The following is a 108,336-nucleotide window of genomic DNA, read 5'->3' as shown; positions in this document are numbered from 1 at the left end:
GTTCACCCGAACAAAAATGTTGTTCATCTACATAGTTTGTCCTCATCTGATTCACCAACATCTACATATGCCACTCAGAGAAGTTACATGAAATATACTTATGACAGATACTGAAACATCTTAACAATAAATCATTACGTGATTCTTACGTGAACATTCTTGAGATGATAACAATCTAAAGCACACGATAACAGTTAAAAATAATGCAATATATCCTTATGATTGTTTATACACTGGTATCTGAACGTTGGTTACCATGCAACGAGCAGTCGGTACTGTGTAGTGTGTATTTATATCCAATCTTGAAATATAAACAGAATTATAAAAGAGTTAATTTTGAATAAGTAATATCTAAATAATGTTAAACCTTGGGAAAGGATTATGTAACAACAATAACAACGAAAAGGAACCAAAAGATATCCATAATTAACTGATCTGCTTTACATGTAGTTATTACACCCTGAGATATTACCCGCAAAGAAGACCTACCCGGTTTCCTTAAAACACTTGAGAGACTACCTTGACGGTGACTGCACTAGCTATTAGGAAAAGCACACCGACAGATATACCTGCTATGACGGCTGGATCTGAAACAAGATGAAACATGACGTCTCCTTTGCTTAGATATAATTATTGTAGCCGTAAGTACGTGTCTTTTCATTTTCCAGCCCCAAAATTATTAATTAATTATTGTTAATTATTAAATGTCTATTTATTACAGTCATGTTGCTATTATAATGAGGCTGCTGGTAGTCATAAACATGAATGGGAGAATATATGGATGTTTTTCATAAGGAACTTAATGTTTCTGAGGATGCGCTTCCCTCTACATATTGCTAATCATCAACCAGCGATACGTAACTGTAGGCGTCCCTTGTTAAGTTACCAGGTTTGTTTTCTTATCACTTGTGTAAATCTTACGTAACAGGTGTACTAGTATGAGGCTCTTTCGTCACGATATGGTTGACATATTGCCGATGTGACTACAATGTAAACTCACTCACTCACTTTCATAATTTCTTTGATGGGCATTTTAGGATTTGTTAAGAATGATGACTATTTTTATGGATAAACAACTTCTTTTATTCTATGAAAACGTGACAACGACATTAGAATATATGTCGCCTGTCACAGAATAAATGAAGTTGAAAGTCCATAAGTATTGTAACCATTATTCTACGCTTACTTACATAAAAATACGGTACTTGTGTCTTAGCATTCAACCACCTGATGAAGGAATACGCATGTACTCCTGAATGTTGGGTACCTCACGCTAAAGACGTTGAAGTTATCATTGTTGACTGAGTGATACAGTTCACAGATGAATATGCATATAAAGTGCCAATAACTAATTCTTGCATTTACGACAAAGCGACCACATGAATCGTTATCATGCCTTGTAACTGTGATTCTGTCCTCCCCTCAACAGGCACAGTCTCCGTAAATGTTCCTTGCAATGATTCTCACGTAGAATGTCGTGGCAGAATCGAGATGATTGAGAACAGCACGGCGGTACTTCCCTCTTCCTGTTTCTTCGAAAGACCCTCCCTCAACCCAGTGTCTCTTGTCTTTGCTGTACTCAACAGTAAAGATCTGAACCGACCCTCCATTGAACTCCTGTTTCCAGGCGATGATCATTGATGACGAATCCGTACCATGTACTGTGACATCGGAAGGTGCAAGGGGAGCCTGTCGTTGGAAATACGTATAAACTCATAGTGGAACTTACTTGTGGCATTTAACATATTTACATATAGAAAGTTAAATCTCGTGTTGACTCTTTATGTGCTAACTGTATGGGTTCACGTATACATTACCTTGTCATACAAGAGAAAGAGATTCCACACTGCTGCCCACGGCGTTGTTTGCGTGAACCTGGTACAAACCGAAATCTTCTTCTTGTAAGTTTTTCAGGTTTAGAGTGGATGTCACTGTGAAGGGCGAGGTACTAGTCTTTTCAGACAAGGATGATAGATTTTTGTGGTAATATCCCCCTGGCCTCTTCCAAAGGATTGTTGGACGAGGATATGATAGGATTGTCATCGAAAGTATGACATTGCTACCGTGTGATGACACGTATTTGCGGTGTAGAGGGGACATCTCATCGGGTCGGGGCGAACCTTGAGTTGGAAAGAGGATACTTGTATAGGATACAGTGAAACTGTGGATTGTCTAGACTAAAGAACTACCTCTGCTATTTGGTCTGAACTAACTCACAGTAGTTGATTTACTTTTGTAAAGGACATTCGTTATGCCCAGTGTCAGTTTAAGAACTATTGTAAACCAAAAGTCACTGTGTTCTGTAATCTGATTGGTTGAAAAACATGATCAAACGGTGTTAGATTCCCGGAAACTGCAAGACTATTCACTGCGTATTGACCTCGCAAACAGTTGTTTTGTTGACTCATCAACAGTGGTGACGTCATTCAAATCATATTGTGACGTAAAGTCAGAATGACGTCACAAATGAGCAACTCCAGACGCAACCATGGGAACCAGCTGAAACGTCCTGTTGATGACACTTCACTGCTGTACCCGTACTCGATGTAAACGAGTGCAGACAATAAAACCCTTTGGTTTACTTTTCTGTTTACAATGTCGATAAACATCATGTGTTGGCCAATTTCCGGGTGTTATTGAGTATTTGAAGCACGGGAATGCATTTGGAACCGACGGCGTCAATTCAGGAATGTTACCATTAAAGATATGATTATATGCTTATTTTGTACAAAGATTTGTGAGGGTCTAGTGACAAAAACACCCATTACTACTGAAATCAGTGGCTAGTATCTGGAATCAGCATTGCCATCAGGCATCCTCACACATTAGCCTTCAGCAACACATGCTTGCCATAAAGGCGACTATGCTTGTCGTAAGAGGCGACTAACGGGATTGGGTGGTCAGCCTCGTTGACTTGCAATTGGTTGACACATGTCATCGGTTCCCAGTTGCGCAGATCGATGCTCATGTTGTTGGTCACTGGAATGTCTGGTCCAGACTCGATTATTCACAGGTAGCGAACATATGCCTGGAATATTGCCGAGTGCGGCGTAATGCTAAACCCACTCACTCCTCACACATCAGCCATTATGCTCCCTTTATAAAGTGACTCCACAGAGGGTAACGTCTTAATTCTTTGCTGTATGTACTACGCGCTATCCGGTTTGTTTTAACGGTTTCCTCTTGTAAGAAGTGTGCTACTCATCGTCTGTGATCCGGTGAGAGTCAGATCTCACTACAAGGACTGAGGGTGCTGGTAGCTGTACACACATATGCCCGGTATTCTAACAATGATACTTACACTGTACATCCACTGTCATCTCCCAAGACTAGGACTGTAATATAACTGTCCCCACACACGAACTGAGGGTGTAGGTAGCTGTACACATATGTCCAGTATTCTAACAATGATACTTACACTGCACATCCACTGTCACCTCCAAAGAGTCAGATCTCACTACAGATGGTCCCACACAAGGACTAAGAGTGTTGGTAGCTGTACACACATGTCTAGTATTCTAACAATGATACTTACACTGCACATCCACTTTCACCTCCAAAGAGTCAGATCTCACTACAGATGGTCCCACACAAGGACTAAGAGTGTTGGTAGCTGTACACAAATGTCTAGTATTCTAACAATGATACTTACACTGCACATCCACTGTCACCTCCATAGAGTCAGATCTCACTACAGATGGTCCCACACAAGGACTAAGAGTGTTGGTAGCTGTACATACATATATCCCTGCCTGTGATCTCTGTATGTTACGGATGGTCAGAGTAGATCTTGTCTGAGGAGTAAAATGGGCATGGTTTTTCCTTGTCCATTTCATCGTTGCCAAAAGATTTGAATCGACAGAACAGGCCACACTGAGATTTTGGAATTCTGTTACAGAGGTTGACGTAATAACCTGCACCGTTGGGCCGTCTGAAAGTAAATTGGGCAAAATGTTATTTGTTTGTGGTTTAATTTGGAGTTACTGGAGTGGCACTGTCCTGGTTTGTTTCTTACCTCAGTTATCGACAGCAGTCAGTTATCATAAACAATCATTCATCTAAGAAAACCCCATTATCCTGTGGAGTACCTCAAGGATCCGTTCTAGGACCAGTGTTGTTTACACTTTCCACCAGAGATCTTGGAGATGTAATCAGTACACGTGATGTGAGCCACCACTTCTACGCAGATGACACTCAGCTGTCTGATTCATGCTATCCCAACACTGCAGAACAAATGTGTGAGCGACTGTCAGAGTGTACTGGTGATGTAAAGACATGGATGACGACAAATTTGCTCAAACTGAATGAGGCGAAGACCGAGGCGTTGCTTGTCGGCACTAAGAAGAATCTTCGTCACGTGATGACCAACTCACTCACAGTTTGCAACATTGTCATTCCATTTTCGAAAACGGTTAAAAATCTTGGACTTCATCTAGACTCTGATCTCTCTATGAAAGCTCATATAAACACAGTTTGCAAATCCTGTTACTTCCATTTACGAAACATTAGCAGCATTAGAAGCTCCCTTACTACACCAGCAGCTCAAGCCCTAGTGCGATCGCTTGTTCTTTCTAAGATTGACTACTGCAATAGCATATTTTATGGACTTTCTGAAAAACTTCTGTCAAAACTCCAAAAAGTACAAAACTCTGCAGCACGACGTGTCTGCAAAGTTCCCACAAGGATCCATGTAACACCTGTCCTGGAAACCCTGCACTGGCTACCAATTAGAGCCAGAGTTGAATTCAAGGTCCTGAGTCTTGCCTACCAGTGCTACCATCATACAGCTCCAGACTACCTAGTTGAGCTAGTCACCAAGTACAATCCTTCTAGAATGTTAAGATCAACAGACCAACACCTTCTCATTGTTCCCAGACAGAAATTACAGGCATTTGGATTTCGCTCATTCGGCTATGGTGCTCCACAGTCATGGAATCAACTCCCGATTGAACTCAAAATGTCTCCCTCCATTGACTCATTCAAAAGTTCACTCAAAACTTATCTTTTCAGAAAATATTACAATGTATAGCTTAAATTTCCTCAGATTGTTTTTCACCATCGTTCCAGCATAACCTCTGCCTTGCTTTGTAAATATTTGCTTGGATTCATTCAATGTAGCGCTTTGAGCATGCTTTATGTGTGGAGTTCAGCGCATTATAAATACACATATTATTATTATTAATGCATGCTTAGCTATAATCACTGAAACAAAGTATGTATCACGCAGATACCGTCACATTTTCCTTTTAACATTGAAACTAACAGAAAGTATGTTTCAAACATATCCCAACCACAAAACGTTATTGTTTTATTGGCATACTTGATATGCATATATCTTTAAATTATCATGAAGATAGTGTGGGGGACATGTCTTCTTGTTCAAAGCGAAATACAGATTGAAATGTCATTTAATGCATCGAGAAAATCAGCCCATGACAACCATTCGATGTAAGGTATTCCTGCCTAGCACATGTGCTTACGCGCATTCATCTCACTTGAATAATATTAAAGTGTACTTCTTAATGTATTGTTAGTTACATAAACAAATGCATCTTCCAATAACTCTTTGAAGAAGCTCTTTGTTACCTACATTGTACATCTACAAAAACAGGTGATGAAGTGTCCGACACACGCCTCGCAATACACGCTGTTCCTGGTGATAGGACTGAGGTCTAGCACTCTCCCCGTTGCCAATGGAATTGTAACACCCCGAAACGCCCAAACATATGACGATATCCGATCTCCATTTGATGACGTCGCTTGACATGTGAATCTGACATATTACTGCCCCACAAAAACAAACTCTATAAGGTCGGCAACTGGTAAACCCGGTAATTATGGTAGCTCTCGGGAGATAGTCTAAACCAGAAGAAGTTACATTGGACAAAAGATGAAAGATGTATGGCTTCATGTCCTAACATACTCATATAGTGAGTGGGTTAGTTGCTAGTAGATACATAAGGTTTATGGAAGCAGTGAGTGCACTAAAACAGTGTAAGGCATTAAGGTGCACCTACATCTACAATACACAGTAGCACGATGAGGTCACTTGTTTAATTCACTGAAAGTGGCAATTTTGCGTGAAAATGAGCCAAGTACATATGCAATTTGCCCAGTGTGAAAACGATTCGTCCGAATCGATCCAACACTTGGACGGACGTTGGGAACGTTAACGTTCAACGTTTGTAAGGCGTGGCATGATATTACTTGGTTGTGACCTGTAAATGATCGAGTGTGGACCAGACAACCCAACAGCAACGTTAACGTAACGGGAATACGATGACATCTGTCAACCCCGTCGGCAAGCGTGACCACCCTGTCCCGTTAGCCAAGGAGCAGAAAAATGCATGAAGCAGGATGATTATGCCAACCTGTCCGAGACTCCCTTCTAGAATAGAGAAAGGCTACAATCAACCAGTGGGATATTGTAATGTACAATATCTTTCATAAAAACATGGGAACCGTACCTGACGACCGCACCGGTATCGAACAGGTACAGATGAGTACAAATGCTAAAGTCGATATATCTGGGAATCTGAAAAAGAAGAGAACTGCGTTTTTAATCTTCCCAATCCTTACTGATTTAATAAATGTTGACTGACAGAACTTTCTATGACAGATATACACATATACACACAACACACAAACACGGACAGACAGACATAAATACACACACACACATCGACATCCAGACATTCATCCATCCACAACGTAGCTATGTGGATCTCTCTCTCTCTCTAACATATACACATATACACATACGCTGTCACAGCGTATAAACAATGTTACCTGGCTTCCTTTCTCCATGTTTTATTGCTCATCTCAATTTATTGGTCTTCTCTACAGTGAGTCTGAAGCTCCGTATATAATTGTAGATCAGGAAATGAGTACCCAATGTTATTTGATGACATTGTATGCTACACGAATGTTCTACATGCACCCTCTTTTGAGTAACGTACCTTTGTTATATTCCCAGTGCCCAGGCTGTACTTACTTACAGCAGGTTCATCTTTCATACATTGTGTACCCATTAAGACCTCTTACACAGACGTTCGTAGACGTAGACGGATCTTGTAGCTTGTTTTCGAGAGCAACCATTTTCTACTCAGAAAATAATCGACAAGTAAAAATTTTAGAGATAAAAATACATGAAATATTCCAGGCCTCGTCGGGAGTTTTCTGATATATACCTTCTCGTAAGGGACAAGATAAACACGCCACTATGCAAATATCTGGTATACACATTACCTGTAATGTTAATGTTAATGTAATATGTAGAAGCCTGGACTCGCATTACAACTAAGTTCCTTGTTTCTTGTTGCTGCTTTCTTTTTCTACATATGGTGGGGAGGTTTTGTCAAAGCTGTCAGCAAAAACCGATATTTTCAGTAAAATCTGTTTTCCATGCTCACTATCTTTGAGAGTCGCAAGTCATATGTAGGTAAATAAATTTTGAAAAATATTTTACTTTCGTTTTTAAAATATAAATAATTTTATTTTGCGTTGCTGAATTTGAAATAAATAAACATCATGGACATTGTAAAAAGAAATATTTTCACAGAAGAACTGAATAAAATAAACATTTGTTGGTTACAATTGTACAAAGTAGCCGCGATCTTCGTACTGACATCAATGGCATTTTATAGGATATGTGGTTCGGGAAATATCTTTTTACTTCTATCCATTTATATATTCTTGTAACTACAACATTCATTGTATAAGGATTATTATTAGATATTTTTTTGTTTCTGTGAATCCTTCAATCTTACATTTTGCCTAACATTGTACTATTACCCCAAAAACGTTTCAATAATAATTTGGATTTAATAACTTTTTTCCAGCAATGACTAAGTTTGCAATATGTTTACCACTGGATCATCTTGCCTAGGCTCAAAGGTTTGCACAGAATTATAATCACATGGGCATATTTGTTTAGCATTTTAGGCATATAGTGAGATCGACACCATTTGTGAGTTGTGAGAATATTTACTCTATTTAAGTGCTGAATGAGTTATCTACCCTGTTGAATACTGAATGAGTTATCCACCATTTTGAATGTTGAATGACTTGCCTGCATCAGTGAGTACTAAGGACTGAGTCAAGTACCCCAGTTAGAGCTAAATGAGCTACCTGCCCTGAAGAGAACTGAAGAGTTGCCTACCCTGCTGTGCTTTGTAGATGGAGCTGTTGGAGAGCGGCTGCATGACTTCCTGCTGCGGGTGGTGATGCAAGTTGGGAAACCAACGACATGCCTGACAGTGGATATACAGTTGATCCCTGTAGAAACAGATCAGCATGTAAATCATATCACACCAGATACAGCAAGTACTTAAGTTATTCTTAAAAACAACTACATGATGTAAACTGTGGTCTGAATGACACTCAAATATTTACTCATAAGAGTCATTGAAACTCTTTAAGTCTTCTCTTATATCAGTCAGTTAAAAGGTATTTAAGGCAGATTTATAAAAGAATCTAAGCATAACGAGGAAATCAGGGTAAACTTGTTGAAGACATTTGTCTCTTTGGTGAAAACCATGAACACTGGATGGACAGTCTAAGCATACTTTGTCTCAGTGTATTTGGTTACACTACACCACTGAGTCTAACAAAACCTAGTAAAAGGTCACGTCAGGTAACCTTTGAGCAACCAATGACAGTCCAATCAAATGCGAGACGGTTAAATAGATTTAACCAATCAGACAACGGCTACTATTTAGGGATTGGAGGGACTTTCAAAATATTCAGGTCACCGACACAGATCTCTCAACAAACAAAAATCAGCATATAACACAGTTATTTGACCTGCAGTATATACGCTTTGGGGTTTCTGATGACATGGTTACCATTAGCTAATATTTCCGCAAGATAACGTCCTTGAATATTGTAAAAAACACTATTTTCAGTGACTGTTTACTCACCGTTGTCACGGCTGTATGTACGTGTGTGCATCACCCGGAAGCGATTGTACGCTAAATAGCATTCGGAATCGTTCGGGTACGAATCGTTTCGAGATGAAAAGTTCAATGTGCAAATGTGCACTTTCGCGATTTGGTAAGCTGTGTTCTGATTGGTCAATCTCAAATGTTACCTAACGCGACCTCCCATAAGGCTTTGTTAGACTCAGTGGTGGAGTGTAACGAAAAGTACTGAGGATAAGTTTACTTAGACTGACTGGATGGATGAGGTCAAATAATCTCTCCTTGAAACCAACATATCCAGATGCTGCAAATTCAAGATATACAAGACTGGTATCCCTCAGCCTCTTAAACAGGTACAATGAAAAGGGCCGTTGCAAAACAAACCTAAAAATTAGCATGCAAATAAAACTGTTTTTATTTGAAACAGTCAGGTCATTTCTCCCTTTCTTTTCTACAAGAAACCATCTACAAAACAGTTCTGCAAGATTAAAAAAGCAATACTAATGAAAGAATTGATGTCTATGACCAACGGGAGATAACGACCTGCAAGCAAAGCTGATGAACGTTTCAAGCAAATACTGTTTGTATAGTCAAACAAAATATCATTTATGTAAAACAGTAAGTTATGTAAGATTTCTGTACTAGCTTATACACAGTGATCAGTGTTGAAAATCTCTTGTCATGTCTTGTACTGTAATGGTTTTGAGGGTCCTTGGATGCTAACAAATCCTGAAAACCAACCTTAAGTTAGTCGCTGCTTAATGTGAAAGCTGTTTGATTACTGGACAAAAGACTGTTTTCTTGTAATAAAGATTATTTTCTCATAATACTGTCTGCATATGATAATGGAACAGGGATTTGGTGTCCAAACTGACTGTCCAGTCTGCAGTTAAAGCAAATCTTCTCTTACTAGCATTGTTCATAAGTGATATAAATTTAAGGAGCACCTTTAGAATTCAGCACCACATTTTGTTGTGAGGACATTCCCAGCCGTAGGTCACATGTCAGTGAGACAGGCAACCAGTTTGTGAGAACCCATCGGACGCGAACCCGCGACCTTTGGATTGTTAGTCCGACAGCTAACCGACTGAGTTACATCAACGTTGTTGCACCGTGTGCAAATTTAGCTAGTCATTCCTGTGACGTCACGGAAATGAACGGAATGAGTCGAATTGGTTGCGGACTATTACGAAGGTTACGGGTAGACTTGGTGCCTCGTGCTTTCAATCTACTGACGGTTGCCGAATGGTCCCGATATCATTTGGCACGATCGTCCTATTCCGTAATCTACAAGATACCATGCTGTGTTGAATCAGCCGATATGGTTTGAACTGAAAACGGTTGTTGACGTTAGGCGTCAGACGTTGATTTCAAGGTGCATGCATGAATGGTGTTCTTGTATAAAAATCATTGTGTGCTTTCGTGACAGGAAAGTGTTGTAGGGAACACAGAAAGGATAATGTGAATCGCGCTAAGGAATGAGTGAGACATGGGCATGTTTGGTGAGTTGGACTTCGAATTATTATTGAAAATATGTAGATCTAGAGGTGAAAGTTGCTGGAGGCCGATTTCCATCAGTCCAAAATTTCGACATTAAACCATTTCATCGTTTATTTAACTTCTGACGTTTTTGGTCTCCCGTCTTTCTTTGTGAACAAAGTATTAAAAATGGAAAAGGAAAACAATTGGTACTCATGCATTTACCTACTACATTGCATTAGGTCCCTAACCCTAAACTTAAAACCTAAACCTAAACCTTGGAATAATTTTAATAAATAGAATACGCTCACCGAACCGGCACGAAAATGGCTGACATATCCAGTGTAATGAATTCTTAACGCTTCGAGAAATAAATATTTCCTTGTAATGGTGAAAATTACTGAATGATAAAGATATATATGTATATTAGTTTACAGTTATAATTCATTTGATACAAATAGTTACGTTTGAAACCGAAATATAGAATATATTTAGATTTTTTTACATTGACCAAAACTGCGAATAATAAAACATGGCACAATGTGACCAATGTAAGTCATTCTTACTAAATTAAAAAAAATACAAAATATATAAATACACAAAATATAATACCTCAGCACCTCTCAATACCAAGAAATGTGAGCATATTAGTCAAAAAAGACAAAATATTTAAAACTGGTGCTTGCAAAAAATTGCGCATCCGTCGGGAACTACTACTGGAAACTCTCCACATCGCTGGGTTTCTGTAATGCCATGACTGGTTGAGATGAAACATCAGTGAGCGGAGCTTATACGCACTCGCTCAGCTTGACGACCTTGTTGCTATGCCAGCGTCATAGGGCATTGTTTCAAGAACGTGCTTTTGAACAAAATCACTTGCAATTACGTAAAATAGTATTATGACGTGTCTTTAAAGTTTGTGGTGCTGTATTCTTAAGGTAGGCCAAATTTACATGTTTCAGGATGTACATAGTAGTGTTTGTTCATATATGTTTTTTCATTAAGGTAAATAAGTTGGACATACACATAAAAAATGGAATTCATCTTCAATACAGTTTAAGTTACACATTTGACATATTCTATCTTCTTTGTTGATTCCTTGATACCTACCAGTTTTTTATAAATAGGTTATGTGCGGAGCAACGGAATTTTGCTAGTCAGGTTGTATATTTTCTTATCGTTGAAATTGAGAGATAGTGGTCTGTATATATTGTATCCTTAATCATTTTGTAGTAGAAACATTTACTCGATAATGAGAGAGAAGTTGACCGATTTTGAAAAATATATCTTTAAGTCTTTGCATAACTGCACTGATAAAAAGAGATTGTGATTCTATAACTTGTTTTGCCACACATCACAAAAGCTGATCGATGATAACAAATACTTTATGTGAGTTACCCAGTTTTCTTTCCCATGACTATCATAAAATCTCATCATATCATAACATTTTCTTGGTAATCTATAGGAAGGCATTGCTAATGTTCTTAACCAATATCTGACAATCTTCATATTTGATTCTATATATAACGGATACCTTCCACATTCTCCATACACCATACAATTTGGTGTCGATAACTTAACTCCAAGAATTTCTTACAAGCATATAAGTGAACTTTTTCGATGACATAAAATGATTTAAAGCTTCCATACTTCAGCACCATATAATAAAATTGGATTTATTTTTGAATCGAATATTTTGAAGAATTACATGTATTACAAGTCACCTAAAACATGTATATTATGTCAATAAGTATTTTCATTGCTTGCAAGGATGCCTGTGATGTATGAATTGTCCATGACAGGTGTTGTGTAAAATGTACACCCAGGTACTTATATGACGTAGTTGTTTCTAATCTGACTCTGCCGTACAACCATTTTTCATTTTTAGCTAATTTACCTCCAATTTGAAAACAACAATTTTAGTTTTTCTGTGGTTAACTGATAGTTTCCAATTCTTGCAATACCTCTCTAATTTGTTAATTTCACTATGAAGACCTTTAATTGTACGAGAAAATTATATTATATTGTCCACAAACAATAAAAGAAATATTTGAATAATACCTGGGTGCAACTGGATACCGTTAGAACAATTTTCTTGAATTTGAATTGCCAGCTCATTTATGAAAAAGGTAAATAGCAAAGGGCTAACTATACACCCTTGTCTCACTCCTAAATGGCTTACAGAGGTACCAGATAATTCATTGTTATTTCTGACACAAAGTTTCACATTTTCATATATACTGCGAAGTAGTTTTCCCATTCTGCTATTGACACCTTGTTTGTCTACGAGACTCCATAATTTATTTCTATTAACTGTATCAAAAGTCTTTGTGAAGTCAGCAAATAAGGCGTAGAACTTTTGTCCTTTTTGACTGAGATATATCTGGATAATAGAGTGTAGAACAAATGTAGTGTCAATCGTGGTGGAAACCTTCCCAAAACCAGCCTGTGATTCTGATATTTTGTCTAAAGTATCTGCCCATTCAACCAGTCTTCTATTTATAATGGATGTAAATATTTTACTAAATATGCTTGACCACGTTATGCCTGTGTAATTTTCGCGATTATTCGGGTCACCCCCTTTATGGATAGGAACTATTATGCCAATGGACCATGACTTGGGAAAGTACCCCCTTTCTTAAAAGGTGTGGCAGTAGTAAATCTGTAGAGTGTTTGAAAAATTTTGCAACAGTAAAATCTAATGCTGAGGATTTATTAGCTTTTATTTTTGTATTTTATATCTAGCACGTAATGCCACATTTCTTCACAAACATTTTCTATAAACTTATAAACTTCAAAGCTTTCCAAACATAGCTCATCTGCTAGCTGATGTAAACAATAAAAATAATCACGTGACCAAGAGAAGGATCCCTGCTCCATAGAGTCATCTCTTAAGGGTTTTTTTTCATGTTCCATTTCATGTTTTCCTTTGATTAACTCTACATATTTTGAAGTGGAAATTTATGCAGACGAAATGTGAATGTTCTCTTAATTCTAAAAACATTGACCATATTACAATTTATCAACTTTGTTATTACTGTAAACCTACTTTGGCACTTCCGATTGGCTGTTTATAGCATGTGAGATTGTGAAATGTGCCATGCACCCGTAAGTTGATCAGTAGGGAATGCCACGAAAACATGACGTCACCAGAGTTTGTGAACAGTGGCCTCCTGTCGTACGGACAACTATGAACTTCAGAATGACAAAAGTGTTTTATTGACATTAAATGATACGTGGATAAGTGACTAAAGTCTAGGTTGTGTTCATGTGACTTGACAATAACAGCGATCATATTCATAGTTGTAAATTTCTTAATACCAACTAACACATGACGTGAGGGTATGACAATGAATAGTATGGATTACAAGTTCTTTAATCACTGTTAATATTTACAACACAACGTTTCTGGCACTTCTTGAACCCTTCATCAGATGAATGACAAAATATATGCTAACAAGCAAAATATATATACACGTATTATGTAAAGGGAACAGTGAGATAGTATTACAGATTGAGATGGAGTTACCCCTGCACCGGCCCCTGATATTTGACCTGAACCGACCCCAAGAAGTAAACATTTCAGCACTTACATATAAATTAAAGTTCCTTTAAGATAAATGTTGAAATTTATATTATTCACAATAGAGGACATTTTATGTAATCCTTGTAAGAATCCTTGTAACGATCGATTGCAAAAACGATGCTGTGTTAAACTCTAATAACACGTGTGCTTACATTTAGTTGTATCGTATCCACAGAATTGACACATTAATCCAATATAAGATTAGTTCATAAATCCCACATCATGAATTCATGTTTCATCTTTGTTCTGCCAAAGTTTCCAGGAACGTTGTCCTTCATATTTTCTCACGTTTCCATGTATAGAAATTTGTCAATATTTTCAACACACCTTAACCACCTTTCACAGTGTGAATTCTGCTAACATTATGAAATTAAAACATTCCTCAGCTCCAAAATTAAACTGTTATTTTCCGCACGTCTCACTGAGCGATTAAAGCGAATGTGTTGTTTTCATATTTCTTTGAACGGATTATTGAGAACGAATTAATGTACCTGTTGTCTTAAGCATATGCTCTTATTTGACACTGATTGTGTTGTATGTTCGGATTGTCATGAGCAAATTAATTTACTTGTTGTCTTATGCATATGCTGTTCCTTTTCACTGATTGTGTTCACTCACTGTCAACTTACCGTACACTGTTATACATGTATATAGCAAGTAGTTTCTGAAATGAAAACACGACACAGATCTTCTTCTACATGATTCAATATTGTATCTTCAGGGAGACTGAAACATGTAGGAAAAGATCCGTGTCGTGTTATCATTTGAGAAACTACTTGTTATAGATGCATATATATTGTAAAATATTTGAAATCTTTATCTGTCTGAATTGTCAATTGTGCCTATGTTTTAGCTGAACACCCCTCCTGCCCTTGTGGCCATTCCACAGAGGACCCATCATATTATTTTCTGGTGTCCTTCAGACTAAACAAATACTTTTACACCGAAGAATTTGACTTCAAAACTATTCTGTACACTGATTGCAGATTTAATGACATTGATGGTAATAGTCTAGCAACATCAGTCTATAATTATATTCAAGAAACAAATCGATTCTCAAAATATAAAATCTAACACCGATATTTAACAACCTTATTAAGACTGATCTGTCATCAAAGGAAACTAAATATTTAACAACCAACCAAATGTCTATGTTTATATAACACAGATGATTTGAAATCTTTATATGTCTGTGTTGTCAGTTGAGTCTATGTTTTATTCTTCAAGATATAAATTGTAATCTTTATCCATTAAAGATAAATATCATAACCATCGATGCCATTAATTAACCCACTGGCCAGTTCGGGTGTGGGGCCGGTTTGGGTTAAATATCCAGGCGCTGGTTTGGGTTATATATCCAGTACCCGTTTCGGCTTGGTCCCTGTTCGAGTGTATTCGTTGAGATGTACAGAGATCATTGGGATTAAGTGATGTATTTTGATATGGATTTGAAAGGGATTAAGCCGTATGATTATACTATAGATGTAGAGAGTGTTTTGCAACAAGAAGGGTTGGATATACATGACAGAATTGATTAGAAACCACTTATAGAAACAATGATAGGAAAAACATCAGAAGCAAAATGTTGCCAGTGGCAGTTACTATGTTACCTGTGAGTATGACCACAGGATTGTGGATACTATCACATATAAATTGTAGGGTTGTGTCAGTGCTATTTGCAGTATTCTCCACATAGTGGTTCATTTTGCACTTGAAGTCACAATGTGATAATCAAGAGATTGCTTATCATGCTTACTCTGTGCACTTATGTGTGTGACATTTGTAGTCTAGGAAGGAAGAGGTTTTTACATTCATGATAAATTTTGCCTTGTACAGTCTCCTAGTTTCCCTGTTCTTATTTAGTATTTTGTTCTGACTGATACGAAGTCAATACTAGCCATGTTGAGTATTTATCACATAGGTTTATCGCAAAAACTTAACAACAGTGAAGTTTCCTGGTCGAAGCCCACTTCAAACTTGCAGAACCTCTTTCATCCTGTGAGCTGGAAACACTTAGGGTGTTTATGTTATCTTAACTCTATCCTCAGCTCATGGATCCCCTTCTCATGAAGCACTTCCTCGTGCTCATTACAATTAGGTACCTATGTCTGATCTGACAGCCCTGCATGATTCTTGGGGATGACAGTTCGTGGGGTAACCCAGTGGGTAAAGCATTCACTCATCATGCCAAAGACAAGGGTTCAATACCCCACATAGGTACAGTGTGTGACACCTAATTTCGGTATACCCGGCCCTGTTGTGGTATTGCTGAAATGTTGCTGAAAAGTGGCGTAAAACCATTATCACTCACTGTTAGGTTTGGTCACTACTGGTGGAATCACTATTCCATGTCCATCATTCCACATTTTGATCCTTAAGGTTAGCATGGGTAGACACTCCTACACAATTCCTAGGGTTTGTAGTGAGTGATGGTATGGTGAACTATTTCCTTAAAGAATGAATCCAAAATAATCTGAAGAAAATTTGTGAAATATTGATCTAGTTTGAGGTCTAGGACACATGTATAAAGGTCAGGCATCATGTACCAGTAAACGAGAATGAATTATTTATATCACTTCTTTTTTGTTTTGGCTGATTAGATAAGTCATCGACTTGTTAAACTAGCTTAGCTAAAATAATATAACAGGAAGAAAAGTTGTTGAATGGAAGGGTTTATCAGGCATGATAGGAGCATTAGATACCAAGTTTGATGGATAGGTATATATAACACTGTCCAATTTAATGTTAAATTGTAGTCTTTTTCTGTTAACTGAAGCATACATGGTTAACATGTTTAGAAGTTAAAATGTGGCCGTGGTAGTCCTATAGAATGTGTCTGGTGTTTCAGGAAGCAGCGATGGAGGAGGAGAATCGGATGTATCAAATGCAGCGCGAGAAAGAGGACCGTCTGAGACGCTTCCAGGAGGAGGTGAAGAAAAGAGTTCGGCATTTAGATAGGCTGAAGAAACAACAGCAGGCACAGTCAATGGTTAATGCTGTAAGTGTGATGAACTGACAGATAAAAAGTTGCCAAATATATTTTTGAGCAATGTTGATGTACTTTATGGGGAATAGGTATGTTATGTATGTGTTCTTATTTCAGATTGAGCGAGAGCGACGTATAGTTAGACAAAGCACATTGTCAGCTCAGCATCAGTCGTCCCGAAAAGACAGCTGTTCAGTGAGATTACACCAAGGCTTGAGCATTAAGTCCCGAGCAACACCAAACACACAAGGTATGGCAGGGACTGCACTCACACTAACACTAAAGGTTACTATGATATGTCTTTATAATGCTGATGGCTACTGTAAAATGTTTTTATGACACTGATGGCTACTATAAAATATTTCTATAATGCTGATGGCTACTGTAAAATGTGTCTATAACACCAATGGCTACTATAAAATATTTTTACAATACTGATGGCCACTGTAAAATGTCTCTGTAACACTGAGGGCTACTGTAAAATGTCTTTATAACACTGAGGGCTACTGTAAAATGTCTCTGTAACACTGAGGGCTACTGTAAAATGTCTTTATAACACTGATGGCTACTGTAAAATGTCTTTATAAGACTGGTGGCAACTGTACAGTGTCTATAATGATGTGACTAATAACAATGGTGACTAATAACAATGGTGACTAATAACAATGGTGACTAATAACAGTGGTGACTAATATACAATGCCTACAGTTCTGGCAACTAATGTACAATGTATAACAATGGTGACTAATGTACAATACGTCTGTGCAGGAGGCTTGGCACACAGTGAACCGTCAACTAGGACACACGCATTCTCGGACCAGACAGACCAGGTCGGTATTTCCATACTGATGTCTCTATGATCCACCCAGTCTTACTCAGGCCATCTGAGCCTGTGTAAAAACACTTGTCCGTGTGTACTCGTTCTTGTATTTTATTTAGGAAACAACACTTGAACAGGTGCTCTTCTAAAATCCATCATGTGTCAATAATAAATGCCTCAGAGTATCGCTAGTTGGTGATTCACAAATTTAGAAATGCCAAGTTCCTTCAGCCATGACGTCTGAGGTATGGATGACCTTGACCCTTGATCAGTGTAAAAAGTGACTTGTTCTCAAATGTGTGTGGTTTGTTTTAGGTGCATGAGTTCACAAGTGAAGCAAGACGAAAGCTTGGGGGTAGACAAATACTGACAGACAACTTCATCAGTGATGATCTCCCAGGAGGAGTGTGGAGGGTGTCCCATACAAGAGATGTGAGTTCTTGTGATATATACTCAGATGTGTGCCTGTGTGTGGGGATATGAGTGAAGTTCATTTGTATGAATCACAGGAGATGATGATTACACAATGCCATCTAGAAATTAGTCATTTATAACATGTTATATTTGGGATTACACTTTCTTAGTAAAGTATAAATTCTAGTACTCTTTTTGACCTGACTCCCATCCAGGACTTGAACCCACACCCTCAGAGTCAGGCACCTAATCGCCAGCACACACCGTCAGTTGCCTAACCCAGTTAGACACTGTGACTCCCACAAAAATGAAAGTCGGACAACTGGTAGTCTAGACTGCAGGCCTTGTGTACCCCTCTGATAAGTATTAGTTGGTATGGCGCCCACGGCTGAAGGCTATGATTACACAATGCCTTGTAGAAAGTGTTCATGTGTAACATATGTTATGCTGGGGATTACACTTTCCTAGTGATACTTTCTTGAGTTGAATCCCACAAAAGATGAGTTGAGATGATATTCAGTGTGCATGGGTAGAGATATGAGTCAGTGTGTAAGGGTAGAGATTTGAGTCAGTGTGCATGGGTAGAGATTTGAGTCAGTGTGTATGGGTAGGGATGTGAGTCAGTGTGTAAGGGTAGAGATTTGAGTCAGTGTGTAAGGGTAGAGATGTGAGTCAGTGTGCATGGGTAGAGATTTGAGTCAGTGTGTAAGGGTAGAGATTTGAGTCAGTGTGCAAGGGTAGAGATGTGAGTCAGTGTGCATGGGTAGAGATGTGAGTCAGTGTGTAAGGGTAGATATTTGAGTCAGTGTGTAAGGGTAGAGATTTGAGTCAGTGTGTAAGGGTTGAGATTTGAGTCATTGTGTAAGGATGGAGAAGTGAGTCAGTGTGCATGGGTAGAGATTTGAGGCAGTGTGTAAGGGTAGATATTTGAGTCAGTGTGTAAGGGTAGAGATTTGAGTCAGTGTGTAAGGGTTGAGATTTGAGTCATTGTGTAAGGATGGAGAAGTGAGTCAGTGTGCATGGGTAGAGATTTGAGTCAGTGTGTAAGGGTAGATATTTGAGTCAGTGTGTAAGGGTAGAGATTTGAGTCAGTGTGTAAGGGTTGAGATTTGAGTCATTGTGTAAGGATGGAGAAGTGAGTCAGTGTGCATGGGTAGAGATTTGAGTCAGTGTGTAAGGGTAGATATGTGAGTCAGTGTGTAAGGGTAGAGATTTGAGTCAGTGTGTAAGGATGGAGAAGTGAGTCAGTGTGCATGGGTAGAGATTTGAGGCAGTGTGTAAGGGTAGAGATGTGAGTCCATGAGTAAGGGTAGAGATGTGAGTAAGTGTGCATTTAGAGATATGTGAGTGCATGTGTAATTGTAGAGATGTGAGTCAGTGTATGGGTAGAGATGTGAGTGCATGGGTATGGGCAAAGATGTGGTGACAGAAACACTCATGCTGATCAGCACATTGTATGTGATCCTCTGCATTGTAGCACCCATCATCTCGACACATGGCAGATGGAGATGTCCTTGACCTTGACAGTGACAACAGCAACACTGAAGACACAGATGACAGAGATGATGATGTTGATGAAGAGAAGTATACTCATGGTATGAATGTCAACACGTCAGCCCTGGCTAAGGAGTTCTGACCCTAACTATGATGGCCGGAGAAGATGGACTTGATCACAGACAGTGTTCTAAACATTTCCTACATTTAACAAACACTCTGTCCTTTTTCTGATTTTGGAATGATGAATTGTCATTCATTTATGAAAGTTTTTCATACTCTTCTGTATAGATTATTGGTGGTAAGATGAAGGTTTCTAGATTTTTATTAGCTGTTGACTGAACTTTTGAGACTTTTCATAACCTTTTTTGATCAAATTGAGAGTACGTTTTTTCAATTTCAATCTGTTTCTGTCAGATGAGAATGAGGAGGAAAGTGAAAATCGATGGCGGCGCCAGATGAAAAGTGTACACTTCGATCTTTCACCCCCAAGGGCAGAGACAAGACAAGAGAGGATCCAGCGACGCAGTGGTGATTGTCATGCATTTGTCTCCCTTTGGTTGTTTTAACCATGGTTACAGGCTATCCCAGTAAATGTAGATCCACTGTAATAACAAGTCCACATGGGCTACAAACAAATCTAGAATATACAAGTTAAAGAAGTTAGAGACATTGTTAAAAATGCTAGATTCATTCATAACAAATCTGTAAATAACATAACAAAATTGTAAACGAAGGAAGGTCCACTTCATGAGACTCAGTAGAATCTGAGTGTGTCTCTCCTTCTCCACTCTCTCTTTTTAAGAGTTGATAAAGCATTTTTTTGTCATGCTGACAGGGGTTCTATTCCCCACTTGAGTATGTGTGAGACCCATTTCCTGATATTGCAGGAATATTTCTACAAGTGACATAAGACTAAACTCACTCTCCTACTCATGCATGTATGTCTTGCAGTGCCAACAATGACAGGCACAGAGCTGCACCGCCCAGCCCCGGTTGTGTCTGTCCCAGACATCTACTCAGGGGTAACGATGGAAGAGAAACGACGCCGACAGCGGAGTCAGACTGCCCTCTACCGCCGACTTTTCATGGACCAGGAGCGTGAGCAAGTAAAGGAGAATCTTCGTCGGCAGGAACATCGGAAACGGATTCAAAAGTAATAAATCTTGTCTATGTAGCTGATTTTGGACACATGGAGTCATTAACATTACAGATGGTTTTATTTGTTTAGATGTGGTATGTGATAGATGTTTAATCATGACTACATCTAACTTGTGTGTGATGCTGTCTGAATCATTCCTGATCTGTGTCCAACTATATATGTGCCCCATCTGACCTGTGACTATGTAGGGTATGTTTGTGTCTGTCAGACTGAAGCAGGACAAGGAGGAGGCTCGCAAGGAAGAGGAGGAGTTGGCATTACGCATGGTGCAGCCCCATGACCCGATGACTGGGGAGACGTGGGACGAAGCATTCCTCCGGGATCAACTGGAGCAGTCTCACATCCGGGACACCCTGCAACAACATGAGCACAGCCAGCGGAGACACAAGGAAATGGAGAGGTAAACCACTGGCTGCATATGGCCTATCGAGGGGCCTGTTTGTTGAAGTCATCTCAGTGCTATGGCAATCATGACTCACTGTAATGACAGGAAATAGTATTGGAAGTAAGCTAGTACGTGATACTAGTAAGTAACAAATGTAAAAAATGTGTCATGTGGTTGTCTAATCTGATTAATGATTATTACTAGTCATAGGAATACCTGACCGAACATGGCCTTGACATTGTGGTATTGGGAAATACACGATCATTAGCATTCTCTACCCACTGAGGTTACTTAAGTCATATCTTCCCATGTACCTGTTTTCTAATATGGCTATATATCCCGGTTTTCGTAAAATCCACTAGCAGCAAAAAATCGCTACAAAACTTATCTCCCTTCTTTCCATCCAATCAGAACACGTGTTACATTGACCTCGATCCAATACGTCTGCCCCGTTGGAGTTAGTTGATCAACATGCGAAGCATAGATTCACTATTTCATTTCTAACTGAAAATCAGAAACCAGCAGAGAATATAGGAATCAACAAGGAGTTTTTGTTGATGTCAAACAGAACGCATTTAATGACTAGCTTGCCCATTGTCAATAAGGGCAATGGAGATGCCATCATCCGAGTTCTGTTCAGAAGAAATGTTTGTGCATCATGCAGTGGAAGATGTTGTAGTTTTTCGGAAATTACTGAGGCTCTGCGAATGATCTGTTTTGAAACAGTATTACTGATGGCACAACTAACTCTGATTGCAACCAACTTGTAGAACAGGGCCCTGGTTATGTAAAATATGAAAACATTTAATGAATTAAGAGTTCCCCTTCAATTCTACATTTTCCAGAAATGTCTAATTATGTTTGATACTTCAGATGCAACTTGTGATGATTATCTTGCTTATAGCAGCAGTTATTTATATTGTGTGGCTGTTTCAGATATGTAGAGGCCTTACGCCAGAACCTGCGTGAGAAGATAGTGAAGAAAGGGGTACAGTTACCTCCCTTGTGTTGCTGTGGCGACACCCTGTGGGACACCAACCCTGACACTTGTGCCAACAACTGTTTCTTCTACAAGAACCCTAAAGGTCAGTCCTTTTCAGTTGTGTCTAAATATGATCAGCCTAAGTGCTGCCATCTGCTTAATGGTAAAAGGAAATGTTACAAATTCTGTCAAAATTTTGCCAGTATTGCACTGGCAGACAGAAGGCAATTTCTATTCCTGCTGACACCTACCAACATATACTGTAGAACTGATGTTGTCAGTTGCAGCCAGATTGGTTTAGGAACTGAGGTCGTGCATGGTAGAATTGTCTTAAGGTACTGTGCAGAGTTGCTTCCCTTGGCAGGCAGGATCATAGGTTTGAAATCCCAATTTGAGAGTACACATGCTTGTGGGTTACACAACACTGCTGTATATGAGAGACCTACATCACTTGTGGCTTGGCTGCACATAAAACTGATACATCATGATATAGCAACAATACCATGTTTACTGGATGTCATGTTCACAAACAAAGGGAAGTATGTTACCAGAATGTTGAGTACACTGTAGTGGAGCTTCTGTGTAGACAAACTGGAAAATACATTATAAGCAACGAAAGATGGCCTGTTTACAACAGAAAATATTGGAAGATTTACCTGTGCTGTTAGTCAATGAATTTGCTATTTATGAAAATATGTGGGTAACTGATATTGCAGACTCATAAAATAGTGGTAGGGTACAGGAATGAGTGCTGTTGAATTGAAAACCTTGATGCTAGAGCATTCCAATGTCACACAATAGAGGTATGTGTGTAGGAAGAAACATTACACACTCACACCCTCTCTTGAATCTCGGTTATCAGTAAAAGCATTTAAAGAGAAATTGTAAACTGTCATTTTTACTGAGCTATCCTAATCTGTTGATGAGTGTTATAACTTGGAGCACTGGGTTTCATGTGCTCTGTCTGAAGATAATGCTGTTTCTGTGACACAGACAAAATCTCTGCAGGCCCACTATGTTAAATCCTATCATGTTTCAGCATACGCCAAAGCACTACAGTCTCTCCTGGTGTCCTGTGAAGTTGTCTGACCTTCGTTTCGTCTACAGAACTAGTATGGCCATCAAACAGCACTATAACTGTCTGACCTTCACTTCCTCCAGCAGAACAGTATGTTCATTAACCACTGGTCACCACCGTCATCAATAGTCTCTCCTGGTGTCCTGTGAAGTTGTCTGACCATCACTTCCTCCAGCAGATCAGTATGTTCATTAACCACCAGCAACCACCATTATCAAAAGTCTCTCCTGGTGTCTTGTGAAGTTGTCAGACCTTCACGTCCTCCAGCAGAACAGTATGTCCATTAACCACAACAACCAATGAGACCTGTGAAGGTTCCAGGGTAGAATAGGCCTTCAGCAACCCATGCTTGCCTAAAAGGTGACTCTGTTTGTCGTAAGAGGTAGCTAACTGGATCGGGTGGTCAGACTCGCTGCCTTGGTTGACACATGTCATTGGTTCTCAATTGTGCAGATTGTTCCAGACTCGATTATTTACAGACCGCTGCCATATAGCTGGAATATTACTGAGTGCGGCGTAAAACTAAACTCACTCACTCAGCAACCACTGTCATCAACTGTCTCTCCTGGCATCCTGTGAAGTTGTGTGACACCAGCAGACCAGTATGTCCAACAGTTATCTCCCATCTCAGTCAGTGAGAGTTTCTTGAAGGAACCAGACTTGTGGATGACAAGGCATGTTGCAGGGCAGATTTGATGGTGTGTTATAGCTGTTGATTTACGTCTGGTGTGTTCCTACCATTCATCTAAAATGATTGATCTGACCATTACACTAATTTTAGGCAGGTGCCTGATATCACTTATATTTATCATCTGATCAGTTTATGATTTCCTCTCAACTGGGTTAGACCATCAGGTTGGTTCTCAATGTTGGTCAGATTCTGTTCTGATGAATGTCACATATATCCAGTACCTGGAAACATCACAGAAATTCTAGTTTCACTACTTGTACAACTAACTAGAGTGACAGAGTGTATATTGTTTTTCGTAAGTGTGGGTACATCAAGGTGAGTAACCTAGAAACAGGCAGTCAAGAAAATGTCGATCATCACCCATGCCGTTGTTGGAATTTGTCTAAGAGTCAGCCATGTCACCTGGAGTCTGGGCAATAATGTGATCCATACGGTATTTGAACTAGATTGTAACCAGTCACTGAGAATTGTAACCTTAGTTTAACTGTCACTCTGTTCCAAGCTAAAATGTTGAGCAGGACCTGCAGGAATCTCTTCTGTGTACAGTGAATCATGTTTCTATATACATGCTCAGCTTTGTAAAGTGATAAAATACAGAGGAACTGTCCGAGTATTTTAACTGTACATATTGTATATACTCATCATGCAGGTAACATATTGTTGTTACAACAGCAGCATCAGATACCAAGGTTTGAAAAATAAAACTCGGAATTCTCCTCATGCTGGGTGATGCTTGTTTTTAAATGACTGAAAACAGTAACAGTCAACTGCCTGTTCTATGACTTGTCTTGCAAGTTACATGTATTTTGGCAGTGTATGCTTAACCACAAGGGATTACAAGACCTGCTGCCATGTGAAAAGCTTTTGATGAGTTATTGTCACAATTTATTTTTCTAAGAAGTGATTAGTATTGTAAACAATACGTGTCCTTGTCATCCCATGCTTGCTGAGGTGACCAACTGGATTGGATGGTCAGGCTTGGAGACATATGTTCATCTCAACTGTGTGGATGGCTGCTCATGATGTCATGTTAGCTTATTTAGAGAATGTCATAATGTAGCTTGGATATTGTTTAGAGGGCCATTAAATACCAAACATTTTGATGTGAAAGGTCAGGTTTTTTGGTGAGTGAGACAGTAGTTGTTGCGAGTGCGTGAGTGAGTGCGTGAGTGAGTTTAGTTTTACGAGGGGATGTCAATAAGTTTTGAGCCTTGAGCATTTTTCATACCCAGGTGTCACAGCCTATGGTACGACATTGAACCTTGGGGTGTAGCTGATGTGATATATAAGATTTGGTATCCTACTCTCAGAAGTTATTGAACAGCTCACATTGACAGACAGAGACCCCCCTCACGGAAGTGAAAATGAATAAAATTGAGTATAGAGTAGTAAATAAGTTTTTAGTTCTTGAAGGAAACTCGGCGAAGAACATTGAAGAAAGGCTTTCAGCAGTTTATGGGAAGTCTTCCCCTTCATCTGCTACCATCAAACGATGGGTCAGTGAATTTAGGCATGGTAGAGAGAGTCTTGAAGATGACCCCTGTCCAGGTCGCCCAACAACAAGCACTAGTCAGGAAAACATTGACAGAGTGCACAGACTTGTGCTGGAAAATCGTCGAATCACACTCGATGAGTTAGAGGAGACCACAGGCATTTCACACGGATCTATCGAGACAATTCTTCATGAACATCTCGTCATGTCTAAGGTGTGCGCAAGATGGGTGCCAAGAATGCTTACAGATGAAATGAAGCAAACAAGGGTCACCATAAGCAACTCCATGCTAACCAGATACAAGAAGAATTCAGAAGATTTTCACTTTAGGCTAGTTACCTGTGATGAAACCTGGATCCACCACTATGATCCTGAGAGCAAACAAGAATCCATGGAATGGAAACATGTCACTTGTCCCAGGACCAAAAAGTTCAAAGCCTCCAGATCAGTGCAGAAGGTAATGGCGACAGTCTTCTGGGATAGCAAAGGCCTCATCCACATAGATTACTTACCAAAAGGAAGAACAATGAATGGGGAATATTACACTAACCTGTTGAGGCAAATGCAACGGTCAATCAAGGAGAAGCGCCAGGGCAAGATCATACATCTCAAGACAATGCTCCAGTACACACTTTTTGCGTTGCAGCCGCTGCTGTCCAGGAATGCGGGTACGAAATCTTGCCGCATCCCCCCTACTCTCCAGACCTGCCACCGAAGTGATTACCATCTGTTCCCAAATCTCAAGAAACACTTGCGTGGTCGTAGATTTCAGGATGATAATGAGCTTATTGCTGCTACTGAGGCTTGGTTTGAGGACCCAAATGGCGCCTTCTACAGAGATGGCATCAGCGACTGGCAGAAAAGATGGAACAAGTGTCTTGACTCACAAGGGGACTATGTTGAAAAATAAATGTGGTTCATACCAATATTTTGTGTTTTTCTATGCAAGGCTCAAAACTTATTGACATCCCCTCGTACGTTTCACTCATCAATGTTCCACGTATATGGTCTGTAAATAATCAAGTTTAAAAGAGACAATCCAGTGAACATCCAATCAACAGCATGAGCATCTCTCTGCGCAGTCAGTGTGCATCACAACCCAATCCGATCCGATCCTGATCCCTGTTTCAAGTACTTTACCATCCAAACAGATTTCAGTTTTTATTCTTTTAGATGGTCCTCACCGATATAAATTATTACTTTTTTAGTTTTGATTTTATTCACTTTTAGCTTCCACGAATTACACTAGACCTTAAATGAGTTCAAAGCATCCTGTAGCCCCTTTGGACAGATCCCGTATCACAGGTACTAAATCATCGAGTTGTGTGAACTAGTACGAGTTATTGATACCGCAGAATAATTTATAATAACTCGCCTCAGGAATATTGTGATAACCTAATTTAATCAGTGTAAACATTGAGACTAATAGACCTGATGGAGAAATTCACTGTTTTCAGACAGGTATCAGTGTTTGGTAAGTAGATGAGCTGCAAGTTATCATGACTGTCTCTCATGAAAACAGCAAGCCTTCTAAACTCACATCCAGAGATTTCTCGGGCTTTCACGGTAGGGGCGGTGGGGTAGCTTTGTGGTGAAAGTGTTTTCTCGTCACGCGGAAGACCTGGGTTTGATTCCCCACATCTGTGCTAAGTGTGAGTCCCATTTCTGGTGTCCCTCCGCCATGTTATTGCTGGAATATTGCCAAAAGAGACCTAAATAAACCCACTCTCTCGTGCTTTCACTCCGGCTACATTTCTCAACAACCAAAGGAGGAACTGTATGGTATACTCTGGTCACTTCACTGTTAACACCTTCCTAGTTATTTGATATTAATGTCTTAGACTAAATGACCAGGGTGTCGTTGTACAAAGCGACCTTAGCGTAAAGGTTACCGGAATTCCTATGGCTTAACATAGACTTAAGGTACTCTTAGCTGTAAGATTGTTTTGTACAACAGCACGCAGGGCCTCCTTTCACAGAGTACTAAGGTGGTCGTAAGTCACTAAGGTAACCTAAGTGCGATGTTAAAGGATGAAAGTTAAGTTAACCTTTGTTATGGTTGCTTCGTGAGAGGAGCTGCTTATTCACTGGGTGGTTTAACTCGGACAAAATGTGCAAACGGAAACAAGTAAAAGTCCATTGTTAATTATTTAGGTGACAGTATTCTCTTGACGCGGTACTGCGATTGACCTCGTTCATTCCCGAGGTGTACACATCAATACAATCACATAAAAAGTGGATATGGTTAGTGCATACGGAAACCGTGCGGGTTTGAATATTGGTTAGCAGGTGCATTTTCTTGAACGTCTCCAAGTCACCTACTGTAGCATTTAGCATTCCTGTCTACTTATGATAACTGTATCAACTTGAAACTATCACAATACATTCACAATGCAATGTCTAAGCGTGATATTCTGTTAACATCATGTGTGTATTCAAGTTTTTTTGTCACTGTCTAATGCATGTAACTCCAATGTATATGGACTGGAGGCCTGAAATACAATAAACATCTTTGACTTTGACTTTGACCGAGAGTCAAATGTTTCCGATGCTGAGACCTCCACATCAGGCAGGACACTGGACGTTTTCATCGTCGATGTAGTCGTTAATGGATGGCATCCTTCGGCCAACCTGCAGCACAATCCGTCGTTGGTCTGCTATTGACCAATCACCAACGTACATATGTACAAAGGAACATCTGATGACCATTAGGAGAATGTAATGAACATATATTGACAACACTTGGAATTAAGGGTCCTTTCCTAGCACACTTATAAGAGCAGATAGGTGAAAACGTTTAGCAGACAAAAGAGAACATTTGGAAAACTTACTGAAACAATTTGGTTGACACATGTCAGCAGTTCCCAGTTGCGCAGATCGATACTCTTGGTCTTGATCACTGGATTGTCTGGTCCCAGACTCGATTATATACAACCCACCGTCATATTAGCTGGAATATTGCTGAATGCGGCGTGAAACTAAACTCACTCACTCACTCACTCTGCCGTCAATGCTAATTTTGTCCTGTGACCGGACAACTTTAGCCATCATCAGATGTATCCCTATGTTGGGCACGTGTGGGATTTTACTACCGTCACTGTCCACCAGTAACACATTGGTTTCCGCATAAGCAAGATAATATATATGTCTATTTGTTCATGATATACAATATCTTCAGGGGAGTTGTCCCTTAAGGAATTTGTGTACATACTCCTCCATCACTGTACGTCCCCCTTTCTTGGCCCAGGACAGGATGCTTCCTCCCGAATTGTCCACTTGTGATACATTAGCTCCTCTACTCACGAGAAATTCAAACACGTTTGTATGGCCTTTATACGCAGCGTTCATCAAGGGTGTTTTTCCGGATTTCGATATACTGTTGATGTCAAGATAAGTTTCTACGACAATGTGTTTCACCATATCCATGTTCCCTGTCATGCAGGCTATATGCAGAATGGTGTTGCCATAATAATCTACAAGGAAAGGATTAGCCCCTTTTTGAATGAGAAGGTCAAATATTTGTATTCGTCCAGTCTGAGCTGCAAACATGAGTGGTGTCATTCCATCACTCTTGTCTCTACGGTTCACGTCTTCTACACTCCGGGACAGGATGCACCTCACTCGTTCCAGGTGCCCCTTTCTACAGGCATCGTGAAGTGACATGTCCTCTGACGTGCCCTGACTGACAGTTTTGGGTGGTGGAGATATCTCGGGGTAGTTCTGCTTCCCGTCTGTAGATTAATATGTAATAATAGTAAAGTGACATCAATGTACCAGAGCCGTCCATTGCATTAGGACACTATCAAGGATGTAACCCACTTATAAGTTATAATGTGATGCTGTTTTACGTCTCATGTCCACAAAGGCAATGTGTTTTCTTAATTAAAATAGAAGCTATAAACAGACACAGTAAAACACACACATGCACCTGCACGCTAGGCTCTTGTTTTCCGGCTAGATGTTTACCGGCTAGATGATGAAAGCTGTTAACCCTTTTACGTGGCTTGGCAGGTCACAAACAGATGAAACTTCCAAATCTTGTCGATAATCTTCTGCAACCCTCTGTGATACAAACTTGTTTTTGTGTGTGTATATATTTGTGCGTGTCTGTGTGGCTTTGTCTGTGTGTGTGTATATGTGTCTGCGAGTGTGTGAGTGAATGTGTGTGCGTGTCTATATGTCTGCGTTGAGTGAGTGCGTGTGTATACGGCTACGAGTGTGTGAGTGAATGTGTGTGCGTGTCTATGTGTCTGTGTTGAGTGAGTGCGTGTGTATTCGGCTACGAGTGTGTGAGTGAATGTGTGTGCGTGTCTATGTGTCTGTGTTGAGTGAGTGCGTGTGTATGCGGCTACGAGTGTGTGAGTGAATGTGTGTGCGTGTCTATAACTTCTAAATACGTTTGAAGAATTACATGGCAGAGACAGTGAATAAGATCAAACCTTACCTCGTACACAGACAGCTTTTCCAGATCCACCCTGTGGGACACCAATCCTGACACTTGTGCCAACAACTGTTTCTTCTACAAGAACCCTAAAGGTCAGTCCTTTTCAGTTGTGTCTAAATATGATCAGCCTCAGTGCTGCCATCTGCTTAATGGTAAAAAGAAATGTTACTAATTCTGTCAAAATTTTGCCAGTATTGCACTGGCAGACAGAAGGCAATTTATATTCCTGCTGACACCTACCAACATATACTGTAGAACTGATGTTGTCAGTTGCAGCCAGATTGGTTCAGGAGCTGAGGTCGTGCATGGTAGAGTTGTCTTAAGGTACTGTGCAGAGTTGCTTCCCTTGGCAGGCAGGATCATAGGTTTGAAATCCCAGTTTGAGAGTACACATGCTTGTGGGTTACACAACACTGCTGTATATGAGAGACTTACATCACTTGTGGCTTGGCTGCACATAAAGCTGATACATCATGATATAGCAACAATACCATGTTAACTTTACTGAATGTCATGTTCACAAAGGGAAGTATGTTACCAGAATGTTGAGTACACTGTAGTGGAGCTTATGTGTAGACAAACTGGAAAATACATTATAAGCAACGAAAGATGGCCTGTGTCATTTTCTGTTTACAACAGAAAATATTGGAAGATGAACCTGAGCTGTTAGTCAATGAATTTGCTATTTATGAAAATATGTGGGTAACTGATATTGCAGACTCATAAAATAGTGGTAGGGTACAGGAATGAGTGCTGTTGAATTGAAAACCTTGATGCTAGAGCATTCCAATGTCACACAATAGAGGTATGTGTGTAGGAAGAAACATTACACACTCACACCCTCTCTTGAATCTCGGTTATCAGTAAAAGCATTTAAAGAGAAATTGTAAACTGTCATTTTTACTGAGCTATCCTAATCTGTTGATGAGTGTTATGAGTTGGAGCACTGGGTTTCATGTGCTCTGTCTGAAGATAATGCTGTTTCTGTGACACAGACAAAATCTCTGCAGGCCCACTATGTTAAATCCTATCATGTTTCAGCATACGCCAAAGCACTACAGTCTCTCCTGGTGTCCTGTGAAGTTGTCTGACCCTCGTTTCGTCTACAGAACTAGTATGGCCATCAAACAGCACTATAACTGTCTGACCTTCACTTCCTCCAGCAGAACAGTATGTTCATTAACCACTGGTCACCACCGTCATCAACAGTCTCTCCTGGTGTATTGTGAAGTTGTCTGACCATCACTTCCTCCAGCAGATCAGTATGTTCATTAACCACCAGCAACCACCATTATCAAAAGTCTCTCCTGGTGTCTTGTGAAGTTGTCAGACCTTCACGTCCTCCAGCAGAACAGTATGTCCATTAACCACAACAACTAATGAGACCTGTGAAGGTTCCAGGGTAGAATAGGCCCTTCAGCAACCCATGCTTGCCTAAAAGGTGACTCTGTTTGTCGTAAGAGGTAGCTAACTGGATCGGGTGGTCAGGCTCGCTGCCTTGGTTGACACATGTCATTGGTTCTCAATTGTGCAGATTGTTCCAGACTTGATTATTTACAGACTGCTGCCATATAGCTGGAATATTACTGAGTGCGGCGTAAAACTAAACTCACTCACTCAGCAACCACTGTCATCAACTGTCTCTCCTGGCATCCTGTGAAGTTGTGTGACACCAGCAGACCAGTATGTCCAACAGTTATCTCCCATCTCAGTCAGTGAGAGTTTCTTGAAGGAACCAGACTTGTGGATGACAAGGCATGTTGCAGGGCAGATTTGATGGTGTGTTATAGCTGTTGATTTACGTCTGGTGTGTTCCTACCATTCATCTAAAATGATTGATCTGACCATTACACTAATTTTAGGCAGGTGCCTGATATCACTTATATTTATCATCTGATCAGTTTATGATTTCCTCTCAACTGGGTTAGACCATCAGGTTGGTTCTCAATGTTGGTCAGATTCTGTTCTGATGAATGTCACATATATCCAGTACCTGGAAACATCACAGAAATTCTAGTTTCACTACTTGTACAACTAACTAGAGTGACAGAGTGTATATTGTTTTTCGTAAGTGTGGGTACATCAAGGTGAGTAACCTAGAAACAGGCAGTCAAGAAAATGTCGATCATCACCCATGCCGTTGTTGGAATTTGTCTAAGAGTCAGCCATGTCACCTGGAGTCTGGGCAATAATGTGATCCATACGGTATTTGAACTAGATTGTAACCAGTCACTGAGAATTGTAACCTTAGTTTAACTGTCACTCTGTTCCAAGCTACAATGTTGAGCAGGACCTGCAGGAATCTCTTCTGTGTACAGTGAATCATGTTTCTATATACATGCTCAGCTTTGTAAAGTGATAAAATACAGAGGAACTGTCCGAGTATTTTAACTGTACATATTGTATATACTCATCATGCAGGTAACATATTGTTGTTACAACAGCAGCATCAGATACCAAGGTTTGAAAAATAAAACTCGGAATTCTCCTCATGCTGGGTGATGCTTGTTTTTAAATGACTGAAAACAGTAACAGTCAACTGCCTGTTCTATGACTTGTCTTGCAAGTTACATGTATTTTGGTAGTGTATGCTTAACCACAAGGGATTACAAGACCTGCTGCCATGTGAAAAGCTTTTGATGAGTTATTGTCACAATTTATTTTTCTAAGAAGTGATTAGTATTGTAAACAATACGTGTCCTTGTCATCCCATGCTTGCTGAGGTGACCAACTGGATTGGATGGTCAGGCATGGAGACATATGTTCATCTCAACTGTGTGGATGGCTGCTCATGATGTCATGTTAGCTTATTTAGAGAATGTCATAATGTAGCTTGGATATTGTTTAGAGGGCCATTAAATACCAAACATTTTGATGTGAAAGGTCAGGTTTTCTGGTGAGTGAGACAGTAGTTGTTGCGAGTGAGTGAGTGCGTGAGTGAGTTTAGCTTTACGAGGGGATGTCAATAAGTTTTGAGCCTTGAGCATTTTTCATACCCAGGTGTCACAGCCTATGGTACGACATTGAACCTTGGGGTGTAGCTGATGTGGTACATAAGATTTGGTATCCTACTCTCAGAAGTTATTGAACAGCTCACATTGACAGACAGAGACCCCCCTCACGGAAGTGAAAATGAATAAAATTGAGTATAGAGTAGTAAATAAGTTTTTAGTTCTTGAAGGCAACTCGGCGAAGAACATTGAAGAAAGGCTTTCAGCAGTTTATGGGAAGTCTTCCCCTTCATCTGCTACCATCAAACGATGGGTCAGTGAATTTAGGCATGGTAGAGAGAGTCTTGAAGATGACCCCTGTCCAGGTCGCCCAACAACAAGCACTAGTCAGGAAAACATTGACAGCATAGACTTGTGCTGGAAAATCGTCGAATCACACTCGACGAGTTAGAGGAGACCACAGGCATTTCACACGGATCTATCGAGACAATTCTTCATGAACATCTCGTCATGTCTAAGGTGTGCGCAAGATGGGTGCCAAGAATGCTTACAGATGAAATGAAGCAAACAAGGGTCACCATAAGCAACTCCATGCTAACCAGATACAAGAAGAATTCAGAAGATTTTCACTTTAGGCTAGTTACCTGTGATGAAACCTGGATCCACCACTATGATCCTGAGAGCAAACAAGAATCCATGGAATGGAAACATGTCACTTGTCCCAGGACCAAAAAGTTCAAAGCCTCCAGATCAGTGCAGAAGGTAATGGCGACAGTCTTCTGGGATAGCAAAGGCCTCATCCACATAGATTACTTACCAAAAGAAAGAACAATGAATGGGGAATATTACACTAACCTGTTGAGGCAAGTGCAACAGTCAATCAAGGAGAAGCGCCGGGGCAACATCAGACATCTACATCAAGATAGTACACACTTTTCGCGTTGCAGCCGCTGCTGTCTAGGAGTGCGGGTACGAAATCTTGCCGCATCCCCCCTACTCTCCAGACCTGCCACCGAAGTGATTACCATCTGTTCCCAAATCTCAAGAAACACTTGCGTGGTCGTAGATTTCAGGATGATAATGAGCTTATTGCTGCTACTGAGGCTTGGTTTGAGGACCCAAATGGCGCCTTCTACAGAGATGGCATCAGCGACTGGCAGAAAAGATGGAACAAGTGTCTTGACTCACAAGGGGACTATGTTGAAAAATAAATGTGGTTCATACCAATATTTTGTGTTTTTCTATGCAAGGCTCAAAACTTATTGACATCCCCTCGTACGTTTCACTCATCAATGTTCCACGTATATGGTCTGTAAATAATCAAGTTTAAAAGAGACAATCCAGTGAACATCCAATCAACAGCATGAGCATCTCTCTGCGCAGTCAGTGTGCATCACAACCCAATCCGATCCGATCCTGATCCCTGTTTCAAGTACTTTACCATCCAAATGGAATTCAGTTTTTATGCTTTTAGATGGTCCTCACCGATATAAATTATTACTTTTTTAGTTTTGATTTTATTCACTTTTAGCTTCCACGAATTACACTAGTCCTTAAATGAGTTCAAAGCATCCTGTAGCCCCTTTGGACAGATCCCGTATCACAGGTACTAAATCATCGAGTTGTGTGAACTAGTACGAGTTATTGATACCGCAGAATAATTTATAATAACTCGCCACAGGAATATTGTGATAACCTAATTTAATCAGTGTAAACATTGAGACTAATAGACCTGATGGAGAAATTCACTGTTTTCAGACAGGTATCAGTGTTTGGTAAGTAGATGAGCTGCAAGTTATCATGACTGTCTCTCATGAAAACAGCAAGCCTTCTAAACTCACATCCAGAGATTTCTCGGGCTTTCACGGTAGGGGCGGTGGGGTAGCTTTGTGGTGAAAGTGTTTTCTCGTCACGCGGAAGATCTGGGTTTGATTCCCCACATCTGTGCTATGTGTGAGTCCCATCTCTGGTGTCCCTCCGCCATGTTATTGCTGGAATATTGCCAAAAGAGACCTAACTAAACCCACTCTCTCGTGAAAGACTCCGGCTACATTTCTCAACAACCAAAGGAGGAACTGTATTGTATACTCTGGTCACTTCACTGTTAACACCTTCCTAATTATTTGATATTGGTGTCTTAGACTAAATGACCAGGGTGTCGTTGTACAAAGCGACCTTAGCGTAAAGGTTACCGGAATTCCTATGGCTTAACATAGACTTAAGGTACTCTTAGCTGTAAGGTTGTTTTGTACAACAGCACGCAGGGCCTCCTTTCACAGAGTACTAAGGTGGTCGTAAGTCACTAAGGTAACCTTAGTGCGATGTTAAAAGATAAGAGTTAAGTTATCCTTTGTTATGGTTGCTTCGTGAGAGGAGCTGCTTATTCACAGGGTGGTTTAACTCGGACAAAATGTGCAAACTTGTGTAAGTATTCTGAACGTGGACTCACAGAGTATCTCTTTGAACGGAAACAAGTAAAAGTCCAATGTGCAAACTTGTGTAAGTATTCTGAACGTGGACTCACAGAGTATCTCTTTGAACGGAAACAAGTAAAAGTCCATTGTTAATTATTTAGGTGACAGTATTCTGTTTTGACGCGGTAGTGCAATTGGCCTCGTTCATTCCCGAGGTGTACACAACAATACAATCACATAAAAAGTGGATATGGTTAGTGCATACGGAAACCGTGCGGGTTTGAATATTGGTTAGCAGGTGCATTTTCTTGAACGTCTCCAAGTCACCTACTGTAGCATTTAGCATTCCTGTCTACTTATGATAACTGTATCAACTTGAAACTATCACAATACATTCACAATGCAATGTCTTAGCGTGACATTTTGTTAACATCATGTGTGTATTCAAGCTGTATGTCACTGTCTAATGCATGTAACTCCAATGTATATGGACTGGAGGCCTGAAATACAATAAACATCTTTGACTTTGACTTTGACTTTGACCGAGAGTCAAATGTTTCCGATGCTGAGACCTCCACATCAGGCAGGACACTGGACGTTTTCATCGTCGATGTAGTCGTTAATGGATGGCATCCTTCGGCCAACCTGCAGCACAATCCGTCGCTGGTCTGCTATTGACCTATGACCAACGTACATATGTACAAAGGAACATCTGATGACCATTAGGAGAATGTAATGAACATATATTGACAACACTTGGAATTAAGGGTCCTTTCCTAGCACACTTATAAGAGCAGATAGGTGAAAACGTTTAACAGACAAAAGAGAACATTTGGAAAACTTACTGAAACAATTTGGTATTCTGAATAAATGAATATTTAAATAACCTGAATAACATAGTTTGCACAAAATGTTTTTACGCCCATTTCTCTCATCAATACCTTTGACCATAATAATTTGATGTTATCAAAGTCTGTTACCAGAAGAACACTTAGTATCAAATTGATTCAATCTAGAACCAATTGGTACGAATTAAATACGCTCTTAAACAGTAGGGGAACTTCATTTTTCAATTTGTCTGACGCAAGATTATTTTCATAATTAATGGTCTACAGTGATTTTTTGCCCTTGAAAACCGTCAAATAAAAAATGACACCCCATGCACGTGCACCACTTCTACTCCCAAACAGTTCAAACAAATCCGTGTCCACCAATATTATTGATGGTGTCCATCCGTACTTCACTCTACCGTCAATGGATCCGTGAAGATCCGGGGTAGAATAGGCCTTCAAGCAACCCATGCTTGCCATAAAAGGCGACTGTGCTTGTCGAAAGAGGCGACGGGATCGGGTCGTCAGGTTCGCTGACATGGTTGACACATGTCATCAGTTCCCAGTTGCGCAGATCGATACTCTTGGTCTTGATCACTGGATTGTCTGGTCCCAGACTCGATTATTTACAACCCACCGTCATATTAGCTGGAATATTGCTGAATGCGGCGTGAAACTAAACTCACTCACTCACTCACTCTGCCGTCAATGCTAATTTTGTCCTGTGACCGGACAACTTTAACCATCATCAGATGTATCCCTATGTTGGGCACGTGTGGGATTTTACTACCGTCACTGTCCACCAGTAACACATTGGTTTCCGCATAAGCAAGATAATATATATGTCTATTTGTTCATGATATACAATATCTTCAGGGGAGTTGTCCCTTAAGGTATTTGTGTACATACTCCTCCATCACTGTACGTCCCCCTTTCTTGGCCCAGGACAGGATGCTTCCTCCCGAATTGTCCACTTGTGATACATTAGCTCCTCTACTCACGAGAAATTCAAACACGTTTGTATGGCCTTTATACGCAGCGTTCATCAAGGGTGTTTTTCCGGATTTCGATATACTGTTGATGTCAAGTTTCTACGACAACGTGTTTCACCATATCCATGTTCCCTGTCATGCAGGCTATATGCAGAATGGTGTTGCCATAATAATCTACAAGGAAAGGATTAGCCCCTTTTTGAATGAGAAGGTCAAATATTTGTATTCGTCCAGTCTGAGCTGCAAACATGAGTGGTGTCATTCCATCACTCTTGTCTCTACGGTTTACGTCTTCTACACTCCGGGACAGGATGCACCTCACTCGTCCCAGGTGCCCCTTTCTACAGGCATCGTGAAGTGACATGTCCTCTGACGTGTCCTGACTGACAGTTTTGGGTGGTGGAGATATCTCGGGGTAGTTCTGCTTTCCGTCTGTAGATTAATATATAATAATAGTAAAGTGACATCAATGTACCAGAGCCGTCCATTGCATTAGGACACTATCAAGGATGTAACCCACTTATAAGTTATAATGTGACGCTGTTTTACGTCACATGTCCACAAAGGCAATGTGTTTTCTTAATTAGAATAGAAGCTATAAACAGACACAGTAAAAGACACACATGCACCTGCACGCTAGGCTCTTGTTTTCCGTCTAGATTTTTACAGGCTGGATGATTAAAGCTGTTAACCCTCTTACATGGCTTGGCAGGTCACAAAGACATGAAACTTCCAAATCTTGTCGATAATCTTCTGCAACCCTCTGTGATACAAACTTGTTTTTGTGTGTGTATATATTTGTGCGTGTCTGTGTCTGTGTGTGTGTACATGTGTCTGTAAAAGTGTGTGAGTGAATGTGTGTGCGTGTCAATATGTCTGTGTTGAGTGAGTGCGTGTGTATGCGGCTACGAGTGAGTGAGTGAATGTGTGTGCGTGTCTATGTGTCTGTGTTGAGTGAGTGCGTGTGTATGCGGCTACGAGTGAGTGAGTGAATGTGTGAACGTGTCTATGTGTCTGTGTTGAGTGAGTGCCTGTGTATGCGGCTACGAGTGAGTGAGTGAATGTGTGTGCGTGTCTATGTGTCTGTGTTGAGTGAGTGCGTGTGTATGCGGCTACGAGTGTGTGAGTGAATGTGTGTGCGTGTCTATATGTCTGTGTTGAGTGCGTGTGTATGCGGCCACGAGTGAGTGAGTGAATGTGTGTGCGTGTCTATATGTCTGTGTTGAGTGCGTGTGTATGCAGTTACGAGTGAGTGAGTGAATGTGTGAACGTGTCTATGTGTCTGTGTTGAGTGAGTGCGTGTGTATGCGGCTACGAGTGTGTGAGTGAATGTGTGTGCGTGTCTATGTGTCTGTGTTGAGTGAGTGCGTGTGTATGCGGCTACGAGTGAGTGAGTGAATGTGTGTGCGTGTCTATATGTCTGTGTTGAGTGAGTGCGTGTGTATGCGGCTACGAGTGAGTGAGTGAATGTGTGTGCGTGTCTATATGTCTGTGTTGAGTGAGTGCGTGTGTATGCGGCTACGAGTGAGTGAGTGAATGTGTGTACGTGTCTATGTGTCTGTGTTGAGTGAGTGCGTGTGTATGCGGCTACGAGTGAGTCAGTGAATGTGTGTGCGTGTCTATGTGTCTGTGTTGAGTGAGTGCCTGTGTATGCGGCTACGAGTGTGTGAGTGAATGTGTGTGCGTGTCTATGTGTCTTTGTTGAGTGAGTGCATGTGTATGCGGCTACAAGTGTGTGAGTGAATGTGTGTGCGTGTCTATGTGTCTGCGTGGAGTGAGTGCGTGTGTATGCGGCTACGTGTGTGTGAGGGAATGTGTGTGCGTGTCTATGTGTCTGTGTTGAGTGAGTGAGTGTGTATACGGCCATGAGTGAGTGAGTGAATGTGTGTACGTGTCTATAACTTATAAATACGTTTGAAGAATTACATGGGAGAGACAGTGAATAAGATCAAACCTTACCTCGTACACAGACAGCTTTACCAGATCGTTTCTCTATACATCGTCGCCCGAGATTGCAGGTTCTGGTTGTACAGCCACAACCCGAGACCTTCAAACACAGGAACATGGCGATACGTTCTTTGTTACGTACAGATGTTGTTATGTACAAGTGTTGTATTGCACACGTTGTTATGTACAAATGTTGTAATGCACAAGCGTTGTTATGTAAAAGTTTTCTTATGCATAAGTGTACAAATGGTGTAATGTAAAGATGTTATGTACAGGTGTTGTAATGTACAGCTGTTGTTAGGTAAATGTGTTGCTATGTACAAGTGTTGCTATATACAATTGTTGTAGTGTGCAAGTGTTGTTATATACAAGTGTTGTTATGTACAGGGATTGTTGTGCACAGGCGTTGTTCATTGTATATTCTATAGTGTTGTATTGATATTAGATTCACATCAGGCCCCGATTTCTCGAAAAAAAACCTTAAGTTTTCACTCAAATCTCAAACTGAGTTTCACAATTTGAAACAGCTGAATTTTTAACTCAACTGCATTTCTAAATATAAAAACCCAAACACCTTAAGTAATCTATCCACGAAACTCAATTGTTTAATATAGTTTGCGTTTTGTGCCGATTTCAGTTCATTCTGTGAAAAGTGTTTTCTCAAATTTGAGAAAAATCTCAGACTTAAGTCAAAACTCAGACTTAAGTTTGTTTCGAGAAATCGGGGCCAGATGGTATTGGTATCAGATTGATGCTGATCAGGTTCAGCATTGATTCATTTGACAACAAATGAGTTTTAAAGACGTATTATTACTTCGAGAATAATAAAAAAAGGTTAAAAAGGAAGAAAGACAATTTCGGAATAGACAATAAATACAATACCCTAAAAATAGAAAACATTTTAATTTCCAGCTCTGTAGAAAATAGAGATCGTTTAATCTTTTAAAGATTAAGAAAGGCTATTCTGCCTTAACTATTGATAGGTTCTTGTGTTATAGTTTTAAGGGTAATCCAATATTTTATTCAGAGTATGTTCTCGGTGTTTTAGAATTGCTTCGAATAATTTTGCTTTGAGTCGATTACTTTCTCGTTGTTTCATCTGTGTTTTTCGCTGTTTCTAGTATTTTCCCATTACTTCAAGTTTCAGTCAAAAACGAGAATCAATTGATTTTTTTCAAATTCTCGAAATTTCAAGTATTGTTCGTTGCTTAAAAATTCTTTCCAAAACTTGAAATTTTTGGGTGTTGCTTCGTGTATTTTCTCGTCACTTGAAGTTTTTGAAAGAAAGTTAAAGGAACGAGGGAATAATTGAAGAAACGAGTAAATAATCATTGAACGAGACAATTATTGAAATAGCGTTTTTGACAGAAACTTGAAGTAACAAGAAAATATTTGAATTTGAAATTTGTGAAAGAAACATAAAGTGACGAGAAGATATTTGAAATGTCAACGTTTTGATAGGAACCTAAAGTTACGAGAAAATACATGTATCTGAAATTTCAGGTCAGAAGCTAATAATAAGTCATAAAGTCCAAAGGTAAGGGAGAAATGATCCTCAGGGGATTTCTTTTCGGGGGAGTGGGGTTCCACCCATGTGTAATGTGCGAATCCCATTTCTGGTGCCCCCTTCCGTGATGTTGCAATGATATTGCTAACTAAAAACCCACTCAAAAAGTTATACTGGGTGGTGATCCACCTTCATGGCGGTGGAATTGTAAGAAGAATTGGTCACGAAATCCTGCAGATATCTCACCACGGCAAAAGCGCTCAGCATCTGTTAAGAAAGAGGTAAACTATGGCACCCAATCTAAAACAGGATGTATTGTAAAAATGCGTCGAGGTCTTTTATCATGTAATGCTGACCAAGTCGCGAGCCGGACCATCCGATCCCGATTTATCGCCTCGATAAATAAGCATGGGTCGCTGAAGACCAGTTCTAACGGGGATCCTCGTGGGTGCTTTTTCAAGATTCTAATACTTTCAGGTATGGACTTACAACAAATTATCAATATGCAAATTCAACTTGTAAAGTTGAAAACTAATGTGAAGGAAGAAGCCCGTGAAATCGGAGTTAAAACGATTCCCTAATTTCACCCGAGCTTGGAAGTGGTTCAAAAGCTATGCTGCTCTGCATTTTTCTCGGATGCACCGGATCGGACAGAAACCGCTGTCATTTTCAAGTTCTGCTTTATACTTGGACGAACGACAGTTTCCTGCCACGCAGTAGTTCACCATCTCAGTATTTGTTTATTGAATCGAACACAAATGTAGAAAAAATAAGCATGTATTTACAAAACCCAATATCTCTATATACATACAACTCAGCATATTAACCGATAAAGCAGCCAATGAAAGTCTTTGTTATACTTCAGTGCACGCCCATAGGTTCTGATTGGGTTCGGTATCACGGCTGCTTCTTTTCGAGGGAAGGCAACAGAAGGACAAAATATTGCACTTTGGATTTACGATTGCATGTTTATAATAATGTTTATTTGGGTTGTTTTCGCAATCGGAAATGTATATTATAAATTATGTCATGAATAAATTATATTTGTTTTAAATATGTTTGGAGTTTAGACTATATAAGCTTTAAGCAATAAAGCCATTCTAATCACTGTACCTATATGATACTGATGGGGTAAGATATTTAGAATTACCCATCCCCTCAGGCACTAACTGAATTCTACTTACTGATGGTTCTTTCGTTTTGCATACGAAAGAGAATAACTTCTAAGACCAAATAAGGTACTTAACTTTAGCTTAGTGAGATGTAAACTAGATACTCCAAAACATTCAACATCTCAATCCAGCGATCGGAGTAAGAACTATATCGGTAACACATATACATCTGCGCATAAAATACTGGTAATTATGTGACAGATGATAATATGCATGATAATTGGGTGAATATGAAATATCCCCACAATATCACAACGTTTGATCATGTCTTCCTATCAAAGATATGAAGGATACCTTTAACGCATTTGTCAGATGCAGTTTCGAATTAGATGCAAAAGTAATGAAAATGATGTCGGGCCCGCATCAAGGTTACAGGCGTGTTTTTAAGTTTAGCAATTGACTTGCATTTGCAAGTGTTTGTGAAAGAAACCTGCTTTTATCAGAGAGTAATTGTACTTACATTGGAATGATTCTTCAACAGACTAATGTATCCTTCGTCAGTCTTCCTTGACCCATCTCTTGATAAACGGCAGGTTAATGTTTCAGTGTTGTATTCGAAATTCAAACATGCTCCATGTTCAATACATTTTTGTTGGCACATCTTTATGCCAATGTTCCTGAAAGTCACAGAACCATTCATCACAGACTCGGTCATCTCAGGTCGACAGTCCGTGGTACTTGATGTGGAAAATAAAAACAGCAGAATAACTGATACATTTAGGATTTGTTTTTTACAGTCGCTTAAACAACTTAAACAACTTAAACATCCTTGTGTCATGTTGCAGTGTTCACAGAGGAGTGAATGTTCACGTTCTGGTACACGTCGAAGACAAGCCTATGAATGGAAACAATTAGGTAGAAAATATGCACAATACTCTGAGCACAAGACCACACAGAAGACATGTCGATAAGACCAGTGAAATATACTGCCACAGATAATCACAAAATGATACCACAGCAACTGCTGCTACGATAACCGGGAAAAAGCACTCAGATTATATCGTAACGTTAAAAAAATGTTCAGAAACTGCGTGACAGAAAGGAGATATGTACCTAAACAAAAAATAAGAAACATAAATCCAGATCTATTTCTGACTACATTTGACAAATATTCTCACTCTTTTGGCACTTTCATTTTTCAAATGATACCGTTCAAAATGGTCTTGCTTTGGACGTACCAAATGCACCACCTTTGTCACTTCATCGTGATTATACAACGCAAGAGACTGAGAACCCCTTTTGTCATCTCATTAAGTGAACTTCTCATCTGAAAAGTCAGGAACAAGTGCCTTAGACTGACAACAAACGATGCATATCCCTGTTCGATCAACTGGTCTACACCATTGTGTCTTCTACTTAGATCTAGATAGCTATGTCGACACCTGCGTAGCCCTACGAACTTCTTGAGCCCGATCTTAACACATTGGCTACGATCAGCGTTAAGAATTCTTTAGGGCTATGACGGTTTCAAGAATACGGACCCTGGTCCTGCTCGGCTCCATTACCAACACTGCACAAGTATACATGCTACAGAAACGTAACTAATAGAAAAAGGTCAAAGCGAATATGTTTCCTTCTAGTTAGTTTGAAGTATATATGCATATACAGGAAGAAAATAGCTAAGCATTCTTGGAAATTATCGATAATGAAAGGACATGCTATGATGACAAAAATAAAGAATTCGGCGAATCATTATCTCAAGAGGATAACCTGTTGATATTTTCTTATTGTCAAACTGTATTTTTGCAAGAGGCATTAAATACCCTAGAGTATAGCTCCAGGGTCACGACACCAGGGTAGAATATACAAGGAATGCTCAACTCCTCCGTTTGTGCACAGTTCACCAGTAAATACTACCTCGTGAAATCCTTGCATTGTTTGTTAAAAAAGTAAAAACGACCAAACTATTTTAAAGTTTTCCACTTTCACCTTTTGCAAATTGACACTGAAAGCAGTTTGTGTCATGGGTTGCACTATCAGTATAATCGATAGCATTCAGTATGTATGGGACTGGCTGCGTATTTTCCGTACATGTGTCATTGTGACAACACCAGAAACGTGTTGCTCATTCAGAGCAATAAATCTGGTCTATAAATCAGGCTGGTTGGCAGAACATACATCGAACACCTAGCAGCGGGGGCCAGTTTAGTTTTCTTATTCAACAACATTCTGCAGTGTCTCGCTGATGTGGCATGTACAACAATATTTTATCAGTTATGTTTGTTCTCAAAATAGTTCTGTTTGTCTTAATATAGAATCTCTAAATGCCAGGGTCTAAGAAATCCTTAGAAAAGAAGGGATATTTTATAGTTTTTGATAGACATAAATGCAGACATTTATTTTATCCAAGAAACCCCTAATTATGTGGATGATGAAAGGTTTCGGATAGATCAATGGGGCTGTGATATTGTTTTTAATCACGGGAGGGCGGACAGTTGCTGTGTCTGGTATTAATGAAATATATAAAATCTTTTAGAATAATATGTCCCTTGATTTAGTGAATATTAAAATTAATGGCACATATTACCAGGATATTAATAATTAGGTCACTAATATTATAAGAGATAGGGACAATTAGTTTTTCCGAATTAAATAGAATATCATTCAGTCCAAGTTATAAGTCCAATCGTAGCGTTATTATGGCTGGTGATGAATATAGAGAATTCCCTTGATTTACATCTTCTTGTTTTTTATTCTTGACCACACAGTTTCGGGGCTTGTTCTTGCCAGGAAAATGTATATATTCATCATTTAGCATCTTCCAAAATGCCAATCAACGATCCTTCCCAGGACGGTCTTTGATTAAACGATGCTCAGTGAAGTCTGCGTGAATTAATCGATGAATATAGTTTACTCGATGCTGGAGAAGTCTTAATTTTCATAAGAACGTTTTACTTATTCAGTCAGTGATTGAATATTGTGCCCCCTTGTACAAAAATATCGAATCTGGTACAGTTAAACCTAGAATTAATACATACCATTAGTTAGTTTCTTTCGAGATACCTTTTGAAGACCAGATCAACTATCACGTGCTTATGTTAACAAAATAAGTAATTATTTAGACCATGTAGATGACGAACTCAATAACCCACTCCCAGAATGGGAAAGGATCAAGTTTGTAACTATGAATATTTTTTTTAACTTCATGTCAACTAATTTAATTTCGCTCGTCATTGACGCTGTAACAGGTTCCCGTGCACTCCTCAGAAGAGGGTGACAACTGGAATAAATGTTACCCGCTGCCAAGGTGACCGGAAATCTCCACCCAGATGCTGTATCTCTAACAATCGCAAGACGTGGTAATATGACGCATCCTGTGGGCGGAAGCATTCCTGGAAATTATCTATAATCAAATATATCAGATGACATGCCATGATAACAAAATCGAAGAATTCGGCGAATCATTATCAAAATCTCAAAAGAGGATTTTACTTTTATGTGAAGTAATAGGACGCATGCAGTGCACGGTGTTAGAAAACCGTTTAATTAGCTGGTTTTGAGTTCACTTTGTACACAATTTTTATCGACTTTCGCTGCTTCATTTACACGATTTTATACATTGAATCGTTTGCAACCACTAAACTTAAACATAAACCCCAGTTTTTAAAGCAGTTTTTAAGCTTGTCAGAATATGTTTCACTGATTTTAAGTCAAGTCGAAAGTCGGGAGGCAGACTCCATTTTGCAATCTTCAAAATAAAATAATATTTTGTACATTAACATGGCGGTAAGATGAAAACGTTGTATGTTTCTCGAGAGGGTAATTCATCTACCAGGCGAGTGATGACACTGCTACAAAGAGAAGTACATCATACCATATTACCCCCGAGAGAAGCATACAACTTATAAAGTAGAGATTATAATAAACATAAACAATAAAAAATACCCATAAAGAGGAAAAGAGGCTCATAAAAGAAGTAGCTACTTTAGGGGATATGTTAATAGACAACCAGAGAGAGGATAATGTACTAAAACTTAAAGAATTGTGTTACGGGGGTGTATTTTCTGTAAATTGTGTTAATGATTAAGCGATTGTTATCATTTTGTCACATTGTTTTGACTGATAGTTGTTGTGGGTCATATTTCGTATCAACAATGTTCAGTGCTCTTAGTATTTTAGTGGCAGGCCTTTAAGGTAGTGCTTTAGAGTTACTTATCTTGACTTCTTGCTTTTACTTCAAGGAACCTGCGAGAAAGTTTTAAGTTGTTGGCGATGTGGTCGCACAGTGCTCGAATAATCAGGAATCAGCGACTGTCTAGATATAAGGCTGGTTGCTGTGTTGACGACACACACGGATAACTGAAGTGCATTATTCGACCTACGTCATGTGCCTGTCTCTTCGTCAACGCTTGACCTACCGCTGCCTGACCACACGATATTATATTTGTGACCCATTACTTTAGATTTGATTCAGTTGCACAGTACATGAAACCTCTATTGTGATTCTTTGTATCTTCCTCTTGTTTGCTCAATACATATTACTGAAAATAGACTTGTCTGTATTCTATTTTGCTGGTTCTGAGGATATTTCTTATACCTTTTGTCATTTACATTTATAAACGTAACACTTGTCAGATGGACTGAAAGTTTTGTATGAAGAGAAACGTGAAAGTGTGTTTATCAGATCCATAGTAAGATGGGCAGAAAAGGGCACACGCTATTTTTGTTACTAACTTAGAAAGAGATAGGCAAAGAAAAAGTGTTCTATTATCGTTAAATAGAAATGATGACTCTTTAGTAAAGTGGAAAATGTAATACTTAAAGAGATATTTGTTTATTATGATATCTACCTTAGCAGCAACTCGTAAAGATATTATTTTTTTCGATCATGAACTCCCAAACGTAGACGACAACGTTAGACATATGGTTGCAAAAGCCATGGCTTACATGCTTAAGACTGTAACTGATTATCTAATCGATAAAGAGGAAAGCAGGATGTATACAAAACAGAGCCATTCTTGGTCAGTCTGCTAGAAGTTTATGAAGATAATGCATATCTATTCTTTTGGGGTATCGGAAAAGCCTCTGATTCTGTTGAACATGAGTTAAGTAAATATGTTATGGCATTATGTGACTGTTTGACAAAATCACAAAAAATATTCTATACACAATGCCACTTTAGAAAGTGGTCAAATGTAACATATGTCATATTTGGGATTTCATTTTCATAGTAAAGTACAAATTCTAGTATATTTTTGGTTGAGTCCCATCCGGGATTCGAATCCGCACCCTCAGAGTCAGCCGCCTCACCCGCTCAGCCACCGCTACTTCCACTAGTACTAGAATTTGTATTTTACTAAGAAAGTGAAATCCCAAATATGACATATGTGCATGTACCGTCGTGCTGACATTATAAGGAACATAGCTAACGGAATGTTATTGTCTAAACGATTTTATTGATGACATAAACGACGAATGATTCATATACACAAGTGCGTTTCTCTATACAACGATTCTCATTGACCCAATTGAGTGTTTTCACTAACAAATCTTTACTCTAAAAAACACGACTTTCCAAATTTTGTATGTAAAATAACTAATCAGCTTTCAACGTAAACACTGCTTATATTTCACTCCGCTGGGCACATTTCTGAGGACGTTTCTAGGGGTCCCCCATACTTTCCCAAGTATAGTCATTTTAAATTAGCCAGATTTATGGCAGCAGTGCCATATACGTTAGTTCACTTGTGACACACTCCGAATACCGACAAGTGATAATTTTGTTGAACCATTCGAATCCTAATTTTATCAACATATTGGAACATCTTCAGGTCAAACCGCTGTACGCGATATACCTGTTGCAGCCTTCAGGCTTAAGGCACATCAAACTCACTCGAATATATTTCCATATTCTCCCACCATGAAGAGATACAGGTGTCTGACACACATTTCAAGATATTTTATTCAACAATATTTAAAGACATGGATACTTACTTAAGCTATCAATTTTCGTTAGTCAGTGACAACCTTTGCAGTAATTGTTCATCAACCTCTGGATAAGTTTAATTGTTACGTGAGTGCAACGTTTCGATACAGATTCTTGTACCATTGACAATATCCAACGTTTGCTACCTGATTGCCACAAGCGTATTTAAAATACAACGTACAGTTGACAAATCAGTATCAGTTAGAAATAGTGCCATGATCCCAAAACGCCATTAGCACATTATGGTACACTTTGATTACATACAAAACATACCCAAAAATTCACTGACGTGTAGGTATAGCAAAATGTGTGTAGAACAAATAAATCCCCGTCCAGCTGTATTACAACAAAGCTTCGAGTTCACAGCTGCACCTATTGTAATGGACAACCCTTTGACACAAGGAGGTTAGACACTCTATGGTGACCTGCGGATTGTGCTGACATGGCTGCTGTGTACCCGATGTTGTCCTTGGCATTTATGTCTGTCATGTTATGTGATAGGATATACTTCACTATCTTCAAACGTCCAGTTGAAGAGGCCAGGTGTAGTATGTTTGAACCAAAAGTGTCTTTAAGGAAACCACTACCACCAATGCTCGCGAGCAGTTCAAACATTTTCATATTTCCACTGTATGCCGTTATCATCAGTGGCGTCCTCCCCAGCTTGTTTCTGCAGTTAATGTTGACTACCTCCTGTGACAAGATGTGCTTTACCATCTTTAATTGTCTCCTTATACAGGCCAAGTGAAGGATAGTGTTACCAGCATCATCCACCAGTGACACATTAGCTCCGATACCCAAAAGATATCTATACACGTCTATGTGCCCATGACATACAGCCTTCATCAGTGGAGTTGCTCCGGCCTTAGTTCTACTGTTGATATACATACTGTAGCCAGTGACTACATGCTGAACCATGTCCACACATCCCCCAGTGCAGGCCCAGTGCAGGATGTTGTTACCATAATTATCTAGTAGTGAAGCATTAGCTCGTTGTCTTATAAGAAAGTCATAGATCATCCTGTGTGCCTCCGATGCTGCCACCATGAGTGGTGTCGTACCATGCTTTTTGTCTCTGCTGTTAACGTCAGAAACACAACAGGCCATGATGCGTCTTACTAGCTCCAAGTCCCCTTTTCTACATGCATCGATAAGTGAGACGACCCCGGAGGTCTCCTGATTGTCAGTTTGGGGTGTCCGTGATCCCTGTGGGTATTTCTGCTTGCCATCTGTTGGTAGAGATGCTATCATGTAAGAATGACATTACTTTGTTAGCTTCATTAACTACAGAAAACATGTTTGCTAATACTACCCGTTTTCTAATGTAACACGTTATTAAGTTGACAACAGAAGCAACAGTGTTTTTATCTCACAGTGACGTCATCAAATGTAATGGGCATCGGTCACACTACTTTTCTTGTGAAGATTCACCAGCCTGCTCAAAAACCGTTCTGATGACATAATATTGTTAGAATATATGAGTCGATTCTTAAGTTAAAACTAAAACTAAAAAGAAAAAAGAATCGTAACTTGGTGTAAAACCATAAAAAAAACCCCATCAATCCAGAAAAAATATGGTATTATTGTCAATTGCAATTATTGTTTACAAATTAATACAAATCGTTAAAACTATTACTGTGACAACAGTCTAAATATACAAAACACCCGTGTCCTTTACTGAAGGGCAACAAATACATGGTATTGCTTCTAGACGATGGTTACATAATGAATGTGATTTTACCATTGATGTAGACACCAGCTTCCACTAGATTGTGCCAGTAATAACGATAATGCCTAAGACCTTTATGAGCCCAAAGGAGATAACTTTGTGTTTATAAAGTACACCTTTATGACACCTACCAAAATGTAAATAGTACATTTTAGAGAGAGCATTTGCATGTCACATTTTGCTACATCTTATATAACTTCAATCAGGTTTCGTCAGAAGAATACAATTCGAATTTCCGTTTTCAAGTCCTCATTGTTTGGACGGTCCTATTTTCTTGAGTCTGATAGAATCAGATTCATGATGACATGCATAGACTGAACCTTACTTATGCCAAACTGAAGTGTACTGATTTGTACAGTTGAGTGGACCTGACCCGTAGTAGGGGCCTTGGTCTTTCTTAGACAAACCGAACATAGTCATCTGTCCACCCATTATCTTCTTATGCCTTGATCATGCCTATCTGCCGTTCATTTACATAAAACACGTGAGCATGACTAACGACTGGGTTAGTGGTTGTATCATATGCATGGTCGCCCTGGAGTATCCGATCCCCGATACATTAATGTCTGCCTGATAACATAGAACTGTTGCAGAGCAAGACCCAAGAGCACACAGCAGAAAATGTCGAAAATACTGGCCCCTACCTTTTACACACACAACATGTCCATATCGGGTCGACAAACATCTTAACCCCACTGTGCAAGTCTTGGATGTACAGCGACTGGTCGTGACCTTCAAACAAAAAAGGAAGGACCGTGAGAATACTATGTGGGTTTGTTGTCTAACGGTACACTCAACAATCTTATGTCAGACTCCGGACCAGGCAATTCAGTGATTAACATCATCATCAAGTACCGATGTACCGATGTAAGCAATACACATCGATCCCAGGACATGCATGAGCCAAGTCAGGGAGCCCCCAATACTGTTAGTCACCTTTCATGACAGGAAGGACTTGATGGAGATCAAATCTAACCCGGTGTTTCTCGGAGCCTTTTGGTCTGTAGGATTCTATAATGTAGAAGGGATTTATGTTTATGTATTACAAAAGTATAACCATATGCTCACTGGGTATCTGTCATTACCTCGGGAACAGCACGAATTACAGTATATACTAAAAGGCAAAAGACACGTAATACTGGAAGGGACCTTTAAGTATCAGTGGAGTATTTGGCCCTATTGTTATGAGTGTACTTTCTGTATATTTTTGTTATTAATTCAGTAATAATTATTATTGGGTCACAATGTTTAGTGTTTTGAATAGTAAATATTATGGGTCACATTACGTTTTAATATCTGGTCAACACTTTCAGCATTCTGATTTTCCGGAATTTACCTGCTCCTAGTTTTCGATGTTTACTTCCGGGAGACTTATTCTAGGGCATTCTACAGTGTTGACGATGTTTGTTTGTGCCTGAACTTTCTTGAATGACTTAGTTTATATATAAATAGGCTGGTTGCCGTTGTGACTTTGTATACCTTGCCCTCGTAACAATAGAATGTGAACGTAAACAACTTGTCTTTGTTCTGTTTTGCTGGTTTACAAGGGGATTTCTTAAATTGTTGTCACGGTAAACTCTTAACCGTAACACTATGTTTTTCAGATATATACAGTGGGAGTCAAGTTGGAGGAAAACAGGAATCGTGGCCGTATAGTGTGCTTAACCAGGTAAAGAACTGTTTGAGATTTTAGGTTAGGAATGTTTTTGCTTGTGGAAAGGGCAAGTTCGCACAAACGCAACATTGAAATCGACATGCATGTGCATCATGCATCCACTCGGGCATGAATTTGCCACACACACTCACACGCATGCTCGCACACACAAACGCACACACACAGAGAGACACAGACACACACACACACACACACACACACACTCCACACACTGCATAGAAAATACTCTACTGAAACCATGAATATTTTGTTAAGAAGTACACATCCCAATAGACGAAACCTTAATTATCTTCCATGATCTTTCATCATGAATACGAGTCGGATTTCTTTTCGGATTAACTATAAGTGCTTTATGAGGTATTCCATAAAGGTCTGATAGTCAATTATACATATATACAAATGTACATCTCTGCATCAAGTACCTGACAATTGCATCCACAAGACAGCCTGATAATGAGGTAAAACAAATATTCCAACTGACAACTGTCTCCTGTTGAGAAATGATCACACCTTTTGAACATGCTGTTACGACAATGATTTCAGAGAGCGTTATAACTCAGAAGTTGACTGATCAGGTACATAGTAGTCCTCAGTGAAATCAGCTTAATGGATATGTGGATGACATTTATAGAATTGACGCAATGGCAGTTATTTGATGTCCAGTTCAGTTCTGTACTTATTACGTTTCAAGATTTTAAGATAATTGACTTGTCTTTCCAGTAACCTGAACTACTACATCAAAGGTGTGTCATCAGTATTTCATAGTGATTGATAAACACACAGTTATGGTGTTATCTAAAAGGAACGATGGACTCAGAGATACCGGCTGGTTTTGGAAGGGTTTGCCAAAGTTACTTACGTTGGAGTGATTCTTTGACAGACTTATGAATCCAGCCTTCTTCTCGGATTTCTTTAGTTCCTCCCTCGGTAAACGACACGTTAGAGTTTCAATGTCATATTCAAAATTCCAACAAGCTCCATGTTCAATGCATTTTACCTGACACAACTTGACGCCAATGTTCCTGATAGTCATCGAACCATCGTCCACAGATTTAGTCGTCTGATCTACACACTGCCTTGTTTTGGATGTAGAAAATACAAACAGCAAAATAACAAATACTCGTAGGACCTGTTTCATGTCTGGTGACAATTTTTGTAGCATCTTCCGGTGTGCGGAAGCGATCGCCTTAGGCTGCCGTTGATCGACTACGATGTGGTTGAATGTTCATGTCATGTAAATCTCGAACAAGAGACAATGAAGAGAGGCTATGTCTAGGACGAAAATGAACATAGTATTGTGAACACAAGATCAGAGGATACCTGTCGATACAGCTCCAGATTATTGGAAAAATTCTTTCACTAACTTGCACAAACAAACCACTTACACTTTGTTCCGGGCTATCAAGGATCAGCAGACATCACGTGACCTCACCCGGAGGAGGTATGTGCCAGAATAGAGAATGAACATAGGGCATAAATCACGAACTCATTATTCACGTTTCTGACTACCCTTGACAAATATTCGTGTCATTACTTTGACTTTGTGATTATTTTAACTGTTTCCTGAGACAATGTAGTAGATAATCTGCAAACACCAAACAGCTATCAGGATCTCACACTTCAGCACCTCCTGAAACACACAATTTCAGTTCATTTCAGTTTATTTACATCTTGATTACAAGTGGCTGACGACCAATATTAATGCGCCTGTTTTGTTTTATACATACTTCTTTACTGCCTCATTCATGGTCACCCGTTTCTGTTTCCACACACAACAGGTTTGAGCCGATCGCCATTATACACTGGAAATGTACTACTCTATTCATCCCCAGTTGTGAAGATAAATATTAACTCACTCACTCATCACACGTAACTAGTGCTGAGAGTATTCCTGTCACTGATGTTTCACTGCAAACGTGCTCTACACATTTCCATAACTTTAATTATTATGGTTTCTTTATGCATTTGCTGCAGGTCCGGGGATTCGTGAAAATCCCGGTTAGAATATTGGTCTTCAGTAACCCATATTTGTCGTAAGAGGCGACTAACGGGATCGGATGGTCAGGCTCGCTGACATGGTTAAAACATGTCATCTGTTCCCAATTGCGTAGATCGATGGTCATATTGTTGGTCACTGGATTGTTTGGTCCAGACTCGATTATTTACAGACCGCCGTCAGCTGGAATATTGCTGAGTGCGGCTTAAAACTGAATTCACTCAGATTTTTTGCAGACGTTGTTATCTAGATTATTATTTCATACTAGATGTCACAGTTATCATATATTATGAAAATTGAATAATATTCACTTAGGATATTCCTGTGAAAACTTCAAGGTAACAATAATTCTAGTCTTAATAGGTTGTCCAGTTACATTTAGCCATAAAGCTGAGATAGACGCATGCATTGCAGAGATAAACTGACAAGAAGCACATTCTATAATATTTTATTGAACGTAATGTTCTTCAGAAGCACATAATATGTTCAGTACAATTGAAGTTTCCCGAGATACAGTTAAGAACATGGCAACAGATTTGCCAATACCTACAAAACTGGATCAATATGCTGTTTCGCAGCACGTTTGAATACAATTGGCTCCCCATGTTCATGACCCATATAACAGAATTGGCGCCAAAAAGTGTCAAAAAGTAAACAAGCAGAATCATATTAGATAAACTTTAAAAGGTTCGAAAATGGAAAATAATGCAACGGCAGAGTATCAAATGACTCCCTCTATTCCCAGTTTTAACGACTGTTTTCTTTGTACATGTACGCTCACGCATTGCATTTCCTCTATTAAGGCGCTCATGATGTATAGGTGATTCAGTTTCCTTCTGTGTTATACTATTGAACATACAACTATACACACATACGTCATACACAGAAGTCAACCAAACATACTGTGACATCACTATTCGTCACACGAGTGAGTGAGTTAAAATGTATAGCCACAGTAGTCACACGAGTAGTCACACGACTGGTTCAAACACACACCATTATGATTTCCTTCACTAACTGGGCAAAGACAATGTCTTTGACAAAATGAGGTAATTAAATTCACATGTTGATTAGATCTCATTAATTACAGAGAGTACTCAAACTAATTCGTTATTAAATGTTATAATGTGTGAAAAAAACCCACAACACATTGGTTACACAAAGTGAATAGAACCACCAGTTTATCAAACAAATGAATCACTCACCAAAGTATAGGTTAGGTGACCACATACTTAAACATGTTGTAGAAAGTCATACACTGCACGATGTCCATAAAGCTTGGCTAGCATGGCTGCGGTGTCGCCATCGTTGTCCTTGGCATTGATGTCTGCCATGTTATGTGACAGGATGTACTTCACCATCTCCAGATGTCCCCCCATAGAAGCCAAATGTAGTATGTTTTCTCCAGTATCATCAACTGAGGAAATTCGAGAACCTTTCCTCACAAACAGGTCCAACATTTTCCTGTTTCCGTAATACGCTGCTCTCATCAACGGTGTCCTTCCATGTTTCCCCTTACTGTTAATGTTCACAAAGTCCTGTGACAGAATGTGCTCTACCATGTTGGCATGTCCTCCCATGGAAGCAAAATGAAGTAAATTGTCGCCGTCGTTATCCACCAGTGACACATTAGCTCCGACAGACACGAGGTAATCAAACACGTCTGTGTGTCCATGATAAGCAGCCTTCATCAGGGGTGTTACTCCGATATTTGTTCTGCTGTTGATATACATGCTGTACCTTGTGAGCACATGTTCCACCATGTCCGGATGACCTCCTGTGCAGGCCCAATGCAGGATATTGCGGCTTTTATCATCCACTAATGTTGCATTAGCTCCTTTTCTCACTAAAAGGTCAAATATCCGTTCCTGTCCCTTCCATGCTGCCACCATGAGTGGTGTCCTTCCTTTCTCCTCGTCTCTACTGTTGACGTCTACCACACTCCGAGATAGGATGTTTACCACCCGATCCAGGTCCCCCACCCGACAAGCACCGTGAAGTGTGAGGCTGTTTGAAGATTCATGGCTGTCAGTGCTATTTGGTGGAGATGATCCAATGCAGTTCTGGTTGCCATCTGTAGATTTGGCATATTACTATGATACAATGACATCAATTACTTCTTCATTCCTTACAACAAAGAGACAATAAAAAACCCGACTAACAAATAAATAAATAAGCTACTAGTAGGGACTGTAACGTGAATATTTGTTGTACGGAAAACGTTTCTAAACCTACTTGAGCTTTCATATCAGGTCTTCATATCTATACACAGCCAAGGAGTAAATATCCTGCATTAAAATTGAATAGAATGATAAATACAACATATCTACAAGCGAAACACATGTAAAATCACCCTGAATTCTTTACTGGACTTGTGAACGTAGTCAGTGTAACGCTGGAAAGTGGCACAATCATTTCATTGCCAAGTCTGCTTGGAAGTGTAAATGTCTCCAGGCAATCCTGTTACATATGGGAGAGTTTTAGCAGCTATACACCAAATCTCTGTAAAATGGAGCCAATAACCTTGACTTTCTGTGAAAGTTTTAACTGGTAACACCTCCTTGAATATGGACAAATCAAGAAAAGTGAACATTCCCTTGGCCAGTCACAGTCTGATGAAAATGCAGGTTCCGCTATACAGAGAATTGGTGTATAACTGTCTGCTGTACACGATCATCTCGGGTCGAGTAAATACAGAACTGGGAATTTAGAATGGAATACCATTGGATAGAATTACACTGAATATGCTCGGGAATCTGCAAGATGCTACAAGGATCAAATATGAGTCCCTGTCTCAGCCAGCATTTCTTGCGATCAGATATCTGGCATTATCTCCTGTGTGTAGTTGTGGTAGTGCCTGTATTGATGGACTGGTGTGCATACACGATGCTGACTGACTTCTGTGGCATTCTGAAGGGTTTGTGTTTCGGTGAGTGATCACTACCTGACCTGTCCCCATCATCAAGCAATATTCATACATATCCTTGGAGGTAGGATAGCCTAGTATTTGATGGCGTTCGCGCCTCACAATGAAGACCCGGATTCGAATTCCCTACATGGGTACAATTGTGTAAAGAACATTTCTGTTGTTCCCCGATGTGACATTGCTGGTATATTGCACAAAGTGGCGTACAAGACCATACGTATACTCACTCACTCATGCAATCCTTTACGGAGGAGACTATATATCAGGCCCGTCATTTTTCAGGTCACCCCACGAAAATGTAAAATAATGGCAAAATGAAAACAATAACAAAAAGGGCCAAAACAAATCAAAGCAATACCCCCAAACAGAAGAATAAAGAAAAAGAGGAAAACGTCAAGAAGATTTGGCTGGTTCCATGTGAACCTTCCTCAGGTGAACTGGCGGAGGAGGCAATCATTAGGTATAATCGGTCTGGGACACTGTAGTCAACAAAACCGAACATGTGAGTTTTTCAGGAATATCAAGGGTTTGTTATCTTATCCTTTTTATTCTCCAAATCATTATTTTCGTTCCCAGCAACACCATAGCTTGCAATACTACTGTAAATGTACGTCTGTTGATAATACAAGTATCGTCCTTGATGCTGGCCTCTACAAGTGAACAAGTGAACTGAGCAGCCGTTACCTTGTACACAAACAGCCTTTCCAGACCGAGTCACCACACATCTAAATCCGAGACCGCAAGTCTTGGCTGCACCTGGAACTAGTCGGCAACTTCAAACAAGAGAAAGAACTATGTAAGATTATATTTCGTTTTTAGTATCATACGATTTACATTCTTATATATATGTCATGTATAACCACATGTATATGTTATACTTCACTAGGTATTTTTCAGAACCTGTCAAGTAACTGAAATGAAAAAATATCTCTGCAACGGTCTCCGTAGAACTGTGAAGGACTAGAAACTGTTACGTAATATATCATGACTGGGATTTTGCTGAAGTATTTTCCCAAATAGATTCAATTGTGCTGAAAGGATTCCAGATATTATGAAAACCCTTACCCGAATCACCTGAGGTGTAATCAATATAACAAGACTGTGCATATACAGTATTTGGGGATCCATATTTATGCAACTCCTAGTCATGCCCTGAGACAGCAGGTGTGGTTTCTCCTTGATGATATTGTTTTGTTATGCATTCGCGCTGTAATTCCATTTCAGAACGAGGGCCCATGCGGGTAGCATAAGTACAGCAAGTCCCCACTGACTTTAGTATGGTTATTTAACTTCAGTTATTGGTGATCTATAGCCCGTTTGTATTTGGTACTGTCTGCAGTTATTTCATTTTCAGATAGCTTACTACTTTTAAATATATTTCTGAAAAACTCTAACCTTTTCCCTGTAAAAGTAGCTTGTTCTCGTCGCGATATGGCTGAAATATTGCCGATATGAAAGTAAATATTAACTCACTCACTCTCTTCAGAGCGTGGGGATATAGCTGAGAGGCTTTGCTTTAGCTTGAGGTGTATCAGCAAGAACTACCATCGTATAAAGTGCCAGATCACGTCCATGTCAGAATCAGAAAAGGATCATGGGTAAATCTTTGAACGCTTCTAAATGACAGTTAACCAAATTTGAACGACCTAACAAATTAAACCATGGAAACTTTCTCAAAAAGAATGTCCGTCAACCGGATGACTGTATAACCGACATTATACCAATTTGGCAAGAGTTTATTGGCATGACTCCCACGGCCAAAAGGCATGAGCACACAATGCCATTTAGAAAGCTGTAAAATGTAAAACAAAAATATGTGATATTTGCAGTTATCTGCTCAGTACAGATTCTACTAGGTTTATCGGGACGGTGGGGTAGCCAAGTGGTTAAAGTGTTCTCCGAACCTGGGTTCTATTCCCCACATGGGTACAATATGGGAAACGCATAGCTGGTGTCTCTCGCCGTGATATTGATGAAAGATAGCTAAAAGCGACGTAAAAACACATACACTCACTCACTAGTACGTTTATGTACTTATGTGCCACCATAATGTGATATGGCAGGGGTTCCAGGACAAAATATCATCAGTCCACAAAGCCTCTTATAATTGGTCAGAAGAACCTTGCGCTCTACTTGGGACTTCCCTTCCTTAGTTAAGTACAAAGACCTTTTCGCTCCTGAATTTCTCCCAGGATAAGAACACATGAAGTCTATACTACAAGCTTGGCGGTCAAGATTAGTCACATTTAACTAAGGGTACCTTAACGTAAGGTAGATTCATGCAACGGGACGTCAACCTTAGTCAAGGTAGAAGGTAAAGCTTCACAAGATATAGTTGTTTTGAACAACGGGGCCCAAGCTTGCATCAATCCAAGAAAGCCTATATGGATGGCATGAGCAGGACATTTCCAAACGGACGCCTCATTAAGTATAACGATATTTGATACTGTTTTTGAAGTTTCCAGGGTCTATTAAATGATTGACTTGATTTTACCCACCGGTACTACCATCATCATTCTTAGAACCCATGCTTGCCATATAAGGCCACTATGCTTGTCGTAAGGGGATAACGGGATCCGATGCTCACGCTCGCTGACTTGGTTGACACATGCCATCGGTTCCCAGTTTCGCAGATAGATGCTCATGCTGTTGATCACTGGACTGCCTGGTTCAGACTCGATTATTTACAGACCGCCGCCATATGGTTGGAATATTGTCGAGTATTGCGTAAAACTCAACTCACACACTCACTCATTCACTCATTCTTCTTAGAAGATGTTTATCGTGATTATTTGCCAATTCTACTTACAATTGAATGATTGCTTGAATGAGAAATGTATTGTTCTTTCATCTCAGTCTTCTTCGATTCACCTGTAGATAAGCGACAAGTTAAGGTTTGAATCTCGTATTCGAAATTCAAACATGCTCCATGTTCAATACATTTTAGCTGACACAACTTGATGCCAATGTTCCGGATAGTGACATAACCATCCATCTCAGTCTCACTTTTAGTTCCAGATTCCGCTGTGCTTGATGTTGAAAATATCAACTGATATAGATATAGTATATAGATACTGATGCTGCAGCTAAAGCAGCACTATACAAATCTGTAACATCACTTCTTATCCAGTGAGTGAGTGGGATTAGTTTTACGCCGCACTCACCAATAGTCCAGGTATATGGCGGCGGTCTGTAAATAATCGAGTCTGGACAGTCCAGTGATCAACAGCTTAAGCAACGATCTGCGCAAATGGGAACCGATGACATGTGTCAACCAAGTCAGCGAGCCTGACCACCCGATCCCGTTAGTCGCTTCTTACGACAAGCATGGTCGCCTTTTATGGCAAGCATGGGTTGCTGAAGGCCTGTTCTACCCCGGACCTTCACGGGTCTCTTATCCAATACGCAGATTATATAGTAATTTGATTTTACATACGTGATCTGATGTAGAAGAAGCGAGACACCCAAAAAGGAATTTATAAATCACATGAAAAAAAACCCTGCATATTCTTATTGTCAGTCCAGATTTGAGGAGGCCGCCATGCGACATTGAAAGGCGAGGATCCTCCGTTTTGCACACCTTGTGACAAATGAATCACGGTCAAGCATGTAGTGCTATTATTTTAAAGTCAAAGGCCGTGCTATTGTGGTCGCTTTACTGTTCTTTGTCGACATTGTAAGGCTTTGACTTGTACCAGTCACAATATCGATGAAGTGACTCTAAATTTGAACTTCCTGGTTGCAGCAACATTATGATGAAGAGCAGGCCGAGGTGATGACAGTGTTGAGCCTCAACAACGATCTCTCTCTCTCATGGATGCCATGGAATATTGCTGATTGCGCCTTATAACACAAATATACACAGACAAATACGTATGCTATAATCTCATGCAGTTATGAACATATTTTGAGATGATGTGCATGGCGCTTACAAGAACATTCATGACATTCTCATAGCTGGATGGTAGAACATTAGACTGGGAGCTGAACGTCAGTTCAACCAAAACAGATATTCTCCCCTTCGGAAACGTACTGTTGACTTTCTGTCTGTGATACGAGGCACTATCATCAGCATCAACGGATTCCAGGCCAAATGTCTATTATGTATGGAACTTGCTGTCGCATTTAAGTTAAATGCATTAGTAATTGTCTGTCAGAAGACCGTTGACAGTGTTCTGATGAAGATAAAAACAGTCCTCCTTTGGAAATACCATAGATAGGGGAAAAAACCCCAACACTTTCGATACTTTCGCGACTGACCATGTGACTGATAGATTGAAATAGCCATTTCTTGTATATTGGATATTTGTAGAATAAATTCAATAATTTCAGAAGATGCGAGTCTAAAGCCATTCGCATTACAGAAACCTGTGCAATCTTCGTCAATTCCATGTCACTCCTGTTGTGACCATTGATACAAACCGACTTATAAATGAGATAATATGCGGTGAGATCAGTGAGACCTGCGAGACCAACCTCTGACAATTCTTTTGTTCAGAGCAGTGAGTGAAGTTTTACACCGCACTCAGCAATATTCCAGCCATATGGCGGCGATCTGTAAATAGTCGAGTCTGAACCAGACTGTCCAGTGATGAACAGCAAGAGTATCTATCTGCGCAACTGGGAACCGATGACATGTGTCAACCATGTCAGCGAACCTGACCACACGATTTCGTTAGACGCCTCTTACGACAAGCATAGTCGCCTCTTGTGGCAAGCATGTGTTGCTGAAGACCTATTCTACCCCTGATCTTCACGGAGCAATCACACAACGAACGATTGTTAAGTGGATATATTTTATTGCAGAGTACAACATGTTCATATATGACATCCGGGTGATTTTATACACTGTTCCTTCATATATTTCCACTGTTGATATCTAGCAAAGATGTATTAGCAGGTTCAAATTATCCAGTCACTGACACAATCTCACCGTACAACTCACTGTCGATACTGTGCTGCACGCGGTAACTGTTCTTTGCACAGGAGCAAATTAACACTAAAATATTATTTATGGAACAATATGTTATCATTGGACATGGAAATGGAACTTATCCAAATTTTAATGTAATCTACTATCTGGATAAACTGACCATTAAAGAATAGTTAAATAGAAACGCTAAAAAGACGAATGAAAAATTGTAGTCCATGCATGGAAGCTAACATGACAAACAAATAACTCATTTTTGTAGTAGGCATGGTGTCGCATGATCTGCATTTGAAATCATGATATTATTTATCAGGTGATTGCTCCATCCCGACCACAGAATTAACATAAGTATCAATAATGGAGCCTAATGTCTGGGTAAGTGCAATAACGCAGCCTCCAACCTCCTCACTGGCTGTATCAAATGGCATTGGACGTTTTGGTATTGCCTTCCACTCTGGATATTGCAAGCTTCTGTTCTGGTGGATCTCTGTGGCGTATTCTGCGACCAATGATGTGCCACACTACTCTAAAGGACACTATGCTTGCATAACGACGGGTACATATGCTGTACCTGATGCTCGTCCTTTGTGGTAGCACGTGTAGGTATCTAAATCAATATATGGTGCGCCCAAAGAACCAGAATAATCATACAAACGAACATGATGATGATATCAATAAAATGTTATATGGCTATAAAGTTCATAAAGGCTATATAGACGCACATACACATGCATGAAACAGACATAACATGAAAAACTATAGTATTATTATCGTATACTTGTACAAGATTGAGTAAGTAAGGCAACAGCGTTGACTATAAACATTGCGTGATAGGCAAAACAATAACGCGTTCAATTAGTCCATGTATCTACGTACTGCCCATGGGATCCGAAAATCTTCCATAACATTAGCCAAAATGTCCCAACTGCAATTTACTGCTAATGTTTAATGCTAATGTTGTACACGACATTTATGCGACGTGCATGTTGGATCGACATTTATGCGACGTACGTGTTGGAGACGCCATTTATGCGACGTACGTGTTGGACACGACATTTATGTGACGTGCATGTTGGACACGACAATTACGCTACGTACGTGTTGGACACGACATTTATGCGACGTACGTGTTGGACACGACATTTATGCGACGTACGTGTTGGACACGACATTTATGCTACGTACATGTTGGACACGACATTTATGCGACGTACGTGTTGGACACGGCATTTATGCGACGTACGTGTTGGACACGACATTTATGCGACGTACGTGTTGGACACGACATTTATGCTACGTACCTGTTGGACACGACATTTATGCGACGTACGTGTTGGACACGACATTTATGCGACGTACGTGTTGGACACGACATTTATGCGACGTACATGTTGGACACGACATTTATGCGACGTACGTGTTGGACACGACATTTATGCGACGTACGTGTTGGACACGACATTTATGCAACGTACGTGTTGGACACGACATTTATGCAACGTACATGTTGGACACGACATTTATGCTACGTACGTGTTGGACACGACATTTATGCTACGTACGTGTTGGACACGACATTTGTGCTACATACATGTTGGATCGCGACCCATACATTGCACATTAACTGTAACAGATCATGTTCTTAACGGCGATTATTTTATCTTAATTTACATTTGCAGTGTTCGCAAATATATGAGTGACATTTTTCACATTCATTGTTATCTGTTGTGACTGTCCATAGGAACAAATGCATCATTGTTAAATAAGGCCAACAAATCTAATGTTTCAATTCAGGATGAGGATGATTGTTTGGAAATATTACCTGCGCTTCCCGAAATGGTGTGTATTTCGCGCACCATTCTGAAACATTATTAATTTGGTTGCACCGTTTTTCATGCAGTATATGAACGGCGATCTAGTTTCAGGAACCAAGAAAACGTTATTGTCGGCTGAAAAAGGTGTGGTATTACAAACAGTTTAAAAGTGAATAGCATCGTACTGCCGTACCACACAAAGGAAATTTACAAATCTACGACACTTTCCAATAACTGAAATATTGATCAACAGACATAAGAGCTGAGTTTTTCATTGCAATATGATACTGACAAAAGCATGAATACAAAAATATATAAATATATATAGACACATCTAACATATACAAAATAGGACAAAAGTTCTAACGATTAAATGCATTTAAGGAAGTTGGATACAAAATATCAAAATGTCATTGCAAAAGCTTAATTTGTATCATGTAGAAAAATGTACCCCTAATCTGTGTAATAACAATAGTAATTCACCACGGCAATTCTTTGACAAGTGGAGCCCCTATGTGACACCGTCTGTAAAATGTAGTATGTCAGTAAAAGTTCTCTTGAAAGTAAATTGTAGACTTTTTTCATTCAATAAGTATTTTTTACACAGATATCTCTGTATTGATATAAAATAAAGCAGGAAAATGACTTTTCAAGGTAGTAAGTAGGATTTGACACTTTACTTTACTTTAAAAAACAGGAATTGAAAATGATTATCAGTCAAAAAACAGGTTTTTGTAATAACAAGATTTATAAAAAGATTTATAAAGATTTATAGTATAAAATGAATTTTTTTTATTGTACAATCACACTAGATTAATATTGAAAACAAAATGCTACCAGAGAGTATCAACATTATCTCCAATAAAGACAGCATATCAAAATGAAATTTGAGGAATGGAGATAATTCTTGCCCACTGTTCCCTCAGGATAAATGCTTGCGTGGACAAAATATCATGAAGCATGACAAGAAGCAAGATTAATGGAAATAACTGCGTAGCATTCAAAGAATTAAACAAAGAAACAAAACAAAAAAACCAAAAAAACCCAACAACAACAACAACAAAAAAAAACAGGCAAAATAAACCCCAACCCCGCATCAATTTAAATTAAAGGAAATACGCGCTCCTATTCTCATATCCTGCCGCATAAAGCAGACGTAGGGTATCCAATCTCTTTATTTTATGTCTCGATTCGAAATGCTAAGTTCAAACCCCTGTACGGACCCCTGATAATCAGTCGCCAGCAGTAAACAACTCCACAGGGATTCGTTTAAGTATTACACCTCACGTATTGGAATAAAATATTTTCTGATACAGTAAAAGCATGCTGACACAGCATTATTCATCTCAATCACCTAAAATGCTTTGCAAAACATTCATTAGGTTTCAGTATGCAAACAGTCTGTTATGAGCGCGTAATACTCTGCCTCGTCTGTGTCTGACTTGACGATGTCGCTCATTCGAACACCCTCTCTTGGGATATATCTGTGAAGCAACAATGTACGTGAAATGAACAACCATGTTAAACGACCAGTTTACAACCACATGTACACGCTATATATCATAATAACAATTCCAATTATTATTAATGTAGATGACACAGTCAGTAAGGTTTTCTGTTGCCTCCCTTAGAAGTCATGGTTTATAATATTATGTTATCATATACTATTATTACAGTGAAGTAAACACAATGACTGGAATAAATTGAATGAATGAATGCATGAATGAGTGAATGAATGAATGAATAAATGAATGAGGTTTGACTGATGCTAGAACAGTCACTCTGGTTAGACACCATCTGATAAGGCTTATCCAAACCAGCCCAGACTATTGGGCGTCTTGCATGAAGCGCTGCCTGGTCGAATGTGAAATCTTCCCAACACTGAAGCCTTCTGCAGTACCCAGTGCGTCAATAGTCCCGTCGCCATGGCACTACGAACTATGGGGAGTCTTGGGATGCAAACACGGCGTTTTGTAAGCGACGTCAATCACATTTGTGTTAAGAGGGGCAGAAAATTCAAGATTTCTTTGGTTTTATAAAGGATATGTCCGCTTTGTTGGATTTTTTAACGTACATTGGCCTATTTCCACCAACTTTTGTAATTGCCATTTTCTAAGAAGCTGGCTGCACATTCTGGGACGTATCCAACATAGCCCACTATATCCGAAACCACAAGCATTGCAAAGGCGGTACCAAAAGGAACAACAGCATCACGTCAGTTACACGGTGTGTAAGGTAACGCTTGTTTATGTTTTATATAATCTACAATTCATGTTTCCCGAAGCGAGCTGAATTCGACGTCCTGGTGATTTCGACGATTGCATTACTAGCGCTATATCGAGGAAGTATGTGCGTGATCTGAGTGCATAAACAGTTTCATCGGTAGGGCAGATGCCCAGTTCCTGTCGTGAGACGTTTTATTGACAATTGAAATCAAGAAATTAAGTTATTTAAAGAGCAAATAAACAACAATATCATTTACCCTCGATCGTTAATACCACTTCAGATGCAAAATCAATCGTCTGTATAACAAAAAATAGCGAGCAAAATTCAACAAGATCAGTCGTCTGCTAGTGACAGGTTATGTATGAAACAGGAAGCCACGTGATCAAAACACTCTCTCACAGTGCGGAGGGAAAAGTATGGCTCACCGTCGAAAACACATACAAAAATACCCGGATGTGACAAGCGACTGCAGTTTCGCTGATACGATGTTATAAACGCTATTCTTGTTGGAAACACATGATACGTTTTTGTGAAATAGATGAATATACCTTTATCACTCAAGGTTAGCAAAATCAAAACTTAAAATGATATTAAAAATATAAATTACTTTTTTGTCTTATATCGTCGAAAACCCCTAACACTGGGATTTATATTTTGATGCAGAATCACACAATGTGAGAAGTGAGCAGTCTCGGGAAGAATTTGTTGCATTTTCGTTATCCTGACCGTGGTTTGTTCTTCTTGAGGACACTCCAGAGACTGTCTCTGCATATTTAAGTACCTATAAACCCTTTTTGACGATATGTCAATAACGCGACAAGAGGATATTTTTCAGAATGGAGTCTCAGTTTACAAGAAGGTCAAGGTCATCCATTTAAAAGGAGGCTGCTAAAAGATGTCACTGTGCTGAGGAGGTCCTAGATGACATCCTTCTTCGTTGTTGAAAGGGATTGAATGCTATTTATGGTTTACAGATTGAACAAAGAGCAACAGAGAGGTCAAGCAACTGTTCCACCTCTACACACTTCCCAGACTGCCAATGGGAGATCTTTCAGTGAGCGCTGGCTAGACAGAGTTTCTTTCATATTACATTTTATCGATTGTGAATGGGTCATGGGCGGGAAAAACAAAGACTTCTACTTCTCATTAAGACTTCATCCTGAAAAAGGACTCGGTTGGGTTGCTGATCTGTTGCACACACTGTATATATACTCGGTGCAGTGGTTTTCCGAGAAGGCTGCTTCTCCAATGACAGACTCTAAGCTAACGTGTTGAATAACTTCACCTGGGCTGCATCAACTGCTATAACGTCTTCATGAGACATGATTTGCCGCACCAGTACGTCCTCAGCTACTTAAAACATGTGCATATATGTGTGCACAACAAACTCAATTATGAAGAGCCCCCCCCCCCCTTATTCAAACCCGGATCTCCCGAAATAATTAAAAGATATAATGTGGTCAAGCGGTCAAGACTGTGGACAACAAAGGATTATGAAAGGACAGGCACACAAAACTTATGTGTGACTTTGAACTTGTTTGGAGCATTTAGTTCTGAGCTCCAGGTTGCTTCAAATGAGATTTATGATAAACCTAGAGTCTTAAATTTAGGATTGTTGCGCATTTCAAGATAAGTATAGGTATGATCAAATTTCTTAATATCACCTCCCCCATCCTTGACCTCCCCTGCATCTTGGTAGGTCCACCATTACCACAATTATTATTATTATTATGAAACAAGAGGATTTGAAAATTAATACTGCACCTTTCCTCCAATGAACCTGTCGACAAAGAGTAACGAATATATAAACTATCAATTAATATATATTTATGCGCAAACAGAATTTGAATTGTGGTTCCACTACACGTTAGAATAACATTTGATCATATTATTACAATTCAACATTTACAATATACCATTTAGCTATGATAATATGACAGGCATTATTCACAAATAGTAATTATATTGCTACAAATCGTTGGGGGCACACGGACAACACCCTTTCTCTGTGCACTCAAAAGAATTTTAAAATCTGTTGGTATATGACCAGATAGTGGCAACAAGAATACATGCAAACACCTAGTTTCGGGTTCAGCAACGTGCAGCAAACACGGAATAGGTACTGTGACCACGTGTCCCGGTACACATATACAACACATTTGTTCGTCGATTTCACGAAGGTCGTGATCTGAAGCTGACATCAGCCATAGAACTAACCATATTACAGCAGCGTAAACTCGTTCATTCAGCTTATCCATTTACACTGACATAAGTGAAATCTGGAACTATATGGAAATTAAGAAAAACAAATTTATAAAGAAAAACAACTTACGTTTCATTTTTTTGTATTGAAGGAGAAAGGCGGTGAATATTATTGCAGCACATGCAAGGACTGCTGTACACGCACCGGCAACAACGGCTGTTGTAGGTGATTGATCGGCTGCAAATAAACCATAGTATGTGGTACAGTACGTCCAGAGACATGTGGTCGTTCACTGGCACAGATATAAGGTTCGTGAAACCATTTTTGAATATGCCCCCACACAGACTGATTTTACCTATATGTATTTATTCTCCCCGTTGTAACACCTCTTACATTAGTCATTCGGTTCGGACAAGAGGGATGAATTGTATCGATGGGTATGGTATGCATCGTAAAACGACGATCAACACTAACCCAACACGGTGACTTGAATCGTCTCGCTCCAGTCAGAGAGTGAGATTTGCTGTTCAGTCCGACACGAATATCCACCCTGGTCCTCCTTCCTGACATCTGTAATGGTAAGAGAATCATTCCTCGTCTGATACCGTTGGCCGCTCTCTATCTGGATGTTGTCCCTTGTCCACCTGTAGGTCACTTGTGTAGTCCGTGACAGGTTTCGGACAGGTGACGAACATGTCAAGGTCACAGTCTGACCTGGCGTGGCTTGAACAGGGGCGAGGACATAAGGAGCAGGCTCTGCTGTAATCATGACGAATAATTTCAAAGTATTTCAATAACAATACACATGTATGATGTGTATATGTCTGGATTAGTGATATTTATGTACATCACAGCAAGAATGTGTATTCGCGTCTGTTGTAACAACCTATTGACCAAGGCCTGTAAATGAGACACAAAGAAGTCCCATTTTAGAAAGATTTCACTCAAGTGTGCAGAGATACAGAATCTCTAAACATCTGCAAATATCACACACACACACACACACACACGCGCACACACACACACACACACACACACATCTGTAATGTAGAGAAGCGGTTATGGTAAGAAGACACCGTGTCTGAATGCAATGCAAATGATTAATGATAATTTTTCATATAAGAGATATATTATTCAAAGTAACGTTCATCGACAATTAGCTCAGTGGTACAATAAACTCCTTATTATGAAACACTATCAACATTGTTCAAACGAAACTCATAAATTATGTGTCCAGGTGACTATTCTAACCTTTGCCTTCAAGAGTGAAGCTATCACTCCATACAGAGGTCAAACTTCCCTCCTTGGACTGACATGAATATTTGCCTCCGTAATATGTGTTGTAAGGGAGAAAGAGATGCGGTCCATCCATCCAATATCCTCCCCCAAGTTGCAGCTGGTGACGATTGCTCCTCCAGATGTAAGACAATGGTTGGCGATATTCCTTCGGCAGACTCTTTGCTGTTGAGGAGCAAGTGAATGTCATATTCCCTTGCACAACGGTTGGTTTGCTTGGACGTTCTGTGAGCAATGTAGAAATAGAGATGGCTTGTTTACTTAATGGTCACAGCGACACACAGGGGTATTACGGGTGTATGCCGAAAGTTTGTAAACATTAAGTCAACTGACATCAGAAGCACCTATCTATCAATTTGAGTTACGACAAAATGAATGAACCAAGTTTCTGTTTTCAGACTGACTATCCGTTCTAACCCCTGTGTTTGAGGGGAAATAGGAATAAGACTGCGGCTGGCGCTAACTGCACTAAACACATAACGCAACGCATATGTGTGTACATCCTGAACGAGTGCGAACTGTAATCTTTTCGTATTAGCTCACTACTTACTACATTGCTTTTCAGACATAAATATGGTTGCTAAGTGCTGACGGTTCAAATCAGTCATTTAAAAGTCTTATAATACTGAGTACTGGAATTATACAGTTAACTTACTTTGTACAACAAGAACGTTGTCACACCTGGCTGGGATACAACGGTAGTGTCCGGCATCCCTTAACATCACATTGTACATGGTCAGCAGCAAAGCGCGGGAATCAGGGAATACAATGATTCCAGTTATCCTTATCTTTGACCAAGCACTCTGCCAGACGTGTGTAGTGTTGTGTAACGTTGACATCACTGTGGAGGATCTCGGGTTCTTTATCCGGTACCATAGTCCGTCCAGGGGTAGCTTCCATACCATGGTGGCGTTCTCTCTATCGCGTGCAAGTGTACGATTTTTGTACAGATCTGTTGACACTGGAAAAGAATTGATGTGGTCAGTGTTTGAGTTTCAGGTGTAGTGACTAAGATTATACTCTTGGTCATGTGATTCAGTCAATTGCATCTCAGGAAAAATACATGTGTGATAATTTGGACCTCGTGAATTAATTCTGAAAAGTCGGTGTAGTTCAGAACGTATTTCAATCGGGATTCACAATGCTGATATTATTGGATCGTGGATTGTATGTAGACTAGTTGTAACATTTAAGGTGCATTATTCACGTGGGAAAAAGGCGTGCAGTGTGCAGCATGGTCAAATACCATATTGTTTTAGGAAGTGGCATTTATATTATGCTGTCTCAACAACGGCATGATTGTAGAAATAACTTTTGTAGAAAGTAGATAACAAACATCAGCTCACGTGTCTTCCCGATGGTGACCGCATCGCTCTGCTCTGTGCTGAGGCTGTGATCCAGCACTGCTTCACATGTGTAACTGTCTGTGCCAGCCTCCGCCCCGACATCGCGGATTGTCAGATAGCCAATGTAAAATCGAACTCTTGGGTCCCACTGACTGTTCTGTGATGTCAACTTATATCTATACCCCGTTACCAGGACAACGCCGTTTCTTCTCCATGTGAAGGAAGCGATGATATGATGGTATCTGCTCCGTTTAACAGCAGTATTAAAGTGGCAGGTAAGTGTTAAAGGTTCTCCAGGGGGTATGGTGTCGGGGCGGACGATGTATGGATGCTGTAGGTCATCTGAGGAACATAACACAAGGGTTAGTTCGCAGTGACATATTATGCTAATTCTAGTGAATAAGTTTGGTATTCAAACTGCTTAGAATATTGCTGAGTCAGTGTTAGATATTTTCAATGTACTTTTCAGACTATGTTGACTACCGATGAATCGTAGAATATTCCAGATGTGTTACTATGGTTACTCATGATCTGTCTTTATCATTTTAACGTTAACATTGTTCTCAAAGGCCTTCATTAGTAAACAATAACGCTGAAAGTAGGTGAATTAGAAATAGGCTATCAAACTGTGCTCGGCTTGGTTGTCTCGATCCGCCCTTAAGAATGAGCCCCTGAGCGCTGTCAATATAACATAAACTCTCACTGTGTTGTAGTACCGTGATGTGTATGCTGAATGACCTCATTCTGGTCTGATAGTTTTGTGGTTGTTGATGTAACTGTTGCTCTTTGGATTGGTGTTTAGTTGTCGCAAGATACAGTAACTCGTGAAGATCCTAAGGTTTAAACCGCATAGCTTGTGTGACATGAAACACATCACAGTTAAGACTTTACTATATAACGCTCTGCGCCTAGGTATGCTCCCAGGAACGCTCACTACAACCCCCCCCCCCCCCCCCCACCACCACCACCACCCCCGGTAATAGGGGTATATATCATATGTTCAATAGCACGAACGTACATCCTGTCACTATATACAACAGCCATGATCAGAAGCGGTACTTACAAATTACGGACACCTCTTGTCCGCACGCAGGTATTCTTGACCCACTTGAATTTGGTGGTCCAACATAGCATCTAAAGTACCCGTCATAAGAGGATTCCAGAGAGGGCAGATCAAAGCTGAATACGCCATTTCCGGACCGTGTGATATTACCGGTGAAATGTCCATTTAAGTTGCCGCACTTTGTGACTTGATTATAGTTGACAATGTGGAAGAAGCATTCACCTGACATCATCACCGTGAACTCCTTGACACCAGGTTTTGGCAGATTCCACGAAACAGACAGAGGTTCTCCACTGAGACCACATGTGGCAGGGACATCTACAAATAACGAAGGGGTATTGGTGGTCATTGGCTCTTAATTATGCCAAAACTATTAAATACAGTGAGGGATAAAATGTATAGCAATGTATGTACAAACACAGAGGGTCGATTCGGTGGTGTATAAGATAAATGGTCTGGCCAGCATGTGTAAGTGTTTTAATCCTGACCTAACGTGTAATATCACATCTGGAAATTAACTATTGACACATTTACATCACCAGTAGCCAATAACATATTTGATCGTTCGTACACTTACTCATGGGTTTCATACCCATATTAACTCTTTTTCGGAGACATTTCAATTTAGGGCAGGTCTATTTCATAACTGAAAACAAAACATTAGCTATGAACTGGTTAGTTACAACCGGGCTAAATAGTGTATTTAATGATGGACAAACTTACAGTGGAGCCCTTGACATCTTTAGACATATTCCTGCCCGGAAACTACAAGTACCATGACATTGCAATGCATGCAAGACGTACCCAGCACGTGCAGTTCTTTTCCACAGTGAGCTATTGTTGATACCCCGTGGTTACATGTATAGCTGCCGCCATCATCCAGGGTGACATTCACCAATACAAAACTGAATACGCCATGCCCCTCTGAGGTCACGTTTCCGGTAAACAGCACCCGCGACGTGCAGGGTGTGATGTTGTCATAGTTACTAACGTCGAAGATGCAGGTGTCTGATTTTAGAATCGAAAATGCCCTGACCGGTGGATCCGGCTGGTTCCATGACAAAGACGCATTTTCCCCTTCGCGAATCACGAGCCCTAGAAACAGATACACACACAGAGCTATTTATTGGTTTGTTGTTTAACGTTTCTCTCAGCAATATTCCAGCTATATGGCTGCAGTATTTAAATAATAGTCTGGACCAGACAATCCCCCCGTGATCAACATCATGAGCATGAGTATCGATGTATAAAACTGGCATGCAACAAGTATGGGTTTACACCGGACCAATTCTAACCTGTATCTGCACGCAGTGTATGTTTAGGGGACCAGATTTAGTGAAAATTATATCCTAATAGGCTATGGTATTCATAAATAAACAAGAGGTTGTTTCATAAGGTTACCATGAGATATAATAGGCCTACATTCTCAGTGAGACAATGACGATACAAACATAAGTTTGTGAAACGCATTTCAGTGAAAACTAAACATAACAAACGGACTGAGTAGCATGGCGTCAACGGATTTCCGAGCTGAGTGTATGAACTACTAAAAGCTCATCTAGGAAATGTGCTGCCCGGGCTCTTGTCCTCGATTCCTCGAGATAAAGTAAGATTTTACTTAACATTCAAACTTATTTTGACAATTTGCAACAGTTGCATCTTTAACTAATCTGCATTTTTAAAATAATAAAGACCAAACAAATTCAGACTTTACTTTATTTTGAGAAATCATGGCCTGATGTCATCCTCTCGCCCCGATTTCTCGAAACAAACTTAAGTCTGAGTTTTGAAAAGTTGCAGCTTTTGCTCACATTTCAGTAAACCCAAGTAAATGCATTCCCAGAATGAGCTGAAATCAGTATTAAACTCAAACATAGTCGAAGAGTTTACTTTGATGGATGGATTACTGAAGATCTTTGGGATTTTCTTTTCTTTTGAAAAACAAAACAGTCGAGTTGAAAAATCTTTGATTTCAAATTGTTAACCTCAGCTAGAAATTCGAGTAAAAACCTAAGTTTAATTCGAGAAATCGGAGTCTGCGTGATCTGTGAAATCCCCACTGTGAGCCAGATCCTGTCATTCCTTGTCTCATCCCCTGCTCCTTCTCCTTTGCTATCCTCTTTGTCATCGCCTGTCACTTACCTACTCCATCCCCCTGTGTCATTCCCCCGTTTCCCCGTTCCCCCGTTCCATTCCCCTATCGTCCCTTGTGCCATCTGCTGTATCATCTCCTGTGTCACTCTCCTGCTGTACACTTGTCGTCCCTTGTGTCATCTCCTGTGCCATCCCCCTGTCGTCCCCCTGTCGTACTTTGTGCCATCTTCTGTCGTCCCCTCGTCGTCCCTTGTGTCATCTTCTGTGCCATCCCCCTGTCGTACACCTGTCGTCCCCCTGCCGTCCCTTGTACCATCTTCTGTCGTCCCCTCGTCGTCCCTTGTGTCATCTCCTGTGCCATCCCCCTGTCGTACACCTGTCGTCCCTTGTGCCATCTCCTGTCCCATCCCCCCATCGTCCCCCTATCGTCCCTTGTGCCATCTCCGGTGTCATCTCTTGTGTCATCTCCTGACGTCCCCTGTTCCATTTCACCATGTCATCTCCTGTTTCATCCCCTTTGTGCACCGGTCTGTCAGTCTTTTTTGTCTCGCCGTGGTAACCGGAAGTAACATACACTCTGCAACGCTTCCTACTTGTCGGTGACTTCTGACAAGACCGTCTATGGTTGATAGGTTGACACTGAAACGGATGTCCCTGCTTCGAGCACGTTCCCGTTCCTGAAAACTCACTTGTGTCATTGTTTCATATCGCTTCTATCCCGCTGATGCACTTTGCCTTAGAGGCGGTGGGGTAGCCTAGTGGTTAAAGCGTTCACTTGTCACGCCAAAGACCCAGGTTCGATTCCCCACATGGGTACAATGTGTGAAGCCCATTTCCTGGTGTCCCCAGCCGTGATATTGCTGGAATATTTCTAAAAGCGGCGTAAAACTGAACTCACTCACTCACTCACTCACTTTGCCTTAATTGCGTGATACATCTGGCAATGCACGTGCATTTTCCATTTCACGATCAGAGGTAACGGGTAACGGGTAACGGGTAACGGGGAAGGTGTATTTTAGCGAGTGTGTGCTTTAAAAAAACACAGTCGATCTGAACTCGGACGCTAGGTCTAAAACACATGTTCAATAGGCATTTCAAACGTTAGATACTTTTGTTATTGTTATTTTGCAATTGTTATTGTTTTGTTAAAAAACTATGCTAGGAATCTCTTTGCAATGTAAAAATGCTACAGTACTGAAGATGACAAAAGTACTAGAATCAGAAGGGACTGTTAATAAGATGACTTTTGCTGTCCGTCTACCTCCTCCCACCCCCTATCACCTCCCTCCACAGTCAGACAGACAGATACACTCGCACGCACGCTCACACACGTGGTCTACTCTACCAGATGTCCGACTTCCAACATTTGTGGAAGCTAGGGTGGCTGAGTGGGTTAAATCGCTGACTTTGTGTGCAGGTGATTAGGTGCCTGACTCTGAGATCTAGCAGTATCTCAGTACGTTTATGTAAGCACATTAAACTGAATGTATGACGTCACATATGTTTACAGGTTACTTATCATTGTTCAAGGTCTATGTTTGAAGTATTTTAGATCTGATGAACACGAGCAGTTTTCTGACCAGAACATCCGGGTTAGCATTAATCTTCTCAAGACAATAATGATAGGTATATAGGCATATCTTTAACGAGTGTTATTGGGAAAATATATACAACTGCTTTTAAATAAGAGAATCTCAAACTGGTCAAATCTAATTCTTCAAAGGCATTTAGAAGTTGGTGAGGTAATACAAGACACTATTATGGATGACAACTTCTTTAATTCTTTTAACACGACGTTTCAAGGCTAATTCTTGACATCCACCTGACGAAGGGGCAAGTTGGTGAGGTAATACAAAACACTATTATGGATGACAACTTCTTTAATTCTTTTAACACGACGTTTCAAGGCTAATTCTTGACATCCACCTGACGAAGGGGCAAGAATTAGCCTTGAAACGTCGTGTTGTATTGGTCAAATCTAATAAACTTAATTCCTGGATGTCAGGAGTCTTTTACAGAAATGATTATTCAGCTACTGACCATATCTTTACACTATATGCGACAATACAAAAGTGCCTGTCGCGTAATAAACACAAGCTTTATGTAACATTTGTTGACTTTAAGAAAGCTTTTGACTCTGTGGATCGTTGTAAATTATGTCACTGCTTACGAATATATGGTTTACACGGGAAAATGTATTCTATTTTGAAATCTATATATTTGAATCATTATTAAATCATGTGTTCGTTGTGGCGGTGATGTCACCGATTGTTTCGGTCCCATGGGAATTCGGCAATGGTGTATTTAACCCCTATATTGTTTTCCTTCTTCATAAGCGAACTGTATTATGATACTTATAATTCAGGTAAAATGGGGTACAAATGTTTCGAGATATGATTGAAATAAGTAATCCTCCTTTTTGCCGTGTCAGATGCCATTGCTGGTCTACAAAACCAACTGAATATCTTGGAATGCTATACAAATGAATGAGAATTGTTTGTTAATCTTGAAAAACAAAGATAGTTATCTTTGGAAGAGGTGGGCCTGTCGCCTGTGAAGAAATATGTTTTTTGATATGGCAAAAAAAGATCGGTTGTTAATCAACATACGTATCTTTACGGAAGATGTTTTTTTGGTGTCACTATCTCCTACGTAGGACTTAGTATCACCTACGTAGGACTTACTATCACCTACGTAGGAGTTAGGAATACTATCTTTTACGTAGGACTTAGTATCTTCTACGTAGGACTTAGTATCTCCTACGTAGGTGTTAATATCTCCTACGTAGGACTTACTATCTCCCACGTAGGAGTTAGGAATACTATCTTCTTCGTAGGACTTACTATCTCCTACGTAGGAGATACTAAGTTTTGCGCAGTTTTAACATGCTGTTATCCTTAGAAGCAATATCTTATCTGAACTGTAATTTCTTTCGTGAAATGTCTGTAACACAAACGACTGACGGGATCGGGTGATCCGGCTCGCTGGCATGTTGACAGATGTCATAGAGTCCCAACTGCTTGGATCTATGCTCATGCTGCTCATCACTGGATTGTGTGGTCCGAAGGCAATTATTTGCAGGCCGCCGCCATATAGCTGGAATATTGTTGGTGTGACGAAAGATTAAACCCACTCACTCACTTAACTCAACAATATGTTTTGACATAATGATTTAAGAAGCAAACAACACGACTACTAAAGTTGTCCTACCTTCAACAGTAGGACACAGTACAACCGACGTTATGGCCAGGAAGAGCAAGCCGTGTGTCTTCATTGTAGCACATACCACCATACTGCGAGGCTAGCTGTCACTGACGACTAACATCGTTATGTCCTGTTTATTACCACATGTTTCAGAGTCGGTCACTAATTGTTCTTTGTATTAAGCATCCTTGTTGGAATTCCGGGTTAGAATGAGAACAAGGGCTGGTAGACTACACACCAGGATATGATGAATAGAGTGGACAAACTCGTGCTTGCTGCGTGTCGTGGTACCAATGTTCACAGCGCATATTAGCTACTCAGTGATGTAACAAAATTGTTGTGAAGACAACAAACAACAGACACACGCATGACGTGCATGACAGATAAGCTTCAGGCATTTATTGCATTAAATATATCGTGTGAAATTAACAAGGGAATTCTCCTCCAGTATACACCCATCCTCTCCTTGGAATTTTCCCTCAGCGTCCTTTTGGATGGTGCTATATGAGACTGCGACGTCTGTCTTTACCTATAGTTAAAAACGTTATACTGGACATCATTTAGAGACAGTCGAGCTATACTGGTATAAAGCGTGTTATTGAATACATGTGAATGTGTGCGAGCGGGTGCGTGTGTAAGTGTGAGTGTGTAGGTGCGTGTGTAAGTGAGTTGCAATATTTCATTATTACTGGTACCTGCTAAGAGCCACCTCTTCGTGGTGGGTAACGCTAAGAACTCTTCTCCCGTGTGGACCCGGGGTAAAATAGGTCCACAGCACCCCATTGCTGGTCGCAATGAACGACCGAATTGGGTACCCTGTTAGTCATGGTTTGCGCCCTCTGTCGGTGGAGGGCGTGAGTCTGGTGGTTGAGGGAACTGGTTCTAGGGATGGCACTCCTTTGCCCAATACAGCACTTCGCCCCTTCACGTTGACGGGTGGTTGAAGGGACCCGATGCTATCAATCGGCAGGTCACGTCATGCCCTGAGTATGGACAACGGTAGTTGACAGCAGTTGTTAATGGCAGGTCTATCAAAAACAACTTGCAAGTGACCTTTTGTTAAGTTCAGCTGCCTGGAGTCCAATGCCAGAAGGCGGCGGCTCATGGGCCAATCTGGATATACGAACCCCTGAATTGCTTTTTTCCTCACTGTCACGCTCTCACACACTCTCACTCTCATTATATATATATATATGTATGTGTATGTGTGTATTACTTGTCTCCTGTTGGTGCTGTTCCTTGGCAAGAGACAATGGTCAGACGCTGTCCCATATCAGCCTTAAATGGGGACCATGACGTTTCAGCAACTCAGGCTTTAATACCAGTTTAAACTGTCATTACTATTCTCTAAATTTGCTGTGTAGAATAAGTTATTAAAGAAAGTGTTATTGTTTCTTCTTTATCAATGAACACCCTCAATCTCGGGGGTCATGAGAGGAGTGTTCATATACTTACTTTTAGGTACATGCGCACTCATGGCTGATTTGTGCGCAAAACAATGCGCGAAGAAGGCGTACCCAGTGCGTATTAAGTTCAGGGCATGCGCAAACTATTTGTGCCGAACGCAATCTATGCGTGAACTCCAAGTGCCATGATCGCTTGAACATGTTGGGACAATGCACAAATCTCGTCCGCCTACTTCACGAAAAGTTAGACCATGTCGGACACAGTTCGTGATCAAGGAGGGCCAATGCGTGACACTGCGTGTCAATGGAAATGAAAGTGACACGCTTTAATACGTAGTGGTCGCAGTGTTGGCGAGTAGGCTGCGCAATGTCCATGAGTACTTCACGCATATGGCACGAAGATTACGCATGCCAGAAATTTTGAACATTTCAAAGTTTTCTTTGCGCACTGGTACGCAGCCTCTTACAGTTTGCTGCACACTTCACACCGGTTTACGCCGAGTTTACGCACTGGCACGCAAAATTGCTTAGTGCAAGTGTCAGGATGGTTTTACGATTACATACAAGACATTCGAATCTCCATAAGTTCTTGTGGATGCTGTCGGACTGAATTTTCAAGCCATACTTAATTTTAAATCTTCGCCTGAATCGCACAGGGGAGACGTGGGTTTAGATTGAATAGATTGTGACAACTTGTGACGAATATAAGGAAGATAAAACTTGTCTAGCGCTTCAACATCCATTTCTGAAAAAATCTAAGCCGGACAGTACACCGTGCCGTTTAAAGCAAACGGGTATATAGTATCTGGACAAAACGTAATTCAGTATACACCTGCGCGTTAACCTTAACTAAATAAATATTGAAACCATAGCATAAAGCGTGACAGTGATGTAGTTAAAAGGTTATTGAATAATTGGATCGTAATCATGCAAAGGTTCTCGGATATCCACCCGGAGTGAGTGAGTGAGTTAATATGTAACGTCACATCGGCAATATCTCAGCCATATCGTGACGAGAACATTCAACAATGAAAAAGAGCATATATACATTATAATAACCTGTCAACGAAGTACAGTAAAACAACTAAAATATCACAATTTCAATTAAAACTAGCACGGAAAGTGAAACCTAATAGCACTATTTAGACAATACAATATAAAAACAGACTATAGATCGCCAACAACTGAAGGTAGATCACCACACTAGGAACCATGGGGACTTACAGTACCTTTGCTACCTACATGGACCCTAGTTGGATTTACACCATCCCTTCAGCTGCTGGCGATTTATCCACTCGGAACTCATATAATGATAAATAACTATGGCGTGCCCCAAAACATGCAATTCTTTGAGAAATTACCTTTCCTGAATGCCTATCACAGGACTAAAGTACTGACGGAAATGGAAAGAAAAACCTATGTTTTTAGGTTTATCTCTACAATTCAAGTAGTAGTTGATATGAGAAGGTGTGAAATATCTTTTAAAGTAGGTTCGGGCTAACTACAGTTCCAGTGGCAGGGAGATGGGAAACGTGAAAAGGGACTTTACTGAGGAGAGATGAGTGCAGAAATGAACACTAAGTCAAGCAAATTAGTGCGCGATGATATTGCATTATAAAGGGCACTTTTTTAAATGACCATTTTAAAATTAGACTTAGCTTCATTATGAACGATAACTGTCACTAAAATAATAACTGTCCTGCTGAAACTTAAGTATGTAGTTTCCACCGTGTCTCCCTTTCACGATAAAAAGAAACAGGTAGGAGGGGTCGTCTCAAAACAAAACCAGGACGGGTGTCGCAGACGATGGTTGTGGCCGTTCTAGGGGATTGAGATATCAGCTTAGATATGTTAATCCTTTAGGGAAACTAAACTGGGAAAATACATGGCGTATTATACACGGCGTATATAAACTTTATGAAAAACGACACGTAAGATGTTAATCAATAGATGAGACATATTAAACACAAATGAAAAAGCACAATGTATCTTTGAGATGACCCCATTTCGGAAGTAATGCCTCATTGCCATCTATAGTGTGATCTACTGTTCTCAACAGCTATCGTATTTTCCCCGATTTTACGAGTAAACCCGCTTTTCTGGACTCATCTCCATTGGCTTCCATCCTTAATCCTCAATCATGTACATCGTCCTTAAATCGGGTTGTTGCATAGGTGCTACATAGGGTTTTCATGTACAGTCGAATAGTGTCTGTGATCACTGCATCTGAAGATGGCAATTGATTAAAACGTAATCCCTTTCTCGTTGCTAAAGGCATCAAATGTGTCTGAGGCGATGTTAAGAATATTTCACGCCTTTGATGTGTAAGGAGACAACAATAAGTCAATCTGCTATCCTTAAAACACTGTGTTAACACTAAAGTTACTGACTCGGACAGAACACACTGAACTCATAGTCTGAGCAGTAAAACTGGTAGTCGTGAACTGATTCCTTCTAGACAGGCAAACCGAATGTGATAATCTTGTTGGACGTGTCAGGCCGAGGCGAATCTCTCGTGTTCCCATTTAGATGAACACGAGTCCACAGAGATGAGATCGTGTTTTGATGGACACAAATACGCCATTTTGGGTCATTTCAGAATCCAGCATAAACACAGGGCGGAGATGCTGATTTTCTGTAAGCTGTCATATGACGTACGTGCAGTTTAAGTTTAAACTAACTTGTTTTCCATAACATTCTTTAGTTTGCAAGTGTGTAAACGTCAGGGCTTAAGAACCATCCCGTTGATTATGCACAAAATGTACGTGCTTTGTTATATGCTAATTAAGGGGTATTTTTATAACTTGTTTCAAATAACCTTTTTTATGCAATTTTATGCACAGTTACATCCCTTAGTACACTTATAGTCCGTGTCATACTTCTCATCAGAAAGGCAGTCATGTATCCACATTGCATGCAGAATTATGAGGACGTTGCTATGCGATTGAAATATCAAACTTTCAATTACTGTAAGTGCCATGATTAGATGAGATGGACATGTGTTTTACTGTATTTAGATAAGATGCAGGATTATAGGTGAGAAGGTGAGAAGAAGGATGGATACACTGTAGGTCGGTGAAAAGCACGATCATGAAACTGTAGCAGATGCGAAACGGGAGCCCGTTTCACAAGACTCTCGTAAGTCTAAGATCCCGTAACTTTCCTCGCAGCACTCTTCTCTCCTATACCGTAACACAGGAGGTACGAATGTTACGAGCAAAGTTACGGGACCTTAGGCTTACGAGAGTTTTGTGAAACGGGGCCCTGGACTTTGGGAAGATCAGAAGTTCAAGCACTAGATTATGTTCATGTGAGCACAACAGAAGTACGACATAGTATTTCTCAGTAAAAGCAGAGGCAGGAGCCATGTTTATGATGGGTGCTTTATCCACGGGCATTTATTTAATCTTCCTTTCCATAACACTTGACAAATTTAATGTTTAGGGCAGTTTTCCAACTTACTGAGAGGCAACCTAATGCAGCTGATTCGCGAGGTTGAAATATCTTTATACTGCATCCAGCATGTGTCATGTAGAGACATAATGTAAGTAACCACTACCTTAAGCGTCTGTGTTGTCTGTTTTGTAGGTTACAAATGCTAGATTTAACAAATCTTTCCTGGATTATGCGTTCACGTCTGTGTTCATATCTGACATATGAAAGGTTCATGTTTCCAACAGAATTGGTCATTCCAATTCAAAGTTTGACCGCCTTTACAACACATGTTGACACAATCTTCTGATCGACCTTCACATGTGTGGGAGGGATTCAGGACATGCCAGTTTCTGTGAATTGTTCGGGTACCATCGGTCCAGAAATACGTGTTGTTATCGAACATATCATTCAGTCCAATCCACGGCGACACTGCAGGAAACAGATAGTGTTTAGATGTGGACATGTAGCAGCCCAATACAACGCTGACTGAGTGAGTTAGTTATTTTGTATCGTCATATCGACAATATTTCAAAGCATATCGAAGAACAAAATTGTACAATACTTTAACCTCCTTTCAGGATACAGCTACTAACAATCTGACTTACCGATTTAAACATCGAACTGGAAAATGCTTCTCTATTTACAAATCATTTAAAAAGGAGAAAGAAACAACTTTCATATGTTCCCTTATTTGTGTCCATGAGTATAATATCCCTTGTGATGAAATACTCAATACGGTCAAACAGGACATGCCTGATCATGGTTCTCTCATCACAAGGGATACAAAACCGATTATCCTCACCTTTTTATAGTTATTCATGAGTATATCTAGTATGGCCAATACGACATCGTCGCATGACGTCTGGACACACAACACAAGCAGGTGTAACCAATATTAGGTATTAATTCATTCATACCTACTTGAGTGTCCCACCTCTTCTGCATCAGATCACATAAATTCTAATGCCCGCTTTGTAATCAGTGCATGGAATAAGAAGTGGTGGCACAGATTTGTTGAGTGCTACCTTGGCAGCAAGATTGGCCATTGTGTTCCCCTAAATGTCAACAGGCTGAGTAACCAACAGAAGACGATGTCGCGATAGCCAGTAGTAAGATCATGATATAATTCAATACTTTTGATTAAAAGAGGGTGTTTACAAGAAAGACCTTTTTCAAGATAAGAAAATGAGTAGGACATGATTACTATTGTTTATATTTAGGGTGTTATAAATATATTTATGGATGTTTATATGGTGTTTGCTTCTGCTGTGAAAATAGCGGCTGTATATGGTAATCAAGATAATACTGTTTGAGATCCGAAGACGGTGGCACAAGCTACTGCGCCAACATCTTAGGATCCATCTGTAAATAAGAATTTGTATGCATTAAATTTACTTTTCAATAGATACAATCCTTTTTAATATTGTAATTCTTTAGTTCACCAAGGAGAAGATGGCAGACAGGAAGGAACTGTTTCCTTTAGCGCAATGTCAGCGACGGAATGGAAGGGTTTCACTCTTATACCAAGAGACGGGATAAGGGAAGACTTTTTGTTATACACACCCTAATAGGTGGGATTAACGACACAGTTATATGCGGGGTTTGACTCGTTTGAAAGCTGCATGTTTTGCTGTATATTGTAAAGTTAGTTTCATACTGCGTTGGTTAAGATGTGGCTCCTCGACGTAGAGGTTATCAACAGTTGATGTTATACTGGAGCCAAGACAAAGTCTTGGGTTTTTGTGGTTCACAGAAGCTAGGTTGCTTTTGCGGGCTCCGCCACATACGGTGAAGTCATTATGAAGCTTTGAATGGACCAATGATCGATAAAGCTTAAGACCTCCCCACTTTGAATTGGAATTAAATAGATGTCAGTAACATAAAAACTAAACCCAAGAACTTGTCCTCCTTTACAACCTTCATTGCAGTGCCATTTAGATACAACTCGGAGGTAGATGTAGATGAACTTTACAACTCAGGCAAAACTGGCGAGACATGGGGTAGAGTTATCCAGTTACCGTTTAGAAAATAAATTATTACCGAGCGATTGAGATTAAACGTGATATAAATGGATCGCTGAAAATCAGAGATGACCCCTGGCTGGTCGTTAATGCAAGCCATGCGGTAGAAACAGGTAATGCATATCCTGGTCAACTGGTATATCTTCCACCGTGCCTGTAAGAGGGGAGTCTGGACAGAAGAGACGAGAAGAGAAGAGGAGAGAAACATTTTCATAGGCCAATTGCAGTTCTGCACAACTTGTTCAACTAGATCATTGTTCGATCACTTTAAAATAATATTGAGGAAGGATGGCAATATATGGATGAACAACTTTACTGGTATGAGAGCGACGTTTCGGTGTAGATTCTAACAGCGTTATCCAGCAAATGATCACTTACTACTCCAAATTCTAAATGCCGCAAAGACGTTACTTTATAATAACATTGGTTTGACTGGAAAACATCCAATACATTTCAGAATAAACATTTTCGTCCCTCCGATTAATTTTCAATGGGCCGCTCTGTGGTCTCATGGTTAAGTGTCTACCAGTAGGATGGAAGGCGTGGTGTCATGGTTATAGTGTCTACCAGTAGAATGGAAAGCGCGGTATCATGGTTATAGTGTCTACCAGTAGAGTGGAAAGCGTGGTATCATGGTTATAGTGTCTACAATTAGAATGGAAAGCGCGGTATCATGGTTATAGTGTCTACCAGTAGAGTGGAAGGCGTGGTATCATGGTTATAGTGTCTACAATTAGAATGGAAAGCGCGGTATCATGGTTATAGTGTCTACAATTAGAATGGAAAGCGCGGTATCATGGTTATAGTGTCTACCAATTAGAATGGAAAGCGCGGTATCATGGTTATAGTGTCTACCAGTAGAGCGGAAAACGCGGTATCATGGTTATAGTGTCTACAATTAGAGTGAAAAGCGCGGTATCATGGTTATAGTGTCTACAATTAGAATGGAAAGCGCGGTATCATGGTTATAGTGTCTACCAATAGAGCGGAAAGCGCGGTATCATGGTTATAGTGTCTACCAGTAGAGTGGAAAGCGCGGTATCATGGTTATAGTGTCTACAATTAGAATGGAAAGCGCGGTATCATGGTTATAGTGTCTACCAGTAGAGTGGAAAGCGCGGTACCATGGTTATAGTGTCTACAATTAGAGTGAAAAGCGTGGTATCATGGTTATAGTGTCTACCAGTAGAATGGAAAGCGCGGTATCATGGTTATAGCGTCTACCAGTAGAATGGAAAGCGTGGTATCATGGTTATAGCGTCTACCAGTAGAATGGAAAGCGCGGTATCATGGTTATAGCGTCTACCAGTAGAATGGAAAGCGCGGTATCATGGTTATAGTGTCTACCAGTAGAATGGAAAGCGCGGTATCATGGTTAAAGTGTCTACCAGTAGAGCGGAAGGCGTGGTATCATGGTTAGAGCGTCTACCAGTAGAAAGGAAGGAGTAATATGATGGTGAAATTGTCTACCAGTAGAGTGGAAAGCGTAGTATCATGGTTTTAGTATCTACCAGTAGAGCGGTAGGCGTGGTATCGTGGTTACAGCCTCTACCAGGAGACCGGGAGGCATGGTATCATGGTTGTAGCATCTACCAGTAGAGTGGAAGGCGTGGTATCATGGTTAGAGCGTCTAAAAGTAGAGCGGAAGGCGTGATGTCATGGCTTTGATGTCTATCAGTAGAATGGAAGGAGTGGTATCATGGTTAAAGTGTCTAGAAGTAGAGTGGAAGACGTGGTATCATGGTTATAGGTCTAGAAGTAGAGCGGGAGGCGTGGTATCATGGTTAAATTGTCTACCAGTAGAGCGGAAGGCGTGATATCATGGTCATAGTGTCTACCAGTAGAGAGGAAGGCTTGGTATCATGATTATAGTGTCTACCAGTAGAACGGAAGGAGTAATATGATGGCTAAATTGTCTACCAGTAGAGTGGAAAGCGTGGTATCATGGTTAGAGCGTCTACCAGTAGAGTGGAAGGCGTGGTATCATGGCTAAAGTGTCTACCAGTAGAGTGGAAGGCGTGGTATCATGGCTAAAGTGTCTACCAGTAGGGTGGAAGGCGTGGTATCATGGTTAGAGCGTCTATCAGTAGAGTGGAAGGCGTGGTATCATGGTTATAGTGTCTACAATTAGAGTGGAAGCGCGGTATCATGGTTATAGTGTCTACCAGTAGAGTGGAAGGCGTGCTATCATGGCTATAGTGTCTACAATTAGAGCGGAAGGCGTGGTATCATGATTATAGTGTCTTCCATTAGAACGGAAGGCGTAATATGATGACTAAATTGTCTACCAGTAGAGTGGAAAGCGTGGTATCACGGTTTTAGTATCTACCAGTAGAGCGGGATGCTACCAGGAGAGTGAGAGGCGTGGTATCATGGTTATAGTGTCTACCAGTAGAGCGGAAGGCGTGGTATTATGGTTAAATTGTCTACCAGTAGAGTGGAAAGCGTGGTATCATGGTTAGAGCGTCTACCAGTAGAGTGGAAGGCGTGGTATCATGGCTAAAGCGTCTACCAGTAGAGTGGAAGGCTTGGTATCATGGTTAGAGCGTCTATCAGTAGAGTGGAAGGCGTGGTATCATGGTTATAGTGTTTACAATTAGAGTAGAAGGCGTGGTATCATGGTTATAGTGTCTGCCAGTAGAACGGAAGGAGTAATATGATGGTTAAATTGTCTACCAGTAGAGCGGTAGGCGTGGTTTCGTAGTTACAGCGTCTATCAGGAGAGCGGGAGGCGTGGTATCATGGTTATAGTGTCTACCAGTAGAGCGGAAGGCGTGCTATCATGGTTAGAGCATCTAAAAGTAGAGTAGAAGTTCAGATGTTCCATCCCCGATCTCTTTATAGCAAAAAGTGTTAACAAATTATACGCCTGAGGGTCAGCATACATGTACAGTTATTGTGTTAGGGTCACTATACAGTGTCTGACTTAGGTTCAGCATACAGTTTTCGAGTTAGAGTCAGTCTACAGTATCTCATATAGGGTCCGTATACAGTTTCTGAGTTAGAGCCAGTATTCAATGTCTGTGTTAGGTACGGTATGTAGTTTCTGAGTTAGGGTTAGCATAAAGTTTCTGAGTTAGAGTCCCTACACAGTTTCTGAGTTAGAGTCAGTTTACAGTTTCTGAGGTAGGTTCCGTATACAGTTTCCGAGGTAGGCTCCGTATACAGTTTCCGAGGTAGGGGCAGTGCACCATGTCTGCGTTAGAGTCAGTTCACAGTTCCTGGGGTAGGGCCCGTATACATTTTCTGAGTTAGGGTCAGTATAGAGTTTCTGAGTTAGATTCAGCATAGAGTTTCTGAGATAGAGTCAGTTTACAGTTTTTGATGTAGTCACCGTACACAGTTTATGAGTTAGTGTTAGTTTACAGTGTCTGAGTTAGAGTCAGTATACAGTGTCTGAGTTAGTGTTAGTTTACAGTTTCCACGTTTGCGTCCGTATACACATTCTGAGTTAGAGTCAGTATACAGTTTCTGCGTTTGGGTCTGCATTCAACTTCTGAGTTAGAGTGAGTGAGTGAGTTAATATTTAACGTTACATCGTCAATATCGTGACGAGAACATATTCTGAGTTAGGGTATCCAAACTAGGGTGTCAAACCGTCTTTCACTGGACAAGCATGTTTGACAACTGTTTTCAGAAGAGCATTAAGAGATGGATGGAAGGTGATAAATGTCACCTTAAAAACAAAATGTATACATACATTTCTTCACAAAGGCAAATCCGAAATATGATACGATTCTTCGCTCTGTTAGCGCTGAGTCAAACTTCACCAGACTTCCTCCATCCATCCGACATGATGTCTGAGCGCCTGCCCATGATTTTTTGCGTCTATACAACTTCACGTGAATGAATTTATCATAAATCCTCAGTGTTGTGTATCCCTTTGGAATCTCTGTTAAATGTGATACAAAAATCTTTATGGACAAGATATTTTCACCACTCATATATGTGTGAGCCTTTATCATTGGTAGTATATTTCGGCAAGATCACAACATCAACAACTGTGCTCCTTTTCTTTTTTAAAGTTTTAATAATCAGCATTTCTTCCTAGATCAACAAAACAAAAACAAGCACATTAGGCAGGTTAGTTACATCAGAAATTCAATTTGGTTCAATATAGGAGTTATGCATGACCGAACAAGAAGACAAAGTTATCAATATCCCCTGTAACAGCAAACTATCCTTCATGAATATGTTTAAAAGATATGATTATGCCAAATGTTTTGTTGTGTGTATAGAACAGTGGAAGGAGATCAATGAAATGTTTTTAAAGGTCTCCTCCTGAAAAGGAGCACAACTACCAATTTCAGTCTAGGTCAAACGTTTTTCAATGGAAAGAAGAAATAGTGAACGGTGTGAGGTCTGCTCCGAAAACGAGCAAAACCACCAATTTCAGGCAAAGTCAAACTTGTTGCCATGGAAACGCCAACAATATTTTATTCAGAATTCCAAAACTACCAAAACGCACCACTACACCTGTAGAGCTGTCTATGTTCCAAGTTTGGTGAAGAAACATTAAACGGTTTTAAATGTGCACGGGCGGACGCACGGAGCGCATTTTAATATCGCCCTCAAAACGCGATTGCGGGAGATGAAAAACAAATGTATGATACTAAGTTGCATTTATGGTCAGTTAATTTGGGTTAATTTTTATAACGGCCCAAACTTATTCGATCAAAGCAAACAATTTCCAAACAAATACAGATCGTGTGCCAACCGTCATGGTTTCTCATCTCATCCATAGATCTTATATGTCTTACTAGTTCTGGACCCGTGAAGGTCCCGGGGTAGAATAGGCACTCAGCAACCCATCCTTGCCATAAAAAGCGACTATGCTTGTCGTAAGAGGCGACTAACGGCATCGGGTCGTCAGGCTTGCTGACTTGGTTGGTACATGTCATCGGTTCCCAATTGCGCAGATCGATGCTCATGTTGTTGATCACTGGATTGTCTGGTCCAGACTCGATTATTTACAGACCGTCGCCATATAGCTGGAATATTGCTGAGAGCGGCGTAAAACTAAACTCACCCACTCAGTCAGTCACTCACTAGTTCTGCCTAGTTCCTGTGTCTGGTTATATGGTCCTGTGATGATGTAGCAGGACCGGTGAAGCTGCAGACGCTGAGCCTGTATAATCTGAGCAAGGCGTGCATCCTGCGGGAGTGATGTAACCGAGGTAAACAGAACACACAGAACTTGTGCATAAAACTTGGAGAGCCTGTTGTTCACGGAACTGTTCAGTCGCCCCATGCTGGTAAAATGAAAGCGCAACTGTGAAACGAGTGACGCAACATCACAAACGATAAACATAAGCTGGTCAACAACCAGTCACCGATGCACTATCAAAATAACTAGAGTATCACAAACTGTGTTTATTACAAGCATTTAACTACATAATATATCATCATATATCTAGGTACAATATAAAATCGGGCTATAGATGCCAGCAACAGAAGGTAGTTCAACATGCATAGGAAGATGGGCGAATATACCACCTTTGGTAATTGCATGCAATAGCTGAATTTATTTCATCTCTTCAGAAGTTGGCGATTGTAGGCAAATTTTGTCAAACTTTAAAACTCTGTTTCAAATATTCGGTACGCTTAATTTACCTTCTATGTTTTGGGTCTTATATCCCCGCACTTATCACTTAATAACAACACAAATTAGGAAAAAGTATAAGAATTCAATTCGATTTTCCAGGAATCTCCAGACGTTTCCTTCCTGACAGCATTCAGTCTCTGCAATCTTTGAGGGAGCAGTATTGGTTGGAGTTTTATCCTTTGACTTAAATGAGAGATACAGCTGCGTATCAACTGCGTACAGATGAAAGCCAAACTTCTGTGGAGAAACCTATATGTCCCAGTACCGAACCTTGAGGAACACCATTTCAGATGCCAAAAGAATGTACACGGTGTTAACACTTGTACAAAACCTGTAACATGTGCCCACTGTAGTATGACTACTGGTGTCACAAAATACTGTACAAGGAACCTTAAAAATGTACAAATTGTTCAGGGAGACATTCTTCTTTCCCCAAAGACTGTCCAGACTTGGGAAAAAATAAATGGAAACATTAAAGTTAAATTTACCGAGAATATTGACTTTGCTGATAAAAAAAACAAGAACAAAAAAAAACAACAAACAAACGAAAAAACAAAACAAAAAAACCCCCAAAACAAACAAAACACACACACACATAACAAAATCAAACAAACAACCAAATAAAAACCAGCCTGTAGAGTTTGCAGCACCAGTCTTCAGAACACCTTCTGAAAACATCTCAAATGTTACCACTTTGCCAGTACCAACCTGAATACACTGTCAAACACACTTGTAAGAACAAATAATGCTCAGTTTTGTTGCACCTGAACAATCTATTCAGACCTCGACAGCCAGTATCAACTGTATCAACACTCAAATACTGTTAAGGTTCCATCACGGCCCTCTAGTCAGGTTTCGTCTGTATCCTGAACAATCTATTCAGACCTCGACAGCCAGTATCAACTGTATCAACACTCAAATACTGTTAAGGTTCCATCACGGCCCTCTAGTCAGGCTTCGTCTGTATCCTGAGAACTATAATGTCTCAGTCGGCACAAAAATTTCGATCCAAAACAACTTTGAAGAACTGTTCAAAGTAAAATCGACCCAGGATGGTTTCTTTGAACGAAAAGTGGCAGAACCCCGCAGTGTTCTGATAATTGAGGACATGGTAATGTCAGAAAAGTTCCATTCGAGGGCACATGACTTGTTGAGGACGAGGGACTGATTTTAATGACGTAATAGTACAGGTTCAATAGGACTTCGCAATATAACCGGTTTACCGGTATTTACTGGTTCAGACATGAAAACGTTATGTATTGTGCTACACTGATGATCGATAACCGATCGAAAACCGGTATTATGACATGAATTTGCAAAACTTTCCTCTTTTCTATCGCTATCAGTTTCTCCAATAGCTTGTCAGCGAGAGAGAGCATAACTGTTATGTAATGGGACTGTTATGTTATGGGATGTAACTCTACCGGACATTCCAAGTCCACGTCTAGTATGTAGTCTTTGTTCAAATCTAGCGGAATGATATTCACATCAACATCCGCCTGTGGGCTTACCCAAAAGCCGTACAAAATGTTCCCTTCGAGATAGAATATATATTTACTCGAATCTGCATTAATTGTTGGCTTTAGCATATCACTTTGTGGTCATTAATACGACACTGCGTAATCATTTCTCAATCGTGCATGCGATAATTCATCAAATTCCACGGCTTTCGTCACAAAGCGTCCTAATGTAACAAAGTATAAGGCAACAACAAAAGGTTTGCAAGGGATGAATTGAAGTTCTATCCAGTCGTGTTCCGTGTTCCGTCACTGCGTCTGAAGGTGCTGCGTCCAATCAGCATGGCCAGGACAGGGTCCAGCAGAAACAGTACCCTTCACTTGGCTGTAGTTCACTTGGTGAGTGTCGGTTGGGATCTGCTTTACAGAGAGAAGGGGCAAATCAGCTTCCTGGCGCTTGAAGGCAAAAATCGTTCTATCTCCTGTTTTTTATCATACAATCGATAGCGTTCTCTGTATATAAGGCCAGCGGATATTTTCATTAATCGTTGGAGTCGCTACATACAGCATAATGAATAATGCAGAATATTAACCGTTCCAAAACACACTCGCATGATGACCTATACATATGCATTCTTTCCAACAACATTCTTTCCTATGTATTATTAAGTGCCACTGAATTCTCAATGCTTTATTTATTGGCGCTTAATGCAATCAATTCAGTGACATTTCTCTTAGAAATTTTGCTTTTCCAATTCCCATCTTCATAGGCATGGAATTACGATTATTGTTATAATATTGGCGTATCTTAGACAGGGAATTATAATTATTGTTATAACAATCAGATTAATAACAAGTGAATAAGGTGTAATGAGATACGAATAACGATAGGATGTAATAATATATTCAAAATAGGAAATGACAAATAAGGCCTGTGAAGTAGGAAATAATAAACAAGCTCTGGTAGGTAGGTGTTCGGTAGCGGAGGAAATATGCACGAAAGGAGGTCGTTAGAGCTTGTTGGGGCAAGTTGAGATGATTCGTAGATTAGGTAAAGGGAAAATGATAGTACAGTCAAGATGGAGCAACTTGTCCCGGGACCTCGGCAGCAGTTCGTAATATTCCACGGGGCATATATGGTTAGGAGGTAGAAGCTTTGAGTTTCTTGGAATCCACCTCACAGTCCTACGAATATGGTATTGGGGGTAAAAAATAGAAAGGGGGAGGGAAAAAGTTACAGATTGGCGACCAATGGGCAAAAGGTAGCAGAGCCCAGGGACTGGAGTCTGGTGCGCTCCCACTCTTGGTATTTGGTCACAAGGAATCGTCTGAAAAACTGTCTTAAAAATCACCAGCATTTGGCTTAAGACTAAAGCTTTGCAGCTGAAGTCTTATAGAGTGACCATAGAGTGGGTTGACCAGCAACACAGTCTTAATAAACTATTAAACGAAGAACATCGTCTTGTGGTTGCTGGGGGAACTACGGTAAAACTCCGTACTGGTACGGTACTGGAATATTGTTGAGTGCGGAGTAAAACTAAACTCACTCACTCACTCCCTTAACGTTAACTTAACGTTTACATATATAGATATTTACAGCATCATGAATTGTTTTCGTAACATGGACACTCCATTGTGATATACTAGGAAACCTGACGGACGCAATGTATACACTTACATAATCAGTCAGATCATATTTATATGTCAATTTCAGGACTGTACTGTGTTCGAAGGCTGTATAACCCCCTTTTACCGTTAAGCATACTTCTGCAAAATGGCAATCTGTCATATGTTGCAATATTGTATATATCTTATTCCATATATATTTGTATCTGAACTGGTAAAATACTCAAATGTATCGAAATATTTAAACTACTTTTGAATTTGTATCGGTGGAATTAGTTTGCAATTGTAATATGAATGTGACTTCCAGCGTCTGTCCAAATTTCGAGAACGTAAGCAACCATAATTTTTTTTGTCTGGTTTTGTCTGGCAAAAAGTCTGGTTTCCCATGGCCAATTGCGCACTGTCTGGCCAGAGATTCAGCGAATTCCTTCAATGGCTTTGGGTTCTTGTGGTGATGCCAAAAGCGAATGCAGCGATCCTAGTAGGGTGTGTGTCATTAACATTCCCAATATTGTTGCATTCGGTCCATAGGTTTGAAATGATCTGTCTGCACAATCTGAAGTGCCTTGCCACCTCTTGCTTCGATGCCCGTACTGAGTACATGTACTCGTAAACGACTGATGACGTTGTGTCGAGGCTCTGTCAGTCTCTGCAGTCACTTGTAGTCTATTGGTGCTTAAAGCAACGCATGCGTAGTACCGTAGCTATGGCCGTTTAAAGCCGACAGTCATAGGCTTTACCTCAGTGTGATACACAATCTCATGATGGACATGGATCTCATGTTGGATGCGTTTTAGCGACGCACTACAGACGGGAGAGTAACGTTACGTTTTTTGTTCAACTGTACTTTTTTCAAACGTTTTGTCGTCAGTAACCAGAACACCACATGTTAAGATTCAAGATGGACTGATTTGTGTCAAATATTTATCTAAATAATATTTTTTCCTCCCATGTGTATATACATTTAAGAGTGTATAATGAAGACAGTTTGACTGATTTTGAATGTATTGTCTTTCATCATCCATGTTATTCTTATTGCACAAGAATTGTGAGTGAGTGATTTGGGTTTTACGCCAGAAGCAGCAATAACTATATGGGGGCTGTTCTGTATCTAGTCTGGACCAGACAATCCAGTGACGACCACTGCAGGCGTGTGTCCCCGAAACGTACTGCGCCGTGGGGTTTTGGCCATGCTTTCCTCCAAAGTCAATTTTGTTAGGTGCTGCTAAGTTTTTGCATCGGTCTGTCACGGTATTCTTGGATCGGCCGTTTTTGATAAACAGACTGCTGAGACCCGGAAGCTCCTAGGCGCAATGCGGCTTGGTCCCCAGATCAGTACGGATGCCATTACGTTTCCTCCCTACCTGCCGCGTTCTGATGACGGCTTTTCTCGTATTTCTCTCGTTTTGATCAAGGTTCTGACACGTCCTGTGCGTTCTGTTAAGACTTTCTACGAATGAAACATGGACGCGGCCACCTTTGGAGCACCTCTGAGCCCTCGGTTTAAAAATATGGATTCCCTAACAATAGCATCCGGTGTACCCCGAAACACAAGAGCAGCGTGAACCCCCAACATGAAGAAGAGTTTACATCGAATCCTTGCGGCAGCCAGAAGGCCAGTATCAGCTGCAGAGAGGGCCTTTCAGAGACCGCAACCTGCCGTGTTATGTTCTGTTGCGCTCCTCGTTTAACTGTGATCTGCTAGGTTTCTTTTAGTGCCGTGACTACCGTGGCAAATCTTTGAACAGTTTAATAATCTGGCACGACAATCACGGGCGGTGACGTTTACTCATTCACTCCTCCTACCTTGTCTCACGTCAATCGGGCTACCAAGGGCACCGAAGACATAGTGTAACCCAAGCATATACAGTAACCTCGAACCCCTCCTGCTCAGGATTCCAACTTACCTTTGAGACTCTTTACCAAGAATTAGATATTTGAAGCTATCTTAGCGTTAAGAGGGCTAAGAAAATCTGTGCTCTGGTTCATAATCACATACTGAATTATGTCGTTTCCCTCGGGTAACAGTGTTGTCAGTGTTCAACTGCTCCTACAAGGAGTTGAACTAATTCAAATATTACTTTTGTTGAAACAGCAACAAACAATTAACAATTGTGGCTTTGCTTTTTATCACCAGCTCTATTGAACACAACTATGTGGTGACTCTGCAATAGCTGTGTCGAGTACTATGTGACCTTATCATGCCAGAAGAACCTGCACAATTTACATTTACTAATTTATCCCTGTTCGTCTTCTGCGCCATCACCATATGTGCAGCCATGTTTCTGGGGAATGTGATGCAGCCATCACCATATGTACAGCTGAGTTTCTGGGGAATGTGATGCACCAAAATACGTGCTGAATCAGTTATTAACGCTGTTGGTCTGTTAACTTAGCCACACTTATATTTCTACCACTCACACTCGCGTTCAGTTGTTGCAGATCTATGGCCCATTTTTATACTGTCTTGTCTTAATTTAATCCAATTTTAGAGCCGGGTTTAAATCTAGATCCTGTGATGTTCTAGTTGGCTTTAGTGCCCTTCGTTTACAATGTCTGTATTTGAAGCTTGTTTTAGTCACGCTATAGCTGAATTTTTTTGATGTACACTGTAAATCTTAACTCACTCATTCACTCACTCAAATTGCGACCGAATCTAGATCCTGTATATTGTGAAGTTATTTCTAAATGACATTCCTTTAAGCTAGGGAAAGGGATATCCATACTCACTCCTGTTTAGGTTTATGTCTTGAAACTACACACGTGACAACCTGATACGACCGAAAATAGATTCATGAGAGAGGGCTTATGTTTGTCACACAGTGGATCTACGTGGAGTCATGAGTGAGTGAGTGAGTTAATATTTAACGTCACATTGGCAATATTTCAGCCATATCGTGACGAGACCATTTTTTATACTGAAATGAAATATGTATACATTATAAAAACCTGTCGTCAAAGGACAGAAAGACCACTAGAATATCACATTTAGAATTGTGGAGAGTTAAAACAAATACCACTATTTGGACAATACAACATAAAATACGGGCTGTAGATCGCCAACAACTGAAGGTAGATCACCATACTAGGGACCATGGGGACTTACAGTACCTTTGCTCCCTGCATGGACCCCAGATGGATTTACACCATCCCCTCAGCCATTGGCGATTATACTGAAAGTTAGCCATTATTAAAAACAACAAATATACTACGAGTAAAAGTTTGGTTGTACTAAATTTACATAGAATGTTTTGGACTTACGTACCCTCCCGGGAGGACAATAATTTTACAATACTGCAACCCCCCTCAAGGGCACAGCCACTAACAATCTCAGTTATTAATCTAGACTACCAATAGTAAAATATTTAACTATTTACAATTCTGATAACAAATGTATTTCTTTTAAAAAAGCAATTATTAAATGAGAGCTGGTATTAGTAAAAAGATCCTTCATAGTTCGTGAATTAAAATACTGATCCCTTGTGATGGAATACTCAACACAGTCAAGCAAGATATGCTTGACTGTGATTCTTTCATCACAAGGGATGCAGAACGGAGGATCCTCACCTTTCAATAGGTATTCATGAGTATATCGTGTATGGCCAATACGACATCGCCGCAAAATGACCTCATCAAATCTGGACTGAAAATCCAAGTGGGTATACCCAATATATGGTTTCATTGCATGTAATTTATTTACATCCACTTGGGTGTCCCACTTCTTCTGCATCAGATCACGGACATATGATCTAATGGTAGCTTTACAATCAGTGTAGGGAATAAGAAGTGGTGTCACAGATTTGTTGAGTGCTGCCTTAGCAGCAAGATCGGCCATTGCGTTACCAGAAATGCCTACATGGCTGGGTAACCAACAAAAGACGATGTCGTATTGGCCAGTAGCAAGGTTATTATACAATTCAATAATTTCTATTAAAAGTGGATGTTTACAAGAAATATTTTTAATCGCCTGAAGGCAAGAAAGAGAATCTGAAAAGATGATATATTGTTTACACTTAGGATGTCTATTGATATATTTTAAGGCTGTTAATATAGCGTTTGCTTCCGCCGTGAAAATAGAGCTGTTATCAGGCAATCGGGAAGATATTGTTTTGGATCCAATGACAGTGGCACAAGCTACAGCGCCACCACCCTTGGATCCATCTGTAAATAAGGATTTATATTTATTATATTTAGTACGTAATTGACTAAATTCTTGTTTATATTTTAGTTCATTAGTTTCTGATTTTTTGAAAGTGTTCAAGGTTAGGTCCACCTGGGGCCTAACCAATTGCCAAGGAGGGGAAGAAAGGAGACGGGAAGGAGCTATACTACCCAGCTCAATGCTGGCAGCAGAAATAAGTGGTTTTATTCTTAAACCAAGAGGCGGAACAAAAAGAAGATCTCCTATTGTACAAATCCTCGTAGAGAGGATTGAAGACACAGTTATATGCAGGGTTTGACTCACTGGAATATAATTTTGTCGTATACTGTAGAGCTAATTTTATACGGCGTTGTTCAAGAGATGGTTCATCAGCCTCGACATAGAGGCTGTCAACAGGTGAAGTTCGAAAGGACCCAAGGCAAAGTCTTAGACCTTGATGGTGGACAGAATCTAATAGTTTTAGGTTACTTTTGCAGGCTCCACCATATACAACTGAGCCATAATCAAGCTTCGAGCGGACAAGAGATCTGTATAGGTGTAGGAGGGTAGCTTGATCCCCTCCCCACTTTGAATTTGACACGACCTTCAATAAATCAAGTGCCTTCAGGCATTTAGTTTTTAAGGATTTGATATGAGGAAGAAAGGTTAAATGGGAGTCGAAAATCAGACCTAAGAATTTGTCCTCCTTGACAACTTTCATGAGAGTGCCATTTAAAAAGAGTTCTGGGTCTTTATGAGGTTTATATTTACGGCAGAAAGGTATGCAATTAGTTTTGAATGTAGAAAATTTAAAGCCGGTTTCAAGACACCATTTATTTATTTTATTTAAGCACAACTGCAGTTGCCGTTTGATAGTATGCATATTCTTACCACGACAAGAAATATTAAAATCATCCACAAAAAGTGATCCATCGATTGAATCATGTAAAACCTTAGATAAACTGTTGATCTTGATACTAAATAAGGTGACAGACAAAATACTGCCTTGTGGTACTCGTTGATCGTGATTATAATGATCAGACAGAGTAGTACCCACTCGGACCTGAAACTGTCTGTCTTCTAAAAACTGTGATATGTATTGGGGTAGACGACCCCTTAAACCAAAATCACGAAGATCTTTCAAAATACCGTATTTCCACGTCGTATCGTATGCCTTTTCTAGATCGAAAAATATGGACACAGCATGTTGTTTATTTATCATGGAATTTTTAATGAAAGACTCTAAACGTACTAAATGGTCAATGGTACTTCGATTTTTGCGGAAACCACATTGAATGTCAGAGATAAGGTTGTTGGTTTCCAGGTACCAGACCAAACGATTATTAACCATACGTTCCATTGTCTTACAGACACAGCTAGTTAAGGATATTGGTCTGTAATTAGTTGGATCTGAGTGATCCCGGCCAGGTTTAGGAATAGGAATGACAATAGATTTTTGCCATGACGATGGAAAAGTCCCAGAAGTCCAAATATTGTCAAATATAGTCAGCAAAGTTTCTAAACACGATTCAGGTAGATGTTTAAGAAGCTGATAATGGATATTATCAGGCCCTGAAGCAGTGTCATGAGCTTGCCCAAGACCCGTATGGAGTTCATGGATAGAAAAGATCTCATTATAATCCTCCCCGTTGTCTGAATTAAAATTGATTATCTTTTTGTCCTGCTGATCCTTAAATTTCTGAAAGGCTGGTAAATAATTGGACGAAGAGGAATGTTTAGCTAATGTTTCACCAATCTTATTAGCAATGTCAGATTTATCTGTTAGAAGAGTATCACCCTCCTTGATATGGTGAACACAACATTTACACCCTTTGCCTTTAATCCTCTGCACCATATTCCATACCTTTGAAAGAGGTGTTCGTGAGTTAATGTTAGAAACATAATTTTGCCAAGACTGGCGTTTATTTCTTTTAAATGTGCGGCGAGCCTTGGCATTTGAAATCTTGAATTGATTTAAGTTATGGACTGTTGGATGTCGTCGGAAATATCTTTCCGCCTTCGTCCTGGCCTTTCTAGCTTGCTTGCAGTCACTGTTAAACCATGGTTTGCGAATATGTGGTACCATAGAGGACTTGGGAATACAATCTTCAGCAATCATAGTCAGTTCATCAGAAAAAACTTGAATAGGATCAGAAACATCCAGAAATATCTCGGGTTTTAATCTTTTATTACACAAGGTCTTGAATAAAGACCAGTCAGCTTTTTTAAAGTTCCACCTGGATGAAGGTGGGGCATCACTGGGGTTTATGGCTGAGAGAATAGTAGGAAAATGGTCACTTCCCCAAAGGTCATCGTGAACTGACCATTCAAATTCATTATATAAAGTAGGCTCCGCAACCGAGAGATCCAGAGAAGAGTAAGAGCCAGTTGCCGGGTGAAGATATGTTTGAGAACCATCATTGAAAATACACAACTCATTATTGGAAAAGAAATCCTCAAGTATCTTTCCTTTTGCATTTGTGGTGGTACTACCCCAAAGTGGGTTATGACCATTTAAATCGCCCATGAATATATATGGTTTTGGAAGCTGGTCATAAAGCATCTGAATATCACGTTGCTGTATGGAAGATGATGGTGGGATATAAAGTGAACACAGAGTAATTACAACATGAAGAGTCACGCGGACAGCTTGAAGATGGGTATCAAGTGAAATGGGACTATGAATCGTACCCCGACTCACCAAAATAGAAGAGCCTCCAGTGGCCCTATCACCACCTGGAGAATACCGATGATAACAGTCATAATTCTTTAAATCGAAGTTATCTGTGGATTTCAGATACGTCTCTTGTAAACACAGTGCAGATGGTCTGAAATCCTGAACCAAAAGTTGTAAATCTGTGAAGTTGCTTCGTAATCCTCTACAGTTCCCTTTTGGGGGCATTAATTGGGGATCGACCCCGCCCTTTCTTTGAGGGCGATAGGCTATGTGTCCTGTGCCGAATGTTATCAGACACATCCATTTCTTCAAGGGAGCCATATTTGTTAAACAAGTGGATCTTGTTGTCAGATCCTTTAGATGGCCTGCCTCTCTGTGACTTTTGGGACGATTCCGTCCTGGGTTTTGTTTTGTTTTTTATAACATGTTTTCCATTTCTTTCTGATGACGGTGACTGAGATGACTGAGATGACAGTACGTTTTGACAAGTTGTTTGAGAGGAGGTAGATTCGAGGATAACAATTGAATCGGAAGTGAACGGCATTCGTTGAGGAGACTCTGTTGTTGTCCATGTGTAAACTGTTTGACATCCAATATCTTTACATGAAGTATGCCGACTAGCAGGGTGATGGGCAGACTGTGAAGTTGGTCGTGACACGGCTGCGGAATAGGAAATGCGTGTGGATTGTTCTTCATCTAGAACGATTTTCTTCGCATCTTGAAATGAGATATTCCGTTCATATTTGATTTTAATTATTTTTGACTCACGCTTCCATGTTGGGCATTCCTTTGAAGACGACATATGATCATCGCCGCAGTTAACACATGAAGGATCGTTCGTACACACATTACTGTCTGCACAACTACCACCACAGCAATGGCAAGCAGCTGGTTTAGTACATGTGTTGGATCCATAGCCAAAACGTTGACACGTGTAGCATCTCAGTGGATTAGGAATGTACATATCCACTTTGATACTACAATATCCTGCTTTAATCAAATTAGGAAATTTTGGAAGACCAAACGTGAAAATATATGTGTTGGTCTTAAAGATTTCACCATGGCGTTTTGAAGAAAAGCGTTTCACAGCTACAACATGTTGGGTTTTCAGTTCTTGCAAAATGTCATCTTCTGTCATGTCAGCAAGGAGATGACCATTATCACGCACTATCCCTTTGCAGCTGTTCAGGGACCGATGCGGGGAAACCACCACTGGAATATTTGCGAGGGTCTTGATGGAAAGAAGACTAACGGCTTGTTTGTGTCGTCTACATTTTATCAATAGACACCCACTACGCAACCGTCTAGCATCTTCAACATCGCCAGCGATTCCTTGAATTGCCTTTTCAACAGCAAAAGGATTTAGTTTCAATGGATTACCATCTACTGAAGTGATAACCAAAAATCTGGGCCAATTTTCATTAGTCACAGGAGGCGTTCGCAGTTCATCAGTATCATACAAATCATTAGATTCGTGTGAACGTTTTTTCATAGGGGGTTCCATGGTTGTAGTGATTTTGATTCATTCCCCTAGGTCCCCACCCACCACGGAGCGTCAACAAGGACGATGCCTTATGCCTGTGGATCTCCAAAAGGCGACACCAGGGATACCAGGGGAGTATACTCAAGTAAAACCATCACAAAAATGGTTTACCAGATTGGCCCATGAGCCACCGCCTTCTGGCATGGGACTCTAGGCAGGATAATATAACCAATAAGGTTCAGAGTAGATATCAAAATTGCCAATACCGAATAACAAGTACAATGTGCAATAACCAATAAGGTATGCAGTAGATGTCAAAATTGCCAAAACCCAATAAAATGTGCAAAAACATTCACCATGCACAGGGCTTGGCGTGACCAGCCGATTGATAGAACCGGGCCAGTTCTACCACCCGTCTAGGTGAAGTAAGGGCCAAAGTGGTGTGTTAAGCAACAGGAACATGGTTTCAAGATCCCATTGCCCTCAACCACCAGGATCCCCTCCTCCACCGACACGGGACGCAACCCACGGCAAACAGGCTGCCCAATTCGGTCGCTCCTCGCGACCAGCAATGGGGTACTATGGACCTAGTTGACCCGGGTCCACACGGGGGGGTTTGAAGAGCTCTTAGCGTTACCCAGCACCCACCACGAGGAGGTGGCTCTTCACGGGTGCCGGTGGAGTCATGAAAAGAATAACAAGAATGATATCAAAATCGAGTTAAGAACATATGCCAGAGAGAAACACCATTATTTTCGTTGATATTATAACTGTACGGCCATAACCAGCTTTATGGAGGCATAGACCCATCAACATCTAATGTACATATCCACATAACCAGCTGGAGACACTGGGCAAATCGCTGGACAAAATCTTTCTGACTGGTATGTACAATATTAAATATTTGTAAATAGTTTAAAATCACGATCAGAAATTTAACAGAAGAACCAATTTTTGTAAATGTTAAACAACGAAAACTGCATCTTCTTATTATGGAGCTGTCAGTTTAACTACTTGAGTCTGCGTTGCCAACTTCAGGTTAGTCTGAAGCGGTTCAGATGATGTATTTCGGCATCTGTTTACAATCACAGCTAACGAACACAAAGAGAAAAAGACCCCCAAAAACTCAACACCCCCCACCCCACCCCAAACCAATAAAACAATAAAAGGAAACTAATGTCGAATGCGATTTCCTCAAAGAATCTAACCTGTATGGTTAAATAAATTTTGTAAGGGCTCGCATGTGAACATCTTGAAGTACAGCCTGTCTTGCCAATGTTATGCGAATTTTGATGGAAAACTGAATTTGACTAGTTTCTGGTAACATGACAATCCATTACACTGAACCATGTCATGCCAATCCATGACATTATGATATATATCACACATGTACTCACCTACGTTGTACAGCGAGGCTCGCCAACTGGAGTCAGTTCTCAAGAGCCCCCAGTATAAACATTATAATGCAGGTGGCATTTAATTCAGTTGCCTTGTGATAAGCACGCAGAACTATTAGTAAAATATTTAATAAACTGACGATATTTTGCTGAGCGAGTGCAGTATGAGTGAATGCTGCGGAGTCAAGTCGAGCAGTGAATGAGTGGGTTGACTGACAGAATATATTCCGGGTTCGAACCCACGGCCATATGTGCTTGCATGCTTCCGAGTCTTGCATTTTAACAATGGGGTTATAATGAAAGTCTAAGTCCCGTTCACTGACTGTATTACATCAACGGTCACAGCAATACGACACTGACAAACGATGAAGAATTTATTTGTGAGGTCATTGTAAAAAAATGGTAAACGTCATTTACTGGTAAGTTGTTTAAAACACAATTGTCCGTGCCATATCTGTGCTACCAGCAGGGACGAAGACACAAAAGATCCACATCAACAACTAACTAACACCTCAGTCGTCGTCGCGACCATTGCTACCGCTGTAGGCGTCATATGTTATTTACACAAGGGTAATGTGTTGTTGTTTCCACTATGTGATTTCAATAACATTGTCTAAACTCATCTGAGGCAAGATTCGAAAACTTCAAACTAGATAGTCTTCATTCCGAAGTTACAAATGTGACAGATACTGGACGCGCCCTTTCGACATGATTACATTCATGATCCAGTCGAGTAGCTGTCTTTACCCGTTACACTGACGACGTTCAACGTCACACATACGTAAAGTGTTTTATCCCATGTCTGGTGTCTCGTGCTGTGATATAGCAGGAGAACTGCTGAAAGCGGCATAAAGCCATTCTCATGTACTTATTCATGCGAATACCTCTCTAAGGTACAAAGATAAAACGTTGGACAACTTTGTCAAGTGTGGCACACCCCCTATCAATCGACGCATGCACAACGTCTTCTCAAATTTCTGAGCTACGAATGGAAAAAGCCTACGCCATAAAACAAACAGTCACGATAGAGTATGTTCAGCTCTTTTATTGCCAACAGCTAATACTAATGAGAATATCTAAAAAAATATCTCATTTGTGAACATCTGGATAATTTGTGAAATAACATGGGGATAAATAGGAGGAGGAGTAAGTGAAGACTTTTTATCATATAGTCTCGTAAAGAGGATTAAAAACAAAATTGTATGCAGGGTTGGATTCATTGGACAATAGTTTTGTAACATATTGCAAAGAAAGTTCGATATGACGATGTTTTAAAGAAGGCTCATCGGCCTTAACATAAAGACTCTCAACCGGAGGAGGTCGAAAAGATCCAAGGAAAAGCCCGGGGACTTGACGATGGACAGAATCTAAAACTATAAACTGCTTTTGCAAACTACACCATATACGATGGGGCCGTAATCAAGTTTGGATCGGATAAGAGTTCGGTACAGTTGGAGGAAGTTTTTCTGATCCCGTCCCCACTTTGTATTAGAAACAACCTTCAGCATATCAAGGGCACTGGGGCATTTACTCTTCAAATATTTAATACATGGTCGAAAGGTTAAATGCTCATCAAAAATTAAACCCACGAATTTGGCTTCTTTCACAACAATGATAGATGTGTAATCTAGATATAGTTATGTTTTATGAGGTTTACACTTTCGGCAAAATGGATGCAATTAATTTTGGATTTTAAATATTTTAGTGGATTTTCCGAGCACCTTTTATCAATCTTATTTAAGCAAAGCTGCAATTCGTTCAGTTGTGTGCATATTTTTCCCACGACAGGAAATATTACAATAGTCCAAGAAATATGATCCATCAACTGAATCATTAAAAACTTTTGCTAAATTGTTCATAATTAATGCTAACTAATTATAAAGTGACATACAAAATACCGCTTTGTCGGACACACTGGTCCTGATGATAATGGTCAGACAGTGCCTCTCTGAAAATGAAACTGTCTGCTGTTTAAGAGGTTGGATATGAACTGAAGTAAACGACCTCTCAATCCCAAACCATGTAAATCTTTACCATATTTCCACTTAGTGCCATATGCTTTATAGAGATAAAATAAAGCTGAACTCTGCACGCTGTTTATTGATTAAAGCGTTTTTCACAAATGATTCCAAACATACTAGGTGATCGATGGTACTTCTGTCTTTGTGGAAACCACATTGAATATCCGTTAGAATATTATTACTTTCTAAATACCAAACGAGACGATTATTAATCATACAGACCATGGTCTTGCAAACACAGCTGGTAAGCGAAATAGGTCGAAATAAGGATCAGTATGGTTTCATGAACGAGGAAGTGGTAACAGAATTTATCAATCAGAAGCGCGAACAATAATGAATGCGGAATTCGGGACGAAATGCAGGATCTAGAATAACAATAATTCATCTCCTTCACGGGATGCGATGAAATTCGACTGTGATGTCTCGCTGTTGGGATCTGAAACAAAACACATTTATTTAATCTGATGATGGATCTGCATGAATGCCACACAGCTGTGTCATAAAAAAATCGAACCCGGCTCCTCAGCGTGACGAGCGAACGGTTTAACACTAGGTTACCTCAACAAATAAGAATTCCCCAACAAATAAGGACACCTACCGTTTCCGTTGTACATCCTGTGTAGGAAGAAAGACATCCTCTTTGCGTCGCTGCCTATATCAGGAGGTAACCGTGCCTTCATGTTGTCATTGTTGTGTAAATCCCGACAAGCAATAGTGACGATAGATCCAGGTTCTCGTATTACATCAGGCAACCCAATAACATTAAATCTGAAAACATAACGTGATTAGATATAATAGAAACAAGAATAAAGATGACCAAGACAGTGTGACAGTAACACGATGGGGGAAAATATTGGCTTTAGTGGGTGGGTGGGTGAGTGAGTGAGTGAAAGGTAACGTCACCGTTGCCCTGTTTCAGTGATATAGTGACGAGAAATGCTGCACATACCCAAGCAATATAAGTAATTAAAGAACCAGTCATCGACGGACTGGAAAATAACTAGAGTATCACAAGAAGAGTTAAAACTAGCTAACGTGGTGTGTATTTTACAGCAGAAAACTATTTTAGACAACACAATGTGAAAATTGGCTATTGATCACCAACAACTGAAGTATTGGGTTCAGGACCGTGACAGAGCTTCCCATCAAAAACAACACACTATTATAGTAATGGTGCCGTGTGATGGCATTTACAGACTTATGTCTATAGAAACATCATATTTTAGTTTGCGTGCTTGTTTATCAGCCCAACATGTTAACGACACACATTGTCTTTTTCTTTAAGTTCAAATGCATTATTTATTCGAACCTCCCGCCATACAAAATGTAGTTGTAACATGTTTCTTCCTACTGTATCAGTTATTCATGAAACCAAAATGTAACTCCTAACAAGTGATTCCATCCACACCTCAGACTCTGCTTGTCGTAAGAGGCGACTAACGGGATCGGGTGGTCAGACTCGCTGACTTGGTTGACACATGTCATCGGTTCCCAGGCACTCGTGAACGGCCACCTCCACCTCCCCGTGTGGACCCGAGTCAACAAGGTCCATAGCACCCCATGGCTGGTCGCAAGGAGCGACCGTATTGGGCAACCTGTTTGCCGTGGGTTGCGTCCCGTGTCGGTGGAGGACGGTAGTCTGGTGGTTGAGGGCAGTAGGAGCCTGAACCGTGTTCCTGTTACTCAATACACCACTTCGGCCCTTACTTCACCTAGACGGGTAGTAAAATCGGCCCGATTCTATCAATCGGCTGGTCACGCCAAGCCCTGTGTATGGACTTGTATGTCATTAAACAAATTTAATTTGAAAAAGGTTTACTTTTGGACTTGGCACATTTGTTTATATCAAATGTTAACGATTTGTCAGTATGATGTTTTGAACTTTGCCTAGAGTCTTATGCCCAGAGGGCGGTGGCTCATGGGCCAATCTGGTGGAGGTGTTATTTATAACTTTTCTGCTGGAGTACATCATCCGAGTATCCTTGGTGCTGCAAGTTGGAGACCCACTTGTTTTTAGCATTGTCCTTGTGATACTCCGGGTGGGTGGGGAGCTCGGATGATGAACCTTGAAACACTAGCCATGGCTTACGAAACCCCTATCACCAAGAAAAAACGTCCTCTTGAGACAGATCATGATAATAATGAACTAAAACCATCCACATCTATCGACTATTCGCCACGTTTTATAGTACTTGAGACCGTTGACAAGACAACCTTGAAGTTGAACAATACAAGTTGAAGGAATACAAGGCATAGCAGGAGATGTTAATAACGTTAGACGTTTGCGTTCAGGTTCTCTTCTTATCGAGTGCAGCAAGAGACAACAGGCAACTAACCTCCTGTCAACTAAATCTTTTGTCGGCGTTCCCGTATCAGTATAACGCTTAACACCAGCAAAGGCATAGTGAGAGACCGAGACCGCCTTTTTGCTGATATGCTGGACATTGATATTGCCTCTGAAATGAAGGAACAAGGTGTGTTGTATGTAAAACGTTTCACTACCCGGAAACACAATGAGATGCAACAAACAAACACCTATTTGTTTTCATTCTCTACTCCGATGGCCCCATCAGTCATCAAATATCACGCCTCATCAAGACCAAAGCCAGCATCGATGTCACCTTCTCCAGTGGCAAGACCTTCAAGACCTACCTAAAAGCCAACGGTAAAGGACCCAGCTGTGAACACCCTAACCCGAGAGGATGCATCTACCAGATCCCTTGCAACTGTGGCGACCTATACATTGGAGAAACGCTGAGACCAATCAACACCAGAATGAAGGAACACCAGACCTCTCTTAGCAAACTCGACCAGAAATCGGCCATCTCTGAACACATTCTCAAGAACCCTGGACATTCAATCCGATGGGAGGACACTAGGATACTATCTACCAACAACAACAACTGGCGCCAAAGGAAACTGCAAGAAGCCATCGAGATCCGGAGACAGAAACCAGCAATCAACCGTGACCAAGGAGTGTACCTACCAAGTGCCTGGGACTTATTGATAAATTAATCTCATCTATCTGTGTACATTCTATCTATGTAATGCATGTATAGCCAATCTACTTGTGTACATCCTTATCTACTTGTGTTTGCACATCATCAACCCCCATGTAAACATGCCCATCAACTCTCATGCAGTCATGTACAACATCCTTAACCACCAATCAAGCGTTATGTAAACATCACCCACCATTGGCTTCCATCCTTTTCCCCTATCATGTACATCGTCCTTACCCCCTACCTGTGTTATGTAAACATATCCCATCATCTGTAATGTATTACCATTGGCTTCTATTATTGTTATCATAACTGTCGGGTTCCAACCAGCGCTTGTTTATACTGGCTTCCAGCTTTCGTTAAGTCATTCCACTTGTTACTTTGTTATTGTTTTACCTGTACATATAAATATAGCCCTGTACCCCATTCTCAATCACCTGATGAAGGAGTAAGCATTAACTCCGAAACGTTGTGTTCTCATATAAAGAAGTTGATATCCATAAAATCTTCATTCTTAAAGTGGCAGAGCCCCAAAAGGGTCTGAAAATAAGATTAAAATTTACAACAAATATGGATCACTTGAGGACAATCCGAAAATGTCCATTCTAGGGCAGACAGCTTGTCGCCCACCAAACAAGTGCGGGGTAGGTCCCCAATAAACTTCCCGAAAAGATAGTTTACTCCCACAATATCTTACAGTGGAATTGCACAGGACTAAGGCATAATTATAATGAGTTACAGTTACTGGTCCAGGATTGTACGCCGTCATCAATCTGTCTGCAGGAGACTTATTTAAAGCAGACAGATCTTTTTGAGCTACGTCATTTCAGTTCTTATCATTGTTTCTCACCTTCGGGTGACAGAGCCACTGGAGGATCTTCAATCCTAGTCAAACAGACTGTTATCCATAGCCCAATTACACTCACTACTAATCTTCAAGCAGTTGCCGTCCGACTCACTTTACATGTGAAGCTCACATTATGCTCTTTGTATGTCTCACCGTCTACAGCTCTTCAGAGGACTGACCTTCAAACCCCATACTATCAACACCCAAAACCGTGTATTATTATGGGAGACTTGAATGGCCACAACCCACACTGGGGTGGTACAGCTTCTAATACTAAAGGTAAAGTATTGGAACAGTTCTGTTCAGATAACGAGTTATGCTTACATAATGACGGTTCTAAAACATATTTACATCCTGGCTCGGGAACGTATGCAGCTCTTGATCTATCAGTTACAGACCCTGTACTATTGGGTGAATTTGAATGGTCAGTCCATGATGACCTTTGTGGGAGTGACCATTTTCCAACGGTTTTAACACCTGTAAAAAATCTTATACTACCCCATCTTCGAGATGGAACTTTAAAAAAGCTAACTGGAACTAATATCGAACTTTTTGTTCTAAAAGACATAAACCTGAACTTTTTACAGATGTTCCTGATGCCATAAAGAATTTCTCTGATGAACTCAATAATATAGCTGACGAGTGTATCTTAAATCTTCTGCAGTTCCACATATACGAAAATCATGGTTTACCGATGAGTGCAAACAGGCTAGGAAGGCAAGGAAGAAAGTTGAACGATATTTCCGTCACAATCCCACGGTCCATGATTTTAAACGCTAAGGCACGGCGTACGTTCAAACACAGTAACCGCCAATCTTGGTTATGTGTCAAAAATAAACTCCCGAACACCGATATCAAAGGTATGGAATATGATCCAGAAAATAGAAGGTAAGGGCTCTCAAACGAGCATCAAACATCTCAAAGCCGGGGACGAATTATTAACTATTAAATCTGATATTGCAAATAAACTTGGAGAAACTTTAGCCAAACACTCTTCCTCGTCGAAGTATGTACCTCAATTCCAAAAATACATAAAAAAACAA

General features: G+C 40.2%; 3 protein-coding genes and 1 pseudogene across 3 annotated transcripts in view; 1 reads left to right on the top strand and 3 right to left on the bottom strand.

The window, feature by feature from the left end:
- Positions 1-498: 498 nt before the first annotated feature.
- Positions 499-8,250, bottom strand: LOC137294505 (protein turtle-like; annotated as a pseudogene).
- An 8,121-nt stretch (positions 8,251-16,371) lies between these two features.
- Positions 16,372-23,342, top strand: LOC137294417 (coiled-coil domain-containing protein 15-like). The gene is made up of 11 exons (XM_067825461.1): positions 16,372-16,401; positions 16,835-16,984; positions 17,090-17,222; positions 17,741-17,802; positions 18,108-18,224; positions 19,684-19,801; positions 20,118-20,231; positions 20,655-20,856; positions 21,071-21,262; positions 22,184-22,332; positions 23,269-23,342. Exons 1-11 carry the CDS (start codon positions 16,372-16,374, stop codon positions 23,316-23,318), a joined length of 1,317 nt encoding a protein of 438 aa, XP_067681562.1. The 3' UTR covers positions 23,319-23,342.
- Positions 23,343-28,664: 5,322 nt separating this feature from the next.
- On the bottom strand, positions 28,665-76,245 carry LOC137294317 (uncharacterized). The gene is made up of 10 exons (XM_067825354.1): positions 76,182-76,245; positions 71,682-71,972; positions 70,878-71,195; positions 69,815-70,156; positions 69,124-69,429; positions 68,424-68,693; positions 67,647-67,928; positions 67,302-67,409; positions 54,338-55,147; positions 28,665-29,221 (listed from the first exon to the last, which is right to left on the bottom strand). Exons 1-10 carry the CDS (start codon positions 76,243-76,245, stop codon positions 28,665-28,667), a joined length of 3,348 nt encoding a protein of 1,115 aa, XP_067681455.1.
- Positions 76,246-103,809: 27,564 nt separating this feature from the next.
- LOC137294219 (uncharacterized) overlaps positions 103,810-108,336 on the bottom strand; it is a 16,233-nt gene continuing 11,706 nt past the window's right edge. Inside the window, exons 11-12 of the mRNA XM_067825252.1 lie at positions 104,043-104,212; positions 103,810-103,880 (exon numbers count right to left, since the gene is read on the bottom strand). Of these exons, the coding sequence (XP_067681353.1) occupies positions 103,810-103,880; positions 104,043-104,212 (241 nt within the window). The remainder of the gene's footprint in view (positions 103,881-104,042; positions 104,213-108,336) is intronic.

The sequence above is a fragment of the Haliotis asinina genome, chromosome 1 (genome assembly GCF_037392515.1).
Source record: "Haliotis asinina isolate JCU_RB_2024 chromosome 1, JCU_Hal_asi_v2, whole genome shotgun sequence".
Taxonomy (NCBI): Eukaryota; Metazoa; Mollusca; class Gastropoda; order Lepetellida; family Haliotidae; genus Haliotis; species Haliotis asinina.
The sequence above is the reverse complement of the archived record's forward strand: the minus strand, read 5'-3'. Positions and strand labels throughout refer to the sequence as shown.

Bases quoted from the DNA above. Each gene is read 5' to 3' on its own strand.
- LOC137294317 (XM_067825354.1), bottom strand. From the start codon at position 76,245: ATGAAGACACACGGCTTGCTCTTCCTGGCCATAACGTCGGTTGTACTG. The intron at 71,196-71,681 runs GTACGTCTTGCA...CGTTATTTGTAG, and splicing joins AAAAGAACTGCACGTGCTGG to ATGTCCCTGCCACATGTGGT. The intron at 29,222-54,337 runs GTGCAGTGTATG...ATTAATCTACAG, and splicing joins AGCCAAGCTTTATGGACATC to ACGGGAAGCAGAACTACCCC.
- LOC137294417 (XM_067825461.1), top strand. From the start codon at position 16,372: ATGGGTAGACACTCCTACACAATTCCTAGG. The intron at 17,223-17,740 runs GTATGGCAGGGA...ACGTCTGTGCAG, and splicing joins AGCAACACCAAACACACAAG to GAGGCTTGGCACACAGTGAA. The intron at 22,333-23,268 runs GTCAGTCCTTTT...ATCATGTTTCAG, and splicing joins CTTCTACAAGAACCCTAAAG to CATACGCCAAAGCACTACAG.